Source organism: Elephas maximus, chromosome 21, assembly GCF_024166365.1.
Source record: "Elephas maximus indicus isolate mEleMax1 chromosome 21, mEleMax1 primary haplotype, whole genome shotgun sequence".
Taxonomy (NCBI): domain Eukaryota; kingdom Metazoa; phylum Chordata; class Mammalia; order Proboscidea; family Elephantidae; genus Elephas; species Elephas maximus.
Genome location: NC_064839.1, coordinates 32,861,057 through 32,971,889, shown reverse-complemented (window position 1 = coordinate 32,971,889; position 110,833 = coordinate 32,861,057). Strand labels below are relative to the sequence as shown.

The following is a 110,833-nucleotide window of genomic DNA, read 5'->3' as shown; positions in this document are numbered from 1 at the left end:
CAGTGGCTGCAACCAATGGACTTGATCATAGCAAGGATTGTGACGATGGTGCGGGACTGGGCAGTGTTTGTACGTGGGGTCACCATGAGCCGGAGCCTGGTCCACAGCAACTTACAACCACAACACTTACCATGGCCTGTAATGAGATCCCAATGAACAAGTGGGGAAACTGAGCCTCAGAGGGGTTAAGTAACTGTCCCAAGGTTACAGGCTCCATGCAGAGGGACCTGGGTTTATGGGAAGCCGAAACCCCGTGCTCTCAGCCAAGATGCTACTCTGTGGCTACCAAGCACTGTGGACTGGGAGCTCATACAGTTGGGATCTTGCTGAAGTAAAAAAATGTTCCTTTTTCTAAAGCAATGGTTTGCTTCTTTGAGGCCACTTTATATGCAGTCAAAGCAGGTCATGACCTGCGAGTTACTCCGGGGGAAGGCAAATCAGCAGCTGAACGTTGCTACAACACCAAGATTCCAGAGATGAGAGCCTGAATGTCTCAGAAGAGACAGTCATGGCAGCCACCCACGTATATGGTGGAAACAAACAATCCAGCGCTGGGGGTGAAGGTGGGAGGGGACCCCTAGGCTATGTATATTCAATCTAGAGATGTGGGAGATTGCGGGGAAGGGCCCTTCAGCGACTTCTCCAGAGACTGAGGAAGATACTAAGGTTGTTCGCACTGACTGAGTACTTGCTATACATTAACTAGTAACCGGTTGCCTTGAGTTATCTCTGACTTATGGCGATCCCATGTGTATCAGAGTAGAGCTGTGCTCCACAGGGTTTTCATTAACTGATTTTTCAGAAGTAGATTATCAGGTCTTTCTTCCAAGGTACCTCCGGGTGGATTCAAACATTGAACCTTTTGGGTAGTAACCAAACACGTTAATGGTTTTAACCACCCAGGGACTTCTATTATGCATTCCAAAAAACCCCAAACCCACTGTCATCAAGTTGATTCCAACTCATAGAAACCCTACAGGACAGAGTAGAACTGTCCTGTGAGGTTTCTGAGGTTGTAAATCTTCATGGAAGCAGACTGCCACATTCTTTCTTACAGGGAGCAGCTGGTGGGTTCAAACTGCTGGCCTTTAGATTAACAGCTGAGCGCTTAGCCACTGTGCCACCAGGACTCCTTTTATTATGCATTAGCCAGGCTCTAAACCCTTTACAGGCAAAATTATTTCATTTACTCTTCACAGCAACCCTGTCTTCCCATTTTACAGTTGAGGAAAATGAGGCACAGAGCTAGTCCAAGTGGCAGAGCCAGAACTTAAATCCAGCCTTTTCTTTACAATCCCTGAGCTGCACTCTCAACCACTCTGGTTCCATACAGACTGAGAGCTCCTGGTGGGGAGACAGGGAAGGGCCCTTCACAGCAGGAAGCTGCCCCCAGCAGCACTGGCTGGGGGTGTGGATTGTGGGGTGGGGTGGGGCGCAGAGACATCGAAGGTGGTGAATCAGCATCTTTAGACCTCCAGAGAAGGGGGACCAGGGACTCAGATCGGACTGACGGCTCCTGTCACACAAAATGCTGAAGACATTTGTCACAGGCCTGCTTCCTGGGCTAGTCTGGCCTCGGTGGTGCCCTTCGTCCTGCACTGCTGAAACTGACAGGGTGAGGCCATGGAATCACTGGAGTCCCATGCTGTGTGGGACATAGTTCAGGTACCATGTTACCTCTGCTCACCACTGGCTGGTCCTAGCCTCCCAGTAGGACTTGGAGAAGGACAGGGGCTGGGGGGATGGCAGGATGGCGCTCACTGGCTTAGGGACTTCTAAGTCTCTTCCCTGCTTTTTTTGGGTGACCTCTCAGATAACTTGCTGACATTCACCCACTAGCCACAGGGGACTGTGATGGAGGGATGTCAGAGGGCTAGGGGCAGTTCAGGGACATCCACAGGGCTGGGTCTAGAAGGACAAACCAGCAGAACAAGGGCAGGGGAGGGAGGGAGGAGCACAGGCAGGAACACAGAGGGGCGGGGTCCTGGCAGAGCTCAGGAAAGGGGTGGGTGCTTCTGGGTTGAGGCTGTGAGATGTCACCTTGATGGCAGCTAAGTGTTGGCACCATGAGGATGAGGAAAGGCTGCCTGGTGTTCAGAATTCTTTTTTTACAATGGAGATGTACCTCCCAAAAAGTCAGCTGATATGTCAAGGTCCTGATACCGCTTACATGCAACTTGGTCATTTGTGGCAATAGGAGTGGGGCAGATTATGGAGGAAATGAAGAACGGAATGTAGAGCCATCCACCCATTCATTAATCTTCCATCAATTCACTCACCCAACTAACCACCCACCCTCCCATGTGTCTGTCTGTCTATCTATCTACCTGTCTATCTGGGTACCTTCAGTATGAATTACACCTCAACACAAAACAAAAATCCTCACAACTGGACCAATAAGCAACATAATGATAAATGGTAAAAATGTACGTTGTCAAGGATTTCATTTTTCTTGGATCTACAATCAACACCCACAGAAGCAGAAATCAAGAAATCAAATGACGTACTGCAACAGGCAAATCTGCTGCAAAAGCGTTTAAAGTGTTAAAAAAAAGTTTAAAGTGTTAAAAAAAAGTTTAAAGTGTTAAAAAAGCAAAGATGTCACTTTCAGGACTAAGGTGCACCTGACCCAAGCCATGTTATTTTCAATTGCCTCATATGCATGCAAACGCTGGATAATGAATAAGGAAGACCAAAGAAGAACTGATGCCTTTGGATTGTGGTTTTGGTGAAGAATATTGAATACACCATGAACTGCCAGAAGAACGAAAAAATCTGCCTTGGAAAAAGGACAGCCAGAATGCTCCTTAGAAGGCAAGATGGCGAGACTTCATCTCATGTGCTTTGGACATGTTATCAAGAGGGACCAGTCCCTGGAGAAGGATATCATTCTTGGTAAAGTAGAGGGTCAGCGAAAAACAGGAAGAGCCTCAATGAGATGGACTGACACAGTGGCTGCAACAATGGGCTCAAATACAGCAACAATTGTAAGGATGCCTCAGGACTGGGCAGTCTTTTGTTCTGTTGTATATAGAGTCATTATGAGTTAGAATTGACTTGATGGCATACAACAACAAGAATAACCCAAACATCCACTTGGTCATCCATCCACCCATCCACCCATCTGCCCGTCCACCTGTCCGCCCCTCCACCCATCCATCCATCCGTCCACTCACCTACACGTTCATCTATCTACTTACCAATACTCATGCTTACTCGATGCCTGGCACATGCTAAACACCAGGAACATGGCTATGAATAAGACTAAGGCAAATCTCTCAAACTGGAAGGCAAGAGGCCCTACACAGGTGCCCTGGGTGATAGGGGTCGGCTGGTGCATCATGGAGCTCCCTGCTCCTCTTTCATACAAAGCAGCTCTGCTTCTATCTGTTTAACGTATCAGGCTTCCACTTAAGAGTTAGTAGGAGCATGCTCCACTGCCAAGAAGAAATTTCTAAACAACTGCATCAAAACGTAACTGGAAAAATATAAGTGACCACCCACAGGCCCTTAACGATTCTATAAATATAAGATGAAAACAATTTATTCTATTAAAATACATCCTGCCACTTAAATAAATTCACTAAGATTAACTCACATGTTCCTCTGACTATCCAAATTCCATAAGTTTACTGCCTTGTCATCATTCACTAAGGTTTTATCTCTGGCTTGATGAACCATTTATATACATCGGCTGGAAAACTCACAGAACTGTTTTACAAATCACTTTTCCCTGTTTTTGTGGAGGAAATGGTGAACTGGCTGACATCACAGAGCCTAGCCACGGCAGACTAGGCATTTCACTCGAACTCAAGCCAACCTCTTATTTCCTTCCTAGAGCCATCACTTGTCCCGATCGCTTCACTTCCTCTTCTCTTTCTTCACCAGCCTGGAGTTGGCTTTTGGGTCATTTTCCACCAAGGGCCCAGGTTTTGGTCACACCAGCAGAGTCCCTGTGTTTGCTGGGTGAGTAGGAAGCAGAAGAGTTATGTTGAGAGGCAGATGCTGGGGGGCTGTCTTGGCCCACACATTGGCTTGGGATTAGCTAGCACAACCTAGCTCTCACAATCACGGCTCATAAAATGACCATTTGCTACAATGTGGACTTGTATCAGGAAGTTCATGAATAATTGAAATATAAAATGTTAAATCCACGAATGTTGCAAATCATCATCAGCTGTCCCACCCGGGGAATGAGGACTATTATGGAGGGCTGGATGAAGGAAATGTCATCCACCCAGTGCTCTGTACAGTAAAGATTTTACAGCAGAGGAAAGGCAACTCAGCTCCTTCAGTACCACGTGCTTGTGGGGAAGTTCCTCAAGAGATGGAGGCTGATAACTTGCCAGCCCTCCCTACACCAGCCACCCCTCCCTGGATGCTGACCTGAGCCCAGTAACACAGGGTCAAGGGACAGCAGAAACTGAATTACCCCAAATCATGTCAACAGTCAGTGGCACTGGTCATTGTTAGTTGCTGTCAAGTCAGCTCCAACTTAGGATTCTGACTCATAGCAACCCTATAGGACAGAGCAGAACTGCCTCATAGGGTTTCCAAGGAGCACCTGGTGGATTCCAACTGCTGACCTTTTGGTTAGCAGCTGTAGCTCTTAACCACTACACCACCAGGGTTTCCTCCTTGCTTCTAGGAAGTGTTTAAAACTGTTTAATTCATGATGAAGCTCAGGAGGTGTCTGAGATGTCTGAGCTTGGGAAGAAGCTGAGAAAGTCAAGGTCAAGAAGTATGAGCGCTAGTGCATTGGGCCCTCCAGCCAGCCCAGTCTCAGAATGTTTGCTTTTGCCAAGAACTTCTCCAGCAGTTGAGAGCATCTGGCTTGTTGCTACCTGGCCGGCTCCCGCCTCCCTTAGTAATAGCAGCAACAACAATGACATACCAGGAATCTGTGTGAAATAAGGCTGTCTGGGTCCACCACAGGCTGAATTCAGGACCACCCTGGCTCCACTAGGCCTGGAGAACTCCCAGAGAGTGGGAGCCCTTTGTCTGTGGTGCCTAACAAAGAGACTGATCACCAGTTAGAGCATCCGTCTCTTACCCCATCTGAAATAAATTTCCCCATCCCCTTGGATAGCGGTTCTCAAAGTGCCATCCACACACCAGCACTATCTCTTGGGAACTTGTTAGACATGCACATTCTTGAGCCCCGCCTTGTTGTTAGTTGACTTCCAGTTGGCTCGGACTCAGGGCGGCTTTGTGTATAACAGATGAGGGAACTGGGGCTCAGAGAAATGAAGCCACTTGCTCAAGGTCACACAGCTGGTCAGTGGTAGGGCTGAGGCTTGCACTGAAGCCTAAGTGGTAAGTGCATGAGCTTTGCACTCTCTGGGTGCCCTGGGCTGTGCTATAATCTCCCCTTTAGGAGAGATTCACTCCTTACCAGGCTCCCCGAGAGCAGCGACTGGGTGTGGCTGGTCCTGTGGGACATCCTCCTCGTAGCTCCACTTTTAATTCTCTAGGGCTTCCCACCTGGCCGCAGACTTTGGCAGGATTCTCAAAAAGAAATCGGGCTGAAGCCACATTAAGTTGCACCCTCAGACCAGCCATCTGGCACATGCCTGCTGCTCTTTATTTGACTGCCTGACACATACTTATTACACCCTCTCTCTTTCCACAAATGAAATAAGGGGCTTACAAGAAGGCATTTACAACAAACAGAATAGATTCTGAACTGAAAGGGGGAAATGAGAATTGAGGAAAAATGAAGAATGAAATATGACAACCATGGAGACTGACACTGCCGCTGTGATTAAAGGTAAAATGTGCCAGGAGCTTCCCTGTAGCCCTGGGAAAAAGGGAAACAGAATACCCACGCCCCGCTCCCCACACCTCTGGACTTGTCTACTCAGGCCTCGGTGCCTACAGGTCAGCCCACTCTCTAACTCTGTGGGCACCAGAGTAACTTCTTTACCCAGGCTAAACCTAGTCCAGAAATCTGGGATGCCCTTTGCTACCTTCCCCCTTTCTCCACACGTCCAACCATTTATCAAGTTCAGCTGATTTAGTCCTAACTCACCCTCAAATCTCATCCCTCCCTTAAGACTGCCCTGGTTCCTGCCCTCACCACTGCTCCTGAATGACCTTTCAGTCTGGAGAATACTTCTCATGGTGGCTTCTGTGCGTAAAGCAACTGGGATCTGGAACTAGTTAACAGATCCTAATACACAAAAAGGGTCCTTCTTTGCATCATTATGGAACCATTCATTTTTCATAATTAGCTATTTCACTTTAATAGGTTTGTTCTTTGCTGGATACACAAGAGAGTCTTTGTACCATCAATTGGAGCAGTTCAACGTGAAAGCATATTAACAGAATATCACATGTCTTGTGATGATACAGGAAAACTGATTTTAAAACCCAGTCCTCATGCTCAATGAGGGGACCTAAGAGGGCCTTTCTTCACATAAGTGATAAGCGAAAAGCCCGGCAGGATTCCTCTCCAGTTTGAAATCTGTAAGTTTTAGCAGTAGCTGACAGGAAATGGGCGATATTTACCCAGACTGTCTTTGATGATGACTGACATTATCAGTGCCTTTGGTACCTCTGATTACCTATGTTTCAACATTAAAAAAAATCCAGTGCCATCGAGTCGATTCCGACTCATAGCGACGCTATAGGACAGAGTAGAATTGCCCCATAGAGTTTCCAAAGGAGCGCCTGGCGGATTCGAACTGCCGACCCTTTGGTTAGCAGCCATAGCACTTACAGTTTCAACATTAGTGCCACTTTAATATTTCCAGTCCTGCAATGAGTTTTGCAGTTGAAGCATAGAGTTCTTAGGTGCTAAATCAAACTTAGAAACAAACCCTCATTCAATTTGTATAGTGTGTGTGTGTATGAGTATATATGTTTTTTTAACAAACTAGCAAATCAAAGCCAATATTAAACATTGGGGAAAATGCCGTGTGCACCTTTGTTCTTCTGGACCAGTGTTTCGTCAGCTTCCCATTCTCAAAAACCAAACTCATTGCCTGATTCTGACTCATGTCGATCCCATGTGTTACAGAGTAGAACTGCTCCATAGGGCTCTTTTGGAAGTTCCTGGGTGGTACAAAGGGTTTAAGTGCTCATCTACTAGCTGAAAGATTTGCACTTCGAACCCACCCAGAGGTGCCTCGGAAGACAGGCCTGGCAATCTGTTTCCGAAAGGTCACAGCCTTGAAAGCCCTAAGGAGCACAGTTCTAATCTGCACACACGGGGTCTCTATGAATTGGGACTGACTCAATGGCGACTAACAACAACAATCTTTTTGGAAGCAGTCACCAGGCCTTTCTTCCAAGGTACCATTGCTGTTGTTAGGTGCCATAGGGTCAGTTCTGACTCATAGCGACCCTATGTACAACAGAATGAAACACTGCACGGTCCTGCACCATTCTCACCGTCATTATGCGTGAGCCCCTTTTTGCAGCTACTGTGTCAACCCATTTCATTCAGAGTCTTCCTCTTTTTTGCGGACCCTCTACTTTACCAAACGTGATGTCCTTCTCTGGGGACTGATCCCTCCTGATAACATGTGCAAAGTATGTGAGACTAGTCTTGCCATCCTTCCTTCTAAGAAGCATTCTGATTGCACTTCTTCCAAGACGGATTTGTTGGTTCTTCTGGCAGTCCATGGTATATTCAATATTCTTCGCCAACACCACAATTCAAAGGTGTCAATTCTTCTTTGGTCTTCCTTATTCATTGTCCAGCTTTCACATGGCTTGGGTCAGGCGCACCTTAGTCTTCAAGATGACATCTTTGCTTTTTTACACTTTAAAGAGGTCTTTTGCAGCAGATTTGCCCAATGCAACACGTCTTTTGATTTCTTGACTGCTGCTCCCATGGGCATTGATTGTGGTTGCAAGTAAAATGAAATCCTTCACAACTTCAATATTTTCTCCATTTATCATGATGTTGCTTATTGGTCCAGTAGTAGGATTTTTGTTTTCTTTAGTTTGAGGTGTAATCCATACTGATGGCTGTGGTCTTGGATCTTCATCAGTAAGTGCTTCAAGTCCTCTTCACTTTCAGCAAGCAAGACTGTGTCATCTGCACAATGCAGGTTGTTAATGAGTCGTCTTCCAATCCTGATGCTGCATTCTTCTTCATATAGTCCAGCTTCTCAGATTATTCGCTCAGCATACAGATTGAATAAGTAGGGTGAAAGGATACAACCCTGATGCACACCTTTTCTGACTTAAAACCAATCAGTATCCCCTTGTTCTGTTTGAATGACTGTGTCTTGATCTATGTGCAGGTTCCTCATGAGCACAATTAAGTATTCTGAAATTCCCATTTTTTGCAACGTTATTCATAATTTGTCATGATCCACGCAGTCGAATGCCTTTGCATAATCAATAAAACACAGGTAAATATCCTTCTGGTAGGTATTCTCTGCTTTCAGCCAGGATCCACATGACATCAGCAATGACATCCCTGGTTCCACATCCTCTTCTGAATCTAGCTTGAATTTCTGGCAGTTCCCTGTTGATGTACTGATGCAGCCACTCTGGAATGATCTTCAGCAAAATTTTACCTGCGTGTGATATTAATGATATTGCTTGATAATTTCTGCATTCAGTTGGATCACCTTTCTTTGGAAGAGGCATAAACATGGATCTCTTCCAATTGGTTGGCTAGGTGACTGTATTCCAAATTTCTTGGCATAGATGAGTGAGCACCTCCAACACTGCATCTGTTTGTTGAAACATCTCAACTGGTATTCCATCAATTCCTGGAGCCTTGTTTTTCACCAATGCCTTCAGTGCAGCTTGGACCTCTTCCTTCAGTACCATCAGTTCCTGATAAAATGCTACCTCCTGAAATTTTTGAATTTTGACCAACTCTTTTTGGTATAGTGACTCTGTGTATTCTTTCCATCTTCTTTTGATGACTCCTGCATCATTTAATATTTTCCTGATTGTTGTTGTTGTTGTTGTTAGGTTCCGTCGAGTCGGTTCCAAATCATAGTGACCCTATGCACAACAGAACGAAACACTGCCCGGTCCTGTGCCATCCTTAAAATCGTTGTTATGCTTGAGCTCATTGTTGCAGCCACTGTGTCAATCCACCTCATTGAGGGTCTTCCTCTTTTCCGCTGACCCTGTACTCTGCCAGGCATGATGTCCTTCTCCAGGGACTCATCCCTCCTGACAACACATCCAAAGTATGTAAGACGCAGTCTCGCCATCCTTGCCTCTAAGGAGCATTCTGGTCGCACTTCTTCCAAGACAGATTTGTTCGTTCTTTTGGCAGTCCGTGGTATATTCAAGATTCTTCGCCAACACCACAATTCAAAGGCATCAACTCTTCTTCGGTCTTCCTTATTCATTGTCCAGCTTTCACATGCATAGGATATGATTGAAAATACCATGGCTTGGGTCTGGCGCACCTTAGTCTTCAGGGTGACATCTTTGCTCTTCAACACTTTGAAGAGGTCCTTTGCAGCAGATTTGCCCAATGCAATGCGTCTTTTGATTTCTTGACTGCTGCTTCCATGGCTGTTGATTGTAGATCCAAGTAAAATGAAATCCTTGACAACTTCAATCTTTTCTCCGTTTATCATGATGTTGCTCATTGGTCCAGTTGTGAGGATTTTTGTTTTCTTTATGTTGAGGTGCAATCCATACTGAAGACTGTGGTCTTTGATCTTCATTAGTAAGTGCTTCAAGTCCTCTTCACTTTCAGCAAGCAAGGTTGTGTCGTCTGCATAATGCAGGTTGTTAATGAGTCTTCTTCCAATCCTGATGCCCTGTTCTTCATATAGTCCAGCTTCTCGTATTATTTGTTCAGCATACAGATTAAATAGGTATGGTGAAAGAATACAACCCTGACGCACACCTTTCCTGACCTTAAACCAATCAGTATTCCCTTGTTTTGTCCAAACAACTGCCTCTTGATCTATGTAAAGGTTCCTCATGAGCACAATTAAGTGTTCTGGAATTCCCATTTTTCGCAACGTTATTCATAGTTTGTTATGGTCCACACAGTCGAATGCCTTTGCATAGTCAATAAAACACAGGTAAACATTCTTCTGGTATTCTCTGCTTTCAGCCAGGATCCATCTGACATCAGCAATGATATCCCTGGTTCCACGTCCTCTTCTGAATCCAGCCTGAATTTCTGGCAGTTCCCTGTCGATAGACTGCTGCAGCCGTTTTTGAATGATCTTCAGCAGAATTTTGCTTGTGTGTGATAATAATGATATTGTTCTATAATTTCCACATTCGGTTGGATCACCTCTCTTGGGAATAGGCATAAATATGGATCTCTTCCAGTCAGTTAGCCAGGAAGCTCTCCTCCATATTTCTTGGCATAGATGAGTGAGCACGTCCAACGCTGCATCTGTTTGCTGAAACATCTCAATTGATATTCCATCAATTCCTGGAGCCTTGTTTTTTGCCAGTGCCTTCAAAGCAGCTTGGACTTCTTCCTTCAGTACCGTCGGTTCCTTATCATATGCCACCTCTTGAAATGGTTGAATATTGACTAATTCTTTTTGGTATAATGACTCTGTGTATTCCTTCCATCTTCTTTTGATGCTTCCTGTGTCGTTTAATATTTTCCCCATGGAATCCTTCACTATTGCAACTTGAGGCTTGAATTTTTCTTCGGTTCTTTCAGCTTGAGAAATACCGAGCATGTTCTTCCCTTTTGCTTTTCTTGGATGGGTTCAGACTGCCAAACTTTAGGTTAGGAGTCAAACAATGTGGGTCACCCAGGGACCTTTTGCCATCCCATAGCTCTTTTAATAAGGTATTTGTGTACAGCTGTGTATTCCTGCATGCTAAAAACAAAACCCTACTGCAGGAGAAACCCTGGATGTGCTAGGACTGATGTCTCAGTGACAGATGTTTTGAGAATCATATTTTCGATAAACCAGATACTGAGCTTCAGTCACGATTGTGGTTATGGTCTTTAGTTCAGTGTTTTTATTTAATACTCAGTAAACTTTGCATTTTTAAAGAACTTAAAGAACACACCACAGGTTTTGAATTACAAATTCAGTTAGAAGTTAGTTTCTGGAAGTTTAATAGTCACTTTGTTTCACATAATTGGATTTCTCGTTTGGTAGGCAGGTGGGGACACTGGTATTGCACAGGTGTAAATGGTCACCCACTCCATCACAGGGACAAGGTGGAGCAGTGGTACACACTACGATCCTCACTGTTCAGAGTGCTGAGGACTTACTGTGTATGCATGACAGCGATATGTACTACAGTCACACAAATTACATCACCGGGATTCCTGTCAATATTTTAATGTACTAGAAATGCCTTCTTATCTGTTCATAAGAAGATTTTGAAAAGGTTTAAACTATTTCATGAGCAAGCCTTTAAATTTCATATAACTCCAAACCTGAAATTTCAATAACAACAGACAAAAACCCTTTAACAAGGTTGCTATTTGACTTAAAACATGCCTCCTTTGGCTTTCATGTTTCTAAAATAAATTCTTTGAACTGCAGCAACAAGACCCTCTGCTCCTAAGAAGTCCAGGAGGGCTACTCCATATTATGTTCTCCATTATTTTATTTTCTGTAAAATTTTAGGTTACATATACGTAAAAATTAAGAATATCTATTAATTCAAAGACTCCATTATGACAGTCAAAAGGTAACCTACAGAGAGGGAGAAGACCTTTGCACTAACATATCCAACAAGGCCTGAAAGCCCAACGATGACATCAGGGAGGACAACCATCTTTCCCAATCATCTTGGCACATTTCCAGGAGGGGCTGGGTTTCAGGGTAGCTAATGTTGCCCATGACACTAGTTTTTAATGTGGAGTAGTTCCTGGTAGGGAAATGGTGGTGTCTTTACATATTCCTATTTGTAGGAAAATCCCCTCCCCCACATACCTGGCTTTGGGATGCCATGGGTAATGGTCCTGGGATCATACCTTCCTCAGCAGGACTTCTAGAAGCAGAAACCATTTTGCCCTCCACCAACCCAAGGCTGAGACTCTCCCCTTTCCCACACTCGCTCCCTGGTGATCTCTTCCAGCTCCCAGGACTGAACCGCACCCATATAAACAGCCCCATATATACGTCCCCAGCTTCAGACACTCTTCTGAACGCCAGTCACATAGACCCATCCAACTGCCTGCCCTGTACTCACTTTCAGACGTCCACAGAGCATTTCAGATGAACATGTTCAAACCTTAAATCTTGATTCACAGCCCCACCAAGCCTGCCCACAATCTTCCCCATCTCGGTAAACAGTGGTTCAGTCCCACCGCACGCTCAGTCTCCAAGCCTTGTTATCTCTAACTCTTCTTCTCATCCATCCAGATCCAACTAGTCTGCAAACCCTGACAACTTCACCTTCAAATCTCACCCTATCTTACCACCTCCACCGCTAACCCCCTTGTCCCATTGTCGCTTGCCTGGACCACTGTCCTGGCCTCCTAACTGGCCTCCTCGCCTGTTCCCCTTTTCCTACAGCCTCTTCTGCCACAGCCAGGGTGATAAGGTCCCTTCTTGGCTGAAAGTTTCCAATGACCCTCCGTGTCCTTGAGTAGAAGCCAAAGTCCTACCAGGGCCTCCACATGGCCCTATGTCACCTGACTCCCGCCACCTTTCCTACTTTTCCTCTCCTGATCTCCAGCCACCGTGGCCTTCCTGCTGTTGCTGGAACAAGCCAAGCCTGCGCCCACTTCAGAACCCCTCTGGTGGAACTCTATTGCTCCAGACACCTGCATGGCTCCTTCTCTCCCTTCTAGTAACTGCCACATGACACAGACTCTGAGGGAGATCCAAGCTCACCATGAGCCTCTGCCAGGCAGCGATTCCTGCCAGCCTGTGGGCAGCCACTGTGAGCGCAGCAGGACAAGCCCCGCCCGGCTTCTCTTTGGATCAACAGATGCAACGCACACCTTCCCTCCTCCTTCTTCCTGCTTTGCTACAGGTTTAGTCTCCCTGGGACTCCAAAGGCCCTCCTTCCTTGGATCTGTCCCCAGAGGCCAGAGTTAAGAAGGACGCCCCCACCTCCCAGGGAGCTGCCATCTGCTGGCTGAAGGTGAGACTGTGCAGCATCTCTTCTTGGAGCCTGGGTCCTGGGGGAATCCTTAGCAGCCCTGCCCAGCAGGGGCTGGGTGGTGAAGACTACCTCCTGGCCTTCCCAAGGATCCAGGCCAGTGCTCCTCCTTCTCCATGAGTGCCTGGGGTAGGCCCACCGAAGGCTGGAAAATAGTTCACAGGCCTGGCACTGGGCGGCAGAACTGACTTCCCTCTTGCAGCCACTCGGTCAATGACCCTCAGCGCTTCCCTGAGTCAGGGATTACCCATCTCCCCCTCCTCAGTCCCTACCACCTCCTCAGTCTTCTCACCTGCAAATGGTTAGAGGAGGGAGGGAGCAACAAGGCCTCCTGGAGCTGTCTCTGGGGGGCGAAGATGGGCCGAAACACCTGGAAGGTGAGCCAGGGAGGGGAGGAGGATGCTGGGTCTGGACAGTGCCTGGGAGGAGCCTGTGAAACTCATTAGTGCCTGCTGGACTCCCAAGATGGGCTTCCTGGGTAGTGCAAATGGTTCAGCACTCGACTACTAAGTGAAAGGTTGGCAGCGGAAGAGAGGCCTGGTGATCTGCTTCTGAAAGCTCACAGCCTTGAAAACTCTATGGAACGTATACTCTGCAGCAACACAGTGGGTGGCCATGAGTCAACTCAAGGGCAATGGGTTTGGGCTGGGTTCCAGAGTCCCGAGAGACAAGTAGACGATTCTGATTCACCCAGGTGTGCGGCTGACACTGTGGCCAGAGCTGCGGAGGCCGAGCAGACTTGTGCCTGAATGTGGGTTGAGCTCTGACACCTAGGGGTGAGGTCTTGCTTGGGAAGCTTTTGGGCTTTTCCTTCTGGGGACTTTGCTGGTTGCCTTCCTAAATTGGCAGGGGGCACGGGTATGAAGAACCACCTGTCTGTCAGTTTGTTGTACAGTGGTGGCTTGCATCTCCGGGCTGTCTCTGGTGGCACCTGACACCATGGGGAATGCTGAGTGACGAAGTGTCAGGCCCACTCTAACAAGGGATCCCCCCAGCTACCCGCCCTAGACTCTGCCTGGACCCCTTTCACCTCTCCCTGGTCAACCTTGCCCCCTCACTCTCCTTCCCCTGTGTAAGTGGGTCTGGTCCACCCATTTGCAATGGAGAAAACTGTTTCCACAAAGTAATCCATCCTCTGTGCTGCTAAAGATCTGAAGTGGTTCGGTTCCTCCTCGTGTGTCCTCAAGCACCACAAGGCTAGGTGAGCAGAAGGGAGATACATGTCCTACTTCCTAGGGGCTGTGGTCGCTTAGCTTACAGAGCTGCACCTTTGGGGGTTGCTGAGCCGGCCTGCCGAGGCTGAGCTCAGTGGGCTCCTGGAGAGGAAAGCTGGTGGCCACACGCCCACAGGAAAAGAACCTGGCTCCTTCAGGTCCCACCAGGGGTCAGCTTCCCTGAACCTGGAGATGGCATCATTGTCGATGGAACTTTTTGGCTAAAGCAGGTCTAGAGGGTCCCATCCTTGTCTCCCCCAGGGACCCCTTTTACTATGTATTTTTTTCCAATGAGTCCCATGCTCTGACGGAGTTCACTGGCCAAAGAAACTGCAGTTGATTAATAGCTTTTTTTTCTTTCCATCTAATAAATGATTCAAAGACTTATCTAAAGATAAACAACTCTAAAAGCACTCTAAAGAGAGTCCTCAGAAATCTGACACCCTGATTGCTAATATCAACTTTGCCACCTCCTGGCTGTGTGACTTGGGGCAAAACATTTCCCCTCTCTGAGCCTCATCGTTCTCATGGGTAAAGCTTCCAGGACGAAGGGTCTGTACCTACAGCATCCAGCATGAGGTGTCATGTGTGCTCATTCTGCTCTGCTCTCGGAGGGGATGGGAGGAAGGAAGGGAACATCACTGCCTAGAATGCAGACCGGAAATCCCCGGTCTGAGATCCAGACTCTCTCCAGGTGACTACTTCTAGCCTCCTCCTGGCATGGCTCAGCCTTCCCTGGTGTGAACCTGGGGCTGGCCTGATGCTCCCTCCCAGTCCCCATAGAAACCAGCCAGAGAGCTCTCTCCCAGGGAAGTGCGGATAGGAAGTGATCTCTCCGGCCTGGTAGGGAGGTGTCCCCAGAGTGGCAGGCTGCTTGGGAAACTGTGATTTCACACCAGAAAATTTGAGAACAATCTCAGGCCTGGGATCCATCTATGCTTTCTAAAAATACATGTGCAAAGAAGCCCTGGTGGCATGGTGGTTAAGTGCTTAGCTGCTAACCGAAAGGTTGGTGGTTTGAACCCACCAGCAGCTCTGCAGAAAAAAGACCTGGCAATCTGCTCCCGTAAAGATTACAGCCTAAAAAACCCTATGGGGACAGTTCTAACTCTGTCACGTGGGGTCACCTAAAAATACACATGTGTGCACGTGCCTATGTGCCTATCGTGGGTGTGCCCATGTGTACCATGTCCATGTTCGTGTGGGGATGAAAGCAGGCTGAGAAGTCACCTCTCATGCTGCTTCCAGGAAGGACTTCTTTAAAGGCAAAATGGGTCACATTACTCCCTGGCTGAACACCCTTTTGTCGCTCCCCAGTGTCCTTAGGAAAATGTCCTGGCTTCTTATAACAACCTCCACACCCAGGGTTCTTATAACAAGTTCCACAACCTCTAGTGAACTGGCATAGTATAGGTGCTTAATAAATGCATGCTGAATGTCCACTTCCTATAGGGCTGCCTCTGGTGGCACCTGTTGTCACTGGGTGTTGCTGACCACCCTCTTGGCCTCGAGGGGTTGTCCCCAGGGTCCTGCTTCTCCCAGAGCCCCACTCCTGACCCCTCTTTCCTCCCATTAGGCCCAGTGACTCTCTCTGGGATGAAGGCTGAGGCTTTGCAGGGGGTGGGGACGTGGGAGATGGGACTTCCGGGGCAGAGGGCAGCATGAACTCTTGGATTACGTAGGATTTTCCATGGTCAGTTTTGGTGTTTGGTGGACAAAGTGTAAGGAGACTGGCGAGGGGACAGCTGATCTGGCCATCGGTCAGGAAGACGTTTCCTCATGTGGAGGCCTTCTGGGTACTTGGGGTTTCAGGCGTGGCTTGCAGTCATCAAACATCTGTGTGTGCCAGGTAGCATCACCAACGTTACTGCAACAACTCCCCTGAGGCAGGTAACATCATCTCCATTTTGTAGACGAGAAAACTGAGGCTCAGGGAAAAAACCTGGTCAAGGTCACAGAGAAGAGATGGAGGGAGAGCTGTGCAGGGAGAGACAATGTCACCCCCAGAGTGCCTCTGTTACTGCCAGGATCACCCCACAGAGACCTGCCACCCCTGGTACTCTGGCTATTACAAACACCTCCCTGCTTCCTGAATATCCTGGGCCTTTCATACTGCCAGGCTGTTCCCTTTCCTTGGCATTCCATTCCTTCCCTCTCCACCTGGCAAACCCCTGTTTAGCTGTCAACACCCAGCTCAAGAAAACCCTTCCTTCAGTAAGTCCTTTTTGACTACTGGTGACATAGTGGTCACTCTGGTTACGCTTCCACAGCCATGGACATCCTTCCAGGACAGCTCTGGTCCTAAACTGTTCTAGGCTTTTAGGTCCTTGAGGGCAGGGAGGGCCAGTGCGGCCTCTGCAAACTTGCTCAGGGCTGGGTGCTGGGAGGGGGGGACAATTCAAAAGGATGTGAAAAGTCTAGAATAAGCCAACCTGGGTCTTATCCTAATGCATGGCTTATGTGTTTAGGCTGCCTTTTAATGATACTCAACTTCCTGAGACAAAGGACGCCATGCTCCCCAGACATCCTTTGGTGACAACGATGTTGACATTAGCCAAGGGTACCAGACTCTGCAGGTCCCTGGGTGGTGCAAACTCTTTGAACTCAACTACGAACCTAAAGGTTGGCAGGTTGAACCTATCCAGTGGTGCCGTGGACGAAAGCCCTGGCGATCTGACTCTGTAAAGATTACAGCCAAGAAAACCCTGCGAAGCAGTTCTACTCTGTCACACACGGGGTCACCGTGAGTTGGCAATGACTTGACGACAATGGGCTTGGTTTTTTTTAAACCGTTCCTTGCCTCGTGCCGCCCAACTGGTATTTTTCACACCTCCCCCCACTGTATCCCCACGGTGTCCCTGCCTTACATCCATTTATTCAAATATTTACAAAGCGCCACCATTGTGGTAAATAAAACCTTTTGAAAACACAAGGAGGGGCTTTGGGGATCCTAAAACTGCACCTGGATTTTCAAGCTTGACCTCTGTTTCCTCTTCCCCTTCCCACTTCATGACTTCAGCATGAGGACCCATGGGACAATCACTTCCTGGTGGGGCTTTGGTGGAGTCATCAAGACAAAGGAGTTGGATGTCGGTGTCCATGGGAGCCAGTGCCCTTCCTGGCTCTCTCTTTCCCCACATGTGACCTGAGCTGCTGAGAGATACGCACTGGATGAGTCTGGCACAGGTGGTCAGGGACTGTGGTTTGCTGGGGAGAGGAGCCCCGGAGCAAGGACTTCCCGGGGTGGGGGCCGCGCCCTGTAAGGCCACGTCTCCCCCTGCCTGCCTCTCTGAGCCCAGCTTCCCAGGCTTGCTTCTGCAGTGACTCATTTCGGGCTGGACTGTCTGGAACTCGAGGGTGCCGGTGGCACTACAAGCTTTGAAGTGGCTGAATGGTGTGTTGCGAGTCCATGTCACTCTCACTCCCTGCATGTTCCCTGCTCCTGGAATACTCCACTCTGGGCCCCGCTGTGACACTCAGACCTGGGAGATGAGTCTGTGGTGGTGGTGGTGGGGCTTGGGGGCAGGGGGGTGTGATGAGGCAGCAGTGCAAGGGGAGACCCAGTGCACAGACTCATGACAGCGCACGATGCCCAGTGAAGGGTCTGGCCTCACCGGTGGGATGGGGGGGGGGGAGCTCAGGAGTGGGCTAGCCTTGTGGAAGGGGTAATCCGATGTCCCACGTGGACGGAGTGCCTGCTCAATACCAGGTCCATCAGGTGCTGGCATCTCACTGGGTCCTCAGAATGAATTCCCATTTTACAGGTGATAAGACTGAGACCCAGAAAAATGAAGGGGCATGCTTGTGTTCTGGCGAGATCCAGTCCCCAGGGAGATATCGAGGTCCCTGTCCCAAAAGGACACTTTGGAGGGCTGTAAGCAGGGCGGTGACATGGTCAGGCTTTTCTTTTTCTGGACAGTCTCCCTGCTGTCAGTGTGGAAGGTGAACCAGGTGTGGGCGGGAGGCAGGGGAGCAGTGAGGAGGCTGTGAACCAGGTGTGGGCGGGAGGCAGGGCAGCAGTGAGGAGGCCGTGAACCAGGTGTGGGCGGGAGGCAGGGGAGCAGTGAGGAGGCCGTGAACCAGGTATGGGTGGGAGGCAGGGGAGCAGTGAGGAGGCCGTGAGCCAGGTGTGGGCGGAAGGCAGGGGAGCAGGAAGGAGGCCGTGGTGGGAGAGGATGAGGTCTACATTAAGGCAGTGGTGGCCGGCGGAGAAAAGGGGAGAGGCCGCACTGCTGCTTCAGCAAACATTCACTGAGAGCCCCTTGTGTACCAGGTTTGAGTGCTGAGGATAAAGCAGTGAAGAAAACATTCTCAGTCCCTGTCCTCATGGAGCTTCCCTGCTAGATGGGAGATACACATGTAAATGGTAGAGTGTGCCAGGTAGCAGTAAGGGAAGGAATGGAGTCCCTGGGTGGTGCAAACGGTTAAGCGCTCAATAATTAGCTGAACAGTTGGTGCTTTGAACTCACCCAGAGGCACCTCAGAAGACAGGCCTGGTGATCTGCTTTTGAAAAGTCACTGCCTTGAAAACCCTATAGAGCACAGTTTTACTCTGCAGACATGGGGTCGCCATGAGTTGGAATGGACTCCATGGCAACTAACAACAACAACAACAAAGGGAAGGAATAAGGCAGTGTGCGTAGGCGGGATTTGCACATTGAGATACAGGGGCTGTGGACAGAAATATAGGAGTCCTGGTGGCACAGTGGTTATAGTGCTCAGGTGCTAACCAAGGATCAGGTGTTTGAACCCACCAGCTGCTCCATGGGAGAAAGATGTGGCATTCTGCTTCTGTAAAGATTTACAGCCTTGAAAACCCTATGGGGCAGTTCTACTCGGTCCTTTAGGGTCTCTATGAGTCAGAGTCAACTCAACAGCAATGGGTTTGGTCTTTTTAGGTTTGGACGGCCTTAGTGAGGAGGCGATGTGTAAGCAAAGACCTGAACAAGGGAGCAAGCTGGATGAACACCTGAGAGGAGAGAGTTCCACACAGATGGCACGACAAGTGCAAAGGCCTCTGGGCAGGAACACGCTGGGTGAGTCTGAGGAATGCAGCAAGCTATGGAAGGGATATTTAAGAAGCGGGACAGATGGATTGGTTGCAGAGAGCGAGAAGAGGGAAGAGTTGAGCATGATTTTCTGGTGGAGAGGCCCTTGCTGAGATGGGGGAGCTGGTGACTACAGGCCTACACAGCCTCAGGCAACCACTGGGCCGTGGTGCCTGGCACAGTGCCTGGCACATAGCAAGTGCCCAGTGACTATTTACCAAATGATGTCACCTCACAGAGGCTTGATGAACCCTGGGTGTGAATGAGATTGCCCAGACCCAGAGGCAGTCAGGAATCCCAGGGACTTTGGTCGTATACAGTGATCTCAAAAGGGCTGCATCCACCTCTCCAAGACACGGGCTAACTCCCAGGGCTGCAGGTGGGGGACCCCAGGAGGCAGAACACCTTTCTCTTCCACAGGAAGATCATTCAGCTGGTGACTCCCTCAATGGAGAAGAACGTTCCTTGGAAAGTGCTCAAACACATGTCATTAAACCTTTGTTCCATGATTAAATGAAGGAATGAATGAATTTGGGAGTGGGGGAGAAAAAGAGAGAGAATAGTGGCAAAGATGTGGGCAGGAGGCATTAAACTGTGCAAGCAGGTAATGTGGCCTGGTATTGGAAGAGGTGCATAGCAGTCTCTGCAGCAAGGGGACCATCTGTCTCCATGCAATGTCTGTCCCCATGTGTGCTCCTCCGGGCTTGGTCGGGACGCCTGCAGGTTACTGGGTCTCCATGTTGCTCAATTTACCTGCAGTAGCCTTCTATAGGGGACAGTGGTGGTTCAGTGGCAGAACTCTCTGCTTCCATGCAGAAGACCCGAGTTTGATTTCTGGCCAGTGTATGTCATGTACAGTCACCATCCGTCAGTGCAGGCTTGTGTGTTGCTATGATGCTGAACGGGTTTCAGCAGAGCTTCCAGACTAAGAGGGACTAGGAAGAAAGTCCTGGCTATCTATTTCCAAAAATTAGCCAATGAAAACCCTATGGATCACACAGTCTGATCTGCAACCAGTCATGGCAATGGTTCAGAACCAGGCAGTGTTTTCACTGTGCGTGGGGTTGCCATGAGTTGGGCCCAACTCAACATTAGCTAACAACAACAGGATCAGTTGGCACCCACTTCCCCACCACCCCATGGTCCAATTTCTAGGGGTTGACATAATGTCTAACTGTGTAAACTAGTTCATCTGCAAACCGGTAGGTGGGTCCTGACCATGTGTGTACAGGAGCTTGGTTCAGGGCTCGGAACACCAAAGGGGGTGCAGACGAGCATTATTTATCTCAGTGAAACGTGGGAGGTAACCCCCGAGTCTAACCAGTAGACGACAGGCTGGGCAGATTGTGCCTCACACTTAAAATGGAATATGATGCAGCCATTAAATCATGTTTTTAAAGACATTTTAATAACATAGGTAAAGACTTTCAATTTAATGTTAAGGAATAAAAAGCAGGTTATAGAACTGTGCATACAGCATGATTCTTATTTTGCAAAAGAAAAAAACAACCTTACAGAACAGACACATGAACATTCATAGGAAAAAAAAGAAGGAAAATAGACTAAAATGTTCAGTCACCACATGGTCTCTGGGCAACAGTGGGGTTAAAGAGGATTTTTATGTTCTTTATATTTTTTTAATGATTTTCCAGATTTCCTTGGTTAAACATGTATTACTTTCATCATCTGGAAATTGGTAAAATGAAGATTTAAAAAATATTTTGTGCTAACAAAATGAAAAGTAATTAGGTGAATAAATCAGTGACAGTTAACTCACTGAAAGTTTTTTTAAAAAATCTAATTGCCTTTGAATAATTTGTTACGAGATTTTTTAAAAAATTCACTTGTTTTTGAACTCACTGATAAGAAGCTGTATTAACATACCACATAAATGATCTTTTTAACCTTCATCACACTATCCCTGGCGCTTGAGCAAGTCCTATTTGCCAGATTTTTGAGGGAATGGTTTCTGCCTATGAGCCTTAATGTTTTCTTTTGCAGGCAATCTATACACTTGGCAAAAATAATAACAATAGACCTTATGTTTGTAAAACACTTTATGATTTGCCAAGCATACCAAGTGCTGAGTACTATTCTAGGCTCTGGGGATATCACAGTGGACAAAATGATTAAAAATTCCTTTCCGCAGGGAGCTTATACTGGAGGGCAGACAATAAGCAGATAAACTAGATGCTCAGATGCCAGGAATGATAAGTACTATGGAGAACAATAGAGAGAAGGGGGTGGGGAATGAATGGAGCCTGCTGTTTTCAATCAGTTTATTGTTTGAAGAGAAAAAAAAAAAATGGTGTTTCTATAGCCCCTGGACAATTCATATCTTCTCCTTCCATTCTCAGACATAAAAATGATTGAAGATATTTATGGACAAATCATTCCAAGAACTAAGTACATGTCATCTAAGTTATAACGTCAAATGTGCTAATTATCAACTTTACAAAAAAAGACTCTTATAAAATTATGATGAGTCATAGTGGTATTTTAAATATTTTCGGTCTAGCAAAGTTAGACATTAACCTAACCCTTCTAAGCGTCAGCGCTCTCATCTATAAAATGAGAACAGTAATAGTACCTAAGTCAGAGGACTGTTGTCAGAATTCCAAGAGAAAGTGCTCTTGGCTGAAAAATAGTGCGTGCTCAATGCGTGTTTGTAACAGTGACACAGTGTGGAGCAACTGGAAGAGGAGGTTTGAATTGTTCTATGTTTCCTAGATATTATTGCTTCAGTCCTCACAACTGTCCCGGGAGGCGTGTAGGATTTATTCCTATTTTCAAAAGGAAACTGAAGCTCTGAAAGATAAGTCCAGGCTCGCATGCTATAAACCCAGGTAGTTCACCATCTCTCAACCATGACTCTATTTTGTGCTCAAGGGGTTCCAGAAACCCTCCTGGCCTCAGTTTCTCCCTTTAGGGGCCTGAGAGGTGATTTACACCTTCCCATTTTATCCCTCACTCTGTATGCTGAACTCTTTCAGGGCAAGGGCTTCAGTTAATGGGACGGTGTCTGGTGGATTATTCCCAAAGATAGACAACACTTATATCTCCATCATGTTCCCTCTTGGATGTTCTCTGAATTCTGTGAGCACTAGACATACACCTGATTGGTCTCTGATGAACTTCTTTTGAAAGAAGAGGAGGATTATGGAAGATGGAGGGAGGTACCGGACTAGTAAGTGAATGGGGAAGGGGTAGGTGGGCTACAGAGAAAGAGGAGAGAGGGGGTTTCTGTGTAGAAGGGACCCTGAGGAGGCAGTCCATTCTGTGGGTCTCGCTAGGTTCCCACCAGACATCATGTGGACACCCTCTTACCACCTGACCCGTGCCCTGGGCAGTTGGGCTACAGGTGGCCAGGGACAAACATGGCTGTCTATAAGCTGGACCCCTGCTCTCTTCCCACCAGTACTTCTGGCCACCTACACTGTCCAGGCCACCCTAGGGACCTGTGCATCCTCCCCGGGGCCCTGGGCCCACCTCCCTCTGCTCTGCTCTGGGTCTGAGCACCCGCTCTCCACGCCTGCTGCCCAGCCCAGGGCCCATCGCTTCCTGGGCACCTTCCAGCTCTGAAGTCCTAACATCTCAATGAGCAGCTTGGCTCCATTCCTCCTGGAGCCTCATCATTTCTGGTACCTCTGGGCCCATTCACCTGGATAAACACACCACAGTCAGTGAAGAATCAGGGTTGGGACCCCTCAGACCTCGGCTGTCTCCTGCCCTGGTGGCTGTTCTCCCAGCTGCCTTTACTGTGTGTCTGAACCATCTCCATTGGAATGTCTGACCCACCTGACAGCCCCAAAGCCCACCGCTCCTCAGAGACAGCAATTCTCCCCACGCCCCAAAGCCGGAGTCAGGGGAGGTGGGCAGAATTCCCTTGTACAGAGCACGGGCAATATGTGGGGTCCCTCCTCATGTCCACCTGGGGCAGCAGACATAAAGCAAGAGCAAAGGGGAAAGAGTACCCCTTATAGTCAGGTACCACCTTTTTCATCATGGCTGGAGATGATGGGTAGGCAGAGGGTAACTGGGCAGGGCAGCTCAGGGCACAGAGGAAGGGGTGTCCCAGAAAAGGCTAGCCCTGAAGAGAGAGACCTGCTTTGCAATTAGATGTCAACAAGGTGTTGGGGGGTTGAAAAGCCTCCTGGGAGGACAGTGTGGGGGACTGTCAAGCCCCCCACCACCGCCGGGGAACTTACTCTGCTCAGCATCTACTGTGTGCTGGACACTTCGTAAAACCACACCTGTAGCCAACCTGACTGAGGGCTGACTGTGTGCCCGGCACTGTGCTTGCCCCCCGCCCCCCCACAACGAGCCGGGTCTCATTCAGTGTTCCCAACTCACCTTCCCCACGTTTCAGATGGGGAAATTGAGGCTCAGAGAGATTAGTGCCTTGGCTACAATCACACAGCTAAGAAGTCAGCCAGGCCTGTAGTCTGGCTCCAAAGCCCTTAAACATCCTGCTCACAACAGAATCCTGCCTACTTTTCAGGTGAGGAAATTGAGGCACAGAATGGTGAAGTCACAGGTTTGACTCTAACAGTCAGCATGTTTGAGGAGAGTCTAGAAAAGGAGGTGTATCCTCCTGGCAGGAGCCTGAAGGGCTGTGTGGGTCATGGCCGCGGGCCAAGCCCCTTGAGCCCCTGCCTCTCATGCCTTGTACTGCGTCCTTGCCACCCCAGCCTTGGCCTGGACACCCGCGCAGGCACCGGCGCGGCGGGGTCAGGAGGGCAGCCCCAGGTCGCCCCTCTGCGCCGGCCTCCCGACCGCGGAGGCCGGGGGTGGGGGCGGGGGTGGTGAGAGGACAGGCCTTGCGAGTCAGCCAGCTTCCGAGGGAGCTTGGGGAGAGGCGGCTACGCTGCTTGGCACTTCGCAGCCCGCCGGAGCCGCCGCCCTCGGAATCAGCCTGGAGACCTTCTTACCCGGCAAGTGAAAGTCTGCTCCAACGGGGGAGAAGGCGTGGCGAGGACGCCCCCTCTCCCACCCTTGGTGTTGAGATAGGCCGGCGCAGCAGGCACGGAGGCAGGGGCATAGGCCGGGGACCTGCCTGTCAGAGGTCAAACTTCCTGACTCAGTGGGGAGCGGGGTGGTTTCCGGCTCCAAACTCCTCAAAGACCCGGTCCCTTTCCTCCCCCACCCCAGCCGAGAGTGCTCCCTAGTTTCCCCCTTTTGGGTGGGATGCTCAGGGGTCCCCGGCACCGAGGGCTCGGAGCCAGGTAGACTGTCTTGCGCCCCTACCCCGGGTGCATGCTTGGCTGACACTCGCGCCCCAAGTCTAGTTGGAACCCGAGAGCCCCCTTTGCCGCAGCCCGAGGGCGAGCTCAGAGGCAGCCCCGGCCGCGCGCGTCCGTGTGGCGCGCCTCGAAGCGGGGGTGCAGGCGGGGGGGTCAGCGGGGGTCCGGGGATCCAGCTCTGTTCTGAGCGCGCTAGGGCTCCGCTCGAGACCGCGCAGCTGCTTGCCCCGCGCGCCGAGGCTCCGCGTGGAGCGCCCGGTGTGTGCGTGCGCGGGGTCGCCGCAGGGCGCGGGGGAAGGGGCACGACACCCCCCACCCCCCAGCCTTCCCTGCGCCTCCCCAGCCCGCTCCCCTTACTCGGTTTGGCCGCCTCGCTCCGCTCGGTGCGCCGCAGTGCCGGCTCCAGCTTCGGCTCCAGCTCTGGTTCCCGCTCCGGCTCCCGCTCCGGTTCCGGATCGGATGCCGCTGCGCTCGGGCTCCGGCGTCGCGGTGGGCGCGCCGCTCAACCTCCGCTGGCTTCGCGCGCAGGGGCGGGACGGACTGGCGAGGCGAGGCGGGGCCGGGCCGGGCAGAACCCAAGATCCAGCCGAGGTGGTGGCGGCGGCGTCCCAGGGCCCGGCCCCGCACTGCTGCAGCCCAGCCCGGCCCGGCCGCCGCCTTCCCCGCACCGCTGCCCACACCACCGCCCACTCCGGCCCCCCTCGGCGGCGGAGCCACTCCCAGGCCTCAGCGCCGCTGCGCCGCGGCCCGGGTCATTGCTGAAATGGGGACGCGGGCGAGGGGGAGGGCCGAGCCGCGCCCCTCTGCGCACAGCCAGCCTGACACCCACACAGCGCCAGGCGGGGCAGGCGGGGAGAGAAGGCTGAGAGATGCACAAGAGGCCAGAGCGACGGCCAGGCGTGAGCGGAGAACAACAGACAGACGGGCATGTAGAGGACAGACAGATAGGAACTGAGAAGGACAGACACCTGCAGAGAAGGGTAGACAAATGATCCATTCTGGGAAGGACAGCAGGGCAGGTTGGGCAGAGGCAAGTGTGGGCACTTGGGCTGGGGAACACTGTCACAGGCAAGGAGCAAGGGGAAGAATGGAGAGCGGGATGGCTCGCGGGACACAGCGTGGCCGAGTCGCTGGGTGTGCAGAGGAACCTGGCGGGGCTTCCTGTCCTCAGTCGCAGGAAGGTGAGTTCTGGGCCATGCTGGGTGTCAGCCAGGCCTGGCTAGAGTCTTGCCCACCTCAGCGCCCCGCAGGCTTATTCCCTCCGCCCTTCACCACGCCTCCTGCCCTCCTTCCCCGCTGCCCAAACCTCCAGCACCGAGGTTAACCCTGCCAGATGCAAGCCTGCCAATACGGACTTGGGGCCGAGAAGGGCTCTTGGCTCCTAAGACCTGCTCTGCCCCCACCCTACTCCTGAGCGTTGGCCAAGTCTCAGCCCCTCCCCCCAGGCCTACAGTTGTTTGTGGCATTTATTTAGTCCCCTCTGTATGGAAACCCTGGTGGCGCAGTGGTTAAGAGCTACGCTGCTAACCAAGAGGTCAGTCTTCCGCTATGAGTCGGAGCAGACTCGACGGCAATGCGTTTTGGTTTATTTGACTGGGAACTCTATGGGGCAGTTGTACTCAGCCATATAGTGTCACTCACTGTCATTTGGAATCAACTTGAGGGCACGCAGCAACAACTTAACTGGAGGTCCCTAAAAAAAAAAGTCAAACCCATTGCCATCCAGTGGATTCAGACCCACAGTGACCCTATAGGCCAGAGCAGAGTTGCCCCACAGGGTTTCCAAGGAGCAGCTGGTGGATTCCAGCTGCCAACCTTTTAGTTCGAGGCCAAGCTCTTAACCGCTGTGGCACCTGGGCTTGGGGAGGTCCTTAGATGGTGCAAATAGTTTGCGCTTGAGTACTAACCTAAAGGTTGGTGGTTTGCATCCACCCACTGATGCCATGGAAGAAAGGTCTGGTGACCTGCTTCCATAAAGGTTACAGCCAAGCAAACTCCATGGAGCAGTTCTACTCGGTAACACATGGGGTTGTCATGAGTCAGAACCAAGTCCATGACAATGCATTTGGGGTTTTTTTCTTTTTTTTTAACTTGACTGGGAGCCCCATAGCCCTGGTGGTGAAGTGGTTAAGAGCTACAGCTGCTAACCAAAAGGTCAGCAGTTTGAATCCACCAGCTGCTCCTTGGAAACCCTATGGGGCAGTTCTATTCTGACCTATAGGGTCACTATGACAGACTGGCCAAGAGCAGGCAGGTTGGCAGGAGGGAAATCACACAGTGTGGACTCAGGACAATGCGATGCCCCGAGAACCCCTGGGTGTCCAGGCTGTAAGAACTTGCCCTAGATTGTGCTCTGTGTTACCCCACAGGGAATCCTGAGGAATGTTCCTTCTGTTCTTTTCTTCAGTGTCCGTGTTGCCATCCATCCCAAGCACAGCCCATGAGGTAAAGATAATGGAGGGGCTTCCTGGGCCTGTTCAGCTTGTACTGAACCATGATGCTTCTGTCCTTTAACCTCTTTGCTCTCCCACATGTACTTCTACCCCTTCAGTGATGGCCAACTTCACATTTTCATTGTTGGGGGATCTTCTGATACTAAGGGTGAAGGAGAAGATGGGGAAAGACTTTCAGGGTGGTCTGGCCTCTAGGTGGGATGTTTGTCTAAAAAACCCATCAGACATTTTCACAAGGTTGCCTTCTTGCTAGTATACCTCTTACATGAAATTATGTCAAAAGTGTGTCTAGCGTCTTTCCGGCCTTGAATTATAAAGGACCCAGCTCCCTAGGTTGCCTAGGCCTTGGAGGTTGAGAGCGCTACCAATCTCTAAAAGAGAAGGGAGCTGTGGGAGGGAAACCTATCCCACCAGGTTTGCAAACAAAGATTTCCCTTGTTTCTCTCTGATTTTGCCAGATGTTCCCTTGAATATGCCTTGGTGGTGCTAAGGAGAGATGAAAGGAGGTTTTGATTTTTGCTTTGGTGGGGGGCTGGGAGTGGGGGCCATCCTAAGGCCCACAAAGTCTGAGGTGGCAGCCGAGGTGGGGAGAGGGGAAACGTGTGATACTGGAAGTAGCTCCTTCTGGACCTCCTGTCTACTGAGAGCTCAGAGGGTTTCGTGTTTTCAAGCTTACCCGGGAGTGTTTCACTTCCGTGCTCCACTTTTCTGCCTCTACAATTCGCATCCACAAAACCTATTACCTCCCTATCAGTCACGCCATGATGATTTTTCTGGCCCTGTGAAATCTCCAACCTGGTAGCTGCAAGTGATGCCTGACAGTGTTCAGGTAGAGCTCCAACAGTGAGTCAGACATGGCTCAACCCTCAGAAAGTTTGCAGCAGTGTGAAAGACAGGTATATCACAGGTCTGGACTAAGGAACACCAGAAAGAAGGGGAGACAGCTCAGGCTGCAGAGCTGGATGGGTTTGGTTTAAGTCTTTGCCACTCACTAGGTGTGTGACCTTGGGCAAGTCACTTTACTTTTCCTGAGCTTCAGTTTCTTCATATGTGGAATGAGAAAAATAATATTTACCTATCTTAGTTTAGAAATTTTTGGCAGCAACTACTGGGAACCAACTTGAGCTATCTTAAGCAAAAAAGGAGAATTTACTAGTACCCAAGTGTCTTAGTCATCTAGTGCAGCTGTAACAGAAATACCACAAGTGGATGGCATTAAAAAACAAGTTCATTCTCTCACAGTCTAAGAGGCTAGAAGTCTGAATTCAGGGCACCGGCTCTAGGGGAAGGCTTTCTTTATCAGTTCTGGGGGGAAGATCCTTGTCATCAGTCTTCCCCTCGTCTAGAAGCTTCTCAGCACAGGGACCCCTGGGTCCAAAGGACATGCTTTGCTCCCAGCGCTTCTTTCCTGGTGGTATGAGGTCACTCCTCTCTCTCTCGATTCTCTCTTTTATATCTCAAAAGAGATCGACACAATATACAACTTAATCCTGTAGATTGAGTCCTGCCTCATTAACATCATAGAAGTTAGGATTTACAACAAGTAGGATAATCACATCAGATCACAAAAGGGTGGACAACCACACAGTACTGAGAATCATGGCCTAGCCAAGTTGACTCACTTTTTTGGGGAACACAATTCAATCCATAACACCAAGTTTGGGCTTCCTGAGGCCCTGGAGAAGGGACCAGAGAAGCAGACGGGAACCCAGCCTCTTATCTCTGCACCTTCCTGCTCAGTCACTTGCTTTTTCTCCCCCTGAAGACCTTCTTTCTCTGCACTTCCTTAAGAAAGACTGCACTGCAGCTCGGGAGTAAGATCACAATACCTCAACTCTAACCACAAGCAAAACTAACCATCTTTCAACCACAAGCCCAGATTCCAAGAGAGAATCTGATTGGATGAACTGTACTACCCTTGGTCCAATAAACTGTGACCAAACGTGTCTTAGTTATCTAATGCTACCATAACAGAAATACCACAAGTGGATGGCTTTAACAAACAGAAATTTATTCTTTCACAGTTTAGGAGGCTAGAAGTCTGAATTCAGGGTGCCTGCTCTAGGGGAATGCTTTCCCTGTCGACTCTGGGGGAAGGTCCTTGTCTCCTGTCAACATTGGTGGGTCCAGTGTTCCTTGGAGATCTCCATGTGTCTTGAAATCGATATTCCCCTGGGTCTGGGAGGTTCTCAGCTCAGGGACCCTGGGTCCAAAGAATACAGTCTGTTCCCAGCTCTTCCTTCTTGGCGGTAGTAAGGTCGCTCCCCTCTCCACTCACTTTTCTCTTTTTTTATCTCTTGAGTCTTGTGACTCAAGAAAGGGTGTGACTTGAGTAAGGGTGTGACTTAAGTAAGGGTATGACTTCACACTGATCCTGTCTCATTAACATATACCCCTACCCGTTGCCTTCTAGTCACTTCCGACTAATAGTGACCTTAAAGGGTAGAGTGGAAATGCCCCACAGGGTTTCCAAGGAGTGGCTGGTAGATTCAAACTGCTGAGCTTTTGGTTAGAAGCCGTAGCTCTTAACCATTGCACCACCATGGCTCCCATTAACATATAGAGGTTAGGGTTTACAGCACATCACAAATGGAAGATAATTACATCAGATCACAAAAATGGAGGACAACCACACAATACTGGGAACCATGGTCTAGCCAAGTTGACACATTTTGGGGAGACACAATTCGATCCATGACAAAAGGGGTGGGGTCATATAACAACCAGGCAGCAAGCGGACATATGCATAAGCAGGGGCTAGTTTTCAGAGAAAGTGGGGACTTTTGTGCCGGGCAGAAACCCCTGAAGGTGTCTCCTATGCTGCCTTACAGGTTTGTTGGGAATATCAAATGGAATAATGAATACAAACATTTGGCACAGTGTCTGGTATATACTATACCAGTAAAAACCAGTTGCTGTAGGGTTGATTCCGACTCATGGCGACCTCAGGTGTGTCAGCATAGAACTGTGCTCCATAGTGTTTTCAGTGGCTGATTTTTTTGGAAGGCCTTTGGTCTGAGGTATCTCTGGGTGGACTTGAGCCTTCAGTCTTTTGGGTAGCAGCCCAATGCTTAACCATTCGCGTCACTCAGGGCTGCCTGGTATATACTAAGAACTCAATAAACAGTAGCAGCTATTACTCATTTATTGTCTTGTTTAATAAAAAAAATATCGAGTGCCTGGTTTGTACTGAATGCTACACTAGATGCTGAGATGAAGGGCTGGGCAAGCAGACAAAGCTTGAACAATGACAGCAATAAAAGTAAAACTACTTCAAAGGGCTGTTGTCCGGGTTAAATGAAATAGTACATGCAAAGGAAGTATTTAGTTCAGTTTCTGACACACTGTAAAGTCTCAATTAATGTTGCTTACAAATGTTGAATGTCTATTTGCAAAAGAGAGAAAAAAGACATTCCTTATGGCTCTTTTCTTTGTTTTCTGCTCCCTTGGCCACAGGACTGAGACATCTTTGGTTACGAAAATAGATTTTAGTGATCAAAATAATGTCAGTTGCCAGACTGACAGTTTTCAGAAGCTGCAGTTAAGTCTAACTTGAAACCTTCGAAAAATAACATCGGCATCTTCTGAACCCAAGCACTGGAACGCATTAACAGAGTTAATGCGGCTAACACTCCTGTGCATCCAATGACCGCCTTTATTTTCTTGACTGAGAATGGAGAGACCTGCCAGAATAAATTGTGCTAGAGTCCCATGACAGAATATTCTATAGCAAGGAGAATGATCATACTACAACTACACGAAACAACACGGAGGATTCTTACAAACATAAGGTTGAGCAAAAGAAGCTAGACGCTGTATGATTTCCTTTATATAAACTTTTAAAACAGGCAAAGCAGATCTATGGTGTTAACAGCACTTTAACTGTTGGCACCATCCAGGGAGTCTGCAGCCCTGGGAGCTTCCTTAAATCAAGTCGCACCCTGGCTTCAGCCCTTTGATAGCTTCCCATTACTACAGAGCCAAGTTCACGCTGTGGCATGACCATCAAGGTTATTTCTGATCTGGTCTTGGTCCACCTCTGCAGGTTCTCTTCCATTCACTCTCCACCTCAACCCCCTGCTCTAGTCACCAAGCTTTCTTTTCTCCAGCTGTAACTCTGTGCTCTTCCTTCTGCCATGAATGACCCCCCTCCAATGTTAGCCGTTCTTCATCCCCTTCCTTCTTCAACATTATTGACCCTCAGGTCGAATTAATAGCTTCCACATCTGGGGTCCTCTAACACGCTTCACTTTCCAAAATGATTGGAATGGTGTAAGATTTTCTTTGTGTTTGTGTGTGTACTCACCTCCCCATTTGTGAGCCTTTGGAAGGCAGGAACCATGTCTTGCTCACTGCTTTGTCCCCAGCACTGGGGTTTGCTCAGGAGTCCATGAACACTTGCCGCCCAAATGGAGTGGGATCCTAAAGACATCAGTGACTGGGCTGCCTCCAGAGGTTATTCAGATGTACGAGTTGACTGCCCTTGCACTCTATGGCACCAAACTGCAAAGTAATAGTTATTTCTCTCTCCCTGCCACTCCTCAGTGCCACGTCTAGCTCCCCTCCTCCTTCCATCTGATACTTGTAAGCTTCTCAGAAGAACCATGAGTTTCTTGTGAGAACAACATCCATGATTGTGAAACAAATAAGCTATTTTTCAGACAATACCGCAAAACCAGGTTTGGTGAGAATGACTTCATATCAGGGTGTTGCTGGCTGTGTCCAAGTCCTATAAAAGACAAAACAAAACAAAGCACCCTTTTTATTTTAAGATAATTTTAGACTTACAGAAAAACTGCAGAAATAGAACAGAGAGTACATATATACTCTTTACCCAGCTTCCCCTGATGTTAACAATGTACGTAATCATAGCACAATGATCAGCACCAGGAAATTAAGGTTGGTGCAATACTATTGAAGACAGAAGAATTGATGCGGTTGAACTGTGGTGTTAGCAAAGAATATTAAATGTACTGTGGACTGTCAGAAGAATGAACAAATCAGTTTTAGAAGAAATTACAACTAGAAGGTCCGTTGGAAGTGAGGATGGCAAGACTTTGACTTGCTTACCTTGGATATGTCATTAGGAAAGACCAATCACTAGGAAAAGACATCATGTGTGGTAAAGTAGAGGGCCCACAAAAACGAGAGAAACCCTGAATGAGATGGATTGACACCATAACCACAACGGTGGACTCAAATATATCAACGATCATGAGGATGGCGCAGGATCAGGCAACATTTCAACATTTTGCGATGAGTTGGAGGCAACTCAACAGCAAGTAACAATAACAACAACTGTACTATTATCCAAGCTACAGACCTTATTTGGCTGTGCCCATTTTTTCCCTAATGCTTTTTTTCTGTGTCAGGAACCAATCAGAGTCCCACGTTGCCCCTAGTTCTTGTGTCTCCTCAGACTCTTCCCATCTGTGACCACTGCTCATTCTCTCCTTGCTTTCACAACCTGGACATCTCTGATGAGTACTGATCAGTTCCATAGAGGCTTTTTATGTGTTTCTGGTTCCTGTCTTAAGGAGCCCTGATGGCGCAGTGGTTAAACATTCGGCTGCTAACTGAAAGGTAGGCAGTTCAAACCCACCAGGTGCACTGCAGGAGAAAGATGTGGCAGTCTGTGTCCATAAAAGATTTACAGTCTTGGAAACTCTATGGGCAGTCCCACTTTGTCCTTACAGGGTCTCTATGAATCAGAATTGACTTGATGGCAATGGGATTTTTTTTTGGTTTTTGGTTAAAGGTAGCCACTGCCAACCAAAGGGTTGGTGATTCTAACCCACTGGCCGCTCTTCGGGAGAGAGACCACCTGGCAATCTGCTTCTGTAAATCTTTACAGCCTTGGAAACCCTATAGGGAGGCTCTACTCTGTCCTATAAGGTTGCTATGAGTCAGAATTGGTTCGACAGCAATGGGCTTGGTTTGGTTCATGTTTGGTTTCCAGATGATTGAAGTTCCTGGAGTTATGCCTCTAGGATGAGTTCTGGATAAGTGGGGCAGCAGGGGATAGGATTTGTATGCTTCTTTTTCTTCTCCCCTCTCATTCTTTTTGCTTCCCTTGGAATTTTCCGATGCAAAAGTCAGTTTAAGCAAGAACGCATGATGATGAGATGATTGCTGTTTCTTGACCTTGGGTGCTGGGCTCACTGTCATAGTCAGAGTTCCATCACATCTGCAGTCAATTATGCAATTAACCATGCACATTGATCTTGAGATGGGTGCAAATTCTGCTTGATCCTCCTTCTTTCCTGCGTATCTTTCCCCATTTCTCCTTCCTCTCTGTTGCCTCCTTTCAGTACCAGACAGAAGGGGCTCCAGGCCTGGTGCACACACTTCTCTAGAGTCACGCCCTCTGAGATACCTCTGTCAGGCTTGCTGGGGAAGTGGGCAGTGGCTTTGAGAGGTTAGGGACAGGAGCAGAGACCTGAGAGAGGAGCCAATCAGCTCAATCCCTGTCGTATTCAGAGTTTGCCCTCCAATCGTGAGCCTGAACTTTTCTGAGGGATGTGGAAGAACATGCTAACACTGATTCACATGAATTCATTCATTCCCTCAAACACTCGTCTATCCATTTACTTGACCAGAGTAAGCCCTGGTTGGTTATCATTATTGTTTTTTTGTTGTTGACGTCATTATTATTAAGTCTTAAGCATGGGGAGTGTTATGGATTGAATTGTGTCCCCTCCAAATATGTGTTGTAAATCCTAACCCTTATACCTGTGGTTATAATCTCATTTAGGAATGAATTTTCTTTGTTTTATTAATGAGACAGTATTAGTATAGGTGTGTCTTCAGCCAATCTCTTTTGAGATATAAAAGGAGCAGATTAAGCAAGGAAGAGAGCAAGGAGATCCAGGGGAAGATAGATTGCATGCCAGACGGAGATCACCAATTGCCAAGGAACAAGGATCTGTCCCCAGAGCAGACAAAGAGAGAAAGCCTAAAGCTGGCATCCTGAATTTGGACTTCTAGCCTCCTAAACTGTGAGGAAAACACATTTTTTGTTTGTTACAGCCACCTACTTGTGGTATTTCTGTTATAGCAGCACTAGAGAACTAAGACAGGGACCTAGGGATGAATCAGTCCTCAAGACATTCCTAGAGAGAGAGAGACAAACCCATCGAACATCTCAGCACCATGTGATCAGGGCTCTGTTAAAGGATGCGTTAAGTCTGTGGGAAAAAGGAGAGGGGAATGGCTAATTGTGATAGGTGTGTGTGGTGGATGGGCCAGGTGGATCTTCAAGGATTTAGAAGAATTAGGCAGGCAAATAGGGAGGGGACTGGGGCTCCATGTCGGGGGAGCAGCATGTGAAAAGGCTGGGGGTGTAGAGAGGCTGTGACCACCTGAAGGCACTGAAAACTCCCCACACCCTCATGCCATCATTCACTCATCCACCCATCCACCCACCTGCTCTGGGTTTGACTCTGCTGGGCACAGGGGCCACCGAAGTGAGGCAGACCCGGCCCTGCCTGAAGGGTTTGTAGTCAGGGCAGGGAGACAGGTCATTACTATGAGGCCAGAAATATGCACAGATGTCCTGGGGAGGAGGAATAATTTCGGAAGTAAAAAAAGAATAGAATTAATCAACCCTCCAACAACAGTTTTGCTGGGTTCAAAAGTAATGACTTCAAAAGCAATTTAGTTAATTTTAAAAGTCTCTATTGCATGAATATAGTGAACTTAAAACCATGTTTAAGCAAAATATTTCATTAAAAAAACATGATATTTGAGGACATATTTTGCGTCTGAATTAACTGCTTTTCACTTAGAAGAAAATGTTTAGAATTAACGGTAAAATAACCTTTTTTTCTGATTGTAAAAGTAATACATATTGATTATAGAGTATGTGGAAAACACACACACACACACGCACACAAAAGAAGAAGGGAAAAATGTTCATAGTCCTGTAACCTGGAGATGGATACCTACTAGTGAAAATGGAATCCGACTGTGAATAATGCATTGGGTTCTGATTTTCCTTCACCTTGAATTTATCTCAAGGTTACCCCATCACAACACGGCTCATAGTGGCTTCCCCATATTCTGTTTTATGGATCTGCCATAATTTACCTAACCAGTCTCTTATTGTTGGACACTTGTTTCCAATGTTTTTGTATTGTAAATAACGCTGAAATTAACACTGTGCCGGGTACACCCTGTGTCTCTTAAGCTAAACCTCTAGAAGGGGGATTTCTGGGGTGGTCTGGAGTTTTAGTTGTGAGGAGCAGAGTGTCAGCCCGTCACTTTGAGGACGGTACGACTTGTCCTCAGGATTCATGATGTGGGGGGCGCCAGGAACCAGGGCGCTGAGAGACTGCTGTTCTTTTTCTGGCTGATTCAAGTCTCTGGGAGAGGCTTAAGGAGACCTGGAGCTGGGCGGGGCGGGGCAGGGCAGGAGGGCTGGGGGTTGACACTGATGCTGGGACCCTGGTGCAGGGAGGGATGATGGGGGCGCGCTGTCACGCCCACAGTCCAGGGCTCCAGCGGGTTATGCCCTTCAGTGGGTTTTGTTCCCGGTGAGGACAAGGCTTCTGGGGGTCACGCCTTACCCTCCCCCCTCACGCTTGGGCGGCGGGGACTAGGTCGCCGTTGGTCTCTTCCTCCATGAGAGCTCCGCGCTGGGGAAGCGAAGAGGGCTGTGGGCCCAGATTGCACCGCCTTCCTTCTGACCCAGGTACTCTGTCTTGGCCCAGGACTGCCGCCCTGGACTCTCTCAGCCTGTGACCCACACCAAGATGCCTGGGCGCTCCGCATCTAGAGGCCAGGGCCAGAGGGGGCTGAGCATTTGTTGACGCACGTTGCCCCCTAGTGGTTAATTTCCTCATGACCAGAGACAAGGGCACAGGCGATGCAACCTGGTCCAGTCTCCAGGCTTAACCGTGTGGCCTGGGGAAGCCCTGGGGCTCACTTGGAGCCAGAAGGCCAGGTTCTAGCCCTAACTTGCAGTGTGCCCTGGTCACGTGGAACCCCTCTCTGAGTCTCACCTTAGTCATCTGTGAAATGGGGACAGTACCCAGGCTCAAAAGTTTGGCCTGGGGAAGGGGAAGGACTCTGAGGCTGTGCTTCCCCTGCCCACATTAGCCAGGTCTAGGACTCAGAGTTGGCCAGAGCAAGCATGGGTAGTGTGGTCAGTAGGTTTTGGGATCACTGGGCTTTTGCCCTACCTTAGTGTTTTTCAGCACAGTGGTTTAGATCTTGGCTACCAACAAAAGGCTGGCAGTTTGAATCCACCAGCTGCTCCTTGGAAACTCTATGGGGCAGTTTTACTCAGTCCTATAGAGTCGCTATGAGTTGGAATCGACTCAGTGGCAATGCGTTTGGTTTTTGGTTTTTAGAGGCCCTCTAGCCATGAGGGTCATTCCTCCCCACCACAGGGCAAATAAGAGCCAAGGAGGGGAGGCAGCCAGGTTGGCCAAGAGCCCAGAGTTAGGCCCCAGTGAGAGTTGGAAGGACAGGGGCTGCCTTATCTGGAGAGGACTCAGGAGTCTGGAAGGCTTCCAGGAAGAGGAGGTAGTGGATGGATCCTATGGGCTCCAGGAGTTGGACAGTTTGAGGAACAGCCATTTCAGAAAGGTAGGAAAACTGAGCTTGAAAACCAGCATGAGGGGTGACATCAGGAGAATTGGAGCAGGAAAGATCTCCAAAAATCCTCCCCTTCATAAGAGCAATGAGAACACTGGCAAAAATGGTCAAAATCAAGTTTTTGAGAACTTTGCAAATTAGCTAAAGGGTTACAAAAATTTAGGGAATGTTTACTTGATATAAACAGTTAAATATCAGTAAGAACAGTTAGCTTTGTGGCATTTTAGCTTGCTCTAGTTGCATGTCCCTTTTCCCAGCCATATGGTAGCCTCGAGAGCCAATAGTCCCAAAATCACAGTGAAAACCAACAGCCTAGCAGCCACTGGGGGAGGCAGAACGGGGTTGAAGCTCACCTAACACTCAATTTTCGGATAAATGTCATTATTTGACCTGTTTAGTGGTTTTCTGGAAGACTCATAAAGCTACGTTTATTTGTTCTAACTCAAAGCTTGCTTAAAGCAAATGGCCTTTTCCCCTGGGGTGTTTAACACTGAAGCTGTCTGCGGTGATGATAAAAGTTGGGGCAAACAGGAACTAATCAAAAAACTTAAAACTTTGAGTAACTTTGGCATATTTATTTCTAGAAGGCCACATACAGCCCAGGAAAAACCTCAGAAGGCCCTGAGCTCTTACCTCTAGCTGACCTTGAGGCTGTGTGCAAGCAGGAAGTGAAGGGTAAGGCACAGTTGTAAACAGCTTGCCTGAGTATTGAAAGTGGGTCCAACGCACACGTAGAGCCCCTTGACAAAGGCTGAGAGACTTACGAGTTCGAGGAATTTAAGGAAATATCTGTGCAATCATTAGCTGACTACTACCAAGCAGAGACTTCAGTGTACAGTTCAGAATACAAACTGTACAGAATTAGTTCAGGAAAATCACTAAACAAACCAAACAGCAGCAGATTATAATTAAAGTCTTATAACAATATAGTTCAGATTTATACTAACTTAAATAGTTGTGGTACAGTGAATTACTTAATATGGCCCTTCTAACCGTAGTCTTTGTAACTCTCATCAAATGACTGGGTGGGACTAAGCAAATGAGGTGCTTGTGGCCCACCAAGGGGATTCGATAGCTTGCTAATAATGTAAATAAGGTGCATGGCACCCTCATCGGGGTAGGAACATGCAAATAAGATGCATGGAACTCTAAGGAGGAGATTGGTCAGTTTTGCCATCCTGTTAGACTTAAAATGAGCCATCCTAGCTAGAGGCAGGAATGGAGGATTTCACCACCACCAAGAAAGAAAAGCCAGGAGTGGCGTGCATCCTTTGGACCTAGGCTCCTTGTGCTGAGAAGATCCTGGAATCAGGAGATGGAGAGAGAGAGCTGTAACACTGAAGATGGTGAGAAGTGGTGGCAGGAGACTGGCAGATGGTACGGAAGGCTTCCCTGCCCATGGAGTGAGAAAGCTGAGGGCTTTTGGGCCAGAGACTTGATGGCAGGGTATGGTGCCTCTGGGCACCTGGTAGAGCTAGCTTTGCTGACCCACAGAGCTAGAGCTGAGTGCCTTCTGGCCAAGGCTTCCTGGTGGAGAGGGGTGCCTTGGGGCACTTATCAGTAGAGCTAAAAGAGCTTTGTTTAACACTTGCCTGAGCAGGGCAGAGGCCAAGGGGCTAGAGAGAGGTGTGCCTGTGGATATGGCTTAGAAGAGGCTGTCCTGATTGAAGAACTGTATCCTGAGCATTCCCGAACCTGAATTATAACCTGTTACTTCCCTAATAAACCCTGTAATTTTAAGTATTATCTGTGAGTTCTGTGTGGCCACTACAAGAAGTTACTGAACCCAGCAGAGAAGTGGAGAGTACTGTGGGAGGGATGATTGATGGGAGTATTGGTAAAAAGGTTGGAGGGTGGAGGCATGTCTGACCTTGGCCTCATAGGAATCAGCCTTGGGCTGTTGATCTTTAGTCTCCTTCTCTCTCATGAAGTTACAGGAGGTCAGATACCCCTACCATGTCATTTTTACAATAGTGTACATAACCTTTGCTCCTACATAGTTTCATGCCCTCCTGTCTTTTTTGTGCTATTGTTGTCATATATATTACACCTTTACACAATCGAAAATGAGGTAAGACATATAGAAAACAAATACAAAATGGCAGACGTAAGTCCTAACTTATTGTAATTACATTAAATGTAAAAGGATTAAACACTCCGATCAAAAGTCAGAAGTTGGTAGAATGGATAAAAAACCGTGATCCAACTATATTCAGTCTACAAAAGACACACTTTATATTCACAACACAAATATGTTGAAAGTAAAAGGATGGAAAAAGGCATGTGTATAGTAACCAAAATAGAGCTGTAGTGACTATACTAATATCAGACAAAATAGACTTTAGGATAAAAATTGTTATTAGAGACAAAGAAGTACCTATTATAGTGCTAAAAGTGTTAATCATCAAGAAGATATAACAATTATAAACCTATATTCCCCTAACAACAGAGTTCCAAAGTGCATGAAGCAAAAACTGACAGACTTGAAGGGAGAAATAGATAATTCAACAGTAATAATCAGAGACTCCAATATCCCACTTTCAACAATGGATAGAATAAGACAGAAAATCAATGAGGAAATAGAAGACTTCAACACTATAAACTAACTAGATCTAACAGACATCAATAGAATATTCTACTTGGTAACAGTGGAATACATATTCTTTCTCAAGTGCACATGGAACATTCTCCAGGATAGACCATACGTTAGCCCATAAAACAAGTCTCAATAAATTTAAAATGACTGAAATCATATAATGTTCTCTGACGATAAGAGAATAAACTTAGAAATCAATAGAAGGAAATCTGTAAAATTCACAAATACGTGGAAATTAAACAACATATTCCTAAATAACCAACGAGTCACAAAAAGGAAAAAAAAAAATCACAAGGGAAATAAGAACAAAAATTAGAATTGAGACAAACTGACCCAAGAGCTCCAAGAAGCAGTTTGTCTAGACCACAGTTTGTACAGTTTCATTCTCCGAGGACACTGTCCAGGACATCCTGCTGGCAGAGGTCAAGGAGCACAGGCCTTGCTGAAGTGGGATCCATCCTTCCAGTCCTCAATTCAAGACCCAGGTCTGGCAAGGAGGTACTTTCTTCTCATTTTGAATGTGAGGTTTTCCAGGAAGGACTCCAATGTTGGGGTCCACATACCTCAAAAAGCTGCCAGTTAGTGAATCACTGTTGTCAATCAGTAAGTTGGAGGTTGATTTCCTCCCTCATGTATCTCATCCTGCTGGTTCCTTATTTGGCAAATGTGAACATATTGTGGCTCCAGCTTCCAGAGGTCCTGCCTGCTGTGTAGGGTAGGAGTTGTGTGTTGGGGGGTACTGTACAGAGGCTGGGTGAAGGCATGGGGCTCTGGCAGGACAGGGGGCTAGACTAGGTGTCCCTCTTGACTTTTTGCTCCATTCTCTTTTCTGTATTGACTGTGGAACCTTGACTGCAAATGTCCCTTTGCCCTCTTGGTTCCTTTGATGATGGTGGTGGTGGCGTGAGCCCCTGTGTGTGTTTTACATGAGCTCTCAGTTCTGTGATGCTTTAGTTTAATGACCCAGAAATGGAAGAATTCCAAGATATTTCTTTATTTAGGTATAAAAACAAAACAGAACAGTACATCCCATGCACCAGTGTGGCCAATATATAGCCGTTATCTCTACAGCAATTAGTACAATGATAGGAAATAGGAAGTTACAGGAATTTGTTTATCCAACTAAAAAACCCTGAATTAAAACTGCCAACCTAAATAGCAACCTGTTTATTATGCAAAAAACCCCACTTATTCTATGTTTGTGAGAACTAGAAACTTGTAAGTATTATTAGTAAAAAACATCATTATGAAAAACTAGTTACTGGTTAAAAAAAAAAAAAGGACAGTGTTAATCTACAATTCCTGCCAGTGTGAAGGGCCTGATCGGGCAGGGCCCAGAGCAGAAGTCTTGGTCCATGGCAAAGGGTGAGCTGGAGACATTGCTTCCTCCCTTGGCTCCTCTTCACTGATTGATACCACTTTGCCAAGGCATGTTTGCAGTGGAATGATCCATATGTGGCTGAAGGTGGGAGATGCATGGGTGACCCAAGTGCTTGCACAAGGCAGGGGCGGCATCTTCCGTAGCATGTGGGGCCTGAGTGATGGGCCCTACTGGGATTTCCTGAGATGTGGCAACAAAAAGGTGCAAAGGGAGATGACTTGTCCTGCAGCTGTGTTGGGGCTTGGACATTGGCAAGAGTTGCTGTGGGCCACAACCTGGGTGCCTCTAAGTCAAGAGAAAAGGAGGAGACAAACACACACACACAGCCAGAGAGACAAGGAGACAGAGAACCAAAGGCACAGAGGCAGGGACAGGAGCTGTGGGAGGCAGAGAACTGACAATGCAAAGGGAAGGACAGGAAGAGATAACCAGCTAAAATGCAGAGAGAAGGTGAGAGAGAGGAGGGAGAGAGAAAGAAGGAGGAATGGTGACTGGGCAAGGCAGAGATGGGGAGAGGTCACCTGCTCCAGGAATATCTGCTTCACCTCACAGGCAAAACTGGAGGGGTGGTGATGAGGGTCAAATGGGGACCCAGCTACTCTAGGCCCTCTCCAGAGGAGCTGGGTGTAGAGGTGGCCGGGTGGCCCACACCCTGTGATCTGTCACACTTAGTTTCCACTGTCCCCTCCAGGATGAATTCACAGTTGCTTCAAAGCTCAACAAGCCATTTCCCTGAATTGGGTTGAACAGTTCAATACTCAGCATAGCACAGTTCCAACGTGAGGTCACCTCAGGTCTGGAGGTAAGGAGCTGCCAAATGGTCCCTTCCTTCCTCTGGACAGGCCTGGGAAGGGGAAGCGTAAGGCTGGGGCTCCTGAGAGCAGGTGTGATAGGCAGTCCCAGTCTCCCCTGGACCTGGGCTTCAGAGAGTCTTGCCCCCCCGCCCCGCCCCCCGTCAGGCTGTCCAGTCCTTTGTTTCCAGACAGACAGGCACCAGGAGTGTACTGGCTTTACCCGGGGCTCGGGGATCACTGCAGTCGGGCCCAAGCTGCTTTGCATTGCAGCCCTGAGGAGCCAGCGAAAGTCTGCGTTAGACTCGTGGTGGGGGCAACATGGTCGTGGAGATGTCCGAGCCCAGTGAGAACACTAAACCGGCATTTCCAGCATTTAGGGGGTAGCAATCACGAAGCACCTTCTGGACGCTTCAGGGGCCTGGATTTTGCTATTCAGGGGTAGCCCGGAATCCATGAGGAAGGGGTGCTGGACCTGGTCTCAGTGCCACTGTTCCAGAACTCGGTGCCTGGTGTCCGGCTGGCTTGGGCTGCAGCCGTTTGGGTCCCCAGGCCCAGAAGGCCAGCCCCCCTAATACAGCGGTTCCTCCCGGGGGTCCGAGCCATACAGCTCGGCCAGCATCTTGAACCGGGGTCCCCAGTCATTGAGGAAGTCATAGTCGACGTCAGAGGCGGACGAGTCGGTACTCAAGGAGCTGAGCGACTCGGCGATGGACTCGGCGCCCTCGTAGCCGTAAATGTGCAGCGTGTCGTAGGGGGGCCCGGCGCCGTCGTGGTCTGCCTCGTCCTTCTTCACCTCGATCATGGCCGCCATCTCGCCGGGCGCGCCGTGCATGCCGGGCCCCCGCCGCGGCGGCTTCTGCACCTGCGCATAGTGCGGCGGGCGCGTGTCGGGCGTGCGCGGGGGCTGGGCCCCGCCGCGGCGCACTGAGTTGAGCACTGACACGTCGTAGCTGGTGGTGTCCATCTCGCCGCCGCCCTCCTCGTCGTAGGTGACCAGCTGCTCGTGGATCTCAGGCAAGCTCTTGCCGTGGGCGCGGGCCTGCTTCCGGAGCCGCCGGCGCAGGAAGATGAGGAGGGTGATCACTGCCGGCAGCAGAGCGAGAATCACACAAGGCTTACCCTCCGAGCCCCACCTGCCGCCTCCCTGCCTCCCTTGGAATTCTCGGGCCAGCACAGACTCCCAGTGACACCTCCCTGACCTGATCACACAGAACGTTTGGCTTAGTTCAACCATCTGGTGGGTCACCCGCCCCCACCCCAGCTCCTGGAACAGAGACACCCAGGGAGGTGGAGCTCACACCCCCGTATTCTACAGGCCCAGAGTGGGGCGCTGGCCCAGGGCTGCACAGCGGCTGGAGGCAGCGTTGGACCTGGATCTCTGGCCTCTCCTCCTCCCGGTGAAGCCCCCTTGGTGCCTCCTCCCCTCCCCCGCTATGCCCACCACTGACCAGTTACGGTGAGGATGCAGAGGAAGATGGCTACCAGCGCCTGGATGCTGACGCCCACCTGGGGTGTCGCCTCCTCACAGAAGGTGATCTCGCCACGCTCATTGCACTTGCACACCGCCACAGTCAACGTGCTGGTGCCGGTGAGGCTGGGCGTTCCATTGTCCGAGATGAGCACAGGCAGGAAGTGGACCTTGACACGCTCCCGGTCAAACTGCCCGTACTTGACCGTGATGTTGGCTGTGTTGTCTGGAAACACCAAAGCCACAGAGTCAGGCTCTGCCAGTAGTACCTGCTCCCTCAGCTACAGACAGCAGAGCCTGCCTCCTCCAGAGAGCCCTTCCCAACTGCGCCAGCTCATGTGCAGCCTGGACTGCTTCTCTGTCCTTGGCATCATCTTCCTCATGTTTCAGCCATTTGAGCTCAGACCTGTTCCCCAATAGAGGGAATAATCTGGGCAGCTGCTTTGATCCAGCCTTTAAAAATGGCTGGCTAGTGGGGTGCAGACCTCAAATTCTCCTAAAAAGACCAAACTTAATGGTCTGACTGAGACTGGAAGGACCCCGGAGGTCATGGTCTCCAGACTTTCTGTTAGTCCAAGAAAGGAACCATTCCCAAAGCCGACTCTTCAGACGGATTGGACTGGACTATAGGGTCGCTATGAGTCGGAATGGACTCGATGGTAGTGGGTTTGGTTTTTGGTTATAGGATAGAAAATGATACTGCTGAGGAGTGAGCTTCTTGTATCAAGTAGACACATGAGACTATGTGGGCAGCTCCTGTCTGGAGGGGAGATGAGAAAGCAGAAGGGGACAGAAGCTGGCTGAATGGACACAGAAATACACGGTGGAGAGAAGGAGTATGCTGTCTCCTTAGCGGGGAGAGCAACTAGGAGTATATAGCAAGGTGTATATAAATTTTTGTATGAGAAACTGACTTGATTTATAAACTTTCACCTAAAGCACAATAAAAATTAAAAAAAAAAGAAAGAAAGTAATACAGTCTTCAAGACAAAACAAAAAAAGTCTGGCTAGAATGTAAAATCCTTGCTTTCTGTTTCTCTGGGCAACCAATAGGCTGGGCTCCTTCTCTTACCCTAATCCCACTCCAATGACAGGGACTTTCTCTTTTGACTCAATATTGTTTCAAGCTTCGTGAGCAATTAGGGGGAAAATAAAGTTTTAAAAAGTCTTAACTTCTAAGGGTGTTTCTGCTATCGCTGAAAATCCATCATTACAAAAGCGTTTTACAACAGTAAAAATGATGCACATGCTTTCTGGGGTACTGTGAGAATGGTTTCGTGTGTAGTTGAAGGTATTCTGGGCAGGCTGGAACGGGGAATGTGCTTTAGCCCAAATATTGCCACCCCCTTTCCTGTCTCCAGCTCCAATCTGTGTCTAATACAGAGGTTTCTTAAACATGCTGACGATTAGACTCCTACCTGTTCTCCCCCAAGTGCACACGCACACACACACACACACACATCTGAATCAGTGGCCCTAGACTAAGGGCCAGGCAATCTGCATTTTACAGGCTCCCAGGAGGTTCTGACACCCATAGTCAGAGGACAGGTGGGTCCAGGGAATCCCTGCTCCAGGATTTATCTAGCCACACAGGGTCAGCACACTCAGGAAGCCAACAGAAAGCAAAGAAGGCCATTTTTTTTTTTTAAAGATTTCCAATGAAAGCCAATTCCATTTCATTATTAAGTAGCCATGTCTTATAATTGAAGGTAAATAATATGGCCACTGGCACTTTATGGGCGAAATTAAAGATTTTGACATGTAGTGCATTCGAAATTTAAATGAGACTTGGACATGGCTTGCTCTGGGATCAACAAGCTTGTCTCCTGGTCACACACGGGCTGTCTGTGGGATGGCACTTAAGCTTTCTACCGTACTGAAAAACCCCTTATGAGTGGGCTTGAGGTGGACGTTGGAGGTGGGGTGACAGGTATTTTTGCTATTAAAAGCAGCAAACGTTGACTGGTCTGTTATTGTCAACACAACATGGCCTCATTCCCCATTTCACACACAGTGGGCTCCTTAAAGATGGGTCTGTGTCTGATCCCCTGGGTCTGTTCCAGAGAGCTGACACAGAGCTCCCTAGCCTGGGTCCTTCACTCCCTGGGTCTCAGGGACGGTAACCCCCAGCTGTCCCTCAAAGGTGGCAATTGCTGCTTCAGTACAGTGGTCCTCATCAACCACAGTTTTGCCAATAGGAACAAAGAGGGATTCTGCCCTGTGCTGGGTGAAAGGATCGCTCCATCCAGACCCATGTGAAGTAAATTTTCTCTCTTTTACTGAGGGGGCTGCAGAGGCAAGCATCGAAGCCTGTCTACTTTGGGCTGGAATGCAATCAACTCAGCATCATCATTCTAGTGAGCACATACTAACTAGGAGCTCTGATTGGCTGCTAATGACATCATAGGAATCTCTGGGCTGTGACTGGTGGACCAGATCCTGTTCTGGGGCCACCTGGTGGTAGATAGTTATTGTAGCTAAATTAAAACAGAGTGTATCCTGGGCATTTAAGATTTCATATTTTTTAGTTTTGACTCTTTGGAAGTGACTGCAAAGGTCCATGTTATAGGGTAGTTGGCAATTTTAGTGAGGCACAGAAATCCTGGCGTGGGAAGGAGCCCCTTGGCTAGCGCATGAACTGAGCTGACTGCCAGCTCCCATACCTACTCTCTGTTCCTCACCGATATGAGCATCTTATGGGGGAATAGCTGGCCATGTGGACTTGGCAATTTGGCCAGGGTGGTGCTGACCATTGGATAGACCAGAAAAGTCGGTGACAGGAGCTGTATGAAATTTCCCATAACTTGTAAATCTCGTTGATGGCCTGCCCTCAGCTTGTTAGTTTGGTCCTTTAACCTAGGGCTTCAAGACTCAAATAGCCCCACCCCTGACCCTGCTAAGCACCCGGTTGACTGCTTTGATGCATACCCCGATTATCCATAAGAGTGAAGTTGCTGTCTTCAGTGCTCAGGGAGAATCTGAACCTCACATCCGACGGGGTTATGTCCTTATCTATTGCTGAAATCCGCACGACCAGCTGGAGTGAGGAAAGAGGGGGACTGTCAGTGGTGGCTGGGGAGGTGATGGAGATTTGGGGTTTAATCCTGACTGTGGCTAAACCTTTAACACTAACCTAAGAAATCTCCACAAAGCCACTGTTTCCCCACTTGACTCTCCACAAATTCCAAGTCTTAGTTTTTCCATCTGTAACAATGGGATAATGCTACTTTCCCTCAAGGCTGTTGTGCAGGTTACATTAAATGCAGTGAAACCCCAGCTGACTGTGGATGGGAGTGACTGCCCCTCAGCATGCTGTAGGGTGGCACTGCCTCACCCTCCCGCCCCGGTCAGACTCACCTGGCCTGGGGCAGCGTTCTCACACACTTTAGGCTCATAGGGCTGGGCAAACTCTGGGGCATTGTCATTCTCATCCAGGACTTCAATGTGGACCTGCACAATGGATTCCTTGCCCGTGGGGGTCCCTGCATGGGAAAAGATTTGTGAGCAAAGTGGGTTCAGCAGATGCCAACCCTGAGGGTGGAGGGTATATGGACTGGAGTCCAGGGGTGCTGCCTGGTGGACGCCTGGAAGAGAGGCCAGGGATGGTGCTCGAGTGAAAGGGGTGCAGAAGAGTAAGAGGTCAAGTTTCATGTGCAAGGGTGTTCACTGAAGCATTGCTTGTAAAAATTAAAAAGGTAAACAACCTATGTGAAGCTGGGTTAACAAATTATGCCTCTTCAGAGGGTGGAATATTTGTGGCCATTTACAATGCCCATATGAAGATATTTTTAAATGTAATGAAAAACAGTTTAATAACATGGAAAAATGGTATAGGATAACATTAAATAAAAATTCAGGATATGATGTTTTATACAAATATTATGATCTCACTTATGTAAAAATATATATAGGAAAAAATACACTAAAATGCTAACAGTGGGATTATGGGGGGATAATTCTTTTTTTTTTCTGGTTTCTAAAATAAGCAGTTATTACTTGTACAGTTAAAAAAAGTCTATGGGTAAGATTAGGCAGGGAAGAAAGGGTCACAGACTGATCTGGAAAACACCAGGAGTCCCTCAAGGTTGGGCACAGCTGTCATGTTGGGGGAAGTGAGTTTGGGTGGCCCAGCAGGAGGCATGGGCTCTCCAGGGTAGCACCAGTAAGGCCTTGGCCAAGTCACTCCCTCTCTGGGCCCTGGTGGTCTTCTAGGTAAAGTGGGAATATTAGCCCTTCTCCCAGAAGGTTGTTGGGGTTTTCTCATATTGGTAAAGGATGCCAAACTTCAACACGTGCCCTCCCCTCTGGCATAAGTTATACCAATTTTTGAAGAACCTAACAGTCTCAGGGTTGGAAGCTGCTTCAGATATTGAATTCAGTGCTAACTATTGCATAAACACCCCCCAAAGCAGCATTAACTAGATATCCCTGATAAGAGGAATCATGGGGTACTTGCAAAATGACATTCCTTGGTACCATCTCTGGCTCATGGAACAAGAACCTCCACGGAGGGGCCTGAGAAGCCTTAATAATGCCTTAGGTGATTATCATCACAGGAACATTTGATCAGCCCTCTTTATAACAATGCTTCTCAAACTATAATGTGCATGAGATTCTGATTCAGACTGGGGGCGGGGCCTGAGCTTCTGCACTTCTCACAATGTCTCAGGTGATGTAGATGGTGCTGGTTCAAGGACCACACTTGGGGATGGAGGTTCTATAGCATCTCAGCCAAGTGGTGATTCAGCAGGTGCTTAACAATACTTCTAGGGACTGAAATGACGATGATGCCAGTTTTGTAAGAATGATGGAGGAGGAGAAAAGCCCAGGTCCCTTGACAGATGGGGTCACTCACCACTAGAATCCAGTTCTTTGGCCTCCACAGTCAGGTTATACCAGGGGTAGATTTCTCTGTCTAGTTCTTTCTCATTGTAAATGTTCCCCAGTTTGCTTACTCGGAAGAACTGGCCCTTGTCACTGGTCCTTCGGATGGAGTATCTGCCAGGGGAGAGAGTTTCATGGTTTTCTATTGTCCTTTGCAGGGTTCAAACTCCTCAGCATGACAGAAAAGCCCTTCTGGATCTGTTCCCTGCACCCTTCTCTGTCCTCCTCCCCCACTGCTTGTCCACTGCACTCTACCACCTAGTACAGTGAGTGAACCTATATTAGCACAGAGGGATTCAAGGGTAGATAATCCTTTTGATTTTGGCAATGTTGCCATCACTGGACTGAAGGTGGTACCTGAGGTTCCATCTATAGTACTTTTAGAGCTGAGGCAGGTGACACCATAATCAACTAATACCACAGCTGGGATTAGTTTATGTGATTAATGAAAAGAGCTAGGAAGAAATAAAAAAGGAACTGGAAAAGGTGAGAAGCTATTGAAAGAGACTTATATTTGTGAAGTAAAATTTGAAAAGTTTTTCTAAAAATCAGGAAAAAAGTTATGAAGAGATGAAAAAGAGAGAGGAAAATAAACACACACACACACACACACACGGTAGAAAAACAGCTGCTACTACTGAGGAAAATTTCAGAACAAATAGAACAGAAGGAAAAAAAAAGATATAATAAAAGAAAACTTTCCTGAGCTGAAGAAAGATCCAAGTCTACATATTAAAAGACCTCAGTCTATATCAGGCATAACTTTAAAAGAGATGCATATTTAGGCATACCTTAACGAAACTTTTGAATTTCAAGACTATGTGAAGAAAGCAAAAAGAATCCATAGAAAAATGAATTCCTTACTTCGAAAAAGAGAAATCAGGCTTGCCTCAGATGTCCCCACAAAATTAAATGCTAGAAGGCATTGACAGTATTTTTGAAGGGAAGTAGCTGGTATCTAAGGACTATATGAGCACATATAGATGTTATTAATATAAGAAGGCAAAAGAACTAAGGTATTTGTAGATATATAAGAGCAAGGAAGTATATCACTCACAAAGATGGATCCTGAAAAAAAATTTTTGGGAACTTAATCCACCTAACTGACAAATGTGTCAGTATAAAAACCTGGTTTTGGAGGAATTAAATTTAACCTATAGATTTATCATAAATAAGAAAGCAGTGGTGATTTCATTTGTGTGTGTGTGTGTCATATTAACCGATAACCTGTTGCTGTCAAGTCGATTCTGACTCATAGTGCCCCTACAGGGCAGAGTAGAACTGCCCCACAGGTTTTTCAAGGAGCACCTGGTAGATTTGAGCTGTTGACATTTTGGTTAGCAGCTCTAGCTCTTAACCATATGCCACCAGGGTTTCCGTGTGTAGTATTTGTAACTAGAAAATACAAGTTTAGGAAAAAAAATTAATTTTACAGGTAGAAGTAAATCTTGCTGGTAGAAGTAAAAATAGATGTACTCTATCCAAATATCTAGGAGAAAAACATGAAAAAAAAATGAACTGTGTAGCAAAGATGGGCAGGGGGGAGCAGGGGAAGAAAACAGTCATTAAGTTTGAGAAATAAAAAAGGCATAACAAGACAGAAGAAATAAGATCAAACATATCGTTTATGATGAAAAGTGTAAATAGGTTAAACACAAAGCATTTCAGGTTGGATTAAAAAGCAAAACCCAGCTACATTCTATTTTCAAGGGACACCTTAATGCCAAATGATCTAGAAAAGTTAAAAATAAAGGTTGGAAAATTTGTATCAGGCAAACATGAGTAACACGAAAACAGGAGTGGCGAAATGAGTATCATGCAACATGGAATTGAAGACAAAATGTTTAAATGGAAAAAATTGGGTAATTTTTTAATGGATAAAAGTTACAAGCCTCAATGAAGGTAGAATAAACCTTTGTTAACTGGATATATATTACAAAAGCTTAGATAGTCTAGGAAAAAAATGGATGCAAATATATTACGTCAAAGATAGACGTTAAAGCAAAACAAAATTACCCCACCATTTGGAAATGAAGAAAAACAAAACGAAACAAAAAACCCCAAAACCAAAACAAAACCCAAATCATCCTGCTAAATAAATCCTTGGATCTAATATTAAACAAAAATAATTATAGACTATTTACAATACAGTTACAATGAAAACAGCAGTCCCCAGATTTATGGGATGTGGCCAAAATGGAGGGACACATTTTGTACCTTAATAGGAAGAACTAACAAAAAGTATTAACTCCTCCAAAATTGATGCATAAAGTAAACACAATTCTCATTAGAATTTGACTGTTTTAAAACTGGGTAGGATAATTTTAGAGTTCATATTAATGAATGTATGTTTGAGAATGGACAAAAAATAAATAACAAACAAAAAATAGCGAGGGAAGGACTTGTCTTACACATTCTCAGATTCAGTGTAAAGCTACTACAGTAAAATAGAATGCCTTTGCTATAGATCGATAGACTAGAGAATTCAGAAATAGATTCAAGTAGATACAGGAACTTAGTGTACAGCAAAGGTGGGAAAATGATGGCTTACCTAATAAATGGTGCTAGCACAGATAATCTGGGTGGCACAAGTGGTTTGGGACCTCCGACCACCGTGAGCAGATAGGTAGGAATCCGTTTGGATGCAGATGGAGGAGTCATATATTCAAAGGTCCCTGGGACGCAAACAGTTTGCGCTCGACTACTAACGGAAAGGTGGGTGGTTTGAACACACCCAGTGGAGCCCCAGGAGAAAGGCCTGGAAATCTGCTTTTGCAAAGATGACAGCCAAGAAAACCCTGTGGGGCAGTTCTACTCTGTAAAACATGGGATTGCCATGAGTTGGAATCAACTTGGCAGCAATGGGTTTTTGGGTTATCAAATACTACCCACTGCCGTTCAGTGGATTCCGACTCATAGTGACCCTATAGGACAGAGTAGAACTGCCCCAAAGGGGTTCCAAGGCTGTAAATCTTTACGGAAGCAGGCCGCCACATCTTTCTCCCATGGGGTGGCTGGTGGGTTTGAACCGCTGACCTTTTGGTTAGCAGCCGACTGCTTTCACCACTGTACCACCAGGGCTCCTAGCAAATATTATGGGGTTCTAAAAAGTATGACTTAGAACTGTATTTTTTTTGTCCCAGAGGGTAGGGAAGGGGAGTCTAGTTAGGACAGAAGAGCAAGTAGGGAAATGGGTATGGTATGATACGAAGAATTCGAAAAACAAAAACTGCAAACTAAGCAAGCAAACAAGCAAGCAACCGTCTAACCAACCAACCAACCAACCAACCAAACAATAACAACAACAATCTGCTACAAATGTCTCTACATGTTTGTGTAGGGCTGACGAAAGGCGTGATAGGAACACAGCAGCCTATTAACATCATGACAGGACCACAGAAACTACTAAACAAGCATTATCTGGCGGGGAAGGGGAGGGCTTTACTGATGTTTTCTTTACAGATCTGTGTAAAATGAACACTTCTTACTTTTGTGCTTTTGGAAAGACAAATTTAATAAAATATTTATAATGAAGGGGCTTCAAGTATGACATATGATTGGTTGTTTCCTTGCCTGTCAGATCTCACTAGATGGGGCAGGTGGGAGTCGACACTAGCAGGCGACAGGTTGGCTGGTGGTCCCTGGAAGGCACAGGGACAGGACAAGCTCCCCCCTGGCCAGTGGCTCTGGTCCAGCCTGTGCTGCTTCGCCTGTGATTACCAGGAGAAGCCAGCTTTCCTCTCCGAGCCTGTCTCAGTCCAGCAGGGATAACAACAACAGTGCCAGGATTGTCATGTCACCACGAACACCCTTACCCAATGCTGTGCCGAGCCGAGTCAGGGTCCGTGGCCATCACTGAGCCGATCTGACGTTTCTTCTGGTTCTCCTGCAGGGAGAAGTGGTAGAAGGGCTTGTGGAAGACGGGAGGCTCATCCACATCGGTGACATTGATGGTGATGCGGGCGATGCTTCTGGTGGGGCTGCTGCTCAGGTAGCGGAGGTTGACGGTGGGGTCTGTGGCCTCGATGGTGAAGCTGTATTGTGGGATGCGCTCATAGTCTAGGGGCTGCAGGGGGGAAAGATTATGGTGAGCCTAAGACACTGACTCTCTCCCCTGGCCTGGCTTCAGGATCCCAGTCTCCATGGGCACAAGCCCATCTCTGAGCTGACCCAGGGTGTGCACTTTCAATGGGGAGCATCCCCTGGATGGGCCCTGTGGATGCTGGGAGCCTTGAACCACGTTTGATATTATCGCTGCAGGCTACAGACCTTCATGGGCTTGATGATGCCCTCATTGCGGGTGGGGTCCGTCTCGATGGTGAAGGTGTCCCTGTACTCGCCCTGCACGATGCTGTACTTGGTCATCCGGTTCTGGGGCTCATCTGGGTCCTCAACAAACACAGAGCCCAGGGGGCTGCCTACGCGGATGTCTTCAGGCACGGCAAATGTGTATTTGTCTGATGCAGATAGGTCACCCCAAAAGGCATTGAGTTAATGAGACAGACAAGGTGACTGTCCCCTCATATTATTCTAATACTTTTTGACACAGCTAATGGGCACAGTAAAATAATGATGATGATGATAATAACAATAGCAGTAGTAACAATAATAGTACCCCTGGGTACTATGCTGGACCCTAAGGCAAAGAGGTTCTGCTCTGTCCATCCATCCCTCCCTCCATGCAACCAACAAGTAGTTACTGAACACCCACTGTATGCCAGGCATTTTGGTAGGGACTAGACCAAACCCAGGGCTGTCAAGTCGATTCCGACTCATAGTGACCCTATAGGACAGAGTAGAACTGCCCCACAGAGTTTCCAAGGAGCGCCTGGCAGATTCAAACTGCCATCCGTTTGGTTCGCAGCCGTAGCACTTAACCACTACACCACCAGGGTTTCCGCTAGGGAATAGAGGGTCAATCAAACAAGGAGAGAAGCCTTCCTTTAGGGAGCTTGCATATGTGCAAGTTAGCTGAGCCATGGCTTTCCATCCCAGGGCACCCAAGACCTGTGAAAAGGTTTTATCCTACATTTTTTGGGGGGGCGGGGAGGGGGGAGATGAGAACCAGTCTGCATGTGGGCCCAGGCTCAGCCCAGGCTCTGGAGGTGGAGCTTTGCTGTGACCCAGTTCATTGGCTCATGGGAATTTTCTAGCTAGAGCCTGGATCTGATCCCACAGAATCTGGGTGAGACTGCTCCTACCTGGTAGTTGGGCTCTGGGCACAGTGGGGCATAGAGTAGGGAGGGTGCTTCTCCTCTGGGCTGTGACGGGTCATGGCAGGGGCAGTTGGGAAAGCCTTGGGGATGTGTTGGGAGGATGGGGAGCAGGGTCCCTTCCTGCACCAGAAGACTTCCCTGGGCCTTAGACCCACCCTGGGGGTGGAGAGGGCCCCAAGTCATAGAGTCCCCCCACCTAGGGCCCAGGGTAGGGGGGAGGAGCTCACCCCGGGTGAAGATGGGGAAGTTGTCGTTGACATCTTGCAGAGTGACCAGCACAGTGGCCGTGCCTGACTCCCCCTGTTTGCCCCGGGCATCTCGTGCCTCCACCACGATCTCGTATTTGCCCTGTGTCTCTCGGTCCAAATTTGTGGTTTTCGTGAAAATGAGTCCTGCAGAAAGTGTCCCAGGAGGACCCATATTACCCATGGAATTAAAAAAAAACATAGATGCCTGGGACCCGCCCCGCCCCCCACCCGAGAACCAGACTTAAGAACTCCCCAGGTGTTTCTAATGTGCAGTCAGGGCTGAGACCACTGGTCTAAACCCACCACCTCCGTGCGCTGCACTGATGGGCCCAAGCTGGCCAAATGGTTCAGTCCAAGCCTGGTCCTAGCCACCTGGAGCATTGTGTTGAGAAAGCTCATGAGGCCACATCTCGTCTCAGGGTGAAAGAGCGCTGTGATGGATTAGTGATGTCTGCCTTGGTGCACTATAGGATAACGGTGGTATCTGTGGTATGTATTTGACAGTATGTCCAGGTCTGCCCAATTGGACTTCTGTCTTGCTCTCAAGAGTCACTCCTTACAGTTTTCTGTTAAGCCACATTGATTGGACAATTATTACAAGCCAAGGTCCCTCCATACGTTATCTATCAAACTTCACAGCTACCACGCAAGATAAATATAAACACATTCATTTTCTAGGTGAGAGAACTAAGATTCATAGGAGCTAATGGACTTGCCTGAGGTCTCTAGTGTTGGTGAGTAGCAGAGCTGGGTATGGAAACCAGGTCTGTCTGTACCAGGACCAGAGCTGCTAACAGCATTCTCTACTGCCTCTCTTATCACTGCTTGGGTAATAAGATCCTGATTTTGTCCCCTGGACTTGAGTCCATGTCTTGGGCACCTATCTGCTTCCTTCTCCTCCCACCAGCCACCTTGTCTTAATGCTTGACCCTGACAACGCCATGGGGCAGTATTTCCCAGTGGTTAGCAAACCTTTTAGAAGCCAGGTATCACCTGCCAGACTGGACTGCCCTCAGCACCTGCACCTGGAATGCCCCCTGCCCCCCGCCCCCAGGAGGGTTAGTCACACAGACCAGAACCATCGATGCCAAATTTGTCATCTCCTTTCCGGACTTGATACACGATAGAGGTGTGGTCTGCCACTGTGGGGTCATCTGCGTCCACTGCTGTCACATGAATGACTGAGGTTCCTGCAGAGAGAAATCCCCCGGGGTGCTACCTTGTGACTGCCAGTCCCGCACCCAATTCCTGGATAAGAACAGATAGGGCTGAGGCTGTTCCTGCCCCCCTGGGCCCCAAGGGAGAAAAGACTGCTTTCTTTTCTGAGGAGACTGTACCAGGGATCACACGCTTCAGTCGGGGGTGGGGGGCAGCCCTGTCAGCCTTGAAGGGGGCCAAGAAAACAGGTGGTTTGCATCTATGGGGAAACTGAAGGAGGGGGCAGGTGGTTGGGGTCATGAGGAGAAACTGAAGGTATAATGGGCTGTTTCTTCTCGGTTCTGGAAGGTTGAATACAAGGCAATGGGGAGATACTTCCGAAGTGGTAGGCATCACATCTTTCATTCCCTTCAACTCCAGGGCCCTTACACTTAATAGGGAGGTCTGGTCCCAGGGCCCTTTCCAGGGACCCTGGGATGAAGGGATGAGGAGGGCACCCCTTTTCTGACATCCCCCAGAGGCTAGGGGAGGGCTGAGAAAGAAGTAGTGACAACCCGAGGCCCGGGACTAGGCTGGTGACATACTCTAGGGCAAGGGCTCTGGCTGCTCATACCTGTCCCCCCTCCCCCTGCATGCCCCTTAGAGATGGCCTTTCTTGCCTTGGTGGCAGGGCTTGATACTTTTCAAGTGCAAAGGTTACGCTCTTGGCATGCCAGTCCTGAGGGTCAAAAGAAGCGGGTGGGGTTCGCCCCAAGAGTTATGAGACATGGTGCCTCTCTGATGGTCAGGGCTTGGCCTGGGGCTGGGGACAAATTCAGACTGCAGGCCAGGATCAGCTCTTAGTCAATAATAAGGGTCATCAGGTCTTAGTCTGAAATAAGAGTCAAAGGTCAGCCTGTGCTCAGAATCAGGGCTCACACTCACCAGGGTCATGACTCAGTCCATGACCAGGATCAGGGCTCAGTCTCTGTGTAGGGTAAGGTTCAGTCTATGACTAGGGCTAGGGCTCAGTCTAGGTCTAGTATCAGGGCTCAATCTATGACTAGGTTCAAGGCTCTGGGGCTAGGTCAGAGTTTAGTCTAGGGCCCAGAGTTTCTTTTAAGTCAGATAAACTGGCAATATGGGCATTAAAACCACTGCTCTGGTCTGAACTCAATGAATTCCAATTTCAGGCAGTTGCTGATGTGAGAGGTGCCTCCAGGTTGGGAATGAGGGAGGGAGGAAGGAAAGGGACAGGTGGGCACATACCTGCAGGTGACATCTCAGGCACAGACGCATTGAATAATTGGCGTGTGAAAACGGGCAAGTTGTCGTTCACGTCATGGACTTTGATGGTGAAGCTGGAAGGAGGCTCCAGGTCCTTACTGGTGTCCTTGTCCACAATGAAGGCGGTGAGGCGGTACTCAGACTTCTTCTCCCGGTCCAGCCTCTCCCAGGCATACACGTCCCCGGTATCCTCATCGACTTTAAAGATCTTACCCGCCGACTCTCCTTTGAGTAGGTACTTGGCATTCTTGCGGTTCACGCTTGACTTGATCTAGGAAGGAAGGGGCGCTGTGAGCTGGGAATGGGAAGTGGTGGCTGGGTGTGTGTGTGTGCGTGTGCACACATGTGTGTAGGCATGTCTGTGTACATGTATGCGTGCAGATGTGCACACGTGTGCACGTGTGCACGTGTGTGAGCTTGACAGAAGACCCTAAATGTGACACTGCAGGGTTTTTTTTTTCAATGAATAAACTTTATTTTTTAGAGCAGTTTTAGGTTTATGGAAAAATTGAGCAGAAAGTGCAGAAGGCTCCTAAATACCCCCTCTCCTCTTACTGCAGTTTCTCCTATTATCAACGTCTTGCATTAATGTGGGTCGTTTGTTACAACCGATGAGCCCACATTGATACATTATTAGTGACTGAAGTCCCTAGTTTCCATTAGCGTCCAGCCCTATGGATTGTACAGTCGTGTGGGTTTTGACAAATGCACAACGCCCTGTGTCCGCCATTACAGGATCGTGCAGATAGTTTCACTGACGAGAACCTCTGGCTGATCAGGAGTGAGTTGTTTTGGCCTGGTCACCGCAAACACCACATTACCGTGAGTTGCCTGGCACAGTGCCCCAGTGTGCCTACAATAGTGTCTGGAGAATCGTAAGTGCTCAGGAATCATTTTCTGCCTTTTTATTTTATTTTTTATTCAACTTTAGATGAAGGTTTACAGAACAAACTAGTTTCTCATCAAACAGTTAGTATATGCATTGTTGTATGACATTGGTTAACAACCCCATGACATGTCAGCACTCTCCCTTCTCAATCCTGGGTTCCCTATTACCAGCTTTCCTATTCCCTCCTACTTTCCAGTCCCTGCCCCAGGGCTGATGCATGGCTTTAGTCTTGTTTTGTTCCATGGGCCTGTTCAATCTTTGGCTAAAGGATGAACCTCAGGAGTGGTCTCATTACTGAGCTGAAAGCATGTCCGGGGTCCATACTCTCAGGGTTTCTCCAGTCTCTGTCAGGCCAGTAAGTCTGGTTTTTCTTTTTGAGTTAGAATTTTGTTCTACATTTTTTCCAGCTCTGTCCAGGACCTTCTATTGTGAGCCCTGTCAGAGCAGTCAGTGGTGGTAGCTGGGCACCATCTCGTCGTACTGGCTCAGTCTGGTGGAGGCCATGGTGGATGTGGTCCTTTAGTCCTTTGGACTAATCTTTCCCTTGTGTCTTTAGTTTTCTTCATTCTTCCTTGCTCCTGAAGGGGTGAGAACAGTGAAGTGTCCTGGATGGCCGCTCACAGGCTTTTAAGACCCCAGATGCTGCTCAACAAAGTGGAATGTAGAACATTTTCATTATAAACTGTGTTATGCCAGTTGGGCTAGATGTTCCCTGAGACCATGGTTCCCACAGCCCTCAGCCCAGCAATTTGGTCCCTCAGGGAGTTTGGGTGTGTCTATGGAGCTACCGTAGCCTGCCTTGTACAGACTGTGTTGGCTTCCCCAGTATTGTGTACCATCTTACCCTTTACCAAAGTTACCACTTATCTATTATCTATTAAGTGCTTTTCCATCCCCACCCCTCCCCACTCTCATAACCATCAAAGATTGTTTCTTTTTGTATATAAACCTTTTTATGAGTTTTTACAGTAGGGGTCTCATATGGTATTTGCCCTTTTGTGATTGACTTATTTTACTCTGCATAGGAAATATTTTTTGAGTGAAAGAATGTACTTGGTGCCACTGGAAGGCAGGGGTTTTGGAGCAGAAAACCTGGGTATTTTTGACCCTTTTAAGTCAGTTAACTTCTCTGAATTGTTGTTACCTCATCTGTAAAATAGAGATAATATTGCCTCTGATGAGCAGAACAGCATTTTTGAAAGAGAGTTCTAGGAAAAGACCAGTCTCTTTCAATGTTCCACATGAATGTGGACTGGGTCAGTGCAGCTGGCTTGTACTGGGTTGGCTTGTAAGAGCCAACTTAAATTTTCAAGAACTTTTGTGAGCTGTTTGTTAAACATAGCCATAATGAAAGATTAAATTACATAAACTTACAGTTAAATGAAACATATTAAAAACAAAGGTACAAAGACAAACAAACAAACAAAAAAAAAGATTAACTTCTGAGACTGCTATGTACAACCAAAATTCTCATGGGATTTGGTTGCTTGGTTTGGAGGTTTAGGGTCATGGTTTCAGGGACATTCAAGTTAATTGGCCTAATAACGGGGTTAGTGCTTCTGTTCTACTTCCCAGTTCTTTGTGTAGGGCCTGGGGTCTTAAAAGCTTGCAAGCAGCCATCCAAGGCAGGACAATTGGTTTCTATTCCCCTGGAGTAACAGAGGAAGAAGGAGAGTCAGGAATAGGAGGAGGAGATGGAATGTGTGGCTAATTGCCTCCATGAACAACTGCCTCCTTTGCCATGAGGTCAGAAGAACTGGATGGTGCCCAGCTACCATTACTGAACATTTTGAACCAAGATTGTGTAGAAGGGAGAAAATGCAGACCAGAATTTCAAATTCTCATAGACTCCAGACTTGCTGGAACCATGGAGGGTAGACGAACCCCTGAAACTATTGCCCTGAGATAATCTTTAAACATTCAACCAAAAATACTCCCTGAAGCCTTCTTAAAACCAAACAATGGTTTAGCTAAACTAGTAAAAAATGTCTGCCTTGAGTGCTATGCTCTTCTAAGAACTATCTATATGGAATCAAAGCAACAACAGCAACTCAAAAGATTAGGTAGAAATTTTAGGGGGCAGTGAATTTATGTTAATGGGAGAGGAACAGCTCAGAAAAGGAGGGTGAGAATGGTTGTACAACTCCGAGAGTGTAATCAATGTTCCTGAATTGTACATATAAAAATGATTGAATTGGTGTACATTTTGCTGTGTATATTTTCAACAATGACAGAAAAAAAAATAAAGGTAATGTATGCTCAAAATTCTTTACTTCCTAGTTATTTTACAAGGTTACTTTCTTTATGCTCCTGAGGTTATTCATGTCTATTGTATCCGTATCAGTGACATCAGTTGGAAGCTTGAAATCAGACATGGTGGGAGTATTTACACCATGGAAATCGGCAAAAACTACAAATCAAGGCTTTTCCCAGTGGAGAGCCGGTTGTCAAATATTTATCAGCAAATCACTGGTTTTGGTCAATTTAGATTTGGAATGGTACGTAATCTGTCCTTTTCTTGGAGATCGGCTATGTGTAGTTCTGAGAAAAGAACTCCAATGACCTTTTTTTAACTCAGACTTCCCATACTTATTATACTATGGAATCCTTTTTCTTTGTAACAGGTACTATTAGTGTTACGTTATTTGGAAAATTGTGTGAAGCAATCTGCATGGAATAGGCTCGCAATAAATGCTATTATTTATTAATGCTAGATCCACAGCTTACAGGATATTAGAAGGTTAGAATTGCTGAACATTCCATGTGTAGAATCTGAGAATCAGAGAATATTAGGAACGTAAGTGGGAAGTGGTAGAATTCTCGCTTGCGGTGCAGGAGACCCAGGTTGGATTCCTGGCCAATGTATCTCACGTGCAGCCACAACCCGTCTGTCGGTGGAGGCTGGTGTGTTGCTAGGATGCTGAGCAGGTTTCAGTGGAGCTTCTAGACTAACGTGGACTAGGAAGAAAAGCCTGGTGATCTACTTCCGAAAATCAGCCAGTGAAAACTCTATGAGATCACAATGGTCTGATCTGCAACGGATCAGGGGAATGACACAGGACCAGGCAGCATTTGGTTCCATTGTGCATGGGGTCTTCATGAGCCAGGGGCTGACTGTATGGCAGCTAACAATAACAAGAAGATAATAGTATATCATGCACGTAAAATAGTATGCTCATAGAATGTTAGAATGCCTGAATGATATAATTAAATTCACTTCAACAAAAATAAATTTCATGCCTACAAGATGACAGGCCCCACTCCAAGCGCTGGGAACAGAGACAGCACAGACCCCGTTATTGCTCTCACAACCTATATTTGAAGCCTCAGGGTCTGAGACTCCGAGGAAGGGCAGCATTTAAGGGTGAGATGGAGCAAGAGCCTTGAGCGAGGTATCTGTTGAGGGCACTTCGAGGCTGGAAGAGAACCGGGAGAGAGTGGGGTCTCAGGAGAGAAGTGGGTGGAGGAGTGGAGCCAGGGAGTGAGGACCCCCACCCATGAAAGAGTGGGAGAGAGGGGGCAGCAGTTGGAGGTGGCCAAGCACCCTGGAGCAGGGCTGTGTTGTGTGGGGGCAGGTGGTCGTGAAGATGTCCCGAGGCCCCATGGTCAGGATATATGATGGCCAGCTGGATGGGAGGCAAGAAGGAAGGAGAGAGTTGGGGCAATGAACCGGTGGCCTAGGGGCATGGTGGGGACCCTGGAAAGTGGGACAGGCTGGAGTCATATGTGGCCACTGGGAGTTAGAATAAGATGGTGGTTTTCAAACTTGGTTCTGGGTAGGCAGGCACCTTCAGATCCACGTGGACAGGGGTGGTGACGGGGAGCAAGGCAGTTTGATCTGTTTTACTAGAGTTCTGCATAAAATTTCATTTGAATATAAGTTTCTGCTCTCCTTTCTTCCATTTTTTTTTTAATGTCACTTTTTTTGGGGGGGGGTTATAATGGGACATAACGTCTTAATGCCAAAAGCCGCAATGACCCACATTTGTGGATTTGGAAGCCTCCTCAGGCCTGCTCCCATTGTCCATCCAGGTCTGTAAACAAAGGCTCAGGGCTCTGGCCTCGATAAACGGGGACTTCTTCCCTCACATTACATCCTTGGGATTTAGAGGTGACCCTCGAAGTCCTGTCCTTGCCTCTCCCAGGCCCCCATGCCTCCCCAGGGTGGGGACTGCTTGTGGCTCCTCTATCCCCAACCCCAGGCCCGTATCGCGTGCCAAGCAAATGCTGCTGATGGGTGACGCCAGTCCTGACGCTCTTCCGGCTGCTCTAGATCCTAGGGCGAGCCTTCCTGAGGCTGCCTGGCAGGGCTGCACATGTCGCAGGTGCCTCCGCTTTCCTCTGACTCTCGCTGACTCACTCCCAGTTTTCCCTGGGGCCGGCCGTTCTCTATGAGGTTGAGTCATGGCACAGTTATTCCGTTAGGAGGGATGTAGGTGTGCTGATGACCTTTTCCTCTATGACACAGAGTTCACATTCATGTCGGGGGTCAGGAATCCTTGGTTCTCCTAGGGCTCTGTCCTGGTACCACTGTGTGTCCCTGGGCAAGAGTCTTCCCCTCTCTGGACCTGGGTTTCTGACTGGCCTTGTTGAAGGGTTTAAATTTTCCAGTCATTCCTGGGAGGATCCAGGGGCACAGTGAGCTGGCTGTGGGTGGGGCTGTGAGTGGAGATTCCTGGCTAGTCCTTCCTTCCATGATGTTTCTGGTACTGAAACAAGACTGGACCCTCCCCTCAAAGGGTCCTCTTTAGCCTATGACCGGAGGACTCCCCCATCACCACTAGCTGTTTGTGGGATTCTTTGTCCGATGTGTGCTTGTCCTTCTAGACCAAGGTTGTCAAACTATTTGTGTGAAAGGGCTGGAGAGTAGATATTTTTGACTTTTCAGGCCATAGGGTCTTTATCACAGCTACTTAACTCTGCTTAATAGCACAAAAGCACCAAAGACAATTTGTAAATGAATGGGTGTTGCTGTGTTCCAATAAAACTTTATTTACAAAACCAGGTGGTGGACTGTATTTGGCCCAAAGGTCTTAGTTTGCTGAACCCTGTGCTCTAGACCACAAGCTCCATGGGGGCAGGGACCATGCCTGTCGTTGTTCACTATTGTCTCCCAGTACCCAGCACGACGCTTAGCACTGTGCTTCCTCTTACCAGCATTGATACATTTTCTCTTGTAGCTGACATTTAGATTCCAAGAAGCTGACCTGATGAGATTTTGATGCCCTTGAAAGAGACTTTCTCCTTACTGAAAACTCTCAAAATACCTATTACATCTACATTCCACCACTAGGGGTATTTCTTTAACTCAGGATAGTTTTTTTTTTTTTTTTTTAAGTATCTATCACACAACCTTTGCTAATTCAACTTTTAACAGGTGTGCAACTTACTGACAGCAATTCCAGTAATTGGCTGTGCAATACCCTCAGTCAATGTGATTTTTCCATCACCGCTAACCCCACTTTTCTCTCTTCCTCCTACTGCTGGTAACCACTAATAAATTTTCATCTGTATACATTTGCCTTTTCTTGTCTTTTTGTATAAGTGAGCTCAAACAATATTTGTCCTTTTGTGATTGGCTTATTTCACTCAGCATAATATCTTTAAGTTCCATCCATAGTGTAGTATGTATCAAGATTTCAGTTCTCCTACTGGCTGAGCAGTATTCCACTGTATATATGTACCACATTTTGTTTATCTACTCGTTTTTTGGAGTATTTAGGTCTTTTCCACCTTTCACTATTGTGAATAGTGCTGCAGGGAACACTGGTGTATAAGTCTCTTTTTGAGTCTCTGCGTTCAAGTCTTTTGGGTGTATACCTAGGAGTGGAGTTGCTGGGGCATATGGTAGTACTATTTTTAGTTTTTTGAGGAACCACCACTGTTTTACACAACAGCTGTACCATTTTGCATTCCTACAAGCAATGGATGGCAGAGGTTTTTTTGGTTTACAAGCAATGGATAAGGGTTACAATCTTCCCACATCGTTGTCAACATTTGTTATTTTCTGTTTTTTTGCCTCAGCCTTCCTAAACCCAAACAACCAAACTCATTGCGAGTTGATTGCAATGAGTAGAATTGTCCCCTGGGACTTCCAAGGAACTGCTGGTGGATTTGAACTTTTGCCCTTTTGGTTAGCAGCTGAGCTTTTAACTACTGTACTGCCGCGGAGGTTCCCTTAGCCATCCTAACCAAAAAACCCAGTGCCATCCTAGTGGGAGTGAAATGGTATCTCATTGTGGTTTTGATTTGCATCTCTCTGATGGCTAATGGGAGCTGACTGCTAACCAAAAGGTCAGCAGTTCGAATCCACCAGCCACTCCTTGGAAAGCTTATGGGGCAGTTCTACTCTGTCCTATAGGATCTTTATGAGTTGGAATACACTCGATGGCAATTTTTTTTTTTTGACGGATGGTTAATGACGCTGAGCATCTTTTCATGTGTTTGGTGAGCATTTGGAAGCCCTGATGACGTATGATTAAGTGCTATGGCTGCTAACCAAAAGGTCAGCAGTTCAAATCCACCAGGTGCTCCTTGGAAACTCTATGGGGCAGTTCTACTATGTCCTGTAGGGTCGCTATGAGTCAGAGCTGACTTGACGGCAAGGGGTTGGTGGTCATTTGAATGTCCTCTTTGGTGAAATGTCTATTCAAGTCCTTTGCCCATTTTATGATTGGGTTATTTGCCTTTTTGTTGTTAAGTTGTTGAACTTTTATATATATTTTGGTTATTATATTCTTGTTGGGTATATGGTTTCGAAAGATATTCTCCCAGTTGGTAACTTGTCTCTTCACTTTTTTGATAAAGTCTTTTGATGAACAAAAGTTTTTAATTTTTATGAGGTCCCATTTAATTGTCTTTTACTATTTGTGCTTTTGTTATTATATTAGATAATCCATTGTTGAAAGCTGGGCCTGACAACATTGCCCTTCCTTGTTCTTCTAAGAATTTTATGGTTTTAGTTTGTACATTTAGGTCCTTAATCCAGTTTGAATTTGTTTTCGTGTGTGGTATGAGCCATGGATCCTGTTTCATTTTTCTGCATGTGGAAATTCAATTTTCCTAGCACCATTTATTGAAGAGACTCTTCTTTTCCCATCAAATGGACTTAGCACCCTTGTTACAAATAGATGCGTGGGTCTATTTCTGGACTGTCAGTTATATTCCATTGGTCTATGTTTTAATTACTGTAGCGGTATACTATGTTTTAAAATCAGAAAGTGTGAGTCCTCCTACTTTGTTCTTCTCTTTCAATATTGTTTTAGCTATTTGGGGCCTCTTGCCATTCAATATAAAGTTGAGGATTGGTTTTTCTATTTCTGCCAAGAAGGATGTTGGAATTTTAATCGAGATTGTGTTGAATCTATAGATCGCTTTGGGTAGTACTGACAATTAATATTAAGTCTTCCAATCCATGAATATCTTTCCATTTATTTAAGTTTTTTAAATCTCTTTCAGCAGTATTTTATAGTTTTTATTATACAAGGACTTAGGAAATTTTGACATCAATAACAGTTTGACGCAGTAAGACAGTTTGATAGTCACTCAGATTAGCTCCAAGTTCTAGGAAGGTGGGCTTGGGGTGGACAAGTTTAAAGGGGGATAAAATTAGGGTTAGAGCCTTAGGCACTGGCCTGAAGGTCAGGCTTGGGTCAGTAGCTTGTTGTGGGCTTTCTGGAATCTGGGGAACCGTGTAGGGTCACAGGGAACCAGAGAGAGATCATCTGAGAGAAAGGGGTTTTTGAAGAGTTTAGAGGCCTAGAGCAAGAATAGGCAAACTATGGCCTGGATAATTAGCTTTGTCACCAGCACAATTGTGTAGGAGGTTTCCTGGGCTTTACCTACTGTATGGGGCTTACTGTATCTCTGACAGCTCTGGATGGAAAAACCTAATGGCAGCCTTTACTGCTTCTGTCTCAAGTCCTCAACTCCCAGGCCAGGCTTGTCTCCTTAGCCTATGCAAGGGGTAACCCTTCTACTAGCAATATCTAGTCAACAGACGAAGGTCTAGGAGAAAATGAACCACGGTGTTCACCATCACTACCACCATCACCACTATCACCACCATCACCTCCATGATCACCATCACCATCACCATCACCATCATCACACCCATCACCACCATCACTACTCCCATCACCATCACCACCACCACCTCCATGATCACCATCACTATCACCATCATCACACCCATGACCACCATCACTACTCCCATCACCATCACCACCACCACCACCACCTCCATGATCACCATCACCATCACCATCACCATCATCACACCCATCACCACCATCACTACTCCCATCACCATCACCACCACCACCTCCATGATCACCATCACTATCACTATCATCACACCCATGACCACCATCACTACTCCCATCCCACCACCTCCATGATCACCATCACTATCACCATCATCACACACATGACCACCATCACTACTCCCATCACTATCACCACCACCACCACCACATCCATCACTACCACCACCATTACCACCTTTATGATCACCATCACCAACCACACCCGTGACTACCATCAACACCACTACCATCACCACCATCATCACCACTGCCTTCCCCTTTTTTATCACAACCACCACCACCTCCACCTCCACCATCGCATCTACCGTCATCATCATCTCAAGCATTATTACCACCACCCCACAACCATCATCTCCACTCTTACCACCACTGTCTTTACCATTATTATCACCACCAGCATCGTTACCACTGTCACTATGGGCTGGCTGCCGGGAACCTCTCTTGCTCTGGATCTTGAGCCTTACCTTGCCCACATGATGGGGGAGCAGGGAGGTTTTCTCTTCATCAATATGCATCTCGTTCCAAATCCAGTCTCTCTTCTGGCGCCGGTGGGAGGGCAGCATGCTGCGGGTATCTAGCTGGGTGGGGTTAGCACCTGTGGCTGCTATAGCTGCTGCCAGCAGGCCCAGGCAAGTGCCCAACATGGCAGCCAGCATCCTGAGCGTCTGCATCTTCCCAGAGAGACAGACCTGGGAAAGAGGAGAGACACCATCAACGGACAGGGGTCACTACCCTAGGGTATGGATGGCTCCCAGTGAGAACCGAAACTCCTTTATCTGTTCACCCCTTCATCCTTCATTCTCTGCTGATACCAGCAGGACCAGACCCTGCCACTGTCCCCAAGTAACTTCCAGTCCGGAGTGGGGGAAAGACAGAGACAGAAACAATTCCAACCTGGTGCTGTCACATGTGCTCAGATGGAGGCAAGCACAGTGGATCTGGGAGCACAGAGAAGGGGCCTGGCTCATCTCGGGGCTTTAGGAAGGTTTTCTAGAGGAGGAGACGATGCTGATGCTGATGGTAGCTCTCAGAGCCCCGTGCAGTAGGCCCTCAGGTTATCCTTATTTTGCAGATGAGAAAACCAAGGCACAGAGAAATTAAGTTCACACCGAAGTACTTGGTAGGGCTGAGAATGGAACCCAAGTCTGACTGACTTCAAAGACTAATGTTTATTTAGTGCTTATTGTTTGCCTGGAAACCCTGGTGGCAGAGTGGCTAAGTACTATGGATCCTGATCAAAAGGACGGCAGTTGGAATCCACCAGGAGCTCCTTGGAAACCCTATGGGGCAGTTCTACTCTGTCCTATAGGGTGGCTGTGAGTTGGAATCGACTTGATGGCAATGGGTTTGGTTTGGTTTTGGATTGTTTGCCTGACACCATATCAAGCACTTTACATGTGTTTTCTCATTTATTCTACCCAATAGCCCTCAAGGTGGGTATAAGTGGAATCCTCATTTTGTAGATGAGCTGTGGAATGGAGACATTCAGTAATGTTCCTGGGATCACACAGCCTGCAAGGAGCAGAGCCAGGAATTCTGAGTCTGTCTGGCCCCCAAGTTCATGCTGTTTCCTACTGTCTTCCTTGCCCTAGCAGCTGCCATGAGGTGGGACTTAAAAGGGTCCCTTTGAACACATATGCCCCCTGTAGCCAGCCTGAGAGTCCTTGTGGCAGCTTTCTTTTGATGCTCAGAACCCAGATGTCTTAAGCCAGAGGGTCAGGCCCTCACCCCAGAGTCACCAGATGTGATCAGTTTAGGAGCTGTCACAGGGCAGCGGTGGCACCTACAGCTGCCAGCAGGCCTAGGCAGGTGCTCAACATGGTGACCAGTAATACGAGCACCTGCATTTTTCCAGGAGGGCTGGGGTAAAGGGGTGAGAGTCGGGGCTCACAGGACTAGCTACATAATTTGTGGGGCCCAGTGCAAAAGGAAAACACGGACCCTTGTCAAATGTTATTAAGACGTTCAAGATGGAGACAGCAGAGCATGAAACCAAGCATGAGGACCTTCTCAGCTTAGAACCCTGTGCAACTGAACAGACTGTGTGCCTTTGGAGCCAGACCTGAGGGGTCAGCCTGGGCCAGGAGCTGGGGCCTCCCAGTGACCAGGGCCAGCTTCATCCTGACCCCATCAACTCATGCATCCTGGGTCCCTGTGTCACTGACCTGTGGCTCCTGGGATGGGGCAGGAGAAGAAGGCAGGTGGATGTGAGTGGGAACCAGGCTTGTGCCTGCAGGACAGAGGCACCCATGGGGCACTGGATGGGGACTCCGCCCCCAGCTGTCTCCCTGTCACCCTGAGGAGAAGGCTGGATCTCTGCACATTACAGGCATTTCTAAACTCTGGTAACATTTCCCCTGAGCCACTGGCGCCCATGGCCTCAGTGACGGCTGACCTTAGCATTCAGGTCCCCACCCTCCAGACTGGCCCTGGCCCAGGAGGAAGTAGGACCTTAGGGGTGGGTGGGGAAGAAATGCTGGAGCAGGCCCCCAGAATGAAGGTGCCATGTGCCTGGGGGGAGACCCTTTCTCCTCTGGGCCTCAGTTTCATCAGTCATAAAAGAGGGGTCAAGTTGGAAGCTATCTGGAGCCCTTTGAGATAGAATGTAGGAAGGGCAGGCGTTCCAGTCCTGAGGAGGACAGCGATGGACAAAGGCTTGGAGCAGGGAATGTGGGGCGGGGGGTGGTGTCAGGAGTCCTGGTCTGAAAGCTGGTCCTGACTCAGGGGATGTGGCAGGCATGACCGCTGACCTAGCCTTGCTGTGCCAGGGTCCTGTGGGCCATTTCCTTCTTTTCCCTGAAAGGAATTGTAAGTCTGGGCCCTTTCTTCCTCCCTCAAGTAAGAAGTGACCAAAAAAAAAAACCAAACAGAAGTGAAACTGAGAAAGAGGGAGGGAACATTCTTAGGCTTCTGGGGCAGAAGGTTGAGCACCTGCTGTATGCCTTCCTCCATGCTGGGCATCTGGGTGCAGTAGTAAGCGAGGTGGCAGACAGGATCATGCCCTCAGGGAGTGCACACTATTGTGAGAACAGTAGGAAAACGTGAACGAGGAAAAATGTCAGCTAGTGATCAGAGATTCTCAAGGAACAATAAGGGTGTGTGTGACAGAGTGAGAGGGTATCTGGCTGAGACTTTGAGGAAAGGGAAGACCTCTCTGAGCGGATGACATTTAAGTCAACATATGAATAATATGAAGAGTCGGCCCTAAGAATGCCAGGGGAAGGAAGGGTATGCCAGGCAGAAGCACCAGCAGGTGCAAAGGCCCTGAGGTGGAAAAATGGCTAGTGAGTTTGAGGAACCAAAAGGAGGCTTCTGAGTCAGATAGAAATAAGCCAGGGAGAGTGGGGTATAAGAAGAGGTGGCCAAGTTGGTGTGGTGGGCTGAATTATGGCCCCCCCAAAATGTCATGTCCTAATCCTCACACTCCGTAACTACATTACCTTAAATGGTAAAAGGGAATTTGCAGATGTGATTAATTAAAGGATCTTGTGATGGGAAGATTATCCTGGACTATGCAGGTGGGCCCAAGGTCATCACAGGGGTCCTTGTAAGAGGGAGGCAGGAGGATCAGAGGCAGAAAAAAGGAGATGTGTTGACAGAAGAGGAGGTTGAAGTGATGTTCACATTCACACACAATAATAAACTGTTCTCAGTGCCTGCCTTTCAGATATACTTTCTCTTTTAATTCCCACACGGTTCCCAGGATGTAGAAATTACCACCCCCATTTCACAGATGAAGAAGCTGAGGCCCAGAGACTCATAAGTGATGAATCTGGAACCCTCATCATCTACCTTTCTCTAAATTCTGGGCTCCGTCTACACCCAGTCTCAGAGGGTCCTTTCTGTGTATTTTTGCCTTTTGTGTTAGAAATTTGGCCACCAAAATGGGGGCCAAGCAAAAATGATTTTGCTGGACAATCGTTCCTCTTCCTTCTACTGATGGAGAGGAAGTCGGGGCCTGCAGGATTTGCTATAGCCACAGTGGGAAAGAGAATTCCCCTTGGCAGCAGCTTCTGGAGGCGTGGTCAGAGTCACAGCTGGGCAAGCTTATTGTCACCCTTTTCCTTTTAACAAGTCGGAGTCATGTCTCTTGGTTACTTTCACCTAGTTTTTGAGGAGACTTTGTTGTTGCTGGGTGGATTTGGGCCCCACAGAAGCCCAGAGGGCCTGAGGACTTTGGGAGTGATTCCTGTGCCCAGAACCCCCCAGCTGAGCAGCCTGGGAAATTGCCTGACAGCCGTGGTGAGCTGAGGGGTCACACTGGCAACTCAGATGTGCATGTGGGGCATACAGAACCCAGGCGCCTGCTCATGTTCCTGTCACCCAGGATCCAGGACGATGCTGCTTTCCTTGGAGCCACGTGAGAGGCATTTGGTGCAACTCAAAATGGATTTGAGGGTAAGGGAAGGCCCTCTGTGCCTTCGATCAGTCTGAGTAGGTCCTGGGGGCTCCAAATCAGAGGACAGAGTGGGTGACCCAACGCCCTTAGCAGGTAGCATGGAGCTTAGGATAAGGGGCAGGAAGCCTCTGAGAACCCTGGGATGGCGGAGGTCACCCCTGCCACATGGGAGGTGAGGACCTTGGAGAGTTCCCAGGGTCGGGGGCTGTGTGTCTACAGTGGGTGGGGCTGTTGGGGTTGGAACCTGGATACTGGGCCAAGACTGAAGGTTGAGGGGTGGATCCAAAGGCTGAGCCAACAAGCACCCTGGGGACAGAATCCAGGTCCTATGCCTGTGTCTGCTTCTCCCCAGTTAGCTGTGGGTCTCAGTGGTGCTTAGTGAGTAGCCACCACTCACAAGATGGAGGCTCCCCACACCAGTCAGGCTCCATTACACCCTCCTGGCCTTTGCAATTTCTGTTCTCTCTCCTTTGCCTGAAAATGCGACTTATCTTTCAAGCTTTAGGTCACATGTCACCACTTCTCTGAAGCCCTCTTTGGAGTCCCTGGGATCATGCAATCACTCAACAAATGTTTATTTAGCGCCTATTTTTTTTTTTTATGTGCCGTGGGAGGAGCCTGGTGGTGCAGTGGTTAAGAGCTCAGCTGCTAACCAAATGGTCGGAAGTTCAAATCTACCAGGTGCTCCTTGGAAACTCTATAGGGCAGTTTTTGTCCTACAGAGTCACTATGAATCAGAATTGACTTGACAGCAATGGGTTTTTCATTTTTTTATGTGCCCTGGTGGCACAACAGTTAAGTGTTCGGCCGCTACCCTAAAAATCGGCAGTTCAAACCTACTCATCGACTCCATGAGAGAAAGACCTGGAGATCTGCTTTCATTAAGATTGCTGCCAAGAAAACTCTGTGGGGAAGTTCTACTTTGTCACGTAGGGTCACCATGAGTCAGAAGCGACTTGAAGGCATACAACAACAACAATGTCGCAGGCACTGAACTACAAATGGTGAGCAAACACCAGCTCCACCCCCATGGGGGAGATGGACATTAATCACATGATAAAATGTTGTTGTTGTTAGCTGCCATTGAATTGGTCCCCAACTCATGGTGACCCCATACACAACAGAATGAAATGCTGCCCAGTCCTGTGCCATTGCCATGATTGGTTGTGGAGGGAATGGGAAACTGGAAGAGGGGATAGAGGGGGAGAGGACACTGGTTGGTCTGGGGGTCCCAGTCCCAGGGGGAGTCTTGCTTCTCTTGATGACCCACTATTTGTGGGCTCCCATCTGTTTCTGAGGTTTGGCCTTGAAGGGGCTGAGAGGTCTGCTCAGCTCTGTGTCCTTTAGATTACAACGTCAAAAAGCGGGGCTGGGGACACAGAGGGGAAAGAAGGGAGGAGAGGGAGGGACTGAAGCTATTCCTTTTGGGGGCTCCCTGGAACCCACTGGCTTTGTAGCTAATAGGCCCTAGGAAGCCTGAACCCATGCCCCCGGGTTGGTCCTGCCCCCCGCCACTGAGCTGCCCCCTACTTGGCCTGACCAGAGCCCTGCTCAGCCCTTGGGCCTCAGAGCCAAATCTGAGCTCTGAGGAGTTGTTGAGCAGGCTGGAAGGCCCTAGGGGGAACAGAGGAAGGCTCCAGATATGCGATATACACACCATATCCTCAGACTACGTAGACACACTACCCCTCCAACACGTCTACACGAGTGCACACAGCTGCCCTCCTGAGCTGGCACCGTGGGCCCGCCCAGCACCCCACCTTCAGCTGAGATCTGGCAGCTGAGCCCTGCTCCACGGAAAGTCCCAGAGGGTGGGTGGATAGGATGCTCTGTCCCAGCCCAGTCTCCTGCTGGCTCTGGACTCTGGCCAGAGGCCTCAGGTCAGGGACGAGGGACCGCTAGTGGGAGGAGGAGATAGCCCAGAACACACAGGTGTGCCTGCAGGTGGGGCATGAGCTTTGGTCTGCCTCCCTGGGTGGCCCTGGGCAGCTCTCCCACTACTGGCCCACCCCCACCAGTTCCAGCCTCAGTCCAGGCCAGGGACTGACCCCAATGACCCCCACACTCCTTTAGGGACTCCCGAATTGTCTGCCATGAGCCCCAGATTTACAGCTGGGCCCTGGCAGCCACAGACCCTGGGAGGAAGGGTGAGGCCCTGGGAGCCAGAAGATGGGGGTGTTGGGGGCAGGACTGAGCAGCTCTGAACTGCCCCTTGGTATTTTCTCCCGGTTTGTGGCTGTTAGGCCCTGGGTCCTGCTCCTGTGTGTCTCAGGCCTTATTCCCTCCATTGGGGTTCTGCCAACAGCCTCCTTCTCTTGACTCCCCACTGACAGCCCCTTCTTGGCTCCCCAAATCTGCAGGGTGAAGTCTAGCTCCTGAACTAGCATTCAAGGCCCAGCACGGTGTGCCCCCTGACCACCCCTCCAGCTCCTCTCTTCTCCACCTCCCTGTCCCTTCCAGACGCGGGGGGAGATAGCAGTTTCTGGAGTACACAGTGCTTTTCCTCTCAAGAGCAGGCTTTTTGAACAGGCTGTTCCCTCTACCTGGAATAACCTTCCTTGCATTCCCTGGGTGAATGCTTAAAGAAAAAGAAAAAAAAACCCATTGCCATTGAGTTGATTCTGACTCATGGCGACCCCTTGTGTTACAGAGTAAAACTGTGTTCCATAGGGTTTTCAATGACTGTGCTCTTTTAGAAGTAGATCACCAGGCCTTTTTTTCCAAGGTGCCTCTGGATGGATTAGAACCACCAAACTTTTGGTTAGTAGCTGAACACTTAACTATTGACACCACCCAGGGACTCCTGGGTGAACGCTTATTTCTTTTCAAACGCCGGGACACCTTCTTCATGAGGTCTTCTGACTGACTCCAGCCCCAGCACAGCCTCTGCCTTTCTCGCCTGACTGTCTGGCTTCCTTCTGTCTTGTGTCCCCCAAGTCGCCACTCTGTTCCAGTATCCAGAAGCATAAACTCAAGGTCCCAGAGCTTAGAGTTTCGATGTCCCTATTGCTGCCTGTCAGCCTGGGCTTGGTGTCTAGTTCTGATTTTGCCACTGGTTCCCTCCTTACCCACAGGATTTAGGAACAAATCTGCATACTTTGCAGACAACACCTTGGGTGTCCAGAGCAGGTGTAATAGTTGTTATAAGGCAAAGAAGCTCCTCTTTGTCCCCAGATAGCTCCTCTAATGGCCCATTGCATTGTAGGACACACTGCCATTAGGATTTGGATCTTCTGGGAACAATGAGATTATCTTTCTTAAGGGCTCTGATAAACATGCATGTACCCCTGTGCGGGGAATCTCTTAAGGTGAGGGTGGCAAAACAGAGCTCGTGGATACCAGTTACCACTTCTCACCCATGGCAGACATCACTAGTCAATCACAGTGTTTATTCCCACTGGACTTGAACTCAGCCCCAGAATCCTTCTCAACATAAGCTTTGAGGTCGATACTATCAATTCACCAGACTTGGTTTGCAATTTGAAACGAATTTGAGCTGGGGTTCTCTGGACCCCAGGGGGTCATCCAGTCTATACCCCTGTTCAAGGAAAGAACACTTACCCTGGGAAGTCTTTTCCAGCCTCCTCTGGGGCTTCCTGACCTTGAATCTGTCAGGGGAGCCTACTTTGCCTGCTGTACTCCCTGCAGGACTAGGGGACAATGGGGACAGCAAAACATATCTCACACACCTGCCTATTCATGAACTGTGTGACCACAGGCCCATCTCTTGCCCTCTCTGAGCCCCAGATGCCTCATCTGTAAAGAAGGCAACCACAGCTGCCTCCGTGGACAGGACATTTAAAGGAGATCCTGGGTGGGAATCCAGGCATGCAGTAGGTCCTCAGTAAGTGTGTGGCCGTCTCCACCTTCCGTCTCCCCATCCCCTGCAGCCTGGGAGCTGTGGGCTCCACTGGTGGACTTACACCCAGCCCCATTTCCTGATTCTGCCCTGGGCCCACCTCCTCCTTCCCTCTATTCCTCTCCAGAAGGAAATCTCATTCACCGCCTGCCTGGCCCTCCCCCGACCCTTCTGTAGGCCCACTTCCCTCTCCTTCTAGTATCTGCACCTGCCAGGACCTGACCATTCCCACCAAGGCCCGAGGCAGACAGTCTAGGGGTTTCTGAGTGACCTTAAGGACAATTGCCCTAGAGAGATTGGAAGACTAAGACTCAGAAAGCAGAGGGGCTCACAGCACCTAGGGTTCCTGCTCTTCCTCCAGCAAGCCTTCTGTGATTTCTCTACCCAACCCCAGCTTGGCCCTGGTTCAAGGCAGGTTTTCACTATCTCCCCAGCCAGAAGCCAAGCTTCCGAGTGCAGGGCCTGTCTGCTAGAACATTACTTCCCTAGGAGTATCAGGCCATTGGCTTGTCCTTGTGCCGAGTCTGTCACTCAAACTGTCAGGGTCATTCCTCTTGGTCTTCCCCTCTCTGAACTTCACTATGGAGTGTGGCATGGGCTGTGGGGTCAGAAGGGGCTGGGTCTCACTCATATCCTGCTTCCACCTCATAATAGCCATGTGACCTCAGACTGGCTGCTCAGCTGCTCTTGGCCTCGGTTGTCCCACCTGTCAAATGGGAGTATCTGTAGCAGCTGCAGAACTGCTGAGGGGCTGCAGAGAGGTGATGGGTGTAGCAGGGATGGGTCCATGTTAGGTGAAGGGCCTGAGATTTTTCCTGGGCTGGTGGCTATTGTGCCCACTGTGTGTCCCCAAGGCAGCAACAGAGCTGTGAGTCATTCGACTTGGGAGAAAATCAGTGTGGCCCCCTCTGGCTTCCTGCTTTCATGTCCGGCCCTTGTTCAGCTGCACAATTGCTTCAGACGGGTGGCTTAACCCCTTCAAGGCCAGTAGACCCTCCCCCCCAGTAAGCCAGAATAGGTGGGGCTGCCTGGGGGTTCAGCAGCTCTTGGACTCTCGGAGGGTCATCTGCTGCCCTGCAGACTGGGGCCCACAGGCAGGCTGGACACAGGCCAGATAGGGGAAACAGGGCTCCCCGCTGCCTACGGGTGAACCAAAGCTACTGTGCTGGTACTCATATCACCGGCCCTCCTGCCCCTTCTGCCGCTCCCTGTATAAAGCCCTCCGGCTGCACCAGCCTGTCTAGGTCCTCTGCCTTGCATCCCCAGGATGCCCTTTGTGTCCCGTTAGAATCCTATCTGCCACCACACAGGGCAGAGGTCCTGCCCTCTCACCTCCACTGGGGTCAAGCACAGTGCCCAGAAGTTTGCAGGTGCCGACAAGTGCTCCCCAAAGCAATAACTGACTTGGTGCCCCCTCACTTCCACCCACTCCCTCTTACTTGGGGGGCTCCTGAACCATCCATGATGGGGCCTGGGTTCAGTCTAGTGGCCTCGAACTGTGCTCAGGCGCTCAAATGTTCGTGACATTCACAGTCACGGTCAGCCCTGGGGTTGCAGGGAAATCAGCCACAATTCCTGAAGGATCTCCCTACTTGGAGCCATTCCCAGTGCCAGATGTGGACACCACTCACCTCATTTAATGGGCTCATGAAAAGACTTTTCCTCCATTTTACAGATGAGAAGACAGAGATAAGAAGCCATGTGGTGCTGCATCAGATCTCCCACCAGCTCTTACGGAACTCCTCCAAATCTCAGTTGTTGCCACAGAGAAATGGAGAAAGACTATCCCTACCTTGTGGTGCTGTTGATAATGGTAAAATAAGAAGCCCCATTGCCTAAGAAGTTTCTATGCGCGGAACTCCAGGTCTCACAATGAATTGCAAAAATATTTGCTATCCCCATTGTTCAGACAAGCAAACTGAGGTTGCCACTGGTGAGTAAGTTTCCAAGCTCACATAGGGAGTGAGCGGTAGAGCCAGGGCCTGAACCCAGGATGGCTGGCTCCAAGCTGAGCTCTGCCCCAGACCGCCTGTTCTCCAGGCTGTCCCAGGGGGCTGCCCTCAGATGTAAGGACCCTGGGTCCTTCCTGTCCAGCCTGTGGGTGTGTGGGTGTTGGGGGACAAAGGATAGGCCATTTTCCTGACCACAGCTCCACAGTGCATAGGGAATTCCCATAGACAGCACCCCACGTGCCCAGAGCTGAGGTTAGGCCTCAGTGTGCCTATCCTGAAACTGGGGCTTTGGCTGACAGAGAGGGCACAAGGCTCAGAGCTCCTTTCTGGCCTCCTTCCCTGAATTTCAACACAGAGCTCAGCTGTGGTTGGGGTGATGTCAGGCCTCGATGAATCTGCTCCCATGGGGTAAGGGGCACTGAGGGGGAGCCAAGGCGTGGGTGCCAATCCTCTGCCCTTGGTGTGCTGGGTGATTTGGAAAGAATCTTGCCCTCTCTGAGACTGGCACAGACGGAAACCAGTGGGCCTCTGAGGCTCGGTGGGCCCTGGGGTTACACTGAGCTGGAGAGTCCATTTGTGGGACAGTCGAGCTCTCACCTTCTCACCCAGCCTGAGAACCCCTGTTTCTGCCCTGCGACAGCACCTCTGAGTGTACTTTCCCCAACTACGCTGAGCAGGGGGAGGCCCATTCTACACCACAGGAGCAGTTCTCCCTTGGGAGCCTGACACGGCCATTCTAGAGATGGGGAAGCTGACGACCCTCCCTTCTTGGGCATATGGCGGTGGGTCTGAGGTACAATGGGGTGTGGGGACCCTCACTCACCGTGCCTGTGGGCTTCTGTTCCGTCACGCTCTCTGTCCAGGGCTGAATGTGGTGTGGAGCTCTGTGCAGCTCGGCTGTCTGACTCTGGGGCAGGGGGAGCCACACCCAGCCAGCAAGGGAGGCCTGGCTGCCGCCCCTTCAGGTTTTCCTGTTATTGTTCCTTTGTGAGGGCCGGGCCGATTGCAGATAGGCAGGTCCCGAGGTGGGCGGCCACCTCGCCCAGATAGGCTGTCCACATGGAGGCCTAACTCTGGACCTGGCTGAACTCGAACCCTGACTCCAGACCTCATCCCTGGGCCCCTGAGCTCAATATCTCAAGGGCCTAGTCCGTGGGGGCCCCTGGACCTACACCACCCATTGTAACCCTGAATGAAAATGTTATTACCCACATTTTACAACCCAGGAAACTGATGCCCAACAAGTTTAAGGCACTTATTCACCTAGCAAAGCAGCCCTGGTGGTGCAACGGTTAAGCACTCTGCTGCTAACTGAAAGATTGGGGTTTGAACACACCAGTGGCTCCATGGGGGAAAGACCTGGTGATCTGCTTCCGCAGATGACAGCCAAGAAAACCCTATGGGGAAGTTCTACTTGTCACACGGGGTCACTATGGGTTGGAATCGACTCAATGGCACCTAAAAACAGCCACAACAACATTCAATTAGCAGGGCTGTAGCAAAGCCAGAAATCAAGCCTCAGTCCACCTGGCCCCCCGTGACCCTGTGATATACTGGGGTGCTTGGGGAGCAGATTTATAGGTGATGGGGAGGACGGAGGGACCCTGGGGGTGGGTTGGGTGGGGAGAGGGGAAACAGCCATTCTTGGCTTAAGGGGACCAGATGAGCTTCTCCCTAGTGGGTGTGGGCGTGAGGGGGTTCCAGCTCTAAGGAGCCAGTCTGAATTGTGGGATTTGGTTGGGTATCAAAATATCGGGCAGGGATCCAGGTGTCCTGCCTCTGTTTTTGTTGTGATGGTTAACCAGTCGTGTCCTTCCTTGAGCCTCAGTTTCCTCATCTGTAAAATGGGGATAATCATAGCCTTAACCTCACAAGGCTGTTGAGGTAAAGAAAAGTCAGTGAGGTGCTTGGAAGATAGTGGAGCAAAAGGTGGGCCCAGAACCTGTGACAGTCAAGAAGCTGGGAAGGGAGGTTCAGATTCTGTCACTCATGGGGGTCACCTGGGGAGCTTTCAAAAACTATCGATACCTGGGCCTCACCCCAGACCAGCAGATCTGGGATCCCCCAGGGCAGGGCCTGGGAGTCTGTCCTTTACATAGTTGCCCTTGTTTTTCCATGGATGAATGGTTGGGAAGTCCATTATACAGCTAGGCAAACAGAGGTCCCAGAAAGGGAGGGCCTTGCCCAAGGACACTCACTAAGTTCGTGGACACCTGTATGGAGGTGGAGAATGGGGTGGAAGAATATATATATATATATATTTATTTGGTGGAGGATAAGGATTTCTCTGTTTGGGCAGGCTAGGGTTGAGATGCCAATTAGAACCCAAGTGGAAACATCGAGTTGGCCATGGCACAGCCTGGACATGACTTCTGGAAGCCATGAACTAACAGCTGGCTCCTGGGGCCACGGGAGTGGACAAGCTGACAGGGAGAGAGGCCCCCAGGCCTCAGACAGCAGATCTGTTAGAAGAGGAGGGTCCAGCGAGGAAGGGGGGAAAGCAGGAGAGGGCAGGGCCATAGGGGCCAAGCAAGAAGAGAGAATGTGGTCTGCTTGGGCCCAGGGAGGGCCAAGCCTTGACCAGTGGCTTTGGAAGAGGCCATCCATGACTTTGACCAGAGCAGCTGAATGGAGAGGAGCAAGTAAGGGAGCCTGGGGAGGGAATTCGTGAGGGGCGTGTGGCAGTAGAGGTGACAGCTCCTTCCCAAGCCTTGTAGTGAACGGGAGCGGAGAAATGGGAGGGTTTTTTTGTCTTTAAGCTGATGGCCAAGGCAGCATGTTTGTGTGTTCAGAGCACATCCAGCCATGGGAAGACAGATGATGCTGGAGAGAAAAGGGAGACCTGCTGGAAGGAGAACAGTCCTCGAGGTGGGACTCGAGTGGATCCAGCACATTCCATCATTCATTCCATCATCGTTGGCAGAATAAACAAACAACAGCTCAGCGTTTCCTCCTCCACAGGATTAACCCTGCCTTTTCCTGCCTGGGCAAACACTGGTGGCTTAGTGGTTAAGTGCTCTGGCTGCTAACCAAAAGGTAAGCAGTTCGAATCCACCAGGTGCTCCTTGGAAGCTCTATGGGGCAGTTCTCCTCTGTCCTATAGGGTCGCTATGAGTCGGAATCGACTCTATGGCAATGGATAACGGTAATAGGTAATTTCCTGCCTGGAGCCTGGGTGGCTGCAGGGGAACCAGAACAGGCCAGTGCCCTGTTCTTCTTTACCCAAGGTCCTAGGTGCCCAGCCAGCTCCCCTCACCCCGACTGTGCTGAGTATCTGTCCTCATTGACTACGTGCCCCAGGGACCTGCCCAGCCTGAGCATCACTTCCTGCTGGGTCTCAGACTCAGTGCTGGTGGCAGAGGGAGACAGTCCCTGTCTGGCACCATCTGTCAATTCCCTTTGTACTCCCAGTCCGTGGGGAAGTGACTCTGCCCTGAAAACTTGCCCTTCATTCCTGTTGGCTGTAAACTAGGACAGGGCCAGGCAGGTTCATGCCTTCAGGCCCTGGGGGTGGGGGTCCAGGCCACAAGAGGGGAAGCTAGTACCCCTCAAGGCCCACCGAAGATCCCAGGCCCAATTTCTGGCACTGTCCAGCCCCTGGCCCAACCCCTCTCGAGGCCAAGGCGGTAACAGGAGGGCATGTGATCAGGAAGTGCCATCAGGAGCAAAGGAGGCAGCCAGCAGCAGGCAGGAAACGGGATGGTCTGCGAGACCCGATTAGCAACCGGAGAAGGAAGCAACAATGTGGGCTGTGTGTGTGTGTGTGTACGTGTGTGTGTGCAAGGACAGGTGCCCACCCAGTCTGTGCCAGGACAAAAGCTGATCGGGGAGGGGGCCCTGTGATGCCCTGCTTGGAGAGGGACAGGCTTGGGGATTGGCAGACCCAGGTTCAAGTCCCACCATGGTCCATCACTGGCTGTGCGTCCTGGGGGAGCTGACTTAACCTCTCTGAGCCTCTTTTCTCAGCCGTGAAATGGGTTATCAGTTCATACTGTGCAGGGCTGTCTGGAGTATCATCAAGGCAACGAAGAAAATGACGGTCACAGCATTATTGGGTGGGCTGTGGTCAGGATGGGGAACCATAGGCCACCGTGACCGAGGATGTGGTCAGGGAGGTGGTGGGCTGAGGAGTTAAGGGCAGCCTCTCCTTGGCCAGGAAGGACCAAGGTTGAGCAGAGACTGAATTGCCGACAGTGAGAACAATGCCTTATGTGGGGGCCCTGGGAGGGAGAGAGAGAGGCGGCTGAGCACTTTCCCAGATGTTTCTCACTTTCCTTTTGCAACATCCTGGGAAGGCTGCTGGGGCAATGGTGCTGAGTACTGAGTAGTGGGGGGCTGGGGAGGTCTGGGGGTGGGGGAGATATGAGGGTTATGTGCTGGGGCACATCCGGCCTCTGCCAATTACAGCCCGGCTGAGCCTGGACATGCCACATGGCCCGTGGTGCCTTAGTTTCTCCTTCTGTAAAATGGGAGTGATTGCAATGCCTTCCTCATGGGAATGCTGGAAGGAGTGATTGAGAAGATGAACCTAAAGTATATAGAACTGACTCCAGTACACAGTAAGTGCCCAATACATGTTAGTCATGACAATGATGCCACAGAGATGTTGACAGTGGGGCACAGGCAAGGGTGTGAGCATGGGCATGGCGTGTGCTTGTGGGGCAGCTGTGTGGCTACGTGTGTGTGTAAGGACATACACGGAGTATGTAAGGCAACCCATGATGTGACTGTGTGTGTGTGGTATTCCCGAGTATAGGAGGGGCCTGGGGAGTGCAACCAGGGCCAAGGGAGGGCCAGGCCCCGGGGCAGCACCTTTCTCCTCCTTTGTCTGGGATCTCTGTCCCATTTCACTCAGTGACCAGCACTCCCTCAGGGATGCAGAGGGGGCAAAGCCTGGCTTGGGGCTGCCCAGCAAGCCCAGCAGGGCAGGATGGGACCAAGTTCCCCAACTCCCTGTCTGGAGGGCAGGCCTGAGTCTGGTAGGAGCCTGGCCCTGCGGAAGCCAGGACTTCCTGTCTCCAGTCCCCACATTCCTTGCATCCTGTCAAAGTGTCCCAGGGAACAATGGGTGGGAGCCTTGGCCATCTGCGGGGCAGGAAGGTGGGTCAGGGGCCACCCTGTCCTGTCTCTTGATGGGGCAAACACACCAGCTCCAGCACTAGCTGTGAGCTTGGCGGCGCAGTAGCAGGACCAGAACCAGGTGAGCCCAGGACGTCTACCCCTGCCTGCCTGGGTCCCGGAGCCATAGCTCCTTGTCTTCTCTGTCTCAAAGACAAGCTTTTTCCAGGCCCCTCAGCACACACTGCCCCCTTGTCCTGAGGTAGGTTTTATGCACAAAGTCCAGCTAGGGGAGGGGGAATCTGAGCTGGTCATTGGAAGGATCCTGCCCAGGGAGAAACCAAGGCATATTGGCGGGAACCCATCACTCAGGCTTGTGGAGGCCTTGAGAGTTCTCCAGGCTCACCTGCCCAGCCTGCTGCTGAGAATCAAGAGGAAAGCAAGAGGTTCTGACCCAACAAAATAAACCCTCCCCAGTCCCTGTGCTAAAGCTCCCTTCTCGTAGGGCCATGTCAGATCCCGTTAACTCTTCCTTTACACACAGTCCTGACAAGCTGCTTCTCTAGGCCAGAGGGCACAGAGGTGAGGGCAGTGATCACAAGCTCTGCTACTGCCTGCTAATCAGTGTTTCTTGCCTTGGCTTTCTTATCTGTGAAATGGTGGTGACTGTCCACACCCTGTCTGAGAGGGCCACATGAGAAATGGATCTCCAAGAACTTTGGAGACTCTGAAGCCTGCCTCCTCCTCTGGCCTGTACCTATGCCATTAAGCCCAGCCGAGGCCAAAGGCAACAATATAAAAGGGGAGAATTGGAAGGAAAGAGGGAGCCCCAGGAGGGGGTACCCGTGTGAGCAAAGGCGAGGGGACTGGCAAGAGCAGAGCAGTGCTGAGGAAACCCTGCGGGAATTGCCTCTCTGAGGGCAGCCAGCTCAGATGAGAGGGAGCAGCTGGGGGTTCCTGGAGCCTCTTTCATCTGTCAAGGACCCTTCAGAGGGGTTGTTCTTGAACCTCCTTTCGGATTCCGTGTCTGAGAACCTGGCTGCCACCTGGGGTTCCCCTGACTTGGACTGAGGTACCATCTCTGAGAACGGCTCTCTCAGGCCTGTTTGTGGGAAAGTTTCCTTCTGTCTCTCAGATGGGGCTGGAGTCACTCACAGGAAAGATGTGGTGGTCCTTGGCTGGAGTGAGGGAGTGAGGGGTGCCTGGCCTCCTGAATGAACCACTTGTGAGTTCCCCAAGCTCCTCTTTGGAAAGTCAATGATGTGTGAAGTCGCCATCTAGTGGCCAGTGCTGAGAACCGACGAATATCTCCAGGACTCAGAACGACTTTTCCCAGAAGAATGCAGAGCAAAGCCAGGATTCAGTTGCTTAAAAAAAAAAAAAAAAATCAAAAAACAAAAAACCAAACCCAGTGCCTTGGAGTCGATTCCGACTCATAGCGACCATATAGGACAGGGTAGAACTGCCCCACAGAGTTTCTGACGAGCGCCTGGTGGATTCGAACTGCCGACCCTTTGGTTAGCAGCCGTAGCACTTAACCACTTCGCCACCAGGGTTTCTTAAAGGGTTTCTTAGGCATTATTAGGAGACTTGGGCCCATTTCCTCAAAAGGCGTCCTTTGAGAAGGAGAGTGGAATGATGGTGGGTTACATATTTAATCTATGATTAGAGTTGGTCAGAAACCCCAGGAGAGCCGTGGGTCCCAGGCGGGGTCGGTGTTTTGAACTCACCAGCTGCTCCTCAGGAGAAAGATGTGGCAGTCTGCTTCCATGAAGATTTACAGCCTGGGATACTCTATGGGGCAGTTCTACTCTGTCCTATGCGGTCGTTATGAGTCAGAATTAAAGGCAACGGGTTTGGTTTTGGTTTACTACTGGAGTACAACCAGAATGCTCCTTAGAAGCAAGGATGGCGAGCCTGTGTCTTACATACTTTGGACATGTTGTCAGGAGGGATCAGTCCCTGGAAAAGGACATCATGCTTGGCAGAGTACAGGGTCAGCAGAAAAGAGGAAGACCCTCAACGAGGTGGATTGACACAGTGGCTGCAACAATGAGCTCAAGCATAGCAACTATTATAAGGATGGCGCTGGACCGGGCAGTTTTGCGTTCTGTTGTGGATAGGGTTGCTATGAGTCAGAAGTGACTCGACGGCACCTAACAACAAGAACAGTGGAGTAGTACAAGACCTCTTTAAATGTTAAAAAGCAAAGATGTAAGTTTGAGGACTGAGGTGACCCTGACCCAAGTCATGGTATTTTCAACTGCCTCATATGCATGCGAAAGTTGGACAATGAATAAGAAAGACCAAAGAAGAACTGATGCCTTTGAATTATACTGTTGCCTAAGACTATTGAATATACCATGGACTTCCAGAGGAACAAACAAATCTATCGTGGAAGTACAGCCAGGATGCGCCTTAGAGGTGAAGATGGTGACCAAAGATTGGACAGCTCCATAAAAGAAAACGAGACTAAAGAGCACACCAGCCCAGGGGCAAGGACTAGAAGGCAAAAGGGGACAGGAAAGCTGGTAAAAGGGAACCCAAGGTCGAGAAGGGAAAAGGTTGACATGCTATAGGGTTGTTAATCAGTGTCATAAAACTGTATGTGGACTGTTTAATGAGAAGTTAGTTTGTCTGCAGACCTTCATCTAAATTAAAAAAAAAATAATAAAAGAAGTGAGGGTGACGAGGCTTCACCTCATGTACTTTGGGTATGTTATCAGGAGGGACCAGTCCCCGGGGAAGGACGTCATGCTTGGTAAGGTAGAGGGTCAGCGAAAAAGAGGAAGACCCTCAAAGAAATGGATTGGCACAGTGTCTGCAACAATGGGCTCAAACCTAGCAAAGATGGTGAGGATGGTGCAGGACCCGGCGGTGTTTCGTTCTGTTGTACATAGGGTTGCTATGAGTTGGAACCAAGTCGATGGCACCTAACAACGAGTATTGGAAGGAACGGGCTCTGGTGGCGCAGTGGTTAAGCGCTTGGGAGACCCTGCTTGGAGCACTGTGTTCTCCCCTTTCAGCACAATCATAGGATGCCTGGGGAACAGCTAGAGGGAAGTGTAACCCAGGGTGGAATGGGATGCCAGGCAGGTAGAGAGCTCCTGGTCCCTGGGAATGCTCAAGCAGAGGCTGGAAGACCCCGTTAGGGCTCTTGTGAGGATGGGGACTAGAATAAACAATGTTTAAGGTCCCTCCATCCTCTGCAATTCTATAATCCTCTATAGCAACTTATTACTTTAAAATCAAGTTTATGATATGGGAGAATTATATTTTTTACACACTGAATGTGCATTATTTATCACACGGCGGAGTTTCTCCTGTGACAAATACGCACACGATATTTATTCCCAAGTTCTAGGACTTGTGACATAATTTTGCATGACCATTTAGGGTTTACCTTTCAGCTGATTATTAAGACATTTATAGTTATCGTACATTTATATTTATGACACGGTGTTAGTCATATTTTGACTACTGGATGCCCAGTCATTGGTCAGGAACCCACACTGAATTTCTTACATTGCCCCTGTGGGAAAACATGCCTGGCTTTTTGACAACTGATTTTATGATGTGGTTCCAGAAAGCCAGTGAATTTCCCTTGGGAAAAAAATGCCCCCAGCCACTGGGTTTAGGGAAGCCCATATACTTAGAAGTAGACAACCTGAGCTAGCTGTGTGGCTGGGGTGAGTTTCTCAACATTTCTGCGCCTCAGTTTCCTCATTTAGGAATTGGAGGGGAGGAGGCTGCCCCCTTGGGCATTAGTGAGATGGTGTGTGTGGCAGTGCCCAGTGCCTCCTCTGCACAAAGGAGGCACTCAGCCGTGACTCTTTCTTCTCTCCTGTCCCCATGGCATTGATGGTGCTACCTTGGGTACCATGAGCCTTGAAGGCACTGCTCATCAGAGGGGGCTTCAGCCTTTGGGAGGTTTCCCCGGAATCTTCTGGCCAAGTGGGGTTTCTTAGCAAATGTTCAGATTTTGCTCTGGGCCTTCCAACTAGTTTCCCCTCAAATAAATCAATAATGTAGGTTGTTAACGAGTGTTCCTCCAATCCTGATGGCCCATTCTTCTTCATATAGTCCAGTTTCTTGGATTACTTGTTCAGCATACAGATTGAATAGGTATGGTGAAAGGATACAACCCTCACGCACACCTTTCCTGACTTTAAATCACGAAGTATCCCTTTGTTTTGTTCGAACGACTCTCTTGATTATGTACAGTTTCCAAATGAGTACGATTAAGTATTCTGAAATTCCCATTCTTCTCAATATTTTCCACAATTTGTTATGATCCACACAGTCAAATGCCTTTGCGTAATCAACAAAACACAGGTAAACATCCTTCTGGTATTCTCTGCTTTCAACCACGATCCATCTGACATCAGCAATGATATCCCTCATTTCGTGTCCTCTTCTGAATCCAGCTTGAATTTCTGGAATTCCCTGTCCATGTACCGTTGCAACTGCTTTTGAATGATCTTCAGCAAAATTTTACTTGTGTGTGGTGTTAATGATATCGTTCGATAATGTCTGCATTCTGTTGGGTCATCTTTCTTTGAAATGGGCATATTATAAGTCACTCAATTTGAGAGACTTTGTTACAGCAGTCTTAGAAAACTAATACACACTCCAAGCTCCAGCCACACCAAATCACCTGAAGTTTTCTTGAACATGCCATGCTTATTTGTGTCTATGTGTCAATGGACATACTGTTTCTTCTGCCTAGAAATAAACCCCTCTACTCCTTGTGTGATTGGAGAACCTCTACTCCTCTGTCAAGACCCACTTTGACTATCACCTCCTCTGAGAAGTCTACTGTCAGTGCTCCAGACAAAATTAATCTTTACCCCCTGTGGGCTTCCAGTGGGTCTAAAGCCCTTTCTAGCATAGCAGTAGTCTCATGACTTTGACATTTGCTTTTTGTTAGGGAATAATGGGCACATGTCCAAGTTGACCTGTGGTAAGAGTCAGGGTTACATGCCTATCCTTTTATCCCCTGGCTGGGGATGGGCCCTGTATTACAATGGAGAGAGGTTATTCCTTCAAAAGCTGGGTACTTGGAAGTTCTAAATGAAAAACTCACATCCGACCCCAGGCACCTTTGGCTAAGAACTGTTCCAGAATGTCTATTCTGCTCTGGTTTAAATTTGCTCTTCTGTTTGTCCCAGGTGTTCTTGTTCTGGGACAATGTTAAGCTATACTAGTGGAAATCATCTGGAAATCTCATATTGAAATTGTTGTAGTTAGGTGCTGTTGTTTCAGTTCTGACTCATAGCCACCCTATACGTACAAGAGAATGAAACACTGACCGGCTCTGCACCATCCTCACAATCGTTGTTATGCTTGAGTCCATTGTTGCAGCCACTATGTCAATCCATCTTGTTGGATGTCTTCCTCTTTTTTTCTGACCGTCTACTTTATCAACCATGATGTCCTTCTCCAGGGACTTGTCCCTTCTGATAACATGTCCAAAGTATGCAAGATGAAATCTCTCCATCCTTGCTTCTAAGGAACATTCTGGCTGTACTTCTTCCAAGACATGTTAAAATAGAATTTGAAAAATTAAGTAAGAAAACTCATTTTCCACCTTCCCTCCAGTTTCTGTCTGAGAGCTTCAGGGTGGAAGGGGTAGAGCAGCCTAACATCCTGACATCTCTCTTCTTCCTGGTTAAGTTAGAGCCCCTCTGGCCTGGAGGCCTGCAGTCTGACCATGTTTTTTCTATTCCCTTCTAAGATCTTCCTAAATGTTTCTATCTCCAAGACCCGTTTGGACACAGATACCACATGACTCCCAAGGCATGGAGAACATCCTGTGACCACTAAATCTTCCAACTTTCTGTTTAGCAAGCACTTAAGTAATGCCCACTATGTGCGAGACACTTTTCTGAACACTTTACATATTGTCACACATTGTTCTTGCTGGGAAAGTGGATTCTGAGTCCAAGGTTAGAGTGCAGGGTATTTATGAGGTCAGGGTGTCTTGGGACCAATACCTGAGGAAGGAAGCAGTGGGAAGCAGGGTTGGGCAGAAGGAGAAGTTGAGATAGTCCCAAGGAAGAGCTCAGCCAACCCCATAGGAAGCTCTAGAGCTGGGATGGTCCTCCAGAGTTGCCTGAGTTGGGGCAAGGGGGCCAGGCCTTTACACCTCTAAGATGATTAGTCCTTGGATTCAGGCTGCCCCTGGTAGGAGGTGTTACCCTGGGCAAGGCAGTTTTCTGCAACTGTGACAGTCTCTAACAGAGGGCTGACATGTGACAGCATTCCTCAAAGTTAGGGAAGTAAGGCTTTCATTCCTGGAGGGGGAGGCACTTCACAACATCCAAGACCCATATATGACTGCATTTAATTCTCACAACAAGCTAGTGAAGTTGCTATTATTACTGTTTCTATTTTACAAATGAGGAAACTGAGGCTCAGAGAAGTTATGTGCTTTGCTCAAGGTCCCATGGATCGTATATGGCAGAGCTGGAATTGCAGCCCAGGCGACCCCCAAAGTCTTTGCTTGGAACCAGTTTTTGTCTTGCTTAAACCTGTCCCAGGATCCCCACAAGATCCTGTCTTCTAAAAAAGGGGTCCCAGGAGTGTTTCCTCGTAGCTGTGTAGGATTAAAAATTATAAACTCCAAACCTTTTCACATCAGGCTTGATTAAAATCAAGTTGAGACCAAAGGCTTGAAGCTTCAGTAGCAGGTGCCTAGAGAGGGTATAAGCACTTTTGAGAATGCAAAGCTTGGGATTAACTATTAGTATTTATTTAGATAGAGGGAAGAAGTGCCATAAATATTTACATACCAGGTACCATGACGTTCAAGTTAAATCTGTATTTATTCTGTATCTTGTCATCAAGAAGTTCATTTTCTGTCCAAGTGTGTTTCCTAAGGGGACAAAGAGATTTCCTGAAATATTGAAAGGTTTATTTTAATAGTTCCAAGGGCTGTAGACTTTTACATTCGAGGCTATGAATACTTGTTAGAGGAAAGGACATTTGCCAGAATGTTTGTTGGAGAATATTGTGTTTGTTCACTTAAAGTTATAAACTATGATTTTCCTAAGAGGTTGACTTTGCTCACAAACTCTGGGCGGACGAGCCCAGCGGACCTCCTGGATCTGGTTCTAATGATCCCGGTGACACAAAAGACTGGGCCAATTCCCTTCAAATCAGGAACACAAATAAAGCCATTCAGCCTTTGGAAGGAAAAAAAATTTACAAGAAAAATAAACGAGCAACTCTAACAAAAACTTTAAAACACAACTCAGAGCCTTGATTTTCCTTGAAAACCGTTGGAGGCATTCAGTGCGGTGGTCCGTTGGCCCCTGTAACTGGGGCAGGTCTTTCTACCTGCTGCCCTGCTCCATCAGTGGTCAAGTTCAACCCCAAGGGTCTTTTTCAGTTCTGTTATTAAGGCTGTTTGGTCTGGGGCCTTTCCTGAGGCCTGTCATTTTTGTGCTGTACATTTTGGCAAGCTGCCCCTTTCTTCTCACTCTGCCTGCTCTGTCACAAAGGGGGAGGAATAACTTCCTGATTAGGGTCCAAGATGCCACAGTACTTTCTGGAAAACCATTTAATACTTGCACCCATGCCTTTCCTCTTGCATATTTCAGAGGTGGCACCTCTGGGGCGGGGGTGGTGGCTCAGTGGTAGAATTCCCCCCTTCTTGCAGGAGACCGAGGTCTGATTCCCGGGCCGTGCACCTAAGCCCAGCCACCACCCCTCTGTCAGTAGAAGCTTGCATGTTGCTATGATACTGAACAGATTTCAGCGGAGTCTCTAGACTAAGGTGGACCAGGAAGAAGAGCCTGGCATCCGCTTCCAAATCGTCAGCCAGTGGCCATCCTGTGGATCACAACAGTCTGATCCTGCTGTGCCTGGGGTCGTCATGAGTTGGGGGCCCACTCGATGGTAGCTCACACCCACCACCATCACCACCATGTCTGGCGCTATCATAACAGCATGTCATCCTGTCCTTGTTAAAGGGAGTTCTTTCCTCTTCTCCTTTCCATCTACTTCCTCTCACCTGCCCATCTTGCTGCAAAAACAGTCCTGACTTTTGCACCAATTCCCACCTCCTGCAGGCGGCAAACCCGGCCCCTCAGTTGCTTCGCCCTTTACTTTCCACTAGTGGTTAGTCTCAGCTCCAGCCCCATAGTCCTCATTCAGATATTCTCTGCCCATGACCTTGCCTCCCAGCCACAAAGACAGGCGTTACAGCGTCAGCCTCCCTGTAGGAAGCCCTGGCATCAGTCCACCTGTAAGGGCTGAGATTCATTTCCCTTTCTAGGTTCTTGGTCTTTCTTGGGTGTCATTTTTTAAATGGAAATTGGCACCAGGTTGATGATAGACAATGTGGAAAGTGAGAAAAGAAATTCATTTTCCATTGGTGAGCCAGGAAGATGCTTTATATATAAGCTGTGGGTGCCACTGTGAAGTCGGGCATGGTGACCGAGAGCAGGCTGTGTGTGTGTAGATCTATGAATCCAGGTACGTTGCTGTCAGCGTACAGTGACCCATTTGTGTGTGCAAGTGTCTGTGCCTGCGTCTATCTATGGAAAACTGTGCATGTGACTGAGTGTGCATCATCTGGCCTGTGTGTGTGAGCATGTGCACACTGATGTGTGCGCAGATAGGTAGTGGCTGAGTCCACGTGTGTGCGTGCATGTTTGTAGGTGCATACGTGTGAGTGTGCATGGGCTGTGCTCTGGGGTCTGCAGCCGGCTAGGGAAGGAGCTGGAGTGGGACTAACTTGGAGGTGAGACCACGGAGGAGGCACGCTGAGGGATGGCCATCCAGATTCTTCTGCCAAGCATTGCCCAAGAAGTTGGATGCCAGGTCTGTGTTTGGAGGTAGATGTGCCAACTTCCCGAGCTCCCTCAGCGAGCTGTGTCTGTCCTCCTTGCCTGGTCTCAAGTTCACTGTCTCTGCTGGGAGCTTGGAAGCACAGGCAGTGTCCTTCTGCCAGGACCTGGCTGTAAAGCTCTCCCTCTTTGTATACTCCATTCTAAGAAGTTGGGGGGCACCCCATCTCCACTCACACCAGCCGCCTTCTGCCAGAGGCCCTGGGCACACCTACCTGTCACTTGAGCCTGTTCTGGACATGGCCCAAGAATGGCCCTTAGCTCCGTCATCACCTAGTCACTCCGATCATTGGCCTTTAGTATGACTGAGGGAAGTGATAGGCTGTGCACTCCACTCGGACCCACTCACTCTCTCCAGCCCTTCCATTTGGGGAGGTGATGCTGCCGATGGGGACCCACCTTCCTTCCCTGTGTTCAGAGCTTCACTCTGGGCTCTCGACTCTGCTCCCTCCCCAAACTCCAGCACTACCTTCTCCAAAGATGGCGTCTGCCAGTGAGCAGTGCTGACCTGCTGAGTGGGGCTGTCTGAGGGGAGCCTCCGAGGCTGGGTTTGACATTTTAAAGGTGCATCGAGGCCTCAGATGGCTTCTTCTGAGGGAGGGACTTTTCCTTTAAAGCTCTTCTGGAAGAAGTAGAGAACAAAACAAAAACTAAAACAAACAAACAAAACACACACACGTACACACAGGCACACACACAAACCCACACCCGTTGCTGTGGAGTGAACTCCGGCTCATGGCAATCCCGTGTGTATCAGAGTAGGACTACGCTCTGTAGAGTGTTCACTGGCTGGTTTTTGGGAAGGAGATCGCCAGGCCTTAGTTCTGAGGTGCCTCTGAGTGGACTCGAACCTCCTTACTGTCAGTTAGCAGCCAAGGTGTTAACACTTTCACCGCCCGGGGACTCGTAGAGACTTACCATTCCTGGTTTTGGGGCTCCATACTTGCCTCTGTGAATTTTTCAATTAGGCCTTGTGCCACACCCTCCCACCCCACCGGTACAGCCCCCTGCGTGGGGCAGAGCTGCGCTCCCCCAGCATCAGCCCATCCCCAGGCCTATCGGTGTCACTCTGAGGCTGTGGCCTGACGGCTGCCTCCTCGGCCCCTGCCCAGGCTGAGATGTGTGCAGACTGGAGGTGAAGGGTCCGCGGGCTCAGCGCATTACCACACACAGGCAGGAGCGGACGGTCTCAGGGACAGCTGTGCCAGGAGGTCACCATCCCTCGGCTGCCGCCCCGCAGGCCTGGTCCCCCGCTGTGGAATGATCGGGCTTGACATGCTCATTTGCTGCCTGTTAGACGTCCATTTGCTGAGCCTGAGCTGGCGCCGGTGGGGCGGGTTTGAAGGCCTGACCGTGGACCAGCTGCCCCAGCTGCTTAGCATTCAGCATGAATATTAGTCTCCCCGAGAAGGAGGCTCAACTGCAATTGTCTTTGGCTGATGGACGTGACTGGGCTGTGTGCCCACATTCCTCCCCGACCCTGCCTGGCTCACGGACGCTCCCAGAACCCTAGAAGACTGGGTGTTGGCTGACCTCAGTCCAACTTGGGATTTAGCCCTTAGAGCCCCTGTGGAGGCCCATTCCACCCTGGGCAGAGGAGGGAGGGAGACAGAGGGCATGTGTGGGGGGCACGCCTGATGTTTATTTCCTGGGAAGCCATGAGCCCATGGCCTCAGCTCCTGGTGTCTCAGTCTCCTCATCTGCAGAAGAGAACCACCACCCCACCCAGCTTCCGAAGGGCTCCTTTTTAAAAAAATAATTTATTTTTTGTTGTTGACAATGTACAGAGTAGAACATGCACGCATTCAACAATATCTACATGAACAATTCAAGGACATTGATTACATTCTTTGAGTTGTGCGACCATTTTCACCTTCTTTTTCCAAGTTGTTCCTCCCTCATTAACACAAACTCACTGCCCCGTGAGATTCCTATCTTTCAAGTTGCTGTTGTTAGTTGGATCCCATATAGATAGATCTTAAAAGAGCTCAGTGCTCAGGGCAGAATTCTTTACTAGTAAACTAAACTATCGTTTGATTTAAAGAAGACTCCAGGGAATATTTTTGGTTTAAGGTTTAAAGATTGTCTCAGGGCAATAGTTTTGGGATGTCATCCAGCCTTAATGGCTCCAGAGGTCTGGATTCCATAAGAATTTAAAATTCTGTTCTGCATTTTCCCTCTTTTGATCAGGATTCTTCTATAGAATTTTTGATCAAAACTTCCTCAGCTGGTTCCTTTGACTTGTGGCATCATAAGGGCAGACATGATGTCTGCTGATTCCTTCCTGACTCAGTGCTGGGTGGGCCAGCTTCCCTGGCCCTGAGTACCCCATAGCCCTGCCCTGGGACTCACCCCCATCTCAGGACAGCCCTGGAGTCTCCAAACCTGTGTGTGCCTCCTGACCTCACCATCTCCATCATTCAGCCCAATTTACTCTGTGCCAGGCTCCGTGCTGGGTGTGGGGTTGGACGACAGACAAGATCGGTAAGGTCTCTTGGAGCCTACATCCTGGGGGGTGTGGGGGGGAAGACAGATGAGAAACACAAACATGTTACTAAATAAGGCAATTTCAGAAAGTCCCAAGTGCTGTGACAGGGGGTGACTGGGGCTACCCTGGCCTGGTGGTCAGGGGAAGTGACCCATTTGAGCTGAGACCTGGGGATCAGCTTCCTAATCTGTGAAATGGTGATAAAGGAATCCCCCCTGCCCCCTCCTGCCATGGCCTCTCACCATGGGCAGATCAGGGCTTCCTAAACTTCTTTGTGAATAGCAATCAGGGGTTTTTTGTTAAAAATACAGATTCCCAGGCCTCCCCCAGGGTCTGATTCAGCTGGGCTAGGCTGGGACCATTGTTATGGGCCCTAAAGGTGATATGGATGGTGCACAGAATATGCACTGAGACTCATGGTGTAGACATCCCATGAAGACCCAGTATCGCCCTCATGAAGATGCGACTCTAAAAACCAGTGGGGTGGTGGCTTTGGAGACAATTCTCTGTGCCCCAGCAGACCTGGAAAAGCTGCTCTGATAGCCGAGGGCTGTCTGGTCCCCATCCTGGGCCGAGCTTGCCTGTTGGACTGTGTGAAACGTTGCTTTGAAATCACCAGCTGCTCAGAATACCAAAGTGTCGTGAATTTATTAGCACCCAGAAAGTCTTCTGAGAGCCTGATGGAGAATATTAAGTATCTACGGTGCCTGGAATGATGTTTTGGGGGAAAGTGGATGTTGGGTGGGCAGGCTGAGGGGGTGGCGGGGCATGGTGCCTCTGGCAGGAGGGACACTGGTCCCCCGGGGTTGGGCGGAGGATGTCCTGGGCATATTGCAGCCACTCTGAGAGGTCCAGAGGCTCAGCCAGGGATCCCCCCACCGTCACCCACCCCACCATCTCCCTTACTCACAGATGGAGATTGGGGTGCAAGTGGTTCTTCTTTCCACGTTAATGACATCTAATCAGCGTGTATCACACGTGTTAATGTAATAACAGCTGCTAATTATATATCCCTGCTACTACTCTGCTGCCAGTAGTGGGGATTGAAGCAGGAGCATTGGGGGCCAGGAGAACCCCCCCGCCACCTCCCCCGTATGTTATTTTATTCACTGGGCTGCTATGTTTTTTAAGAAAATTTTTAATAGCAAAATTCCTCCTGTTTGCAATTTGTTTCTCTGTCCTTCTTGGATAGGCTTCTCTGACTTCCTGCCTCAGCCCAGCCCACCACCCAGCAGCTTTGGGCTCCAGCTTCTAGCCTGGCCTGGGGGACTGAGAGGACCCACCATGGCCTCTGCCTGGGGCGGCCTCTGGCTAGTGCCATGGGAGGTTGACACACAGCAGGCAGGGACACCTGCCTGGGCTTCCTCCTCCTCTGCTGCCTGCTGGTGGCTCCACTCACAGCTGGTGGCTTGCCAAGGCAGCCCCTGCACCCTCACCTCTAGTCAGGATCTGCTCAGACATGGATGACGTGGGGGCAGAGCTCCCCCTCCCAGCAGTAGCCAATGATTCAGTCTGGGTGCCCCTGGCTTTGTACCCCTGCCTCCCGCATCCAACTGTTCCTGAAACCCCTGGGCCTCAGTTTCCTCATTTGTCTAATGGAGACACTATCTATACCCTGGCGTCCCTGGGCGGCACACATGGTGAGACGTTTCACTATTAGCTGAAAGTTTGTTGGTTCAAACCCACCCAGAGGTGCCTGGTGAGCTGCTCCTGAAAGATCGCAGCCTTGAAAATTCTATGGAGCAGTTCTGCTCTGCACATATGGGGTCGCTATGGGTCAGCATTGGCTTGGCAGGAACTAACAATAACAACAACCACCCCCAAGTCAAAAGATCCTATCGAGGACTGATCAGTGGTCCCCAAACCTGGCTGCACATTTAGAATTCCCCAGGGTAATTAAAATGCCAGGGTCCACCCTGAGTCCCACCTGGACCAATTTCATCAGAACTTCTGGGGAGTGGGACCTGGACAGGGGTCTTTTGAAAGCTTCCAGAAGATTCCCGTGTACAGCTAGGAATGAGAACTACTCCTGCCTGGGAAGCGTCTACGGCAGGGTCGGCATGGAGCAGAGCTTTGACTAGAGGCCTTGCTTCATTATTATTTATTGTGTTATAAGTATTAAATGGTATTACATTTCAAGCCACTCTTGAAACCAGTAGACTAAGAAGGGTTTTATTAATAAATAAGTCCTTAATAAAAGAGAAATATAAATGTGCCTATGTTAAAGGTGAGCTGGTAAGGAAAGGCATCTCTTTCCTCCGTCCCTTGTGCAGGACAGAGGCGGAGGGGATGGAGGGATGGCTGGGCTGGGAGGGTGGAGGTGGGGTAGGCTGAGACGGCCTGTGAGAAAGAGGAAACTCCACAGGACCAGGAAGGACATAGGGTTTTGGTGGACTCCTCATAGTATTTGGGGTGGGGGTAGGGGGTGGTGGTGGTGGCGGCTGGACCTAAGAGGACTGGATTTGTGGGGCACTTAAGGAAGCTGGGTCCCAGGGGTGCCTGACCCATGGGTGCAAAAGAAGACGCTTGTGACAATGGGGCCAAACTCAAGGCAATCAGAATGCTCTGAAGACCAGAGGTATTACCCCCTGCCCCAGACTGCACCCCCCCACTTCCTGGTCAAGATGGAGTTTCTCACCACCTGGGAGGAGGTGAGGGGATTTAAATGATTATTAAAAAAAAAAAAAAAAGTAATATGATATTCTTGGTACAGCAATAAAGTGGAGTAGAATTCATACGTCCTAACCCTTTTTTTTTTTAACCCTGGTGGTGAGTGGTTAAGAGTTTGGCTGCTAACCAAAAGGCCGACGTGGAATCCACCAGGCGCTCCTTGGAAACCCTATGGGGCAGTTCTACTCTGTCCTATAGGGTCGCTATGAGTCAGAATTGACTTGACGGCAATGAGTTTTTTCTTCCTACAAGGGGGCAGTGGTGGTTCCGTGGTAGAATTCTCACCTTGCATGTGGGAGGCTCGGGTTCCATTCCCGGCCAATGTACCTCATGCATAGCCACCAGCCATACGTCGGTGGAGGCTTGTATGTTGCCATGTTCCTGAACGGGTTTCAGTGGAGCTTCCAGACTAAGATGGACTAGGAAGAAAGGCCTGGCAATCTGCTACCAAGAAACCAGTGAATGAACATCTTATGGCTCACAATGGTCCGATCCCATTGTGCATGAATGAAAGTTGACACAATAGCAACTAACAATGGCAACAACTCCTACAAGACAAAAACTAGCAGAGTTAACCATGAAATAATCACCGGAGAGCTACGGTAGACCCCAGCGGAGAGGTTCGGGGCCCCGTGTCTGGGGTCAGTTGGCCTGGAAAGGAGCATGGGGCTTTCAGAATGAGGCACTGGAGCCTGCGGGCAGGGGGCCCTGGGGTCCCTAGAAGTGGGCCCAGGAGGAGAGAGAAGGCAAGTCCCTCCAAATGGGAGGGCAGGGGTGGTGTTTTAGATGTGTGTTTCCCAAACCCACCTGGGCATTTAGGATGACCTGGGTTGGGGGAGGTGCTTGTTAAAAATGCAGATTCTCAGGCCCCACCCCAGAGATGTGGCTACAGTAGGTCTGGGGGGAGTCCAGGAATCTGTATTATCAACTAGCTGCCTGGGTAATTCTGGTGATCCCCAGGTTGGAGAGTCACAGGGGGCAGGACCCAGGGTTCCCAGAGCAGGCGTGGAGAATCCCAGGTAACCCCACAGCAGCCCTGTGCCCCTGGGAACAACTTCCAAAGCCCCTCCCTGTTTTCCGAGCCTCCCACGTTGGGCTGTGTCTTCACAGCAGAGCTTGAGCTCTGCAAAGGGCGAGTGTGTGTTGGCGCCACATTTGTTTTGAATAAACCTTTCCTTTGAGTGAATTTCACTCTCCTAGCGCTTCAGAATGAAATGCCGCCCTGCGGTTCTGTGTGCAGGCTACTTTTCTCTCTGATGAGCAGGGTGTCACAGACACCAAGTAAATGACGGTGAAAAAGAAAAACGATAATTTACAGGGCTCAGATGGTTAAGTTTTCGGCTGTTCACTGAAAGGTTAGTGGTTCAAACCCACCATGAGGTGCCTTGGAAGAAAGGCCTGGCGATTTGCTTCCAAAAGGTCATAGCCTTGAAAACCCTGTGGAGCACAGCTCTGCTCTGACACACATGGGGTCGCCATGAGTTGGAATCAGCTCGATGGCAACTGCGTGTGTGTGTGTGTGTTTAAATTATGAAGTGACTCTTTGAAACCTGGTGCAGGCAGCGAGGCTGTGCCTCGGGAAGCTCATCCTATGACCAGCAGCGGGGGGCTGTTGGCTCTCTGTCTAGTTGCAGGGAAAGTGGTTGCCTCAGAGGCTGATGGAAGGCAGGGTTTTACCCAATGCTCAAGGAGCCCTGGTGGGCAGTGGTTAAGTGCTTGGCTGCTAACCGAAACGTCATTGGTTCAAACCCAGCAGCGACTCTGCAGAAGAAAAGACCTGGCAATTTGCTGCCATAAAGATTAATAAAAAAATCCCATTCCCATTGAGTCAATTTTGACTCATAGCAACCCTACAGGACAGAGTGAGCTATCCCACAGGGTTTTCAAGGCTGTAATCTTTATGGAAGCAGACTGTCACGTCTTTCTCCTGTCGTGAATGCTTAACCACTGTGCCACAAATGCTCCTTCCGATAGCGATTACGGCCTGAATCGGATCAACTCAGTGACAACCACCACCACCACCACCACCCAATGCTCACGGGGTCCTTGGATGACGCAGATGGTTAAGCACTCAACTACTAACCCAAATGTTGGCAGTTAGAACCCTCCCAGAGGCGCTTCGGAGGACAAGTCCTGGTGATCTGCTTTTCCAAAAAGTCACAGACTTGAAAACCCTGTGAGGCACAGTTCTAGTCTGCACGCATGGGGTCGCTATGAGTTGGAATCAACTTGATGGCAACTAACAACAACCCAACGCTCAGCATCTTTCTAACCAAACCTATCTGCTCCTCCCACCTTCGGCTTCTGTAGTCACTTACCCTCTTATTGCATCTGACACCTACACCTTTGCAATCACCTGCTCGAGACCTTGCTCGCCTCCCCATTGCCCTGAGGCTAGAATCCACATGGCCAAGCTTCAAACCGCCTGCCATGACTCTCTTTCGTTGTTTGGGTCTTTGCTAAGTTATTTGCAACACCCCCAGCCTTGTCTTGGATAGACCCATCTCCTCCACCTCTTTGCCCCTGCTGTTTCCATGGCCTCGCGAGCTGCCTCTCTCAACTCCACACACCCACGGCCTACCTGCCCCAGTTCTAGCTGAAGTGCTTCCTCCTGGCCCAGCCTCCTGTGACAGTTGTCATCCCCCAGCTGGAAGCGAGCCTCCTATTGGTGCTTCCACCTCAGTTTGCCTGAATCATGAGCGTCTTTTGTAGCCCATCCTCCTCTATCATTGCCCATTTATGTGCCTGCTTCTTCTTTTTTAAATTTTATTTTATTGCTGTTTTTGAGAATATACACAGCAAAACATACACAAATTCAACCATTTCTGCATGTACAATTCGGGGACATCGTGTACATTCTTGGAGTTGTGCGACCGTTCTCACCCTCCTTTTTAGTTGTTCCTCCCCCATTAACATAAACTCACTGTCCCCTAAGGTTCCTATCTAATCTTTCAAGTTGCTGTTGTCACTTTAATACCATATAGATAATTCTTGTAAGAGCATAATGCTCAAGGCAGACTTTTTTACTAGTTAAGCTAAACTATTTTTTGGTTTTAAGAAGACTTCAGGGGGTATTTTTGGTTGAAGGTTTAAAGATTATCTCGGCAATAATTTCAGGCGTTCATCCACCCTCTGTGGCTCCAGAAAGTTTGGGGTGCATGAAAATTTGAAATTCTGGCTTGCATTTTCCCCCTTTTGATCTGAGTTCTTCTACAGTATCTTGGATCAAAATGTTCAATAATGGTAGCTGGGCACCATCCGGTTCTTCTGGTCTCATGGCAAAGATGCCTGCTTCTTCTTCACAGTTTCTATGCGTCTCGTATGGTGCCTGGCACACACTAGGTGCTCAGCTACTGTTGACTGCAAAGACCATGGTGCAGAACACACGCAGCTTTTGAGATCTTGAGGGAGAACCTGGTGTTTGCCAGCAGGACTGAGGGCTCATTGCCTCAGATGATGAAATAAGTGGCCTCCCTTCTCCAAGGGGCATACCCCAAGCCTCTGTTCCTAATGAGTGGGGTCTCACCAAGTCTCCAGTGAGGCTCAGCCATCCGTGGACCTGGATGGTACACCCAGGAGGACCTAACACCTGGCTGTGCTCCTAGAAACTGAGGCTGAGGGATCAGACTCAACCTCATCTAGCTGTCCTCCGAAATGGGGACAGGGACCCCTCAGGAGGTATGCTGCATTGTAAGGACATGGGCTGTGGAGGCAAATATCATTGCATCCCTATATTATGTCTGTACTAATTGGCTATGTGACCTCAGACAAATTCCTTAACCTCTCTGAACCTCAATTTCTCGGTTTGGAAAATAATACTGATGACAACTTTTAGAGCCATTAAGAATGTTGGGGATAATATCTGCAAAGCTACGTGGTACCTCATAGGAGTTTGATGTTAAGTGTTCAGCTGCTAACCAAAAGGTTGGTGATATAAACCTACCCAGCGGCTCCACAGGAGACAGTCCTGGAGATCTGCTCCCATAAAGATTACAGAAAACCTTATTGGGCAGTTCTACTCTGTCACATGGGGTCACTATGAGTCAAATCGGATTAGATGGCACCTAACAACAACACCAGTGTTACTATCCTCATTATTAGCACCCCTGATTTTTAATATTTTTATAGACTTTGTTGCTCCCTCCACCTGTTGGTGCCTGTGCTGGGATCATTCAAGGCCTCGAGCTAGCCTGGAAGAGAGCTGCAGTATTTTATAATGAGGTTGGCAGATGCAGGAGATGTGGAGAGGAGGCCCTTTACCAGGCTTGATGGGGATAGTCCAACCTGATGGGTGTCTGCCCTCAGTCCACGTGGTTCTGTGGAGGGGTGAACTCTATTAACCTTAGCAGGGGTGGGTGCTTCTAGGGTCTGCAAGGGACCAGAGCCACAGAGCGTGCCCTTGCATGTTGGGCAGGCAGAGCTGGTCTCAGTTACACCCCATGGGTTCAGGGAAGCCCTGAGTTTCAGGAAGACCATGGAGAGAAAGTCTTCCCCACATCCCCTGTCCTGATGTATGGCCTGTGCATATGCCTCAGTTTCCCCACTCAGCACTCCATCTGCTTTCCAAGTCTATATGTGCCCTGGTCTGGTCCCTTCTCAGGGCTGGGCCACGTGCTCTACACGCTGAGAATTCCCACAACAAATCAGTGGGCAGTGTCCACCTGTCTACTCCTCGCAGCCTCTAGGAGCCCAGAAATCATGACTCGCCCACAAGCAGCAACTGTAATGTCTGTTTGTGTCTGGGGCCCAGGAGGGAGACAGGACTCCCAGCACAGCTTCTTTCCCAGGATTCTGGGGCAGTGGGTGGGCTGGTGGCTTATCTGCCTGGCTCATTCCTTGTCCTCTTCCCTGCCTCTGCACATAGCAGGGGTCATCCTCACCTGCACCCTCACTCTACTTGCTTCACTGCGGGAACTTGGGCAAGCTTTTATTCAGTTAATATTTATTGTGTGCTTTTCCAAGTCTCAGGTGCTGAGTCAAGCTCTTCACACACACTAAGTTTTCACTTAATAGCCAGGTGTGCCCAGATAAGAGCTAGTATTACGCCCATTTTATAGGCAAGGCAACGGAGTCTTATATATTAACCTGGGTCACAAATGTGTTAAGGGATGGAGCCAGGATTCAAACCCAGATGGTCTGACTACACATCTTTTTCACATTGAAGGATAATGAAAATACAACCAAACGTACAGGTCTTAGGTGTTCAGTTCAACGAGTTGACAAATGTATTCATCCATGTAACCAGTGTTTCCAGCAAGATACAGAACACTTCCATCATCTTGCAAGTCTCTTCCCAGTCAATCTCTACCCCCCAAGCGAAGGCACCCACTATTTTGATTTCTATCACCACAGACAAGCTTTATTCTTTGATTTCATAGGAATGGCATTACACAATACATACTTTTTCATATATACTGTATGTACTTTTGGAAACCCTGGTGGTGTAGTGGTTAGGAGTTATGGCAGCTAACCAAGAGATCGGCAGTTGAAATCTACCAGGCGCTCCTTGGAAACTCTACTCTGTCCTATAGGGTCGCTATGAGTAGGAATCAAATCGACGGCAATGGGTTTATACATACATACACATATACTTTTGTATGCTGCTTTCCCTCATCATCATGTTTTTGAAATTTATCCATATTGTTGCACATATCAATAGCTTGTTACTTTTATTGCTGAGTAGTATTGCATTGTGTAGTACATCACAATTCATCTATCCCTTCACTTACTGATGGACATTTGGGTTCTTTCCAATTTTGAGCTATTATGAATAAAGCTGTTATGAACATTCCTGTACAAGGCTTTGTGTAGATATATGTCTTCATTTCAGTCAGGCAAATACTTGGAGTGGAATTGCTGAGTCAAAAGGTTGGTGTATGTTTATAATTGCCAAACATTTTCTAAAGTGGTTGTGCAATTTATACATTCATCAGCAATGTAAGAGAGTTCCAGGTGCTCCACATCCTCACCAACATTTGAAGTTGTTAGTCTTTTTACTTTAGCCACGCTTGTGGTGTAGTAGTGGTATCTCATTTTGGTTTTAATTTGGATTTCCATGATGACTAATAATCTTCAGGTTATTTTTCATGTGCTTATTGGCCATTCATATATTTTCTTTTGTGTTGTTTCTGTCCCAGTCTTTTGCCCATTTAAAAAATTCAAATCTGGATGTGAATATTTTTCCTAATCAGTAGCTTGTCCATTCATTTTTTAAAATAGTTTTTATTGTGCTTTAAGTGAAGGTTTACAAATCAAGTCAGTCTCTCACACAAAAACCCATATACACCTTGCTACACACTCCCAATTACTCTCCGCCTAATAAGACAGCCCGCTCTCTCCCTCCACTCTCTCTTTTCGTGTCCATTTCGCCAGCTTCTAACCCCCTCCACCCTCTCATCTCCCCTCCAGGCAGGAGATGCCAACATAGTCTCAAGTATCCACCTGATCCAAGAGGCTCACTCCTCACCAGCATCCCTCTCCAACCCATTGTCCAGTCCAATCCACGTCTGAAGAGTTGGCTTCGGGAATGGTTCCTGTCCTGGGGCGACAGAAGGTCTGGGGGCCATGACCACCGGGGTCCTTCCCGTCTCAGTCAGACCATTAAGTCTGGTCTTGAGAATTTGGGGTCTGCATCCCACTGCTCTCCTGCTCCCTCAGGGGTTCTCTGTTGTGTTCCCTGTCAGGGCAGTCATCGGTTATAGCCAGGCAACATCTAGTTCTTCTGGTCTCAGGATGATGTAGTCACTGATTCATGTGGTCCTTTCTGCCTCTTGGGCTCGTAATCGCCTTGTGTCCTTGGTGTTCTTCATTCTCATTTGATCCACGTAGGTTGAGACCAATTGATGCATCTTAGATGGCTGCTAGCTAATGTTTAAGACCCCAGATGCCACTCTTCAAAGTGGGATGCAGAATGTTTTCTTAATAGATTTTATCATGCCAATGGACTTAGATGTCCCCTGAAACCATGGTCCCCCGACCCCTGCCCCTGCTACGCAGGCCTTTGAAGCATTCAGTTTATTCAGGAAACTTCTTTGCTTTTGGTTTAGTCCAATTGTGCTGACCTCCTCTGTATTGTGTGTTGTCTTTCCCTTCACCTAAAGTGTTCTTATCTACTATCTAATTAGTGAATGCCCCTCTCCCACCCTCCTTCCCTCCCGCCTCTCGTAACCACAAAAGAATGTTTTCTTCTCAGTTTAAACTATTTCTCAAGTTCTTATAATAGTGGTCTTATACAATATTTGTCCTTTTGCAACTGACTAATTTCACTCAGCATAATGCCTTCCAGGTTCCTCCATGTTATGAAATGTTTCACAGATTCCTCACTGTTCTTTATCGATGTGTAGTATTCCATTGTGTGAATATACCATAATTTATTTATCCATTCATCCATTGATGGGCACCTTGGTTGCTTCCATGTTTTTGCTATTGTAAACAGTGCTGCAATGAACATGGGTGTGCCTATATCTGTTGGTGTAAAGGCTCTTATTTCTCTAGGATGTATTCCAAGGAGTGGGATTGCTGGATCGTATGGTAGTTCTCTTTCTAGCTTTTTAAGGAAGTGCTAAATCGATTTCCAAAGTGGTTGTACCATTTGACATTCCCACCAGCAGTGTATAAAGTGTTCCAATCTCTCCACAGCCTCTCCAACATTGATTATTTTGTGTTTTTTGGATTAATGCCAGCCTTGTTGGAGTGAGATGATATCTCATTGTAGTTTTGATCTGCATTTCTCTAATGGCTAATGATCATGAACATTTCCTCATACATCTGTTAGCTACCTGAACGTCTTCTTTAGTGAAGTGTCTATTCATATCTTTTGGCCATTTTTTAACTGGGTTATTTGTCTTTTTGCAGTTGAGTTTTTGCAGTATCATGTAGATTTTAGAGATCAGGCACTGATCAGAAATGTCATAGCTAAAAACTTTTTCCCAGTCTATAGGTAGTCTTTTTATTCTTTTGGTGAAGTCTTTGGATGAGCATAAGTGTTTGATTTTTAGGAGCTCCCAGTTATCTACTTTTTCTTCTACATTCTTTATAATGTTTTGTATACTGTTTATGCTATGTATTAGGGCTCTTAACGTTGTCCCTATTTTTTCTTCCATGATCTTTATCGTTTTAGATTTTATATTTAGGTCTTTGATCCATTTTGAGTTAGTTTTTGTGCATGGAGTGAGGTATGGGTCTTGTTTCCTTTTTTTGCAGATGGCTATCCAGTTATGCCAGCACCATGTGTTAAAAAGACTGTCTTTTCCCCATTTACCTGTTTTGGGGCCTTTGTCAAATATCAACTGCTCATATGTGGATGGATTTGTGTCTGGATTCTCAATTCTGTTCCATTGGTCCACGTATCTGTTGTTATACCAGTACCAGGCTGCTTTGACTACTGTGGTGGTATAATAGGTTCTAAAATCAGGTAAAGTAAGACCTCCCACTTTGTTCTTCTTTTCAGTAATGCCTCATTCATCTGGGGCCTCTTTCGCTTCCATATGAAATTGGCGATTTGTTTCTCCATCTCATTAAAGAATGTTCTTGGGATTTGGATCGGAATTGCATTAAATCTATAGATTGCTTTTGGTAGAATAGACATTTTTATAATGTTAAGTCTTCCTATCCATGAGCAAGGTATGCTCTTCCACTTATGTAAGTCTCTTTTGGTTTCTTGCAGAAGTGTACTGTAATTTTGTTTGTATAAGTCTTTTACCTCTCTGGTAAGATTTATTCCTAAGTATTTTATCTTCTTGGGGGCTACTGTAAATGGCATTGATGTGGTGGTTTCCTCTACAATGTTCTTTTTGTTGGTGTAGAGGAATCCAACTGATTTTTGTATGTTTATCTTGTATCCCGATACTCTGCTGAACTCTTCTATTAGTTTCAGAAGTTTTCTGGAGGATTCCTTAGGGTTTTCTGTGTATAAGATCATGTTATCTGCAAATAGAGATACTTTTACTTCTTCCTTGCCAATCTGGATGCCCTTTATTTCTTTATCTAGCCTAATTGCTCTGGCTAGGACTTCCAGCAGAATGTTGAATAAGAGTGGTGATAAAGGGCATCCTTGACTGGTTCCCGATCTCAATGGGAATGTTTTCAGGCTCTCTCCATGTAGGGTGATGTTGGCTGTTGGCTTTGTATAAATGCCCTTTATTATGTTGAGGAATTTTCCTTCTATTCCTATTTTGCGGAGAGTTTTTATCATGCATGTGTGTTGATCTTTGTCAAATGCCTTTTCTGCATCAACTGATAAAATCACGTGATTCTTGTCTTTTATTTATGTGGTGGATTACATTAATTGTTTTTCTAATGTTGAACCATCCCTGCATACCTGGTATGAATCCCACTTGCTCATGGTGAATTATTTTTTTGATATGTTGTTGAATTCTATTGGCTAGAATTTTGTTGAGGATTTTGCATCTACATTCATGAGGGATATAGGTCTGTAATTTTCTTTTCTTGTGATGTCTTTACCTGGTTTTGGTATCAGGGATATGGTGGCTTCATAGAATGAGTTTGGTGGTATTCCATCCTTTTCTATGCCCTGAAATATCTTTAGTTGTAGTGGTGTTAACTCTGCTCTGAAAGTTTGGTAGAACTCTGCAGTGAAGCCATCCGGACCAGGGCTTTTTTTTGTTGGGAGTTTTTTGATAACCTTTTCAATCTCCTCTTTTGTTATGGGTCTATTTAGTTGTTCTACCTCTGTTTGTGTTAGTTTAAGTAGGTAGTGTGTTTCTAGGATTTCATCCATTTTTCCTAGGTTTTCAAATTTGTTTGAGTATAGTTTTTCATAGTAATCTGGTATGATTCTTTTAATTTCAGTTGGGTCTGTTGTAATATCGCCCATCTCATTTCTTATTTGGATTATTTGCTTCCTCTCCTGCTTTTCTTTTGTCAGTTTGGTCAGTGGTTTATCAATTTTGTTGATTTTTTCAAAAAACCAGCTTTTGGTCTTGTTAATTCTTTCAGTTATTTTTCTGTTCCCTATTTCATTTAATTCAGCTCTAATTTTTATTATTTGTTTTCTTCTGGTGCCTGTGGGTTTCTTTTGTTGCTCTCTTTCTATTTGTTCAAGTTGTAGGGATAATTCTTTGATTTTGGCCCTTTCTTCTTTTTGGATGTGTGCATTTATTGACATAAATTGACCTCTGAGCACCGCTTTTGCTGTGTCCCAAAGGTTCTGATAGGAAGTGTTTTCATTCTCATTGGATTCTATGAATTTCTTTATTTCATCCTTAATGTGTTCTATAATCCAGTCTTTTTTGAGCAGGGCATTGTTCAGTTTCCAAGTGTATGATTTCTGTTCCCTGCTCTTCCTGTTATTGATTTCCACTTTTATGGCCTTATGGTCAGAGAAGATGCTTTGTAATATTTCAATGTTTTGGATTCTTCTAAGGCTTGCTTTATGACCGAATACATGGTCTATTCTAGAGAATGTTCCGTGTGTACTAGAAAAGAAAGTATACTTGGTTGCTGTTGGGTGGAAGTGTTCTGTACATTTCTATGAGGTCAAGTTGGTTGATTGTGGCATTTAGATCTTCCATGTCCTTATTGAGCTTCTTTCCGGATGTCCTGTCCTTCACCGTAAGTGGTGTGTTGAAGTCTCCTGCTATTATTGTGGAGCAATCTATCTTACTTTTCAATGCTGATAGAGTTTTTTTTATGTATCTTGCAGCCCTGTCATTGGGTGCATGGATATTTAATATGGCTATATCTTCTTGGTGTGTTGTCCCTTTAATCATTACATAGTGTCCTTCCTTATCCTTTCTGATGGATTTAACTTTAAAGTCTATTTTGTCAGAAATTAATATTGCCCCTCCTGTTCTTTTTTGATTGTCGTTTGCTTGACATATTTTTTCCATCCTTTGAGTTTTAGTTTGCTTGTGTCTCTAAGTCTAAGGTGTGTCTCTTGTAGGCAGGATATAGATGGATCTTGTTTTTTAATCCATTCTGCCACTCTCTGTCTCTTTATTGGTTCATTTAGTCCATTTACATTCAGGGTAATTATGGGTAGGTATGAATTTAGTGCTATCATTTTGATGTCTTTTTTGTGTGTTGACAGTTTCTTTTTCCCACTTGATTTTATGTGCTGAGTAGATTTTCTTTATATATTGTCCTTTCCTCATATTTTTTGTTGTAGATTTTTTTTTCTGCTGAGTCTGTATTTTTCCCTTGTATTTTATTTTGATGAGTAGGATAGTTTGTCTCCTTTGTGGTTACCTTATTATTTACCCCTATTTTTCTAAATTTATAACTAACTTTTATTTCTTTGTATCACCGTATCTTCCTCTCCATATGGAAGGTGTATGATTACATTTCTTAGTCCCTCTTTATTATTTTAATGTTGTCTTCCTTTATGTAATAACATCACCGCTACCCTGTGTTGGGCTTTTTTTAAAAATCTTGCTTGGTTTTTTTTGGATTTCCCTATCTGGGTTGACTTCTGTTTGCTCTGCCCAGTGTCCTAGTCTTGGGTTGATACCTGATATTATTAATTTTCTAACCAAAGAACTCCCTTTAGTATTTCTTGTAGTTTTGGTTTGGTTTTTATGAATTCCCTCAACTTGTGTTTATCTGGAAATGTCTTAATTTCACCTTCATATTTAAGAGACAGTTTTGCTGGATATATGATTCTTGGCAGGCAATTTTTTCCTTCAATTTTTTAAATATGTCATCTCATTGCCTTCTTACCTGTATGGTTTCTGCCGAGTAGTGCAAGCTTATTCTTATTGGTTCTCCTTTGTAGGTGACTTTTTGTTTATCCCTCGCTGCTCTTATAATTGTCTCTTTATCTTTGGTTTAGGCAAGCTTGATTATAATATGTATTGGTGACTTTCTTTTAAGATGTACCTTATGTGGAGTTCAATGAGCATCTTGGATAGATATCTTCTCATCTTTCACAATATCAGGGAAGTTTTCTGCCAACAAATCTTTAACAATTTTCTCTGTATTTTCTGTTATCCCTCCCTGTGCTGGTACTCCAATTACTCGTAGGTTATTTCTCTTGATAGAGTCCCACATGATTCTTAAGTTTTCATTTTTTAAAATTCTTTTATCTAATTTTTCTTCAAATATATTGGTGCCAAGTGATTTATCTTCAAGTTCACAAATTTAGCTTCTACTTGCTCAATTCTGCTCCTCTGACTTTTTATTGAATTGTCTAATTCTGTAATTTTATTGTTAATCTTCTGAATTTCTGATTACTGTCTGTGGATTTTTCCAGTTTATTAAACTTTTCATTATGTTCCTGAATAATCTTTCTAATTTCTTCAGCTGCTTTATCTGTGTGTTCCTTGGCTTGTTCTGCATATTGCCTGATTTCCTTCCTGATGTCTTGAAGGGTTCTGTATATTAAACTTTTGTATTCTGCATCTGGTAATTCCAGGAATGTACTTTCATCTAGAAGATCCCTGGATTCTTTGTTTTGAGAGCTTGTTGAGGTGATCATGGTCTGTTTCTTTACGTGACTTGATACTGACTGTTGTCTCTGAGCCATCTATAAGTTATTGTATTAGTTTATGCTTGCTTACTGGGTTGGGTACTGTGTGTAGCTTCTTGCTTTGTTTTGTTTTGGTATACTCCTATGGGTTGCTTGAGTGAGCTAGCTTGATTATTTTCACCTTTAGAGCTCAGGTGTCCTGTCCCCAGCTGGCTAGAGCTGTATATCAGTCTAGGAGTCCATTCAATTTTCTTGTATGAATTCAGCTCAGGTTTCCAGGTAGCTGATATCAAGTGTGTGGTACACTCTCTGTCCTACAGTCTTAGAGGGGCAGGGGTGATTGGCGTATATACTGGTATGTGATTGCAGTAGGGGGTCACGCTCTGAACAAGGCCAGGGGCTGAGAACTGACCCCCGAGTGTCTCTGAGGAAAACATGTCTCTGTTCCCCAGAGTGTGCTGGTGGGTGGGTTCTGCAGAGGGACCATGGGCACCCAAAGTTTTTAGTTGTAAGGACTGGAGGTACCAGTTATCTTTGGATCCCTGTTGAGGGTGGCTGGGTGACCTGAGTGGAGCTACCAATCCTTAGGTCCCTGATGTGGTAGGTGAGGACCTTGTTTAATAGGCAAAGCAATGTCAAACGTCAAACACCCACCTCTCCACCGCACAGCTGAAATGGTTGGAGTTTGCCAACAAGGGCCTATCCTCCCGAAATAGGTCCACACAGGTCCATGCAGAAGGGAAAGGTGCTCAAGGTCCATGGACAGTTTATGTGTGGACAGGAGCCACTTCTGTCCTGATCTCCCCTGGTTAATAACAAACTCAGTGCCATTGAGTTGATTAATGGAGCTATCAAATTATCTTTTCCCCCTAGTTGCAAATTTTTTCCTTCCCCAAGGCTGGGAGGATGGCTATAGGTGCTCACCAGGGTCTATCTCAGGCCCAGGGATTCAGCCACTGAAGCTGGCTTGGGGGTGGGGGTGGGGAGGTGGGGTAAAATATATGCAGGTACTTAGCTTTTGCTGAGAGCACCCTTCTGCTCAGGTTCTGGAGGTGTGAGTAGGCTGTGTGGCTGGCTGCTTCTCCCTGAGGAAACTGCGGCTGAACGCTAGGACCAGCCCGCTGCCACGGCCCCTCCAGGAATGGTGCCTGCGGGCTCCCCGTGATTCAGGTCCGGTAATTCCTCTCTGCTTCTGAACGCTCTCTTCCTTCCCCTGCCCCTCGGTTCATTGTCTAAGCTTGACTTTGATGCTCAGGGCTCCCAGCTTGTCACAAATATACTCGTTTCACTTGTTTTTTCGGGTCTTTGTTGTAAAGAGGGCTCTAGGGAAGCGTCTGTCTATTCTGCCATCTTGGCTCCGCCTCCCAGGCCTTTCTCTAGTTTAAAATTTTTCCTCCATTCGTTTTTTTAATGGTGTTTGTGGTGAGCGGAAATAGACTGCAGATCCCTCATTTTGATTGTAGATGATTCTTGGAAGGGTGAAATAAGAAGATGGAACATGCCTTGCACAATGCTGAGAATATAGCAGATGCTCAGGAGGGGTGTTTTTCCATTGTCCTTCCCTCTCCCTCCAGGGTGTCCCCAGATCAGATCATTTTCTGTCACTGGAGCATATTTCCTCTCCTCTCCATCCACCCACCCACATTTTATTTATCCTTGAAAGCACAGCTCAACTTGGAAAGTCCAAGACACTCCAACAGAAACCAAGCTTCTTAGAATGTCCACACCTGTGGAATCAATGTGAAAGCTGCATCAGACATGAGTGACTCACTCTCATAAAGGGCCATATGGTGGATGTTTTCCTTTGTGTTGTCTTGTTGGCTCCTGGGAGGTTGGTTGAGATTGGTAATGTGTTGCTATTAAATCCATATTTATGAACAAGGAAACTGAGGGTTAGATAAAGGCCAGGTGACTCATCTATAGTCACTGATACAGCCAGGATGAAGATGGAGTCTTCAAATCCACAGACAGCTCACTACTGTCATCTCTGTCACCACTGACTTCATCCAGGCCCTCCCCAGCTCTTGTATGGACCACTGAAGTGCCCTCTCCCTACTCGTTCACTCAACATTAATTACTTTATCTTCTTTTTCTTTCTTTTTTAATGATTTTAGTGTCAGCCACTCCCAAGGCCTGCATTGTTGTTGTTATTAGCTGCTGTAAAATCAACCCCTGACTCATGTCGACCCCGCATGTTACAGAGTAGAACTGCTCCGTAGTGTTTTCTTCACTGTAATCTTTTTTTTTTTTTAATTTTTACTGTGCTCTAAGTGCAAGTTTACAAATCAGGTCAGTCTCTCATACAAAAAGTTACATACACCTTACTATATACTCCTAATTGGTCTCCCCCTCCACTCTCTATTTTCGTGCCCATTCGGCCAGCTTCTGACCCCCTCTGCTCTCTCATCTCCCCTCCAGACGGGAGAAGCCAACATAGTCTCATGTGTCTACTTGATCCAAGAAGCTCACTCCTCACCAGTATCATTTTCTATGCCCATAGTCCAGTCCAATCTCTGTTTGAAGAGTTGGCTTTGGGGATGGTTCCTGTCTTGGGCTAACCAAAGGTCTGGGGACCACGACCTTCGGGGTCCTTCTAGTCTCAGTAAGACCTTAAGTCTGGTCTTTTTACGAGAATTTGGAGTCTGCATCCACTGCTTTCCTGCTCCCTCAGGGATTCTCTGTTGTGTTCCCTGTCAGGGCAGTCATTGGTTGTAGCCAGGCACCATTTAGTTCTTCTGGTCTCAGGCCAATACAGTGTCTGGTTTATGTGGTCCTTTCTGTCTCTTGGGCTCATAATTACCTTGTGTCTTTGGTGTTCTTCATTCTCCTTTGCTCTAGATGGGTTGAGACCCATTAATACATCTTAGATGGCTGCTTGCTAGCATTTAAGACCCCAGAAGCTACTCTCCAAAGTGGGATGCATAATGTTTTCTTAATAGATTTTATTATGCCAATTGACTTAGATGTCTTCTGAAACCATGGTCCCCAAACCCCCGCCCCTGCTACGCAGGCCTTTGAAGCATTCAGTTTATTCAGGAAACTTCTTTGCTTTTGGTTTAGTCCAGTTGTGCTGACCTCGCCTGTATTGTGTGTTTCCTTTCCCTTCACCTAAAATAATTCTAATCTATTATCTACATATTCACTGTAGTCTTTATGGAAGCAGAGTGATTGCCAGATCTTTCTTCCATTGAGTGGCTAGATGGGTTTGAACTGCCAACTTTTTGGTTGGCAGCCGATAGCAAAGTGCTTACAACACCCAGGTTCCTAGGTTCCCAGAATATAGGAATTAATCGTGTATCACCCTGCCCTCCAGGAGCTCACAGGCCGGGGGACTCACATGCATTCAAGTCATGAGATTACAAAGTGGTGAAGGGTATGCCCAGTGGATAGATGTAGTAGGTGTTGAGAAGGAGGGTCATGAAGAGAGAGTCACTTTCATTTGCCTGTGAGGTGTGGCTGAGGGAGTCCCAGGGAAGCTTTCTCATAGGAGGCAACACTTGAGCCAGGATTTGATAGCCGAATAGGTTTCTTCCAGGTAGAACCTGTGTGCAAAGGAAGGGCAACATAGAGAAAGGGAAGACCATGTGGACATGTCCAGAGATATGAGCAAGTACAGTGTACGCAGGGATAAGCTTATAGATGGTTTCGACCAGTGGGATGGAGCGGCACTGGAAGGTGAGCTTGAAGGGGTTGGCAAAGTGAGATCATAGAACACTTGGTATGTCAAGAAGGGAAGTTGGGTTTTATCCTGAAGGGGAATGGGGAGCCTTTGGAGGATTTGAAGGTGGGGAGGGAGTGGTACTCGGTGCTAGAACCCCTTTGTTGCAGTCATTAAGAGAGTGGATGAGGTTGGAGGCAAGTTGGGCTAGAATGAGACCTGTAGGGACACTCTTCTAGTGGTTGGTCCAGGCAAGAGTTGATGAAGGTCTGACCCAAGGCAGTGGGGCTGGGGTAGAGCGGACACCTGCATCTCAGCCCCCACCAAGGGGAGTTGCTGAGTGATCGGTCATTCACCACAGAGTAAGATAACACCCAAAACAATATCTCCATCTGCAAAAGGTAACTTCGTGAGTTCGGTAGAAACATCGTGCCCTTTTGATTGCAACAAGTCAGACCCAGGCTGTCTGTTTGGGAACAGACACACATTTGTGTGTTGATTCACATGAGCCTGTGGTGAGGGTGGGGCAAGAGGCATGAGATGGGGGAGACCAGAGACTCTGGGGATGGGGGAAGACCGGAAGGGGGCCGGTTTGGAACCTGGAAATTTTGTGTGGACAGGCAGATGTGGGTTAGCCTCCTGCCTCT

At 48.2% G+C, this 110,833-nt stretch overlaps 1 protein-coding gene across 1 annotated transcript; it reads right to left on the bottom strand.

Moving 5' to 3' along the window:
• Nucleotides 1-39,033: 39,033 nt before the first annotated feature.
• On the bottom strand, nt 39,034-75,965 carry CDH5 (cadherin 5). Its single transcript, XM_049864709.1, has 12 exons — nt 75,854-75,965; nt 65,285-65,509; nt 55,587-55,875; nt 54,254-54,370; nt 53,160-53,324; nt 51,986-52,173; nt 51,532-51,782; nt 47,688-47,830; nt 46,190-46,314; nt 45,761-45,869; nt 42,813-43,058; nt 39,034-42,447 (listed from the first exon to the last, which is right to left on the bottom strand). Exons 2-12 carry the CDS (start codon nt 65,489-65,491, stop codon nt 41,933-41,935), a joined length of 2,355 nt encoding a protein of 784 aa, XP_049720666.1. The 5' UTR covers nt 65,492-65,509; nt 75,854-75,965; the 3' UTR covers nt 39,034-41,932.
• Between the last annotated feature and the right edge of the window lie 34,868 nt (nt 75,966-110,833).

Bases quoted from the DNA above. Each gene is read 5' to 3' on its own strand.
- CDH5 (XM_049864709.1), bottom strand. From the start codon at position 65,491: ATGCAGACGCTCAGGATGCTGGCTGCCATGTTGGGCACTTGCCTGGGC. The intron at 46,315-47,687 runs GTGAGTGACCCC...TTTCCCATGCAG, and splicing joins CAAAGAACTGGATTCTAGTG to GGACCCCCACGGGCAAGGAA. The intron at 42,448-42,812 runs GTCAGTGGTGGG...TGCTGCCGGCAG, and splicing joins CTGCATCCTCACCGTAACTG to TGATCACCCTCCTCATCTTC.